Source organism: Amphibalanus amphitrite, unplaced genomic scaffold (genome assembly GCF_019059575.1).
Source record: "Amphibalanus amphitrite isolate SeventyFive unplaced genomic scaffold, NRLGWU_Aamphi_draft 000758F_arrow, whole genome shotgun sequence".
NCBI classification, from domain to species: Eukaryota; Metazoa; Arthropoda; class Thecostraca; order Balanomorpha; family Balanidae; genus Amphibalanus; species Amphibalanus amphitrite.
Window position 1 is genome coordinate 1 of NW_024882252.1, and position 104,485 is coordinate 104,485.

Here is a 104,485-nt window from a genome sequence, read left to right on the forward strand (position 1 = left end):
CATCACATCTGTTGCCGCGGAAGTCCGCAGTAGAGCTGCCAGTCGACGGCCCTTCATCACTGGCACTTTCCTCAAATCTCTCGGGGTTTCGAGAATACTTTTCTTACAAGAGATCGAGCGAAACAGACACGCAACTCGTGCTCAGGGACTGGTCCAGTTCCCTTTCCCATCAGCCCCATCCGAACTGCAAAGTGTATCATTGGGTTCATCAGCAAAAGACGTTGCAAGTTTGTCCGCATGTCGTTCAGTGTTGTCAGCATCGTCTTCCTCTCGGCCCTGCTCATATTCCACAGCAGATTTATCTCAGCACAGAGGAAAGCTGGGAGCTTGCCGGCTTTAATGCTCTTGAAGAGAAAGTTGATGATTCTCTCCGCGCCTTCGACAATATCCGTCCACATTTCTGGAGGAAGGTCCTGACAAAGCCAGAATAGAGCTGTCTTGGCAAAGTATGATTTCACTGACTTGCCTTTTTGACCAATTGCCGACTTGCACGTTTTGAAGGCAACAAGCGACTGCGCTTGAATGTTTGTAAGCAGCATTGCGATCAGAAGTTCGGCTCTGGAGAACGACAAACGCCACTCCGAGCTCTCCGTTGGCTTCCTTGTGCTCCCACTGGCACCAGGTGTACCCCGAATCGTCTAATGTTGTCCCTCATCGACTTCGGTGGCCAGTCGTGCTTGCGGTGGCGTTCAAAAACTCTTCCGAAGGCCACCAGCCCGAGCGTACAGGCAGGCAACGTGATCATGTTCCGTTACCTGACCGGCCACCGACACCAACTGTGAATGAGTCACGACATTGGCGACAGACGGTCCCGTGGTATTTTGCTGCCTGAATGGAGAGATGACTCGGTAGAAGGCATCCATGAGGTGCTTAACTCGACTGCTTTCAAAAGGCAGTCCTTTGGTGTGCGGGCAGTCCTCCAATCTCTCTTGCAGCACACGCACGAATCCTGGGTTTTCTGTCTCGACAATCATCAGACGCGACGCTGGCAAGTCAGGTACATCACTCTGTGGACCCGAACCCAGACGTCCGTCCCACGGGGTCGTCGACGGCGTCAGGGGCGTGCCGTCTGCCGTTACCCACTGCACCGGGCCCAGTTCCAGCATCAGATCACTGTCAGAGGTGGCTTTCAACTGAGGCCCATCATAGAAGCCAGTGAGCCTTTCGCCAGACTGCCGGACCCAAACTGATTGAGAATATTAAGTCTACCGAAAGGGGAGCAGCGGCACTCAGCCAGGCCCACTTGAAGCCAGATGAATGGGAGCTGAAAAAACAGATTAGCCACAGCTAAGCGCTGATGATTCAAGCTAAATTCAACAAGATGACCCGTCAAACTTTGCCTCTCGTTAACACCTGTCACTGCCACATTAATTGCTAGTTGACTGTTCTCGCCACAAATGTTAAACAGCTCGTCCGATTTCTGCTTTATGCACCTTCTCCAGTCGTCGGTCGCGTCTGGTGAAGTCGGCGCCGCCATCAGGCTGGCTCACACTTCTCGTGCCACTCTCGTGTTACGCAGTCAGCAGTGGTAGCTCAGTAGAGCGACACTGGTACTGCCCATGTTCGACTGCATCTCGCTCTGAAAGCGATAAATCCAATATCACACGGTCGGGTAAGATAGTCGACAGGCGGCGATAGCATCTCGGCCACTGAACGGAGCCGCATGTAGAGCGCATGTCGATAAGAAACTGAAAGAGCCCTTTACAGCTCTGTAGTCTGTATGTTTTTCATGACTTGTGTTTATCGAGAGGGAGCGGCTGAGTCAGCTCGGCGGGAGCGGGGGCGGGGGTGGTACGTACCGGCTCCTGATAACGCCTCGACGGGCAGCCGCTGACCGCTCCCGCTGGGCGTCCTTGGCACCAACTGACACTCGAGCGTCCCATGCAGCTGAGCTGGGAGAGTCACGAAGAGAGAGAGAGAGAGAGAGAGAGAGAGAGAGGAGAGAGAGAGAGAGAGAGAGAGAGAGAGAGAGAGAGAGAGAGAGAGAGAGAGAGAGGAGAGAGAGAGAGAGAGAGAGAGAGAGAGAGAGAAGGGGAGAGGGAGAGAGGGGAGAGACGAGGGGAGGGAGAGAAAGGAGATTGAGAGAAGGGGAGAAGAGAGAGGTGAGAGAAAAAAGGGTAAGTTGACCTGTTCTCGACTCCTTCTCAGCTTGCCCAGCCCGGTGCGCCCTGTCACGGTAGCTGTCTTCCTGGCAACTGCAGAGCAAACAGCAGGCCGGCCAGAGCCGCCGACTGGCGTGCAGGCCGTGCAGTTTACCCGACTCCGTGACGGGGGGAGGGGTGCAGCGGGCGGCGTCAGCAGCTCGGGCGGTGCTGGTGGTCGCGGCTCGAGCGGACACCCTCCCGAGTCCCGCTGTGTCGCGCCAGGCGGGTGCGGCGGCCGCGCTGATGCCGGTGATCCCACGCACGGTGATGCGAGTGACGTCGGTGACGTTTGTTTTGGTGGCGGCCGCAGTGGTCGGACATGCCGCGCTTCATGGCCAAATCAACGGAAAGGGTGAGGTACAAAGAGCTATCGCGCTAGTTCTGTAATACCGCTCTGCATGCATTATGTTGTTACGGACATCATTATGACGGATGTTCATCCGCTGTGTATTTGAAAGACGAAACGAGTAGGTAACACATGCCAGGTCCTGTGTGTAAACGAAAATTTTGGTGGCCTTGTGTGATCTTTTTGACCTGTGCAGCTGCAGCCTTTTAAAGGCTTGTTTACATGACGGTGTGCCGTTTGCTGTCGTGCAGGCGCTGCCCCGGACCGGTACTGCCTGTGTCACGCTGCCACCGGCTGTGACCTGGCCTCCACCTGCACGGGCCCGGGGTCACAGGGGTCGGCTGATCTCTGCGGACCGTTTCACATGTCACGACCGTTTTGGCAAGATTCCAACGTCACAGCTATAGAGAGATTCCGACAATTCGGTGAGTTCCTGCCACAAACCAATACCTACTACCTACTACGAACAACGACTCGAGACGCAATTTTTACACATCAAATTAAAAATTCAAATGCATATTCTCAACAAGAATTGAACTTATCTAAGGAAATGCTGATTGGGTAGTGGCGGAACCATAGGTGGATCAAATAGAAATAAACAACGATTGGGAAAATGATAGACGGATCATATGCTAAAAGGTTGATTTTCTTTTTAAATTCCACTTTTGAGTGCCATGAAATATGTTCTAACAGTGTTACCGATTTGCTAACTCGAATGACCTCACTGGCGGATCCAGAAAGGCGGTCTTTGATGCTGCGAGGGGCATAACCCAAAGAAGTTTCTTCAACTACCAAGAAGTCTCCGGATTTCGATTCAATATGCACTGTTGAGCACTCTAAAACAGACTTTTTCTCATAAAGCTGTTCTGTTTTCATTTTATTCTCGAAAACGCAAAATTGTGTCGAGTTCAGGCAACGCATTTCTCCCAAATACCCCTGGATCCGCCAGTAAATGACCTCGTGACCAATGGTTCAGTAAGCCTCATTCCACTGACCGTCTTAGTTGACGAGCTGCCATCGCTATAACTGCACAGCTGGGTCGCTCTGTTGCAGACTTTCAGCACTGTGCCGCCGATATCGAGTGTGCCGCTGCAGCAGTGACGTCATACATGACCCAACTCAGTCGGGTTAGTGGCATCGGCTCGACAGGAGGGGTTCTGTCTGTTGGGCGATTCGATCTTATAGCACTTATTCTGAAGGACTCTCTATCTGTGCAGCGTTTGATAGCACTGCTCGGCGCAGGTGACCCTTCTTGACTCTGTCTGAGTCTATCTATCGAGGTGCCTTATCAGAGCTGTTCTGGCCGATAGGATTGTGACGGGGACGGCCGCGTGACCTGTCGAGACTACGGTCTGATGCACTTCCTGGGCTACGCCGCCTGTCTGAGTCCGGCCGAGCGGCAGCGGGCGGCCAGCAGCACCTTCCACGGCGCCTTCGTCCAGTGCCTCTCCGACATGGATGCCCTTCTGACGGCGGGAGCGATGCAAAACCTCCTCCCCGGATGTCGGTCAGACTCGGTGTAAATACATATACGGTTTATAGAAGACTGGTTCAAGCTATGGGCGTGAAATGTCAGGCATCGAATAGAATATAGAAATGCTGCCGAACGAGGCATGCCGAGCAGCGTCTAGCCTTTCGTTGAGTGAATGAGGAATGTTAACCCGCGCATGACTGGGGGGGGGGGCTATACAGAGCCCCCCTCCCGTTTTTCGGCAATATCTTATAAATCGTTTGACGGATCAACACAAAACTTGAGGTACCCTCAGCAGCATCCATTGAACACCTTGCATAAAAATTTCAACACTCTAGCTACCATAGGTTGGCCGGGAATGACGTCAGAGTGACGTCATGTCGGCCGATTTTGATGCAAAATATTGAATTACGGCAAATGCTCTCAAGAGCTTAGTTTTAATTAGTTTAAATTTTACAAATGCCTATATATTTTTCAGAACCATTTTCAGTACGTTTATGACATCGTACAGCAATATAAGTGGCACCATCGTGCTCCTGAGCTCAAATTGCATCTGATAGGCACCTTTTTTGTTGAAAATTTTATTTTCAAAATTTAACCTTTTTCTGACCTGAAAGTGACCGGACCTCCGGTAAATTCAGCTGAAAATGACCTCAAATGACACAGACGACATTGTTAATGTTTTCGAAATCTACGAATAAACCATAAAACTTGCGTCACGTGACCGATACATGATATACAATTTTCGTGACCTAGGATGACTTCACCTGAAAAATTCGAAGTAAAAGTTCGGTACCCTCAGGGTATCTAAGGCATATATCAAGGAGTGCGTAAACCAAAAAATGAGCCTGCTATTACTTGTCAGCCGGCGGTCAGAGCCTAAATTGTGAACAAGCAAAAATGCCGATAATGTTTACTTTGACCTGACTTGTGACGTCATTGGTGACCTTGAGGTAAATGAAATAGATTTCGCTCGACAGTTTTTCCAGGGTTATCACACACCGTTTGAATTTTGACGATCGGCCCAGTAGTTTCGGATATAGGAGGGGGGGGGGGGCTCTGGAGAGCCCCCCTCAGTCATTCGCGTTATGGAAAATACCCCAATGCGCGGGTTAAACAATCTTATCATAGGAGTAATTCTGTAGTTAGGCACATATTTTTTTGCGTGCTGAATTTTTAGATGCCCAATGGACAAGTATATGAATGCTCCCGACTATGACACGATGACTGTTTACTGTGTTTAGGTACATCACTGGGCGCCTCGAGCACGGACATTTGTGACACACGGGCTAGGATAAATAAACAGAAGTCAAGAGCTCGCTTATCCAGGGTCACCGCCCAGTGATTTTCCACCAGATACCAAAACACATCGGCTCCGCCTGGACCGGTGAGCTGCAGCGCATGCAGGCAGGCCTCAGCCATGTGCCGCTCCTTGCGGCCTTGTTTCCAGGGTTGTATACCAATCAAGTCGATTGAATTGATTGATTTGTTTCAACGCGTATTTTGAGTTGATTGGATTGAGTCGATTGACTTTTCGAGATGACTGGTTGACTGACTCGTTTGGCTTTAGCGACTGGTTGACTGATTTGATTCCCGAAAATTAGAGTGACTCGTATGATTGAGTCGATTGAATGGAAAGTTCAAATAAGTTTTAGTTGACGAAAAATAATGACACCAATTGATGACATCAAAGATCACAAAACTACACTGAAAACTGCTTGTCATCACAACTGCAATATGGGGTAGAAGGCCAAATAAAGAACAGGGCCTAAACATGAACAGCCAACTTTGACTTTCAACTGCAATAACTGCTCCAATCCTTAGTTTATTTAGCATATCATCCACGGGTAAGATGACCCATTTAGAGACAAAGTCATCAGAACAAAAACACGTCCTGGTGATATCCTGGTGATAGAACCTGGCGATGCACCTACCTACCTTTCTGCACTCAGCAGGAAACGTTTTTTTTTAATCCAGATGATAAAGTGCAAGGCCCTATATACTAATAAGTGTGATTAATTAACCCGCGCCCCACTGGGGTCTGCGTATAACACGCCCTACTGGGGGGGGGAGGCTATTCATAGCCCCCCCTCCTAACTCCGAAACTACTGGGCCGATCGTCAAAATTCAAACGGTGTCTGATAGCCCCGGAAAAACTGTCGAACAAAACCTAATTTCATTGACCTCGAGGTCACCGATGACGTCACAGGTCAGGTCAAAGTAAAAATTATTAGCATTTTGGCTTCTTCACGTTTTGGGCTCTGGCCGCCGTCTTACATGTCAGATCAGGCTCATTTTTGGTTCACACACTCGTGAACAGATGCTCTAGATACTCTGAGGGTACCAAACTTGTACTTTGATTTTCAGGTCAAGGTCAGGTCATCACAGGTCACGAAAATATTATCATCCGTCGGTCACGTGACACATGTTTTATGGTCCATTTAGGTCAGAGATTTCGAATTTGATGTCGTCTGTGACATTCGAGGTCATTTTGAGTCAAATTTAGCTCAGGTCAGGTCACTTTCAGGTCAAAAAAGTCAAATTTTGAAGTTAAAATTTTTCAACACAAAAGGTGTCTATTGGATGCAGTTTGGGCTCAGGAGCACGATGGTGCTATTTATATTGGCGTACGATGTCAAATTCATGCTGAAAAATTGATTTGAAAAATTAATAATTGTTAATTTTTTGCAATAATGCGTATAACTTGGCCATTTTTGAAGATATTTAGCTAAAACTTGCTAGAGTTAGTCATAATAATGCGTTCTATCACATATATTCCGGTTTTTTTCGAAAAGTAAAAAAAAAATGAAAAAAATGTAAAAATATAAATTTTGAGTTTTATTATATAAAATTTCCAAATTTTTTAAAGATTCGAAAATCCGAGATAGCAGTTTGATAGCGCAGTCTATTCTGAGTCCTCTCATGCAAAGAAATTGGATCTAGCTTAAAAACTGAGCTCTTGGAAGCGATTGCCGTGGTTCAATGTTTTGCGTCGAAATCGGCCGAACATGACGTCACTCTGACGTCATTTCCGGCTGACCTATGGTAGGTACGAAGTTCAAATTTTGACACAAGGTGTCAAATTGATGCAGCCAAAGGTACTGAAAGTTTGGCGTCGATACGTCAAGCGGTTTGGAAGTTATTGCAGAAAAACGGGAGGGGGGGCTATAAATAGCCCCCCCAGTGGGGCGCGGGCTAACAATTCACACCTCCACATCTCCTCAGAAACAACCCACTGAACTCTATAAATATCTGAAACCCCTACAAAATAGCTGAAACAAAAGCGCCGTTTTCGTCTCGCTAATTACGTTTACGGGCCTAATTAATAGCTAATTTGCTGCATTGTTTAATTTGCAGCAGAACGTTTGTTGATCCTTTTCTCCTGAGAGCCTAAGCAGAAAGCATGACATATTAAATATATTTCATTTTCCTTAAAATATGTTACCGAATATTATTAATAGTGGTTTTATTTCAAATGATATAATAATCAAAACGAAATTGGTGTTGTACAACCGATTTATTTTATGATGAGCTACCATACTACATGATAATCAATGACGTCATCTTACCAAAAAATCAAAAGACGTAGAATAAGGATTTATAAAAGCTTAGCATACTTATTGGCAAAAAACGCAGTCTCACCGTGCCGTTTTCGCGTTTTAATTTTCCTTCACTATGATCTTGCAATTTATCAACTTTGTTTCATAAATGTACCAGATTTATCACAGGCTATATTCATAAGGAAAGGAAGGAATGATTGACCTACCTCACAGGTACTTACCTATCTACCTTCGTTGGTACTGTTGGTAGCCAGTGGACACATCTAGGCAGGTAAGTAGGTACCTACCTGCTTTCCTGCTGTCTTCATAAAGCATACCTAATGAAGTTGTCAAATTTGTAGCACATTTTCAACACTTTCATATGGTGTCAGTGTGGCATGAAACCTAGCTAGGTTCATTATGTTCAGGATTCATTTCAGAAGAGCTCCGCATAACTCACATAAGAGACAGACAGGGGCTTTACATGAGGTAGATGGCCTGATGACTTAGCTGGAATATGGCCAAAATTAAATTGACAACTTTTAGGTGAAAGGTGGTGATTTGGGTTAAGGGGCGAGTCAACTACTGGGTTATTTTGCACCCATTAAATGAAACTTCTGCTCCAATTCTATACCCATTGAACCTCAATATCATGATCCACCTGTCCATCACTAGGCATCCTTCCTTATGACATAGAAACTTTGAATGGCATGGTAATTTATAATTTTAAATGACAATATTTTTGTTTCTTCTGTAGGTAGGTAGGTAGGTAGGTAGGTACACTAGACTGCTATGGACACTTTTCCAAGTTGGTGGGGCAAAAAACCTAATGCATATCTTGGTTTGAGTCGTTTGATTGAGTTGATTGATTCCTTTCATTGTCGCGTTTGAGTCGATTGAATCAATTCCCGAAAACTGCTCTGACTTGATTGATTTGATTGGTTTCCCAAATTTGTCGTGATTGAATTGATTGCTATTGATTGAGTCGTATACAACCCTGCTTGTTTCGCTGTTATTGCCCAAACGCTCTGCGCTAGCTGCCTCGGTGCAGAACATGTCACCCATCCATGCACCGCACCAGTCGCGACGGTCTGCCTGCAGTATCCGCGGATCCCGAGCTGAGTGGCTCGCGCGCTGCTGAGATCCCCCGAGATGGATGGTCCTGTTGCTGAATTGATCATTCCCTTCGCGGATTGATAATATTCCGTCTAAGAAGCTTCTCCCCACTGCTTCCTCACACTTGGACACTGACAACACGCTTTGGCAACATTACAACAGTTGCAATAGAATCTATAAAACAACAATGTCGCGTATTGATGGATAAGGGTACCGATCAACGGATAGGTATGCCGTATTGTGTCGGCTTGTTATATAATTTGACAGCGCCTGGTGATAAAGTCAGAGGACGTCAGGACGTCCACTGGATGGCATACATTTCCCGTCTGGATTGTTTATACCAGCCAGGCGTTTTATAAAGGCTATGTGACCAGGACAGCGCGCTGTGAACTCGGCCCGAACTGCCCTGTTTAGTTGTGTAACAGCGGGAGGTGACAGTCGGATCAACGCTCCTGGAGTAGAGTGCTTCTGACCACCGCTCCTCCCGGTGGGGATACGACCTTCACGACGGAGAGGACATCGGACGACTGTGGTGTGGCTGGCTACATAGACAGACTCGAGAAACTGAGGTGAACTGAAGTGAGCTCTACCGAAACGGCCTGAGCTGATCTGAGCTGAGGTGAAGGTGTGTCCGTCGGTGCTCGAGTGTTCTCTTGGTTTTGCTCTGTCCATCCAGCGGACTTCCTTAATTAATGAACGGTTTGTGACCCTGCTACCCTGAACAGAAAGGACCGTTAACGAAGACCCACCAATTGCCTGAATCTGTTGGTGACCAAGGCTAGCTACCCAGACTGGTGACCCAGACTGGTGACCCAGACTGGCGACCCAGACAGGTGACCCTCCACCGCTCTGCCTGCGATCTCCCTCTGACTCCAGTCACTGCAATGACCTCTGTGTGGCACGAGCTGGCGGCCGGCAGTGTGGGCGGCATGGCCGGTATCCTGGTGGGCCACCCCGCCGACACCATCAAGGTCCGCCAGCAGACGCTCGGCGGCTCTCCTCTGGCCACCCTGCGCACCACACTGAAACACGAGGGCACGCGCGGCCTCTACAAAGGCATGGCGTTTCCCCTGGTCACTAACGGCCTGCTGAACGCCATCTACTTCGGCGCGTACTCGGGCGCACTGCGAGGCCTGGACTGGGCGCTGGGCGGCCCGGCGGGCGGCGGCTCCGCCGACAGGCCGCCCGACACGGGTCGGCTGTTCGTGGCCGGCTGCGTGGGCGGCGTGGCGCAGCTGGTGGTCGCCACGCCCGTGGACCTGGTGAAGATTCAGCTGCAGACGCGCACTGAGGGCGCCGGCTGGCGCGCGCACTACACGACCGCGGCGCGCGGTCCGCTCGGCTGTCTGGCCGAGCTGTACCGGCGGCGCGGTGTGCGCGGCTGGTACCACGGTCTGGGCGCCATGGCCGGCCGAGACGTGGCCTCGTTCGGCCTCTACATCACGCTGTACGAGCGGGCCAGCTGGGAGCTGCGCCGGCGCGCGGCGGTGTCGCGGCGCGGCGCCGCCCTGCTGGCCGGAGCTGGCCGGCACCGCCGCCTGGCTCTCTATCTTGCCGTTGGACGTGATCAAGAGCAAGCTGCAGGCGGACGACCCCGCGGCCGCTGTACCGCGGCGTGGTGCACTGCGCGCGGCTCACAGTCCTCCGGGACGGGCCGCGAGCCCTGTTCGCCGGCGGCACGCTGCTGGCGGCGCGAGCGTTTGTGGTGAACGCCGTCATCTTCCTGGGTTATGAGTGTGGTCTGGAGGCGATCCACTGGCTGGAGTACCGACCGAACTCCACTGCCGTGCTAGCGTCGTCGGGAGAGGACTAGGAGTACCGAAATATGCCTATAGGTTCACGTTCAACGACATTTAATGGTACAGAGAACAATTGAAAATAGGAATGAAAATATACCTACTTGTGATCAATGCATCACCGTTCGATCCGAACGTTACAAACCTGATCCCATTGTTGGTAGGAAGATGTGGTCACATTGTTTCCATCCCGTGGTAAGTGCATTTGTCTTATAATAAATGTTTCTTTATCAGTGTTTCCATTTTCAGTGCATATTACTCGTCCCCATTTGGCAAAAGGAAAGCATACCTAACTTGTATTCCATCGCTTACCTCTCCTGCTTTTGAGAAGAGCTCATAATTCTCAGCACAAACTGATTCTTAATCACCAGGTCTGCTTGCTAATTCTGAATACTGACGAGACGAGTGGCGAGCTGTGTATCCGGCGGCCGGCGCTAACGCGTTTCATTGTGACAAACGTGTCTAGAAAGCATATAGGCAACCCGCAGTACACAAATGCACGGCGGGCCAGTATCATGGGCACTCGGTATACCGAGTTATTGAACGTAACGCAGCGTATTTATGATAATATTTGAATCGCATATTTAAGGTGCCCACTGCCATTAGAATCACATCGTATGTAATTCATGCATATACCTACGAGATGCGTATATACCTGTTTATGAAAAAGTAATTTCCTGCGCCATGAAATAAATACTTACGCGCACTGGCGGATCCAGACTTGCGTTTTTGGGGGGGGGGGGCCAACTCATGCAGGAGCCAAACCTAGGGTACCCCCAAATCCTGTTTTCTCATCGGATTTAGGCCACTTATTTTTCGTCACAGCCCTGACATTATGAATATTTTTTTTTAACCAAAAATAAAAATATATAAATGGTAGCCCACCCGACCCATGCCTTTATATTACTTTGTAAACACTTACTATTGCTTTTGTCGACCAGTTAACCCGCTTCGAGTCAGTGCTTGGGTCCCTTTGCGGGCCGGGAGATGGTAAACGGGAGGTGGTCTAACTCGGCTCCTGGGCCAGGCACTGATTGAACTGTGCTTCATTATCGCTTGGGGAGGGGGCAAACGGGTCACTTTAGGCCTCTGGGAAGGGGGCATGGCCCTAAATGCCCCCTCCATGGATCCGCCAGTGTAAGAGACCATTGGAGCTGCAGTTGAGTACCTCAGACGTCAGGGTACGTCCTCAGATGTATAGGACTCGCATGGAGACCTCTTATGCTATAGTGGACTGAAAGGACCCAAAGGAGCCTGTCTAGGGCTCCCGGAGATAGACGTGGGCCCTCAGGAGCCCGCCAGAGCCCCCAATGAGGGATAAGTGAGGGATACCAAGTGCCTGCAATTGCATATTGCATAAGCCATAACGCCATTACAAATCAATATAATATGTACCAGTGGCAGATCCAAGGGGGGCCACATGGGTCATGACCCCCCTTGGTGCCCGGGGGTACAGGGACCCGCAGTTGCTACTGTACACATATATTACCAATTTAGAATTGCGCTATTATTTGCTAAGTGCTGGCCATTGGAGAAAGGAAATGTAGCGCAAAGTATGGAGGAATAACACATGTTTGCTCCTAGCACGTATGTTTTGTATAATTCCTCTTACCGCAACAGATATTCTTCCAAAACTACAATCGTGCTATTTTTCCGCGCCGGCTGCCTCCCCAGAGCCCGTCCTTGGTATCGCCTATAGCTTCCGTTCCCGCTACATGAATGAAAGTCACGTGACTACTACAGGTTTGCGCTCAGTACTAACACACCTAGCCCGAGGGCCGGTCCGTAGCGGGGAGGGGTAGAACGCCTGAGCTCCAGCGCAGTGGAGGTGGTGGTGGCCCGTATCATAAAGAGGCAACCGTAAGCAGAACTACAATTCCCGCAGTATAAGACTATGATCAAGTTTTCTTTAAATGTATTGATTGACAAGAAAGTGCAATGTTTATCCGATATAAAAACGGTGTGCAAGGCCTTGGAAGAACTATAAAACATATTCAGCAACGTATAAATTTCTGATACAGGCCATGACCTTTCACCTTGCCTCCGGGGAGGACCGCTCAGGAAGCCACATACCGAACGAATCGAGGCCTCGCAGCGCGGCGGCAGAGGAGGTGGATAAACCATCGCCAGATCTTTCGATTACTTATGTTTCCAGAAGAAGGAGGGGGGGTGGAGGGGGGCTATTTTCAACCCACTCACCAATCCTTTCCTTATTAACTTATAGCTTACCGAAAAATGAAACACAATGGTGGCCGTCACGAGGTGTAGCGAAGAGTGCCTCAGCCACACCGGTTTTGAGTAAACTTTAAGCACTCGAATTCAGGCCAGTGATCCTGAAGCATTATTTTCAACCCACTCACCAATCCTTTCCTTATTAACTTATAGCTTACCGAAAAATGAAACACAATGGTGGCCGTCACGAGGTGTAGCGAAGAGTGCCTCAGCCACACCGGTTTTGAGTAAACTTTAAGCACTCGAATTCAGGCCAGTGATCCTGAAGCATTATTTTATTTTTGTCGTGCATAAGCTGGGATAACGTGGTCCAAGTTAATTGCGAAGAAACGGTTTTAGTTTCAGAACGTTTATGAGGCTAGTCGCGCCAAATAGTATACGTTTGTTGTAAAATGTCAAATAGCATGTTGACGTGCTATCCAGATGATGGAATTTATTTGACACAAGAAGTCAAAAAGTGGCATCGTTAGTCATCCTGCATACCTATAAATCGATTCGTCACCTTGGTTCGAGCTCAATAGTTCTTTTCGCGGATGATCGGTTTCGTTTTCTTTTATTTGGGGGGGGGGGCAGTTTATGAGCCAGTAACCACCCTCCTCAGCCCCCCCAAACAACCATTGTTGACAAATACTGTGATGGCCTAAAAAAAAATGCCCTCAATTGTGTAACGTAGGGAAGAATGAGGTAAGTTGAGCCGCTTTTGTTTTTCGTAAGCTACAGGCTAACTTACTGATCATTTTTCTGCGTTTACGAGTTGGACGGACAGACTGGTCATCGCGCATGTAATGGTGGCCAGAAATGTTTCATACCGCTTATTTTTGTACTGAAAGGCTACGTCAAAAATCATCTTGCACGTTGCTCATCTTACCCCATGGGCGGGGTAAGTTGAGACACGTCGTGGGGAAAGTTGAGCATGGAAGGAAAAAGCGAACCTCTTCTTTTCCCGGGCGCGGCGAAGAGTGGGCTCTTTTATTTACTCCATGACATACATACTTATGGCAAAGTTTTTTCCTCCATCAAAAAGTGACTGTTTTAAGCCTTCCAATAACTCGTCAAGTTTTCTATCACGAAAGAAATCATTTTATCCTTCAGATAATCTGCAAATCACTTACAACTTGTGTTATCAACAAAGAAAAACAATTTCCTACCATTTTTTCAGCAGATACAAGCGCAGCTCAGTTTGGTTTTCGACAGCGGAGACAACAATGGCTTATCCGTCTCATCTTCCCCCAGGTGAAAATGGCTCATCTTGCCCCACCCGTGGCCATTTTCGATTAATGACACCCGCTAAGGAAAATAACCATGCACCGCAGATAACAACCATCTCATTTTAAAGGCAAAACATGTCTTAGTTATCAGGGGCGATACCACATGTTACCGGGTGCTGAGCGTGAGAACGTTGCCGTCTCACGTGAAAGACTACAGCATCGTAAGCGAACGGCACATGGAAGCTCAAGTCAATCAGCGCCAGAGGAGCTGAGAAACATGGGGTGGCTAAACTTGCCCCTTGGCTCATCTATACCTCACTCTCCCCTATTTGGGGCTCGCAACCTTGATTCGTTAGAGTTATTTGTCTGTTCATTATAAAAGCTGTCAAATTTGCCGTATCATTAAACTTTTATTGAGCTTTTATTTCACACTTATCTAAAATAAACAATTTTGTCACTGGCTTCTTTTATGAATGGAATTGGATGGTCGCATGTATGAACGAATGAATAGCTCCATTTGAGCATCAGCTGAAATCAATCCTAAAATTTAATCTACCAGTCTGCAACGAAAAGGTTTAAAAACCAGTGCAAGTTAGGTGCAGTTTCTAATCTATGCCGTTTTTTATTTAGTGTCTCATAGTTCAATTAATCCTGAGCCGCTTCTCTCACGATTCATTTTATGTGTTGCTTACATTGTTCAAGAAGTTATATTATTCGAGCTCGTTGGTCTTAAAAACTGCTATCGAAGTAAATCAAAGTGTTTCGGGCTTCGGCACTTAAAAAGCAATCGATATTTAACCCTCACCTATTTAGGCATTTCTTTTCAGCGTCTTACATGTAGCGGAGGGGCGTAGAAACCCTCAGCCATTCGGCCCTTGATAAAAAGAGCCAGAGCTTCGCTGAAAATAAAAAAAGAGCGTGCTGCTCGTGACGAGAGAAATCTGATGATTTGAGGGTTCTGGTCATCGCTGACGAGAAAAAGCCAATTATTTGTATGTCCTGGTCAATGCTGAGATCCTAGGTCACTGGTTGACCTCCCAGATCAGGTTAATAACCCAAAAGCACGGAAATTTGGGTCCTGCTAGAATTTCTACAAGTGAAGTTTGCTAGGACTTGGCTTGCTTCTGACTCCGAATTTGCACTTGCTTTGATCAAAGATGATGTATCAAAGCATTTGGGGTAGGACGGGTCACGCCAGATCACCCATTAGGCGTTCTGACGGCTATATATAATGTTAACCAGCACTTACAGCCTGGCAACATAGGCATAGGCACTATAACTGATACTTAAGTATGCCTAGTTTTCAAATGCTAAAATGGGTGCTAAATTTCAAACCAACACTTCCTAAAAACCACAGTAAAAAGGTGTAAATTTAAGGAAGTTAATCGAGATCATTTCAAGTAAATGACCTTAACCTGAGTTTCACGTGACTTTGGCACCCACAACAATTAATGAGACAAACATTAGATAGTATATTTCACATGTTGTCACGTTGCTAATCACGAAACGACTATGGAAACACACAGAAGATGTGCGCTGACTTTCAATTGCTATTCTGGCCTGACATGATCTTGAGAAAAATAATCACAGGTTAAAGGTAATTTGGTTCAGGGATTTAAAATTCTCAGACAAGATGCAAAAATGATAAGGGCTATTTAATTTTCCGGGAAGTTGTAAAATTGATTAACTCCAGGGCACCAAAGAATCGTCGCAATCCTTCGCTTTGCCGCGATTTATTGGTGTAAAACAGCGGGCGCGGTCTACTTACCTCTACTTATATGTGTGGTGAGGGCTAATATTCATTTTATCTGTGTTGATGAATGTGCAACAATTTCTATATGAACTGAGACCAGTCCATATGAGTATGTTTTTCTCACGGACAATGACAATATAAAAACAATGCGAATAAAACCAAACGTTTCGGACAACAACGTGCCTTCGTCAGTGGAGAAAAATAAGTGTATAGGTTTAACATCGATGAGAACTAAATGCGGCACCGTCTCGGTCTGGCCAGCCGGGTTGCCGATAAAATACACAAATGTTTATAAGCTTCCATGATGTGCTTAAAAAACTGCTGAAAATATATCTTTAAAAAATAAAGATAACTACTTCATCGATGTTATCGAAAGAAAACATGTATGCCTAATTACTCATTTCTTGCCACTGACGGAGGCACTTTTTTGTGCGAAACGTCTGGTTTTATTCGTATTGTTATATTGTTATTGTATTGTCATTCCCTGTGAGAAAAAAAGGATAACTCTTCAGTTAGTAACCATAACAGGGAAACGGCTTATTGTAACACAATTCACTGTGTATACGAAACCTATAAGTCCCTAAAATAATTCTATATACAACTTTTAAAAAGATACAGCTTATACAGCTTGGGCATACAATTTTTTCTGCATTAACATAATATTAATTTATCTCCACAGAATATGGTAAATTAGTGCTGCTGAAGTTCGCTTTCGAAGCGTCTCCTCCAGACATTCTACAGCTCTCGTGCCATTTTGGATCACGGAACATGGCTGGGCGCAGGACACGTCAGGTCGTCTGCGAGCTTGGACGGACCACGTGACCACCTCCTCCACTCCCCCTCACTCCCGTCCCCTTCCCCAGCAGGGCGTCCGATCTAACCGCGCCCCAGGCAGTCGGCTCGGTCTGACCCTCCCCATGGTCGAGCCACGGCCCGGTGCCGCCTGAGTTTGTGCCGGGTGCAAAACTGGAGCAGTAACTAGCGCCGGAACTAGTAGTCAGCACGACCATCGTCAGATGGCAGGAGTAAATGGAATAAGCGGTTCCAGGTTTCAGAAGGAATGGGGCAGGAAAAAGCGCTGAAAACAATGTTTTGCTGATATAGCCATAAAAAGTTCACTGAATTAGGAGAGCAGCACATCAGTTTAAAGCCCTTCAGATGGTGGTTTTAATAAGCACACAATCATTTCCCAATTCGCCTCCGACGGTGTCACAGGCCAAGAATACGCTGAAATACTAGTGTGTACAGAAGCAACTGCGGGTCCCTGTACCACAGGCCTGTCAGGGGCACCACCGGCCTAGCAGGGGCACTACCAGCCCGCCAGGGGCACCACAGGCCTAACAAGGGCACCACGGGCCTGTGAGGGGCCCACAGGCTAGGCTTGTCAGGGGCACCCCAGGTCTGTCAGGGACACCAGAGACCTGCCAGGGGCGCCGCCGGCCTTGCAGGGGCACCATGGGCCTGTCAGGGGCACCAGAGGCCTAGCAGGTGTACCACAGGCCTTACAGGGGCACCTTGGGCCTGTCAGGGGCACCACAGTCCTGTCAGGGCCCAGGGGCACCAGCGGCCTAGCAGGGGCACCACAGGCCTGCCAGGGGCACCACCGGTCTAGCAGGGGCATCACCGGCCTCGCAGGGGCACCATGGGCCTGTCAGGGGCCCCACCGACCTCGCAGGGGCACCACCGGCCTCGCAGGCATCACGGCATCACGCAGGGGCACCTTGGGCCTGTCGGGGGCATCACGGGCCTGTTGGGGGCACTTTAGGCTTGTCAGGGGCACCACAGTCCTGTCAGGTCCCAGGGGCATCAGCAGCCTAGCAGGGGCACCCTAGGCCCGCCAGAGGCACCACAGGCCTGCCAGGGTCCAGGGGCACCACAGACCTACCAAGGGCACCACGGGTCTGTCAGGGGCACCTCAGGCTCCCTGCCCCCCCCCCCCCCCCGGATCCGCCAGTGATGCCACACCACGCGAAACACCGCCAACTCCCAGCTACCGCGCCATAAACACGTGCCAACAAGTCTTTTTTGAAGGTCGACTCCACTCGCGCAACTTTTGACTGACCCTCACTGCTACCATATTGCTTCCATATTATGCTGTGGAAGCTTTACTTCACCAAGTGGCTAAAAACCTCCATCAAGTATATTTTCTTAGCCAATTTTTTTACGTTTTGGGGGGGGGGGCAAACAGGCCACTTTAGGCCTTTGGGGGGGCCATGGCCCCCGTGGCCCCCCCCCCCTGGATCCGCCAGTGCTTACGCGATGTGATAGGTAATGCGTCAATAGGGTACATATTTACAAACTCAAGGTAGTAGGTACTATGCGGCTTTTGGACTTTGGAGCATAAAATTGGATTTGAAACTCTCACTTTTTGTTCTGGGGGCTTTAGGCATCTATGCCTGACTCCTGAGGATAGAGTGCAACTTTCTTAGATGCTGCGTGCCGTTGATCCTTCAGTCATGTAAGACACATTAATAAAGCATGCCTCTTACCTATATACCTACCTCAGCACCGGACAAACTCACAAAGAGAGCACAAATTGTATAAACCTCAAATGTAGAAATAGCCAAAAAGTCATCAAAAACATAATCGAAATGGCAAAAAAAGTCACAATGGAGAAAAGGTAAACAAAAGTTTAAACTTCAATTTAAATTCATCGAACCAGGCATGCCTGTACCTGATTTAGGTATAAAATAGGTAGGTAGCCGTTTTTACGACGGGCTATCTGGCGGCACGTAATTTGACCAAATCTGCGCCAAAACTCTTCTACAATAAATATATTCAAATCACGAATGTATTTCAGTGTTGTAATCGGAAATAATGTCTGATAATTTGAAGATAAAAAATGTATAGGCATCTGTGCAGCCCAAACTGATAACTTATGAGAAACACAGTAACACACTGAACCTAATTTGACCAAATCTGCACCTGATGCTCACCAAATGTGTACCAAATAGCCGTCGTCAAAACGGTTATTTTTATAGCCGTTTTCACGACGGCCATTTGGTCCATATTTGGCGCAGATTAGGTGCATATTTGGTAAAGAGTTGGTCAAATAAGGCTCATCGCGTTTCTTCGAAGTTGTCAGTTTGGGTCGCACAGATGCTTATAGACCAAATTTTTTTCAAATTATCAGATATTAGTTTCTATAAGAACACTGAAGTAAGTTCATGTTATCAAGAAATTTGTTGTACCTAAAAGGGATTTAGTGCAGATTTGGTCAATTTAGGTGCATTCGCCTGATAGCCCGCCATGAAAAGAGCTATTAGCCGTTTTGAAAAAAACGGCTTTTGGCGGTTTTGACGTTTTGCCAGATAGCCCGTCGTGAAAACGGCAAATAGCCGTTTTCACGACGGGCAATCTGGAAAAGGTACCTGATTTGACCAAATCTATACCAAATCTCTTTTACAATAAATATCTTGATATGATGAATTTATTTCAGTGTTTTAATCGACAATAATGTCTGATAATTTGAAAAATGAGGCATATAATCATTGGTGTAACCCAAACTGATAGCTTTTAAGCAGCACATTGAACCTAATTAGACCAAACCTGTACCAAATTTACACCTAATCTTCACCCAATGTGTACCAGATGGCTGTCGTGAAAACGGCTATTACCTGCGAATTTTTTATTAGACCGATGTTAAGTGTACCGATTCAATTCGTTTTGCAAGATGAATACAGAATACACGAATGATCATAATGATTTTCGTTTTAATGTCACCACTCGTCACACACCCACGGCTCGTAACGAATCCACGATCGATTCGCGAACATGCTTAGCGAAGCTGACTATTCTATTTTTATTTATCATGGAAATATGCGGTGTTTAGTATCACTGCTTATAAAACGTGCATCATTTGTCAGCCTATCTCGATTGCAAGCCATGACATCGGAGGCAAGTAGAATAACCCTGGCACTGAACTGTGAGCACTGTCGGGAAATCCGGTACAGAGCCGACTCCATCACGTGACCATCCCAAAACACTGCGCCAAGATCGCCAACAATCGCCTGTTTGATCGTACGATGATCGAAACTGAAGCACGTCAAGATATTCTGTCAGCGTCGCTCTCCCATCTCTGAAGCCCAGCAACCTTCACGTCAACAGGGAGCCGTCAGCCGCATTCTTAGAGCGCACAAACGACCGACCCATAAGCTCGCAATGCGTCACTTTCTGTATCGAAATCACACCACTGGCCACTGCAAGTGCTCAGGCTAGCTCGTCAGAAGACCGCGCTCCGGACGCCGCCGGCCGCGCCGCACGGCTCCGGAGGGGACGTGCGGACTGGCCGGGGGCGGAGGGCGGCCTCCGGCGGCCGCAGACCGGCGACTGGCAGTGAGTTAGCATTGAGTGGCGACTAGAGAAGTCACGGCGGGCGGGCCGACCGGCCCAGTCGGGCGTCTCGCCGCGCCCCGGCGGCGGGCCCCGGCGGCGGCTGAGTTCGGCGGCGGCGGCGGCAGCGCGCTATCACAGGGCGCTGCGCGCGCTCACGGTCCGCGGATACACACTTGACAGCGGGACACGCGCGAGCGCAAGTTGCCCGCCTTGAGCGTGGTGCTGCGCGGCTTCTCGAACTGGTTGTCGTCGTCGATGGTGGCCAGCCAGAAGGAGAACTTGTTGGCAAAGTAGTGGCACGTGCCGCGCGCGCCGCTGCACTCGATGAACGGAGTGGCGCGGAAGTCCTCGAGACACGAGCCGGGTGAAGAGAGGGACTGGCCGCCGCCCTCTGCTCCGGCGGCCGTGTGCTAGGGAGGGAGGGACACCACAGGTCAGGGCGGAGCAGATCACGAGGATCGGGTAATCAAACATTTTGGAGCAGTGCGAATGTGACGAACACAAATATACCCTGGCTCCGAAAAGTATTCCTCGGATGTGTGTTGCCGGTTAATTTCTGAATCCCATTTGCCGTTTGATGCATCATAACAAGATCCTGGTTCACATGCCCTTTTCGAGTACTCACCATGGCAAACGAGTATCCAATCCAGAGGCCCTCCCAGCCTAGTGGACACTCCGGAATGTTGAGCGACTGGCTGTGAATGGCTATCACGTTCGACGGAGCTTCACAGACCACACACCTGAAATAGTGGCCGGCCACAAGTCAGCGAGGTGACTGGATCAGAGTGTCATCAGCATACAAGACGATCCCTGGTCTGTACCTAGCTGAAGGACTTCTAGCCTGGCGATGACGTTCGTTTGTTCTGGTAGACCTTCTTACAGCAGGACAAAGCATCCCGACCCGGGATCTCATGGAATACCAGGTAATTTAAACGGTCAGCTTACCTCCAACAACCCCCTATCCATCTCAGCAGGCAGAATATGCCCAGTTTAAACCTGAGCTAGTTTCCTTTAATAGCTTATCCAGAAGACCAACGTCACAAATCAGATTGACTCCCTCTCAGACTGTATACCTGGAGATGTACTGGCGAATGGCCGTGTCGGCCACGGGCATCATAGGGATGGGCGCGTTGGTCGACAGCCAGTAGGACTTGTCGTTGCGACTGGCGTAGTTGCACACGTTGTTGAGGTCGCAGAACATAAACGGCATGGTGCTGAACCGCTTCACGCAGGAGCCGGCGAATCCTGAGAGGAAGACAGGGGGACGTGATCATATGGACACGGCAGTTGGAGTTAGATCGAATATTCACGCTGATCAGGTCAAGCTAGTCTGTTGGGGCGATTCCCAAATAGCCTGGTAAAAGCATCGTGCATGGATGGTAGGGTAAGTAACGGGTCAGGACGAGTGAAATGATGTCCAGGTATTCGGGTTATCTTGAGAAATTTGTCAATAAGCAAATTATGAAGTGGGAAAAGAGCACCACTATAAGATGATGGAACAACTTGTAGAACAGGTAGGTACATCCCGCAATATTTATGCGACAACTTTGCCAAGTAAAGACCGCATCTCTGAATATCCCAAACCATAAAAGCTCACGCAGGCTAGTCCCCCGGTGTTTGCGGAGCCCGCGCTGCCCGGTGTGGGTGACATACCGCAGCCCTGGTGGTTTGGTGACCACTGGTCACCGGTCACACACCGCTCACGTACCGAGGTCCTGGTGGTTTGGTGACCACTGGTCACCGGTCACACACCGCTCACGTACCGAGGTCCTGGTGGTTTGGTGACCACTGGTCACCGGTCACACACCGCTCACGTACCGAGGTCCTGGTGGTGGGCCTTCTGGTTGCCCTCGATGTAGAGCAGCGAGTAGCCCTCCCACAATCGGATATGGCCGGGCTCGCAGCGCGGCACCTGCTGGGTCTGACTGTGGCGCACCAGCAGGATACCCGTCAGGTAGTCCGGGGTGTCCGTACACTCCAGGCCCGGCTCACCCTTCTCGCCATCAAAACCTGGGGGACCCTGGCGGCGGAAGAGAGGGAGGGTCAGAGGAGGCGGATGATGCCGCTAGGGGAGCGGGGGCTGCTTACAAACGTGGTCAGGTGATGTGTTGTGGTGCAGGTGGCCTACATGCCACAGAAGGTGAGGTTCTTGGGACCTGTATAGTTCGAACGGCTTCGAGTTTGGAAAGTGGCGAGAGGCGTCAAAGCTACGAATACGTGACTTTCATTGACTTCATTCAACATCTAGTCTGTTCCATGTCAAGCTTGCGGCCGAAGTGCTCTGCTGATAGCAGTGAGTGCTTTCTGTACATACAGCTCACAGATTCAAAGACGCAAATCTTTAAACGGAAGAGCGAACTCCCGAAGAAACTCCGACCGCAAGCTTGATATGGAACAGACTATAGCTCAGGCTGATTATCTACCTAATCAGCTCAGCATTTGGCTCACCGGCGGTCCGCGGAGTCCGTCTACGCCCGGCTCGCCCTTCTGGCCGTCCTGTCCGGGCAGACCGGGCAGGCCGTCCTGGCCCGGTAGTCCCATGTCGCCCTTGGGTCCCGGCCGGCCGGCCGGCCCGTCCAGGCCCGGCGGGCCGGGCACACCAGCCCTGCCCGGCAGGCCGGGCGGGCCCTGGTCACCCTTCTCTCCGGGAAGACCGCTGCGAGCCGCCTCACCCTTCTGCCCGGGCAGGCCGGCCGGTCCGACGGGGCCGCGCGGTCCCGGCGGGCCGTCCGTGCCCGGCAGCCCACGCAAGCCCTCCGGGCCGGGCTGTCCCGGCCGGCCGGCGTCACCCTTGGCTCCCGGCAGACCGGGCAGACCGTCCTGACCAGCGATACCTGTGGGTGGGAAACGTAGGCGTCAGCAAGGGACAGAAATGCGGGTCAGGTAACGCATTGCGAAGGTAAATAATCGAAAAACGTTAGATCACCTTAGCCACAATGCGGTGAGTGTGAACCAATGTCATACTATGGAACACAAATTGCTAAATCGCTTTCTTTTTAGTACAATGATCAGTGACGAATTCGGAACTAAAGCATGATAAGATTAGATTGTGATATGGTTGATCATTCGAGGCTATCTTACTCAGCATAAGCATAAAGTCAGCTCACAGTTATCCTCTTAGCATGACGAGCTCACCTGGCCGTCCCTCCTCTCCCTTCATTCCGGGCGATCCGGGCACTCCGGGCAGGCCACGGTCGCCCTTCAGTCCCGACAGGCCCGGCTGTCCGGGCAGGCCGGGATCCCCCGGCCGGCCGTCCTCTCCGTCCTGGCCCGGGAACCCTGGCAGACCACTGTCTCCCTTCGGCCCGGTCCGTCCGGGCGGTCCGAGCGGGCCCGGCAGGCCGTCAGGGCCCGGCAGACCGACGCTGCCGCGGTCTCCCTTCTCGCCGGTGGCGCCAGGAGCGCCGGGCCGACCGTTCTTGCCCGGCATGCCCGGCAGACCCTTTTCTCCCTTGATGCCGAAGCCGGGCGAGCCCTCGGGACCGGCCGGGCCTCGGTCGCCCTTGGCGCCGGGGGCACCATCCAGTCCGGCCAGGCCCGGGAAGCCCGGCGAGCCGCGGTCTCCCTTGGCGCCCTCCGGTCCGGGCAGTCCGGGCGGTCCGGGGAAGCCGGGCCGGCCCTCGTCTCCCTGCGGCCCGATGTCGCCCCGGTCACCCTCGGGGCCGGGAAGGCCGGGGGAGCCCGGCAGGCCGGCGTCGCCTTTCGGTCCGGTCTGGCCGGGGAAGCCGGGTGGGCCAGCCGCACCCTCCCGGCCGGGCTCTCCCTTTGCGCCGTCCAGGCCGGGGAATCCGGCGTCGCCCTTCTGACCCTCGGGTCCGGCGCGGCCAGGCAGACCCTGCGGGCCGACCTCTCCCTTGGCGCCCGGGTTACCGTCCAGACCAGGCAGACCCGGAGTGCCCGGCTGACCCGGCACACCCTGCCGACCAGAAGCAAACGGTTAAGTCCAGCAGAGACATCGATAGAGTGGGCATCGTTTTAATGAATTGAATCGACACGGAGACGGTTATAGCATCTAGCGTAGAAGCTTATTAGTCGTGGCAACGGGAGAGGCTTTGTTAAAGAACATCACAGGGCGTTTATTGCTGATTTCTATTGTGCAGCGCTGTACAGCAAGGTTCCGAAACATGTAAAAAAGGTGTTAACTGTTAAGCTTTACGAGTATGGCTATTGCATCTACCGATCATCTTACCCGATCTCCCTTCATCCCGGGGAAGCCCGGCAGACCCGTCTCTCCCTTTTGTCCGGGCAGTCCGTCGCGAGCGGGCGTTCCGTCCGGCCCGCGGTCTCCCTTCAGTCCGGGGAAGCCGGGCTGGCCAAAGCCGGTGTCACCCTTTTGTCCCTTGACGCCGGGGCTGCCGGGCAGGCCGTCCAGGCCGGGAGGGCCGCGCGCTCCGGGCAGGCCCGGATCGCCCTGCTCGCCCTTCTCCGAGGCGCTGCCGGCCTCGCCCTTCTGTCCGGGGAAGCCGGGCAGGCCGATGGAGCCTTTCTCGCCGGGGAAGCCTCGCAGTCCGGGTGGGCCGAGCAGGCCGGGCTGGCCCTCGTCGCCCTTCTGACCGGGCAGGCCGTCCATGCCGGGCAGGCCGGGCTGGCCGCGCGGTCCGACCGGCCCCGGCAGGCCCGGCTCGCCCTTGAATCCGTCCAGGCCCGGCAGGCCGTCCTGTCCAGGAGGACCCTGCGGCCCGTCCAGGCCGTCGCGGCCGGCATCGCCCTTCATGCCGGGCATGCCGGGCAGCCCAGCGTTACCCTTTGGTCCTTGGAAACCGGGTAGGCCCGGATTACCGTCACGGCCCCGCTCGCCAGGCTCTCCTGCACGACAGAGAACCAGACTGTCAACACTCGAGGCGATTCCCTGTGCGATAGCCCAACACTCACACATGTCAGCAGATGTACAACGTACAGGTGTTCGTAGCTTAACACTTAGGAGTAGCAAATACGATGTTAACATATGCAAATACGGTCAGAATTGTTACTCCCATGGTCTCTGGCCACAGACACGTTTCTGGGCCATTATCACCAAACATCAACGAACATGACCCCGTCGACGCTTTATCTCACGGTGAGCTACTCACCCTTGATGCCGTCTCGTCCTGGCTCGCCACGAAGTCCCGGCGCTCCGTCCCGACCGGCCGGTCCTAGGTTTCCCTTCTCTCCGGGCAGGCCAGGCAGCCCGTCCAGGCCTGGAGCTCCCGACTCGCCCTTCATTCCGGGGAAGCCGGGTAGGCCGGCCTCTCCGGGGAAGCCGTCCTGGCCGACGGGGCCGGGCTGGCCCTCCTCTCCCTTCATGCCGGGTAGGCCGGGCAGGCCATCCGGACCGGGCGTCGGCAGACCGGCATCTCCCTTCTCGCCGGGCTGACCGTCGGCGCCCTGCCGGCCCGGCAGGCCGTCCAGACCGCGGCCGCCATCGCGACCCTGCAGGCCCAGGTCGCCCTTTTCGCCGCGCCTGCCGGGAAGGCCGCGCGGCCCGCGCGGTCCGGGTGGACCCGGCGGGCCAGGCACACCGTCCCGGCCGGAAAGGCCCTGGTCGCCCTTGTCGCCACGGACGCCCCTCGGTCCGTCCGGACCAGTCAGGCCGGGGTCTCCCTTCTCACCAGCACGACCCTTGATCAGCGGCGCGGAAGAGTCCAGCCGACCTGAAATCAGACACAAAAAGTTTCAGGGACCATATAAATCACAATCAAAACAGTTCAAGCTAGACAACTGCTTGCAGGTGACCAGTAATACATATTTACGGAAAGTATTACTTTGACATAGCTTAAAACGTTGATATCCATAAGCGGTAGTTTCTCATTACCTGGTTCTCCCTTCTCTCCCTTGAAGCCGCGATCTCCCTTGGCGCCAGTAATGCCGTCGTCTCCCTGTCTTCCCGGTTCTCCCTTGATGGCCAGGCCGTCCAGACCGTCCAGGCCGGGCGCGCCGTCCAGGCCCGGCGAGCCCGGGAAGCCGCGCGCGCCCTTGTCACCCTTGGTGCCGGGAGTTCCGGGCAGGCCCGGCTGGCCGGGCTGCCCGCTCTCTCCGGGTCGGCCGGTGGCGCCCGGCAGTCCGGGCAGGCCGTAATCGCCCTTGTCACCCTTGGGGCCGACAAGCAACGCGGCCGGAACGAACGCGTCGCGACCCTTTTCTCCCGGCAGGCCGGGCAGACCGGGCTCGCCTGATTTGCCCTGTAGAGAGACACAGCTGGGCTAAGTGCTGGGAGACGGGTTTCTGACAGGTAATCGCTTAGTAATGAGTATAGCAGCTGTCAATAAAGAAACGTTACGATGAAATGACTTGTTTTTCGAGATCCGAATCACAATCCAATCAGTGACGTTATTTTACATCAATATATCGTTTGTAAGTCGCGCTGCTCACCTCCGGTCCCGGGGCGCCGCTGGCGCCGGGCAGGCCGTCCTCGCCGGGCGGTCCGGGCCGGCCGGGAGGGCCCACCGGACCCCGCAGACCCGCCAGGCCCGGCAGACCGTCGCGGCCCTGCTCTCCCTTCTCACCGACCGGACACTCGAGACACTGGTCGCACTGGCCGCCCGAGTCGCCCTTCAGGCCGGGCAGGCCGGGAAGTCCGGGCTGGCCGGGCTGGCCGTCCCTGCCGGGCTCCCCGGGGCCTCCGGGCACTCCGGGCCGGCCCGGAATTCCGTCTGTGGTGTTACCGGGAGCTCCGGGAGGCCCGGTGTAGCCGCGCTCACCCTTCAGTCCCGGGATACCGTCCAGGCCGGGCCGGCCGTCCTCACCGGGAATTCCCTGTGGGAACGGCACGGGAACGGGGTGTAAACGTTGGCAAGTTGTCAGACGTCCATGCGTTATGCTCGTAGCATTGGTATATCCGATTTTGAACAGGCGATTTTTTTTTTTCAACCAAGCACATGAATCTTAAGAGCAGAATGAAACCTACCCGTTCTTAATGACACACATCGGAAAAGTGATAACGCACCGCAATGGAGGCTCCTTTGGGTCCGGGCACTCCGGGTCGCCCGGGCGGCCCCCTCTGTCCAACATGTCCAGGAGGGCCGACGGGGCCCTCAGCGCCGTCCAGGCCCGCATCGCCCTTGTCGCCCTTGATTCCGGGAGGTCCCTCGGGCCCGGGCAGGCCGGGCAGGCCGATACTGCCCGGGGGACCGATCGGACCGCGGGGTCCGGGCGTGCCCGGAAAGCCGTCAGTGCCTGCAGAGGCAGAGGGACGATCAGCTGGGCGGCACACAGTCCGGCGCTGTGCAACGGGAGCCAAACCATAGAACAGGACAGGTCAAGGCTCATAACGAGAAACTGGTCTGTTACACGTCTATTTACATTTTACAATACCTATTTTGGGTTAGAACTTAGAAATAAAGGTAATCGGATATTGCTGCAGTAATATGCACTTGCATACATTATGCAGGGTCGGCAAGGTGTAAAACGTAACAGATTAGCTGAACACACAAACCCGGCATATGGAAAACCCGAATCCGCAGCAAGTCCGACTGTTTGAGCTAAGGAGGCCAGTCTGTGTGCCGTTGAGCCGCGCGCCCTCAGTGCGCACCTTTGGGTCCGGGCCGGCCGGGGAAGCCTCGCTCTCCCTTCTCGCCCTGCTCTCCTCCGGGCCCTCCTCCGGGCTGTCCTTTCGGACCATCCAGACCGCGCAGACCGTCCCGGCCGTCCGGTCCCGGCTCGCCCTTGGCTCCGGGCCGGCCGTCCAGACCGTCCAGACCCGGCTCTCCTTGGTCACCCTTGAAGCCGATCGGTCCAGGGGGCCCAGACAGACCCTCCTTGCCCTGTGAAAATGGTGAAACATAGTTGTTAGTGGGTCGGGAATACGTGAGGGAACGACACAAACACACAGATTATGAGAGAGATGTTGCACTTTGCAGGCTAGCAAAGCCCTGTGTCGCAGGTGACGAGACAGAATAAACTTATCACAGAAACTTTGATTAGCTTACACTAAATATAGACTTTATACATGGGACAATACACCTGATGCAATAGCTTCTCGGTCGATCGCGTATCCATTATAGAGGTCGCGTCTGTGTCCTCCGACTTACGCGCGGTCCTGGCGGGCCGGGAAGGCCCTTCTCTCCCTCCATTCCCAGCAGGCCCTGGGGGCCGGGAGCGCCGTCCCGACCCTGAGGTCCGGGAGGGCCCGGCATGCCGCGCTCACCCTGGCACCGAGAGACGAGGTCAGGACATCACACATCGGTCACAGGTCACACCGGAAGACAAACTGACGGTATATTCTTCTGACGAGGAAGGAAATCAGCTTAATTGACCTTTAACAACGTCTATAGCAGCGGTACGACGTCATATTAATTATTAACAGTATTAACGGCAGTTTTACCTTTTGCAAAAGTAGGTATGGATCAATAGTGAAAGATGGTAGTTAGCAGTTACTGTATTTTTTTTTATCAAGGTGCAGAAATATACAAGTGCCATAAATTACCTTTGTGCACTACTTATTTGTTCAGAACCAAGTAAACTCTTTTAAAAAAAGTGAATAGGAGGACAATGACTTACCTGAATCCTGAGAGACCTGCTAAATGTAAAAAGCGATGTTAGTTAACATGCCACAAGCAGGATGCCGTCTCACCTTAGCAAAAGCGTTTGCAGGCTAGCCGCGCAATTTTTGAAACAACATTCACGTTCTACGAGAATTCTTGTTATAATTACGACGCCATTCAAAACATGAAGACAACCGATTGTCAGCACCCTAAAGAAATCCCTATTGCTTCCCTCATCCTTCATTTTACCAGGACAATTCTGTAAAACGGATAAGCTGAGGGGCTGTATGCCGGCCAAAAAATAAATGCAGCTGAATGCCTTTTCAATCAAGTGGGCTTCTATTGCCAAGAAGGCATTAAAAAGCTCTAGCTATCACATTCTGAAGTCAAAAAGGTATAGAAATATAACGTTGCACGTTGCAGGTAGGTATGTATTGCAATTTGCATGCATGAAGCTTATAATGATGCGGGCAAGGTAGTCATATTCAAAGAGAAAACTAGCAACAAATTCAAAGCGTTCACGATAAAAAACATACATAGCAGAAAAGAAGAGTGAGGAGAATGGACAAGACAGAAAGTAAGGGAGAGAGAGAGAGAGGTAGAAGGAGAAGGAGAGGGAGAGGGAGAGGAAGAGGAAGAGGAAGAGGGAGAGAGAGTGAGTGAGTGTGAGAGAGAGAGAGAGAGGGAGAGAGGGAGAGAGAGAGAGAGATAGAGAGAGAGAGAGAGGGAGGGAGAGAGCTGATAGAGTAGAAAGAAAAGACAGCGAGAGAATAAAACATGGAGATAGGCCGGGACACACTTTTAGCTGTGTGAACAAGACTTGACTTTCATATGAACAGACTACAGAGATATGAACATATTCTACGAGTAAATAACACACAGAGCTAGTCACAATTTCCACCGCTAGATGGCAGTATCTCGGCCGATGGCCATGCCGGTGCTCATGCGTGCAGAGTGTGTCACTCGCTCCGAGCTGTCTGTCTCACCTCGGGCCCGGGGAGGCCCGGCGGGCCCCGCACCACCTCTGTGGAGCAGTTGCGGCCCAGCGGCTGCACGGAGGGCCCCCGGCTGGGGGGACCGGGCGGGCCCGGATCGCCCTTCTGACCTCGCGCGCCAATGATGCCGACTCCCATCTCTCCCTTTTGTCCGAGCGCTCCGTCACGTCCTGGCAGACCCTGGTGCGGAGCGGGCCCGGTTAGCGCGGCTCCCGGCGGCGCATGCAGCCCGTTAGACACCCGTTGGCAGGCAGCGCCTCGCTCCGACTGCTGCGATTAGTACGGCCAGTCGCACCCAGTCCACCACATCACTCAGCCGGTTAGTGCCCGGTCAGCGCGGCCCGCCGGCTCCACTGCTACTCCTGCTGAGGGTTAGGTTAGTCTCTGTGACCCGACGAGTCTCCGGTGGACCACCGAGCTCCCAGCAGCGCCGTCCGTAGCACCGGCGTACCCCAGAGCAGCCGCTCCTAAGCCAGCGCGACCTAGGCGCCGCGTGCCGCTCGCCGCCGGTACCTCTGGTTAATAAACCTCCCGCAGCGCGGCGCTACCGTCGCCGCTCACCTTCTGGCCGGGGATGGTATAGGTGGTGTTGGTCCCGACCTGTTCGCAGTCCTCCCCGGTACACTTGCCTGGGCCGCAGGGGCCGCAGCCCGGCTGACCCGGCGAGCCCTTCTGGCCGGGCGGGCCCATGATACAGACACCCTCCTCTCCCCTCGGGCCCTGATAGCCTGGGGGGCCGGGCCGACCCTACGCAGCAGGTCACAGTGAGGTCACATCGGCTCCGGGCCAGGTCAGGTCAGGTCATGGTGGAACGGTAGGAAGACAAGCACATGGAAACATACAGACAGGCAAGCAGGACAACTATTGCTATATAGATCAAATGTTAGATTAGGTAAGTACAATTATTCAGGGTACAATCCGGTGGCGCATCTTCTCTTAGTCAAGTTCGAGCGCCAATGGCTCGTACTGAGCTCCTCATGACATTACTGCTGTTATCGTGGACCCATATTATGTCGATGAGTTGATAATCATATAATCTTTTCTGAGCTTATTCAAGAGAACAAGAAGAGCCACTGTAATGAGCAATTGAGAGAGTAGACACAGACGCGTGCACAGCGGAAACTGCAGGTGGAACTTTGCAGCTTTGGGACGAGTCACATTTCAACAGCAAAGACAGGATGTCCGAACAAAGACATGCAGGCGAGGCCGATAACGTGATAGTTTCGTGCATCGTGTATGTCATTCACAAGTGTGTAGTCAATAATAAGAGCGCTACCAATCGAGTAGGTATAACGGACAATCTCGTAACGGGTGAGGATTGACTGGATTGTTTGCAGCTATGCTCATGCAACGGTTCAAAGCGAAAAGAAAAGAGTTGCACTGGGACCAGGGCTGCGGAGTCGATGGATTTTCGGCGACTCCGACTCCGACTCCGACTCCAGCTTTCAAAAACCAGCTCCGACTCCGACTCCGACTCCGGGCAGAAATGTCGACTCCGACCGACTCCAACTCCCGACTCCGACTCCGCAGACCTAGCAGGGCTGCGGAGTCGACAGATTTTCGGTGACTCCGACTCCGACTCCGGCTCGGGTTTCTAAAATCGACTCCGACTCCGACTCCGACTCCGGTCACAACTGTCGACTCCGACCGACTCCGACTCCGACTCCGACTCCGACTCCGCAGCCCTGACTGGGACGACCCTTGCCTCTACTGAAAAATGATGGTCCTATCTCGAATACAGGGGAAATAGGTAGCTGGACTTGACAAGCCGTGAGAGGAATCGTGCTGTGTGTTGAAACAAGACATAACGAAAAAGTTTGAGACATCCGAAAGGAAGGACTGAGATATCGAATATGTTTGATACTGGAGCTGAACAACCGTCTTGTTATCAGTCCAGCAAATGTTTGAATTAATACTTAATTGCTCGGCATCCAACAGTCTGCTCAAACGATTGCATGGATTACGCCGGAGTCAGATCTTGTTCACGCATTTGTCACGCATAGCAGTGACATCTACGAGTGTCATGCTAGTCGCTGGCTTCTGCTCCAGCCGAGAGCTGTCGGCACGGATGGCAAAGTCACAATCCATCATGGCTGCCTCTTTCGTGCACTGGTGCACTGTGCAGCGTGCACATGACTCCCACGCTGTGCATCGTGCATCGCACGCCTCACGAACCCGCCTCAGCCGAAGGTCATTCATCGGCCGCCTTCGAAGGCTGCAGTGAGTACCTACATACACGGACAGCTCGGGTTTCCATCGGCCCTGGAGTCGACCGGCGGTCCCAGCCGCGGCCGACGGCAGGCACGCAACCCTCAGACGGGGGCGGGGGCGGGGGCGGGGGCGGGCCGAGTCCGACCGCGGCCCACATCGGGGCGTGCAGCTCCAGTTGCGCCGGCAGGTCCCACAAACAGGAGGAGGTCTGGGACGCGGCGCGGCCGGCGGCTCCGATCCGCGTGTGCACCTCAGGCAGGTCCGGGCAACGACTCCCGGTTATCGCCGTTTCCAGGCTGTCCAGCTGGCTCCCGAGTCCCGACTAACGCCGTTCCCAGACTAGCCTCGACTTCCAGTTTCCCGGCTCCCGAGAAAGTTTCAGTGTCCCGAGGAGTGGACCACTAAACATCTATCGAGGCGGAATGGCTTTAGAAAAGGAGGGAAGCGTCTCACCGGAGGGATTAGCTATAAATGCTTCTCATAAGATATGGACGGTCTATGAACGCTTCCCATAAGATATGGTTGGTAGAACTCTTGTACCTAATCCAAAGCTCGAGTCGGGGCCGCCGCGGTTCTGTTTGTTCTTCTCCACCCTTCTCGTTATCGCCCCCCCTCCCCCTCCCCCTTCCCTGGACCCCACTGGCTCGGTGTCGCGTCGTGTCACGTCGGCCCGCTAATCACGATTCAACGTCCCGTTAATGCTTGATTAGCGTGTCCTCCGATCAACTCCTCTCCCTGTTTGGCTGTGAAAGGCCGTCAACACCCGGGTTTATCTTCGCCTCCAGCTCTGTGCGAGCCACCGCCAAACACCCCAAAGGAACCAAGGGTATGTGTATTCATACTAGATTATGCGCGCGTGTCCCGTTCACAGGGTTCACAGGCGGTACCTGTCAGCACGTGGGTTCCACGGCTCGGGTCCTGTAGGTACTCCGCCACACACGATGGGGGCCGGACCGGACACTGGGCCGCCTGTGGCCGCAGCCGCCGGAAACCGCGCCAAGTCGTGCCGACTGAGCGCGTCGGCCGCGCCGTTCTCTTTCGTTGCCACGTACTCGACGGATACAGCGAACTCATGGAACGCCGTCCAGAACAGGGGCTGACGCAGCAGCGCTATAATCAGTGGCGACCCCGACCATCCCCTCCCCCAGACCCCCACCACCCCCATGTTATCGGACCGGATCAGCACGTGGTGCCCGCCCCATCTCTCTCCCCACACCAAACATGCCACCATGACGGGGATGAGCTCCAGCCACGTCATGGATGGCGCGGCGTCACACTGCCGCTCGCGGGGCCACTCCATCATCCACCATTCGTCTCCGTGCCACGCCCCCATCCCCCGACGTGAGCTGTCCGTGTTCATCACAATACAGTGGTCGTACTCGCCCGGTGGCGGGGGGGGGGGGGGAATGCCGTACCACATCGGCAAAAAGTGGCCCACCACCGTAAAACCGCCCGTACATCGGCCGTGATCCGCACCCGGCGGTTCGGTCCGCTAACAGAGTGCGCCGCATCTAGCAGGCGTCTAGTGAACGCCCTCCCCGGCGGGACGTACTTGCTGGCGTGCACGAGACGTCCCACCACCGACAGCAGTTCCCGCTGTGTGCATTTCTGTCGCCCGAGCAGTGTCTTTAGTAACTCCTGGGTGCCCACTAGCTTGGCGTCTGGCAACGCTAGGGTGTCTAGGGTGTTTCTGTGTCTATCACAACCCGAGAAGCTCCATCCGTGTTGATGGCGGGGCGCGTTTCCGCTCGGCCAGCGGCACGCCCACTTCCGCACAAATGTCTCGCAGTCTCACATACGCTACGTCGGCACTGTCCGATACTCCGCGCCCTACCCCGAAGAAGTCATCTAAATAATTGCGTATATACACGTCCGATGTCTGATCCTGGAACACATAGGCGCAAGCATGTGGCAAAATCATTGAAAACCCATGGACTGCTTCTAGCCTCAATGGCAGACAAACCTGGTAGTATAGTAAACCGTCCCAACAGAACCCCAGTAGCGCCCACTGGCCGGGCCGGACAGGTATAAGTTTGAATGCATTTTTAACATCGGTCTTGAACAGCAAGGTCCCGGCGCCTCCAGCTAGGAGAATCGACCGCACGGCCTCGTCGAATGATGTGTACGTCACACGAAACTCGTCTGGGTCTAACCCGGCGTTGACCCCGACATCTCTCGACTGTGATAGATCTAAAATGAGCCGCACTTCGCCATTAGGTTTATCGCGCGCACTCAACGGGTTCACTATCATGTTCGGCAGCGGTGGAGCATGGAACGGTCCCCGTGTCGTACCGTCCGCGACCTCTCGCCGAATGGCTGCCGTCACCCCGGCACGGCGTCGTTCGGCGGACTGATTGTTTTTCGCGAAACGGCCCCGCGCCGCACCGCGGTATCCAATGTCAGCCCCGTGCCGGAACCGCCCAACGACAGTTTCTCTGGCATCGACCATTGTCCACAGCCTGTCGCTTGGCTTCCACCCTTCTGCACTGTCGACGGCGTAGGATCATGCACGAGTCTAATTATGAATACGCCCCCGAAGTCACGCCTAGGATCGCAGTACCACAGCCTGCCGTGCCGGGCTATCTGCTGTTTGCACTTGCCTGACCGGCCCGCCGCGCCGGCGCCGCGGTGTGCGTTATGAGTCACTCGAGGTCGTCTTTCCGCGCGTCCGCCCGCTCGGCCGCACGTTCCCTTATCCATGTCGCCGCACCCCCCCCCCTTTCTCTCTCTCTCTCTCTCTCTCTCTCTCTCTCTCTCTCTCTCTCTCTCTCTCTCTCTCTCTCTCTCTCTCTCTCTCTTCCTCTCCCTCCTCTCTCTCTCTCTTCCGCCCTCCATCCTCTCTCTCTCTCTCTCTCTCTCTCTCTCTCTCTCTCTCTCTCTCTCTCTCTCTCTCTCTCTCTCTCTCTCTCTCTCTCTCTCTCTCTCTCTCTCCTCTCCTCTCCTCTCCTCTCCTCTCCTCTCCTCTCCTCTCCTCTTTCCTCCCCTCCCCTCCTCTCCGTCCGTCCCAGGCCATTGTCCCTCCCTTGTTCGTCGGTTTGTCGGCGGTGTAGCTTTTATCACCGCTACGGCCGCCCAGGCCGTAAGCAAATAGCACCACTGGGTCCACAGATTCTCCTCATGTCCGGCTTTCGCGTTTGACGCGAGCACTAGTCAGCGAGTTTGCCGCGCTGCGTTTCTGCTGGGCTATACGCGTTGAACTTGGCATGTCTGGCAGGCGCCGCTATTGCGCCAGGTATATATCGATACCATACCGAGGCCGCGATGACATGCACACGCACCGACCAGTTGGCGACATGTTGACCCTGTTAATGTCATCTAGACCGCCTTGCCGACGCCGGGTCTAAGCCAACAGAAATGTGACGCCCACACCACGTGGTCAGAGTATAACCGGATCCAGTCATTCCAGCCGGTGGTCCAACCTACATACACTAACCGAACCGTCGCGTTCACTGCCTTGCTGGGGGAGAGCCGGCGCCGGCCGAGACGAGACGAGACGAGTCGGCCGTTTGGGGTGACGTCCTTGAGGCTCGCTTTGGCGGAGCTTAATGACGTCCCATTGGCGACCGAACTGGTCTGATGACCTGGGCATTCCAGCCCAATCAGGAGCCGGACGGCAGGGGGAGGGGGGGGGGGTCCAACTGACCCCTTCCCCACACGCTAGACGCAACAGAACGCCGCACACGGACGAGGGATATGATAGGTGTACGGATCAGGCTCATTCGAAAGCCCGACCCATCAGTATCACAAGCGGCGGCCGCCGCCGCGACGGGACAGTGACGACCTGCAGTTGTGCAGTTACATTCCGACTTAGCGTTGGAAACGGTCTAACATGAGCCTTCTTGCTGATACGTGCCCTGTGGAAAGACCGCAGTCGACACAGCCAGCCGGGAACCACCGCGGCACGTCAGCGTGACACTCACCATATCAATCCGCCTAGCGCTCAAAGCCAGCCGAAATCGGGGCGCCCGGGGCACCCGGCTAGCCGACATACAATGCATCTCTGCACGGCTGCGTGACACTGACTGGGACGGTCTATTCTGCGCACACACCCAGTCTGGAATCCATCACTGCACCGCAGAGTGACACTGACTATTTCGATCTACCCGAGCACATGTCCAGCCAAGTGTATCTCCCTCCCCCCCCCCCACCCCCACCCTCCGTTATGACCGGCCCCTCCCCAGAACCCAGCCGCCGCTGGAGACCGCTCCCAACGCCCCATCTCCCCTCCCTGGGCCTCGGCACGGCCGACCTGTTTGTCTTAGCGCGCAGCTGCGTGCCCTCAAACTCTCCCTCTCTGCTCTCCCACCCTCCGCTATCGTCCCGACCGGTCGTAAGCTCCAATATTTGCTCAGCCGCGACGACACCTCGCTGACGGCGCCTCGTCTTTATCACCTCGGCGTATGCCGTCTAGTGGTGTTAGTTGCAGAAAATGTATGTCCAATGTCCGTCCAATTCCAATGCTTACGCCGATTTCCGTCCAAAATGTTTAAGCTAGCCATTTGTCCAAAGATGTCCGAAACCTACGCAATAGTTTACACTTAACACTGTTATCTTTTTTTTTTATGTATTTTTAGCAGCTTTAATGTGTTAATCATCTCAAAGGCTGATCTTTCTATTCGCCAATCAGTGTTAACCACGATTGCTTTATAGAAATGCTGAGGTGTAGCAATGATTGTCCAAAGTTGTCCAAACCTGCGTCATTGTCCAACCGAATTCCGGATTGGACATTGGACAAAATCGGAAATCCACAGATTCAAGCTACGATTGACACCACTAAATTGCCGTCTCACCCAATGCCGCCGCGCCCCGATGGAGGCCATTAGATACCCGCCCCTCTCCTATACGTGCCCGCCTGTTCTGGATCAGTTCGCACCATTACCTGCCGGGTAGAACTCGCGAGTTACGTCACGTGTCAGGTCATACCCGTCGTCGGGCCAGATATGGCTCGACGGGGACCACAGTTGCCAGGTCCTCCTGTGCACACGGCATGTACTGATCAGGTCTCACCCGTCGGCCGTGGCCATGACACGACGGGGACCACAGTTGCCAGGTCATCCTGTTCACACGGCATGTACGGATCAGGTCTCACCCGTCGGCCGTGGCCATGGCCCGACGGGGACCACAGTTGCCAGGTCCTCCTGTGCACACGGCATATACGGATCAGGTCACACCCGTCGGCCGTGGCCATGACACGACGGGGACCACAGAGTGCCAGGTCCTCCTGTGCACACGGCATATACGGATCAGGTCACACCCGTCGGCCGTGGCCATGACACGACGGGGACCACAGTTGCCAGGTCATCCTGTTCACACGGCATGTACGGATCAGGTCACACCCGTCGGCCGTGGCCATGACCCGACGGGGACCACAGTTGCCAGGTCATCCTGTTCACACGGCATGTACGGATCAGGTCACACCCGTCGGCCGTGGCCATGACACGACGGGGACCACAGTTGCCAGGTCCTCCTGTGCACACGGCATATACGGATCAGGTCACACCCGTCGGCCGTGGCCATGGCACGACGGGGACCACAGTGGCCAGGTCATCCTGTTCACACGGCATGTACGGATCAGGTCACACCCGTCGGCCGTGGCCATGACACGACGGGGACCACAGTTGCCAGGTCATCCTGTTCACACGGCATGTACGGATCAGGTCACACCCGTCGGCCGTGGCCATGACACGACGGGGACCACAGTTGCCAGGTCATCCTGTTCACACGGCATGTACGGATCAGGTCACACCCGTCGGCCGTGGCCATGACACGACGGGGACCACATTGCCAGGTCATCCTGTTCACACGGCATGTACGGATCAGGTCACACCCGTCGGCCGTGGCCATGACACGACGGGGACCACAGAGTGCCAGGTCCTCCTGTGCACACGGCATGTACGGATCAGGTCACACCCGTCGGCCGTGGCCATGACACGACGGGGACCACAGTTGCCCGGTCCTCCTGTGCACACGGCATATACGGATCAGGTCACACCCGTCGGCCGTGGCCATGACACGACGGGGACCACAGTTGCCAGGTCATCCTGTTCACACGGCATGTACGGATCAGGTCACACCCGTCGGCCGTGGCCATGACACGACGGGGACCACAGTTGCCAGGTCATCCTGTTCACACGGCATGTACGGATCAGGTCACACCCGTCGGCCGTGGCCATGACACGACGGGGACCACAGTTGCCCGGTCCTCCTGTGCACACGGCATATACGGATCAGGTCACACCCGTCGGCCGTGGCCATGACACGACGGGGACCACAGTTGCCAGGTCCTCCTGTGCACACGGCATATACGGATCAGGTCACACCCGTCGGCCGTGGCCATGACACGACGGGGACCACAGTTGCCAGGTCATCCTGTTCGCACGGCATGTACGGATCAGGTCACACCCGTCGGCCGTGGCCATGACACGACGGGGACCACAGTTGCAAGGTCATCCTGTTCACACGGCATATACGGATCAGGTCACACCCGTCGGCCGTGGCCATGACACGACGGGGACCACAGTTGCCAGGTCCTCCTGTGCACACGGCATATACGGATCAGGTCACACCCGTCGGCCGTGGCCATGACACGACGGGGACCACAGTTACCAGGTCATCCTGTTCACACGGCATGTACGGATCAGGTCGCACCCGTCGGCCGTGGCCATGACACGACGGGGACCACAGTTGCCAGGTCATCCTGTTCACACGGCATGTACGGATCAGGTCACACCCGTCGGCCGTGGCCATGACACGACGGGGACCACAGTTGCCAGGTCATCCTGTTCACACGGCATGTACGGATCAGGTCACACCCGTCGGCCGTGGCCATGACACGACGGGGACCACAGTTACCAGGTCCTCCTGTGCACACGGCATATACGGATCAGGTCACACCCGTCGGCCGTGGCCATGACACGACGGGGACCACAGATGCTGGCCTCTCTAGGCGCACGGTGTCGTGGTCAGCTAGGTACCCGCCCCTCTCCGTCACGCCCACTTCTATAGCGCCCGTCGAACGGTCCCCCCCCCCCTATCCCGTCTCCTCGTGGCCGTTCTACCTAGATCCTTCCCCCCCCCCCGCAGCCTATCGCTGCGCCCACCTGCCATCATGCGTCCGTCTCCTGTCGCTCCGTTGATGTTGTCCTGTTATTCCGTACACCAAACCGAGCACTTATATCGCATTCGTCGCGCGCGCCGCGCGAGAAACACTCCGCGCACCCCTTGTACACCGCGGCTCGGCTCACACTGCGCGTGTTATCGGCCGACCACGGCGGGGCCGCCGCGGTTCTGTTTGTTCTTCTCCACCCTTCTCGTTATCGCCCCCCCTCCCCCTCCCCCTTCCCTGGACCCCACTGGCTCGGTGTCGCGTCGTGTCACGTCGGCCCGCTAATCACGATTCAACGTCCCGTTAATGCTTGAGTGTGAACACTTCCCGAGTTTCTTCGTGGCTCCTATAGTGGCGTGTGGGGCCGAGGAGGCTGAGATAATTCCTCGATCCAGACGACAGCCCGTGCGGGGGTGTGCAGAGTGTGATCGGTCGTCTGTGTATTTTACTAGGTCGCTTGCACAAGTGGTCGTATGGCGCTGAGTCAACAGGACCGGGGCGGAGCGGTGTCGCCTGCTGCTGGATGAGAGAGTGACGGACCGTTTATACCGGGCAGCCTGTACGGCACGCTGGACGGACATTAGCACAGACGGTACTCGCTGGGAGACTGAGGCGCCGTTGCAGTGGCCGGACTTCTTCCACTTGTTCCGTACAGCCAAACGTTACTTCTGCTCATCAAAGCAGTTAGGCGTTTGGCAGTACAAACAATGAGAGATGGGGCACATTCGTCAGCAGTTAAGGGTCCTTTCCATAGCGATATCTTAGTGTGTTATTTATTGTGACGTATGCTTTGCTCATTGATACAAGAAGCCGATTTCCCAATGAACTGGTCAGAAGAGCAATCACTCGCGATTATAAATAGGGTGGATGGTTGCAAAACGTGCTCGCCTCTTTTCTTCTTGTCTGTGCCCTGAAATAAAACGCCTCAAAAATGGCTGGAAAGTGGAAGGTATAGCGAAGACCATCACACCTGTAGCTGAAAAGTAAATAAGTCTGTACCTTAACCTATCTAATGGAAACGTTTCATCAGCAGAGCCGGTTCAACTGCGGATGCGGGATGTAAACGTACAGGACGCAACACATTATCGATAAAATTAGCAAACATACAATCTTTTACCAATAACCAAACACTCGTCAAATTATTAGGATCGCAAGAAGTTGAACTGCACCTTAGCTGAATAAACAGTCGACATGCTACATCATACTCCGTCACACAAACGTTCCGAGAAGAACAAGAAATCTAATCTTCGTTAATGGACTGCATCATAACAGGCACGCTAACAAACACGACCATACAGCGAGCACAATGGGGTGGCATATGCCGTTCTGGTTCAGCACATTCCACGGCGAGTGAGCATTGCATCCCATTCAGAGCTACAGCGGGGTCCAGCAGGCAATATTCAATGCACAAAGCTCGGGACGCTGCTCTCAAATACGAGGGCGTTCAGGGAAGTCGTATTCAGTGCTAACCGCGGGTCACATCTATAAAGGTTTGCTACAAAGGGCGTCCAGATAGGGTAACGTTACATCATGGTGAACAGGAATGTTCATTTGAGCGCCGAAGGCGGCACTTTTAGGGCACGTCCGGAGGGCGTTCCGAGTATTGTTGTGGTCAGGATCCAGATCCGTAATAGGTCCAAAGTACCTGGCCGCTGCGAACTTTGCACTGGAAGTGTATGTATACTACCTCTGAACAAAGCCATGTAGGCCTGAGCGTGAACATCAGATGCCTTCCTAGACTAGACAACAAATCTCGCGGATTTGTAAAAAATACATTATCTTGGTAGGCATTTGATTGTTTCTATTACAAAGTGTGCAAATTAAAAGGTCAATTAAATTTGTTTGTGGCATCACCAATGAAATAGACCTCAAATCACAAGTGAAGCTGAAGCATGAAATGATTGACATACTATTTTTTTTTTTGGGGGGGGGGGTCATGTATGCTTTACTCCCGGGAATATATGGAACTGAGAAATACATTTATTCGATTATCTATGGTACACATTTCTGCTATCTTTTCAAATACTCTGCTCAGAGCGTAGGGACCGTTCTCGCTGGGTCTCCGTATTGCAGTGAGGGCGCCGCTATCCCCGGAACTCACCTCCGGGCCGGGCGGTCCCCGGATCCCCTTGTCTCCGGGTTCTCCGGGCGCTCCGGGCGGTCCGGGCACGCCGCGGCCTCCGTCACGGCCCGGCTCGCCCTTCTGGCCCTGCGAGACGATCGCCTGGCGCGCCCGCTCGCCCTTCTGACCTGAGAACGGGCACACGGGGCCAGGTCAGCGATGGGACGGTGGACAGACGGGCAGACATCACGTATAGACAGCGATGTCTGAAAGTGCAACACCAGCCCCTGCTCTCTTACAAGTTACAACCTAACTATGTATATTAACCCTCGCCCGCACATGCCATTTTCCCATCCTAGAACGCACATGGGGGGGGGGGGTGGTTGCCACCCCCCCGCGCCATTTCGTTCCTGTTGGAGATAGAGCTTAGCAGCAAAGACCAAAAAGATTCTTTGGGAAGAGACGAATCCAATGATACCCAGTTTTACCTTCTCAGGTCAGTCATTGACCTTCCAGGTCAGGTCAAACTAAAAAATGTTGCTGTTTTGGGTCACCGTTGGATATCAAGTGCGCTGCTTATCAAATACCGATGACGATGCTGTTTTCTGGTGCCAAGCCAGCTAGAACCTCTTTGTCACACTATCCGACCAGAATTTTGCTGCTGAGTTCATTTCAGGTCAAGTTAGGTCAAGGTCAATTATATGTGTTTGTATGGCTGTGTGTGTCTGTGTGTATACTGATGTGTGCACCGACTGCTTTTGGGTCCATATCACATGAAATTATGATCTGAGAAGCTTTTACCAAAAATGCAGTCAAAAAACTTCACAAAAAGTAAATTCAGCTTGCCTAAAACGCAATGATCTTAGATGACCTAGGTTGACCTTGACCCTGACCTTGACCCCTGTACATCGTCGAACAACATGTTCCATGATAGGTGGGAGGTAAGACTGGCAAAAAAGGCCGAAATCAGGGTGTCAAAAGCTCACAAGGCCCATGGCAAACGCAAGATGTTGAGAATTGGCCATTTGGGTCATGACATGACCTGAAAAACAAGGTCATATCTCCGAAACCAAAAATCACAGGAACTTGAAATTTTCAGTGGACATCAAGAAAGGATAGACAAGCAGCTATACGAAAAATCAGCCTTCTAGCTCTAAAAATGTTGAGTGCAGAGCAGAAAGACTGCCTGGGGGGGTGGCAACCCCCCCCCCCCATGTGCGGGCGAGGGTTAAAAGCAAATGTTCTGCGTGTGATTAATTAATGATAAACAATATTTTCCCTCATGTTTACAAATTCAATGTTTTCACAAAACCGATTTTACGACTTCGCCGAGGGTTCGCTTCGAACCCACAGGGCAGTCCACTTTAGACCCGTGGGACTCGGTCAGTGCTCCGGTCACTCGATATGGTGCTCAGTTTCAGCTGCTGTGGTGCACACTGGTGACATGTCACTCTGTGCGGTGCACTCGCTGCAGCTCAGGGCTCGCCTGCTTCCATCCCTCACAAACTTCAGCAGCTCGGCAAATAACGCTCCACGCAGTGCTGCTAGCCAAAGGATGTAAAAGCCACGTAGTTGACTTTGGCCCTGACATCTACCGTTATTTGAGGCGGATGATATCATGACTGAGATGCAAGCTTTGAGAAGAATTCGAGAAGGCACGCATACGTTTTTTGTTCACAAATGATAAGCTAAATGAGATTGCTGCGTTAGAAAGCCACGGAATTATTGACCCGCTTTTCTTTCATCCTTTCTGGCCTTCATGTCTTGGCCAAGGATACAGTTCATCCGAGACTCCCATCGACAATATTTGCGCCGCGCCGCTCGCAGTTCATCATCTCTACCCCGGCTGCCGTGCACCTGTCTGGGCCCGCTCGTCTCGTGTCCGCGATCCGTGACGGAGCACAGGGTCACGGAGAGGCAGCCAGCGCCGCGCCAGCTGCACGCCCCACCCCTCTCCGCCCCTCACCACCCGCCGCCAGACATTCCGCCGCCCCAGCGTCGGCGCCGATCTTAGATCGTCTGAGTCGATGAGCGGCTGACGAAGCGCTCTCAGCAGTCGGCGTTCAACTCCGCGACGGTGGCGGGGAGAGGAGCGCTCCTGAATGTTTGTCCCCAGCGTAAACACATTGGCTGGAGCCCGACTGCCGCCGACGCGACCGGTAAATATTTACCGCCAGCCGCCGATGGCACCAGTTATGCTGAGGAGCCGGCGGCCCGACAAGACAGGTTTTTATTAGCGTGTTCTAGGCCGCAGCCATGAGTTGAATCAATGGGAGAACGTTATGGAGATAGACGCCAATGACGATTGCATGACAACGCGATTATAATCAAAATGTGTAATTTATAGCAAGGCAAAAGATTTCGAGAGGAGAATGCACAACCGATCGACCTGAGTATGGTTTTATTCTAGAAGTGATAAGCATGCAAAAAGCTAGGCAGCAAATAAGGTAAGAACCAAGGGCCTACAAATACAAACTCAAGCCATTCACTGAGTTACACAAACAACTATTCAGTTTGATTGCTTGCCTTTAAATAATCGAACTCAAATAGAAAGAGCCATTGTTCACGACCGTCTGGTTTATTGTTTTGGACGATTCATTGCCTCTAAGGGACAATTAGCCACCCAGGTTGATGCTCTGTTTTGGTGGGCACTATTTTGTTGCGTTCCTCCGCCGCCGAGCGGTGCCAGCGCCCCGGTCACGGGTCGGGGCCGGTGTGAATCACACCGCAGTTGGCCCGCTCTGCCGCTGTTTACTGGTAGCTGGAGTCGGCCAGCGTCAGGCGTGTGACCTCAGCTGACAGAACTGGCTCGGCGGCCAGCCCCGCGGGCCACCAGGGGTCAGCCCCAAGGCCACAGCCTCAGCTAAAGCCAGCCACAGCCTCAGCTACACCAGCCACAGCCAGCCGCAGCCACAGCCTCAGCCATACTAGCCTCAGCCATACTTACCACAGCCAGACACACACAGACACAGCCAGACACAGACACAGCCAGCCACAGCCACTAACAGCCACTGGCTGTGTGCGGAACTCCGGCTATCGAGGGTCATTTGGCTGGCTGCTCTTTCGTGAAAACTACAATAGAAGTCGCGGCAGTCACTTCCGCCACCAGCTCTGTGCGTGTGGTTTCTGTGTCTCGCCCCCGCACCGACGGGCCCAGAATAACAGTCGCGGTGATCCCCACTGATCCCTGCGCCGCGGGCACCACCGGATGGCGGGGCTCGAACAGAGGAGGTCTGTGCCCAGCGCGTGTCAGAGGGACGGCATACGCTATACCAGTTGGAAAGGAAGAGACGGAGTCAGCATATGACAAGATATGTGACGTGACACTAAAGTAAACGTTCAATAATTGCAGGGTAGTGCCGAGTGCGGTCTTATTCGGGTCTTAGACTAAAGAGATGCTACCAGTTTTTGCCGCCTTTGCAATGATCGTTACGTGATCTTTTAGGTGCGGATTCATGCAAAACGATAGAGACGAAGCTGCTGATCATAAAACCAAATGTGATTTGCACGGATAGTGTGCGAGTTTCCGGATTTTTTTTTAGCTTGAAATGCACTAGAATATCGAATACGTCAATTTACAGATACCTATACAGATATAACATAACGGTTTACCACCAAGCACGTGTACTTTGCTCTCCGCCAGTGTCCATGAGTTGTCGGAAAGCGGTGTCGGTCTGTGAGCGATAGCATGAGCGCTGTTCGTCCACAAATAAAACGGTCTGGGCCCGGCGGCGGCGGTTTCCTGCCGTCACTCTGCACTTTGTCAGCCGGCCGACCGCACTACCGCGGTGGTCCCACCAGACTAACCACACCGACCAAACGCATCGAACATCGAAACGAAAACGCATCGAAACGCATTACCTAATTGAGCGACCGAAGCAGCCTAGCCCACTAAACTTCAATAAATGATCAGATTTTGCATCGATGGCCAGAGGCGGATCCAGCTCAGAGTTTTTTTTTTTTTTGGGGGGGGGGGGGTGCAAACCATAACAATTTATCGATTCTTTCCATGCATCGTCCATAGGCGTAATGTTAAAATCATGCCGTTTGGGAGGGGGGGGGGGCAAATGCCCATTTTGCCCCCCCCCCCTGGATCCGCCACTGTCGATGGCAGACCATATGTTGGATATAGCATAGCAAGTGCTGCGCAATGCAACTTGACACGGACCATGGCTCCGTTATCCTCATGCACGACAGTCTTTGGTGTCTCTGAGTAAGTTCTGCCTCTATCGAACGCCTATGGACCGATCAGCCTCGTGACGGTGACGGGAGAACGCCACGGGACCAAACAAGCGACACACCCTGGACTCACCTTTGCTGCCCGGAATTCCGGGGAAGCCGGGCGGTCCAATGGGTCCGGGCGTTCCGGGCACTCCTGGAGGTCCCTGAGGAGGAGAACGCGGTGTCACAGAGTGCACGTTTGCGATAATTGCTTTCATAAAGCACTTCAATGTACAAATTAATCGCAGAATGATCGATATCGTGGCTTCTGCAGACATAGCCCGTTCTCTGTTTTATTGGTACGGACAAATGCTTCGGTTACGGGGCACATTCTCACTGCCCAGTGCTCTCAGATCAGCAATAAGTGCCTACAATTAGCAGAGTAACCTTATGTGTTCATTGATGAACAAGGCGTCCATCGGGGTGTCCTCAATGTCCACTGTACTCACGTCCGTTCCATTGCAGCCGTCCACGCCTGGGAACCCTCGCGGCCCGGCCGGCCCCGGCAGGCCCGGGATGCCGTTTATGCCGGGGAAGCCCGGCAGACCCATTTTACCCTGCGTGGAGAGAAATCGGATGTTATCAGCCGGAGGTTACAGTGTACTCAATACAGTAAGCAAGTCACAATGGGAGTAGCTTGCAGGTTGAAGCGACAGTTCAAACATTGACAAGGAAAACATCATTTACGCTGAAATAAAACGAACATTTCATCACCAGGAGAGAGCTACATACACATGAAAACGTCCGTAAAAAGCGGATTATCGCAGAAGTTAGCCAACAGAGCCAATTCTGATAGACAAAAGGTGGTTTGATAACCATACTCACCCGGGCACCGATCAGACCTCGCGGGCCCTGGACGCCGATGTCACCCTTGGAGCCCTTTGGTCCCGGCAGGCCCTCCATGCCAGGGAAACCCTGCATACCCTTGGCCCCGCTGGGCCCCTGCGCACCCGGCGCTCCCTGTGAACAAAGGACAGGTAATGTCAGATATAGGCAGCAGCGCGATATTTTTTCATGTGCTGAACAAGAGTATACATTTAGAAAATCAGAATTATGTGCTGTTCAGTGTGAGTTCTTTGCTATCCACTGCAGCATAATTGCAATGCCTAATGAAATTATAGTTAAAATACATTTAAAATGCTCAAATATTTAAATAATGTAGTTCTTCGAAAGGGTCGTTTTCATTTATTGCGTCATTGTCTGTCTCAAACTTTTCTTCGTATCACTTCTGCCTGCCATTTTTGCTCCCAACCTCTTCCCTGCCGTCTCCGCCACTCACCCGGCTGCCCTTTTCTCCGACACATTTGCAGCCGCCGGCGCCGCAGCCGCCGGAGCCGCACTTTTGCGTGGCGTCTCGCGGCCGAGGCTCGCCGTCACCGCCGTCCTCCCGAGAGGCGTAGAAGCCGTAGTCGTAGCTGCCGCTCCTGCCGTCCGTCACCGATAGAGGCGAGTAGTCCTGCCGCTGCTGCAAACGCACAGAAAGAAACTCTGTGACTACCGAGCGCCAAAACATAGCAGAACGAGCCATAGAGATTGCAAACCAGCATTTGCGAGGTTATCGCGGGAGGAATATGAAACATCGGCAGCCATGATGAATGTACGGTAGCGGCGGTTAGGCGTGCGGTTTTAACAAACCACAAAAGATAAACGCTCGAGACGAAACATGATTTGCTTTATCAACAACCAATGCAAGTAGTTTACCGTAGATGTGAAAGCTTAGAACTTGAGAAAGCATAACAAAAAGTAAAAACTAAACGTTCTCTCAACAGCACTCAACCCAACATGGTCACTCAACATCGTTCGCTCATCGCCCCTCCCCTCCATCAGCCGCCGGAGCGCTCTCTCATCACGGTTCCCCGCCACCCGTCCGTCACAGCTCCAATATTCGTGCCGTCACCACCCCATCAACCCGAATTGCGGCACAGGTGAGAAGTGAGCAGATGAGAGCTGAGAGATGAGAACTGAGTGAGAGGCGGGAGGGACGTCTAACCGTTAAATTTGAGGGATATCTATTATCTACATATAGGGATACAAAGCGCCTATTTTGAACTTTGCTTTTTGAATTTCAAATGAGCACTCGTCCGAAGTCTTTAACCGTCTCAAAAGACGGTGTTTAACAGTAACAATCATATTCTCGAATATTTCCGCTCCTAACTGACACTCATGTCCTCGAGGTGACATGGAAGGCAGCACGGCGTAATGTCTCAGTGCGAAATGGTGTCCCGGTCCTGCTGCAGGAACGGACATTACAAATGAGGTCATGTTTATATTTCATGGCAGATAGTGTCTGAAGACTCGTGGCACCAGACATGCGCAGAAATCCAAAAGGTCGCCGTCCTATTCATGCGTAGTTTTATGTGGTTGCAAGCCGAGGGGATATCAGCAGTTAATATTTGTCAATTTAAGATTACATAATAAAGTCATATAGGATACAAATACTGGTGACAACCGTAAACACGTTCATTTGGTTTCATGACCACAACGACTGTTACCTTAGACGAGCATAAAAATTAAAATACTTATGCTCCTCATTAATACTTGACTGCCTAAAGTTGACAGTTCTCATTATCCAGTAAACGTTATTCAGTCAAACAAAACAATTATACAAACAAAGCGTCACTGATTCGTCCTTAACTTCTTCAGCCAGCCCTGATAAACATGTGCGCGATTACCTCAGACAGACAGCTAGACATCCCACGCGTAGCTGACAGCGATGAACTAGGCCATTGAAATTTGGCTCAAATTACGTCATCTGGCCCTGTGTGCGTGTCATCATGTGTCAGAGTTTACATAGGCCGGGTTTGTCCGCGTGTCTGCACGCGCTCGTCGTTTCCAGCGGAGCGGGGCACGCGGCGCATAGTGGAGCCGTTTCCAGGAAGCCAGAGCAGAGCGCTTGTTATCGCCACTGCCACCAATGTGATAGCGGCCAAAGTGCCAGGCCGACACACAAACACACATCGTATCTGTAACAGCGGTGACAGTGCAGGCAGGCAGACACCACTGTCTCTGCCGTGACAGTGGCGGCTATGACAGGCCGCCGCCGCCGCTGCGCGCCTCGTGCGTGTCGCGTACAAACAGCGAGAGGTCGACGTTTTAGAGCGGCGCCCTGCTCTCCGTCAGCGCCGGCTGCCTTGAATTTGACAGCGACTCACATAAACAAGCCCCGCTCGGCCCGCTCAAAACGAGGCCTCTTGGTCAGCTCTAAGTAGAGCGGTTGGGCTCCCGGACACGTTTTGACGTACCAATAAATGGCTCATTATGTGGGTTCGGTCGTTCCGGAATCCTGACGCTTGACTGTATGTCTGTAACATGTGAATATTTTCAAGTCGTTAAAAATGAATGACAATGGTACCGGTCATCGTATTTAGCGGCCTGTTACTCTTCCCTGTCATTGGCCAGGTCAGGTCAGGCCAGGGTCCCATCAGGCCTCACCTTGTTCAAGACCACTTAGCACAGGTTCCAACACAGTACCTTGTCACAGACCACACGTACAGTACGGGTCCCAGCACGGTACCTTGTTATAGACCACACGTACAGAACGGGTCCTAGCACGCTGCCTTGTGACAGACCACACGTACAGTACGGGTCCTAGCACGCTGCCTTGTTACAGACCATACGTACAATACGGATCCCAGCACGCTAACCTCACGTACAGTACGGGTCCTAGCACGCTAACCACACGTACAGTACGGGTCCTAGCACGCTGCCTTGTGACAGACCACACGTACAATACGGGTCCCAGCACGCTAACCTCACGTTCAGTACGGGTCCTAGCACGCTGCCTTGTTACAGACCACACGTACAGTACGGGTCCTAACACAGTATCTCGTCACAGACCACACGTACAATACGGGTCCCAGCACGCTAACCTCACGTACAGCACGGGTCCTAGCACGCTGCCTTGTTACAGACCACACGCACAGTACGGGTCCTAACACAGTATCTCGTCACAGACCACACGTACAATACGGGTCCCAACACGCTAACCTCACGTACAGCACGGGTCCTAGCACGCTGCCTTGTTACAGACCACACGTACAGTACGGGTCCTAACACAGTATCTCGTCACAGACCACACGTACAATACGGGTCCCAGCACGCTAACCTCACGTACAGCACGGGTCCTAGCACGCTGCCTTGTCACAGACCACACGTACAGTACGGGTCCTAGCACGCTGCCTTGTTACAGGCCACACGTACAGTACGGGTCCTAGCACGCTGCCTTGTTACAGGCCACACGTACAGTACGGGTCCTAGCACGCTAACCTCACGTACAGTACGGGTCCTAGCACGCTGCCTTGTTACAGACCACACGGCGAGCCCGCCGCAGCCAACAGAAACACGGCGTGGGAGGTGATAGTCGTCGGCACAATGCCTGGAACCGACTCCGTCAACAGATGAATCGTTAGCACGCCCTCCCCTGCAGGCCCCGTCCCACCAACACAACAATGCTGCATGTCTTCTCTTCGTGTGCTCGGGAGCAGATACGTAGCAGTGGATCTGTCCTCTCAAAACTGTGGTCTGGGTCTGATGTGATGTTTCCAAGAATGAAATAAGGTTAAGATTCCTGTGGAGTGCTGGAATCGAGTGACTACTGCGCCGCGGGCTCAGCCAGACCGCCCTGCTGTGATTATGACTTGTGCAGGGAATGGCATGTTACACGATTCCGACCGACCGTCGATCGTCCACCGCCGCACCGGTCGCAGTCTTCAGTAAGTAAACAGTGCGATATCCGGTGACAAGGGCGGTGGCACTGTGACGAAACTGTCACCCACGCACGGTGGTGGGAAGGGTGCAGCTGACCGCACTGTCGAGCCCACACAACAAACCACTGTCGCCACCGACAGCCGCAACATGCATCAGCTGCAACAACATTGGCCAGTGGCCACCACCGTCAGCAGCCCACAGGGTAAGCAGTAAGACGTGCGGGAAATCAGTGTCTCATCGGCGAAGTCGAGTGACGAACCGGATGGGGGCTCGCCACACCCGTGCCTGCTGAGGTCGGGTGAAGTCACGGTTCTCGGCTAGTGCGCCAGTTCAACCAGCCTCCGCAGCTGACCTGAGCAGTGAGTCCCGGCGCTGGACTTTGGGCCGAGTGTGGATGTTACCGCTGGCGGGGGCGGGGGCGGGTGCAGCGGGAGCGCCGCGGGTGCGGGCGGGGGCGGGGGCGGGGGCGGCTGCAGCTGTCGCCGTCTGTCCGGCGCCATCTGAGGTCAGCGGGCAGTGCCAGCCGCGCCGGAAACACGGCCGCGTCACGGCTCGACGGCCCACTTCAAACGCGGGCCGCTGCTCGCGCGCTGTCGGCGCGGCGACGCACGCAGACTGGCACCGCGCCCACCGCGCGTCGATGACATGCCGTCAGGATCAGAGAGCTCAGGACATCCCCTGGTTAGACCGAACTCGACCACTTCCCACCTCTGTCGCCAGGGCTACACCCACCGACAGATCGTAAGCCAACGAGATCAGTGGTGTTTATCAAATCAGCGGCGGCACAACAAAAACCACGGCTTCAGATCCACCTGACTGCGAGCCTATCCGCAGAAATTGGCAGAAAGTTGGGCCGTGTCAACGACCGAGTGACCGCGATGGGCTCGGCTCTGTGGCGGAGAGGGGCGGTGCCTCGGTACCGCGGGGCTCTCCGGGCGCGGGCTCTACCCTCTTGTGAACGTGCTCTGCGGGGTGAGGTCACGCGCAGCCGCCACACAATAGCCGGTAACTGGCCGACGAAACGTGCCACGAGCGGGAGCGAGCGGGACGCGGTCAGAGCCTGCGTTCCACCGGAGCGGGGCGGCCAGGGTGGAGGCGGCGACGCTGAGGGTGTAAGAAGGTATGAATCTTAATCATCAAATAACCCGACTTGAGGGCGGTGAACTTTAATGAGCATGGCTTATCCTTTGGGAGTCGTTACATCCTCGGTAAAGCGTTTAAAACGGCCTGAGCCCCGAACTACATCTCTCAAATCTCAGTTCGTGGAACGCCTATGCCATTTCGGTGGTGTAGGTCGCTGCAACGAAATACGAGGGCACAAAACCGGACGGCTAGCACTAGTTACACTTTCTTTATGGGTTGTTCAACTTTGTAGGACATGGGCTATAAATTCGCTTGTGCATGTAGAAAGGCACATATGAATTATGATAAGTTATTTTGTAAACGAACAACGAAGGCCGGAGCAGTTGAATATATACATAGTTATTTGCTGAGCAGCTAGCGCAGTACCTATTAATGTTTCAGCTATAAAGAAAATGAATGAAATGGGTCATATTAGCACAATTAGGTAGTGATTCAATTCAACGTTCGTACCGAAGTCGAAGTGGCAACGGGCAGAGCGCAGGCATTTCAAATTAACTTCAAATGTTTGCGTATGTTTCATAGACTGCGCAGCCATTTGAGCATCTCAAACAACTATAATACGCACACGTTGCACAATGCACAATTCATTCGGTTGCACGGCGCGGTATGCTCCCCTCCCTCGGCTCGCAAGTGGTGTTACCACCACCCGAACTGGTCCAGTGGTAACGCACGCCGAGCGTGGCAACACACAGGCAAGCACACTGGCCACTGGCGGGGATCGAGTGACCAGCCATCGGCCGGTGGTCACCCGACACTCAGCCGATACCCTTTCACCGCGCACGGCGCACGCTCGCCAAGCGACGGACGTCGTGCAGCAGCAACGTCGGACCGAGGGAGCGGGGCGGGAGGGGTGGGAGGGTGGGGAAGGAGCGGAGAGGAGCGGCGCGTGGCTAGTCGGCAGCACGTGTTGTGCGTCGCGGTGCTCCGTGAAGCCGTCACAGCGAGCCGTGCTCCAATTCTGGCCGCAGACGCGGCTCTCAGAAGCCGGAAGTGGCGGCGCGGAGGAGTCTGATCCAGACGAAACGGAAAGACGGTGAATCCGAGCGGTTTGACAAAGACGGACAGCGCAGATGCACGTTGCAGCTATAGGAAATCTATAACATACCTATTGAGGATTTAGAAGACACCTTTCCAAGCTTAATTAGTTGCATAAAATATAACCTTTGCCATTTAGCTGTCAAACGCAAAAAAAAACTGTCATAAAAAAGTCTTAACACAGGCAGAAGGCCTGGCAAATGTGCTGAAATTGCAAGACCGTCCTGCACTGCCAGTCCAGCGTTTGCCGCTGCGTGGACTTCCACAGTTCCATTCACAGACTGCCCGTCTCTCCACGATTGAACAATGGACTACGGCCCTGCCCTGCTGACACTTACGGCAGCACTATATCGTGTCAAGCTCTGACACTCCACGGTTGCATTGGAGTAGCGACGGGACAGGAACTACGCGACGGATGACAGCAGTGGATGTCATTCAGCCGTGCAGAGGGGAGACAGCGCGGCGACCCGACCGCATATCGGTATCAGAGAGCTTCATTGTCCTCTCGGAGATGCATATATAGTGTAGAAATACGGTTAGCCAATATAAAATTGATGACGTAATCAATAGACACTTTCCGTAGGTCGCATATGATTTGATGAGAAAACAGAATAGATCAAATTAGAATAAAACAGGTCTCGTACTCGTAACGCACCGCCAAGACGTATATTTTGTTCGCGTCTAATGCAAAGGCAAGAGAAATCACGAGGTGGACGGGGCAAAGAGAGCGGATCTGTCTCAAGGGGTTACCGATAGCAACGGATGATATCATCGATACAGAAGCGCTCCGTCCGACAAGGCAACTCTAGCGCCAGCTGTTCCCAAATAAACAGAACAGCAGCAGGCAGTTTGTTTTCATAGATTGTGATCAGCTTCCTGGGGTATTTGAAAGACAAATATTGCGATTGCTCTGCAGGCTTTTCACCAGTTGATGTCCACTTCTAAAGAGTTTTTGCGATCACGGTTAAGTTATAGCAAGTAGGTATAGGTATGGCGTAATGATGAAAATGCTGAAAGAAATAAAATGTGACTATACGGAGATAAATGGTGATAGTTGATGCTGTTCGCCCGTTATTGTGGAAACAACAGTTCTTAATCGTGCGTCGTGCGATCTAAGGCAACAAAGATAGGTATAGGTAATATGTATACCAGATACCTATCATAGTGCATTTTCGCACCGTTAAATGTTCACTTATTCAATTGTGACAGGTCACATTTCATCAGTCACATTCCATTGTGACGAAAGATGTAAAATGAGAATATTGCTTTTCGCACAAATCGAACTGGGGCGCCATTGAAACGATTCACGCTGCTTTTCTGAGATCATCTGGACAGTGACATCACTGAGGTCGGCATCCCTGTTGGCCGTGTGCCGCCCCCTCCCTCCCCAGGTCAGCCGGTTCAGGGCGGACAGCCTCCCCCTCCCCATCCTCTCTGTGACCCCCGGCTGCTATTTCCGCTGGCGGCTGCAGCCCTCTGAGGAGGCTGCCGGTGTCTGGTCCCCGTCTGGGCGACCGCAGCCACCAGACCAGACTTCTTCGGCGACCCGCCGCGACCACCGCGGCCTCAGCGACCCTTCCAGCCGACAGGAACGCAGCCAGGGACACCGTCACACACTGACTGAATCTGACAGGCTCCGTCACCGTCACAGTCGCCGCTGCCTCTCTGTCATGTCCGGCGTCATCTGAGACTGACGGAGACGGGAGTGCGCGGTCCCTCAGAGACCCAACGCCGGCGATAAAGTGCCGCGGGCGTCCCCAGTGACTCGGTCACGGAGAGCACACGGGTCGGCGTCGGTCGTCTCGTCTTGTCGTGAGCAGTGAGCGCTGAGCACCGTACAGCATGATCCATGTGGTGTGGGATGTGGGTGGCGTGGTTCCTCTCGGTGTGGGTGGTAGCCCGGCCTTTGTCGTGTGGGTGTTGCCGTCCGCGCCATATGGACTGCAAGGTCCGTGACGTATGGCCGCCACGGCGCCGTCCCGTGGGCGTGCGCCCGCGGGCGGATGTGCCCGGAGCGTGGGCGCCGGGCACTGAGACGCCGCCGGGCGGGGGCGGGGGTGGGGGCGGCGGGGTCGTGTTTTTAGTTCGCCGCCGGCTCGGTGACACCTCGGCGTGTCGTGTCACCGTGGCCGAGCCGGTCAGACACACAGACAAACAGGCTGAGTCAGAGCGCTGTCACGCGGTGCGCCAGGACGGACAGATCGGTGACGGACGCGGCAAGCGTCAGAGCTGACAGGACGACATCAATGCACTGTCTTTCCTTTTACTGTCCCAGTCCCCATAAGAGCGCATCAGCATATTAAAAGCTCAATCGAATCATTATGGCGCATGAACTCTCGACAGGTTGGTTTGCATCCTTGCTTTTGGTGGTCCAGATATTAATGAAATGCACAACCAGCACGATATGACATACAGCCCAACTCTTCTTACGACTCAGAAGCCGATAAACACACATTCGGAAGTCGGAACCTTTGTTTAGCCATCTTTCCCATTTGCAATATTCTCACATCTCTCCTTCCACCTCACGGAGCCTTTTTCACGCTCCCTGGTCATTACCGCGCTCCAAGCATTGTTATCACTCGTCCGCCGTGCTCAACACGACCTGGCGTGCATGTCAGCTGTCCGGGGCGCCGTCTCCAGCAGGACGAGCATGTCGACTTCACACAGCCGACAGCTCTGTACCGGAGATCAGCTGACAGGTCGACCACACCGCCCTCCCGCCCGGCAGGACGTGCGTGCCTTCTGCCTCCAACGAGCCCAAGTGCGCCAGCATTCTGGCCTGGCCGTCCGCCAGACTTTTGGCAGCGCCTACGAGCCGAATCGGAAGCTCTGTTTGCGGTTGAGCTGCACGCGAAACTGGGTCGCATCTCGCGAGAGGCAGAGGACCGACGCCGGAAGGCGGGATGCCACAGCCACGAGCTGGCGGCTGAGCCAAAGCCGAGTGGGAGGCGAGAGTGTATCGACAGAAATACCTGAGCGGCAGGTGCGCTTAGGGCGGTGACTGGAGCTAAGTAAGTCATCGTGCTGCTCGTTGTGGCTAGAGAATGCCTAGGGCGTCATGAAGCTGCTCTCGAAATCGGTACGGGCTGATCTTGCCGTAACCCAAGCACGAAGAGACATACATGCATGCACTAACCCAAGCCATTGCGCTATACAGTTGCACTAAGCAGTAATGGCCCGTGACATGTTGCACGTGGTATGTCCGGCGGGGTCCTCGCGGGCATGTGGCACGTCCACCAGCCGCCCAGTGCGGCCCTTTCCGGCCAGCATGGCGAGGCGAGGTGATAAAGCAGTGAGCAGGTCCGGCCGGCTGACTCGGCTATATGCCCCCAGGCACGTCCGAGAGGCACCGCAGCCGGCACAGCTCGAGGGGGCAGAGGTCAAAGTGGGCGGCGGCTAGGGAAAAGGTCGATTAAGATCATGAAGGCAAGAAAGAGGCTAGCCATGGGATCAAAAAGTGATGCCTCCGAGCTGCAGATCAATGCTGTTCTGCGAAGTTATTTAGGACCCGGAAAAACAATAGGATCTAAATTTCTGAGCACGAATCCTCGGCAACGCTAGATCAGCGATCATGCTCTTGTTTTTCAATCTAGTTACCACTAGGCACTAACCACATCAGCTCTGCAGCTGCATCCTTCCAAGAAGCCATCGGCTATGAACAGCACAGCATATAAGCGTCAGTAATAACAGAGCGGTGTACGCGAGTGTGGGTGTCGCGCGCCCTGTGACGGGCGCAGACCACGAGTGTCATCTGTCGGGTGAGGTCACTTTCCCGGCCGCGGCGCCGCCTGCAGAAGCGCCGCCATTGACGTCAGATCGAAGGCATGCAACATCGCCTGGCGTCGGTTTCCAGGATGTGGCGGCATCTGCGACAGAAGCCGTGCAGCGTTCGGGGAGATGAAAGCCGATCACATGGATCCATTTCAAAGGTGAACTTTGATATGTTAAGTGTGAAAGGAAATTTTGTTGCAAATAACGGGTGGATACCTGTCGGCACTGTAATTAAAAAAAGTAAAGATACACCCGCTGGAACAAAACATGAATTGATAACTCATGTCTCCAGCCCAGCCTGAAAACTTCACACATAATTATTCCGTCTCCCGACTCCTGGACGTAATCCACGATTCTGTCGCCTTCCTCGACCTCACGTACGTACGCAGACCCACCCAGAGAGAGAGGGTCGAGATGCCGGTCACATCACCGTCACCAATTGGATAACTGACCCTCTAAGTGGAGCACAATGAGACTGTCCACAACTCGTGTCTGCACGCTGCCTTGGGTTGGACCTCGGCTGCACGGACTTTGACTTTGATAGAGCGGCCAATGATTTGATGATCAGACTTCATTCGGACGGCCTCATTGAAAGCCTGAGGTTGCAAATTTTAGTGGCGAGAGATAAATGATGCTGCTAGTCATTGTTGACACTGACAGCCTAAATTGTGAGCTACATAAAATCATGACAATCATTTTAGGCCATCGGAACTTAGCACTTTTGTGAATGGTTGACAGTAACGATTATCGCTAATTAAGTACTTACGTAAAAACTTAACGTTACAAATGTTCAAGAAAAATATGATATTGTTCTCGTGACAAATTGTGATATTCCAGATGTTCCATTTAATAAATTTATCTGTTATTACTCTTTCACCCAGACTTGCATGACAGCCGGCGCAGCGGTCCACTACCGAGTGTTGACAATGAACCTCCTATCCCAGACGACCAGCCATCTCCCAGACGAGTGCAGACTGCAGGGACCATAACACCGACAGTGTCCCGAACGGTCTCTGCAGAGCCGGCGGACATCATGGGATGATAGGCCCTGTCGTGCACCAGTGCAGAGAATGGCACGACCGTTAAGCCACCCCCGCCTCACACCCAGTGGCTGACTGTCAGGCTGACTGCCTCCTCACTCTCTCCTCCCTCTCTACGTCTATCCTATCTATTGGTTTATCCACTTCGTCTCTCCCACGGGTCTCCTCTCTCTCTTCCACTTCCCGGCGTCTCTCCCAGTGACCGCCGCCGCTGCAGCCTGCTCTAACACCGAACCTCCCCGCCTCTGCAGCCTCGGGGCTGTTGCTGCTCGGCAGCGGTCGCCGTACTCTAGTAAAAACTCGCTGCTCGTCTCCGGCGACTCAGATAGGACGGTGTTCCCGGTGCGGACGTCCGGCACGGACCGGCCCAGGTGGCGCCCCGGTCGGTGCGCCGGTCCCAGCTGCCAGCTCGGGTCGGCAGAGGACCGACCGGCCAGTGTCGGCCCGGACGGATGTCCTTCCCCTCCCTCCCTCCCTCGGTACTCGACTCACACCAGCCGGGCTTTGTCAGTGATTGTGTCATTGTTATAGGGGACACCGTTACAAGGGTGTCTAGAAAGCTTAAGTAGACGTGAAAAGATAACTAGGTGCAAAATTTAACTTTTGAACTTTCACCAAGAGCTTGTTTTAGAGTGCATCATAAGAAATTCTCTTCCAAATTTAAACATGCTGTGTCATCAGTTCCACCAACTATCAGTTCCGCAATTTATGGTTTAGCATTTCAGCAAAATCGAGAAAAAAATTGCTAGTCGACCTTGCCAGGTGAAGTCATTCGAAAGCTTTTGGAATATCTCTGAGGTTCATTTGTGCCCACCCATCTGCATCTAAATAAGAACGTTTTTGTTCCATTATCTCTCGAAGTTTCACTTGTTGGCAACAGTTGAGGGCAAAAGAAAATGTGAAGACAAACGCGGATAAGGACGGAAAGGGAGGGCAAAACCGCCTGTTTGCTGCTGGCTGGTGAATAATGAGCCAATAATTTGGAAAATGCGGACGGTACGTTCTGTGGTGAAATAATGGCACCATGCGCTAGTTAGACTACACAACTAAGTAACTTTTTCCTACAAAGAGGAGCATCGATATGATAGCACTCTACCACAAAGCAGCCCACGTAAGCAGAGATAGAGCGGAAAAATGCCATTTGACTTATTGATTCACAACACATGATGCTCGCGTGTCAACTATCGGGTCAGTGACTTAAAACACCCACGTTTTCATTACGACACTTGCTTCGTAGCTGCCAGAAACGGTTTATTATAGCTCCACGCGCCATTTTCGCATCACCCAGATTCATTCAGTCAATCTGTCTATCACCGCCAAGACACGTGACGGCGCACCTGAACAGGTGATCCGCACCGCGGGACAGGTTCTGGGCCACGCCGGGCGGTGAACTTCACTCGGGGGTCGCGGACCTGCTCCCCGCCCGCGGGGGCCGATGTCCCCATAGCGGCCGTCCGCCGGCGCCGTTGGCGCCACAAATAGCGCGCCAATTCATCACGGCCGGGGCACGTGTTGGAGGGGAGTAGATCCCACAGGAGGAGCCCACAGGAGCCGGCGGAGCCCGGCGGCGGTCACGGGCAGCCCGGACGGAGTCGGGCGCGTGGCTGGACGGCCCTCATCAGGGCGCAGTGGCGCAACACTGGGCCACACGTGCCGCCGCGAGCTGAGAGGCCATTGCGCTGGCATGTTGATAGATTTCAGCAATGGCGGTGACAAATGAAGCTGTGCACCTCTATAAACAAGCAAGGTTCGGTGTCTCGCTTGCGTTAGCTTTCAGAAAAACGAAGTAGCGACTGGCGACCGCTGTTCAGAAGTTAAAAGCGATAATCAAGGCCCTGAGCTAATAATTTTGTTTGGAAAATACTTCGCGATGTCTTACTTTGTCCCACTGTTTCTGCTGTGCGAATGCCGTAACAAGATGTGAATGTCTGCTTAAAGGGACCCTCCCACCTTCAAAAAAGTTAATGAAATGGCATGAAAGTGATGTCGCTCAGTTCCGAAAGAGCAAAAACGAATATCTACCAAATTTCATCGAAAAATATTCACCGGTTTTCAAGATATTAGACTTTTACTTTTGTTTACTTTTTTGGATCTCCGCTGTTCCCAGCGACTTTATTTGAAAGTGCGGCATTTGTTGCGCGCAAAGCAGCATATACCACCGCGTGCTACAAATCGTTTTAGTCAAACATTTAAAAATCGTTAGATATCTGCGCTGACGTCACACATTCAGAGGGGTATTCCTATGCATTAGCCCCTCTGAATCAAAATGCTGCAATTTTGAAATTCAATATTTCCGATTTAAGGCATTTCTCGATGTTGTGAGTGCCGAAACCGGTAATTGTGAGCCAGGGACCCCATTTTGGCTATCTCAACTCAAATCTAATGTTAAGGTGGGAGGGTCCCTTTAATCGACCGCTGACGTCTAAGAATTTCCCGTCTTTTACCACCTCGCATCTACCCAGGTGTTTGTATGTGCGTGTGTGTGTTTTCGAGAGCACATTTGCCACCCAGAGGTGCTGAGGGCTGCCAGGATCTCAGCTGACTGGAGGGGAAGGCGGACTGACGGCTGCTGACAGACAGTGAACAGAGACGGCAGGATCCAGGACAGCGGCCCTACCCAGTGGCGATGGGCGCGTGTGGGGTAGAAACGACAGAAATAGCGCGTCTCGCACCGGCAAGGGGTTTAGTTATGGTCGTTTTACCATCAGTAATTTTCTTTTAAGTTTAAGTGGGAGTGAATTGAGAAACCAATTTGTGGTTTGAGTAGATCAGATGCTCAAACCATTTGCATTTATTTGCAGTAAAGCCCAGATTAAAATAATTTTACTTACATGCATGTGCGAGAGAAAAAAAATACACATTCATCGAAGCACTTTTGATGGCAAGGAGACGTGTCGGAGCACACATTTCCATCCCGATCAGTCACCGCCAAGCGACACCACATACTCGGTCTCAGAGCTGACTGGTCTCATTCGATCGAGTCCCCCGGCTGGATGGAGTTGGTTCGGCTCAATTTACAGCTGACGGATGAGACGGATGTCCCCTCCCCCGCTCTGCTCAGGTAGCCTCATCCACCGTTCAGCCAGCCGACAGGGCGCGGAAAAGGTGCAGGCCGTGACAGACGCGCGGTGTCCGCGTGTGTGCGAGCGTGACAGCTGGTGACGGCCAGGTGACAGCCCAGATAGGGCCGTGTCACAGCAGCGCAGAGTGGGACAGGTCAGGATAGCTGTCAGCGGAGCCAGGCGCTGCTGCCAGATGAAGCGGCGGGTTTATACGAGGTCGGAAAGCGAAGTAAAACATGACGTTCCGATAAAGATGCAGCCTGTGTTCATGTCAGTTATTTGTTGGGACACATTAGATGGTATATGTATCAACATAATTTAACCAGATTTATCGTGAAAATATTATTTTTCTCTTCTTTCTCTCTCCCTTTCTCTCTCTCTCTCTCTCTCTCTCTCTCTCTCTCTCTCTCTCTCTCTCTCTCTCTCTCTCTCTCTCTCTCTCTCTCTCTCTCTCTCTCTCTCTCTCTCTCTCTCTCTCTCTCTCTCTCTCTCTCTCTCTCTCTCTCTCTCTCTCTCTCTCTCTCTCACTCTCTCTCTCTCTCTCTCTATCTCTCTCTCTCTCTCTCTCTCTCTCTCTCTCTCTCTCTCTCTCTCTCTCTCTCTCTCTCTTTCTCGCTCCCTCCCTCTTCACTGCACTGATCCCCACTCCCCACTAACGCAAAAACCGCAACTGGCCGATGACATACTTTCGGCGGGCACTCGGTGCCGCTGCCTGTTTTCTTTAAATCATCCCCTCGGCAGTGACAATTGATGGGCACACAAATTGTCCATGACATGTCGACAGGCACGGCCGGTTTCCCGGTCTGGGGGACATCCGATCCTCTCCCACCGGCCACCCCTCCCCGAATACGTGTCCCCTGCCGCAAATCCTGCCTCCCTAACCGCGCGGACACATGTGGAAACGATCAAACCCCTGCCCCGTTCGTGTCCGGCTGCTTCGAGACACCCTACCGCCGCATTTCTGTCGAGTCGTCCCTCGTCCCCTGACCACGAGGATACCACTTGAAACATGTTTCACCGGGGAGCGCTCACGGTGGCCAAACCGCTCCCCAGAACCATTTCGGAAAACCAGGGCGCGTTTAGTCGTGCTATCATACCGCCGTTATCGAAACCGACGGGACGGTCCGACCGCGGGCCGCTAGATGTCGCGATTTGTGAACGATGGTCGAGGCTCGACGTGTCGGTCCGAGCGTAGCATGCTATGCCCGGCGACTCAGCCGGACGCGGGCAGCGCGAGTCGCTCGACAAAAACCAGGCAGTGACGCCTGCGAGACGCTGCGGCGGCGCGACGGGACGAAGGACAGGCCAGCTGAGGTCACGCAAATGATGATCTCATCAGTCGCCGCCAGCCGGTGGCTGTGTCCGCGGAGGGCGGAGTCGGTGGACCGGGACATCGCGGTCGGAATTCGCTGCAGATCTGCCGTAAACAGCCGCTGCAGGCTCCCGCACGGACACGTCTGAGACGGCCGCTTATTAGTAGACAGTAGACAGACGTGAAGAGAAGCCATCCGTGGAAGGGCACAATCTAAGACAAACAGGATTCACTGTAAGGATTTAAGAAGGGGATTCACTCAGAAAGTCGTGTTGATGGATACGGGACAGGACTACGAGACTGACTACTGGACTACAAGAACGCCGGTCACTCAGCTTGATGAAATGGGTTATGTTTAGGCCCAAATGGTCATCCGAGCGGTTAGGAAAGAGGTCATTAAGCTGGTTCACCGTTTTGACATTTTGGGGACGTCGAACTGGCCCGGATTCTACACAACGCACGGGTTAAGTTGGCCGCGGACTATCGTATGTATGTCAGAGTAGCGGTAAAGGGGTGACGAGTACTTACCGGCTCGGCAACACCGGTCGAGCAGAGCAGAGCGAGCAGCGCGGACACTCTGCGAAAAAGGAGAACAATCAGAAACGAAACGCCAGAGCGAGACGCGCTGCATTCCGAAAGCAAATTTGCTTTACGATAAAACCAAACTGAAGGTTAAAAGAAAGTTATCTGGCCAGATCAATTGAAAGATAAAGCAATGTAACAATTTCCGGCTCAGCACAAACATCTGCAGTTCATGACGCTTATTACGACACATTTTAGTTACCGTTTTACAGCATACGTGCACACTGCAAAGTATATGGCGTATATGTCTTTTCATGATAGAGGGCTCTTGCATTTTTTATGTGTCGGCTCGGCCCCGATTAAACAAGCCGGCCGGGTCTGGAAATTCCAGCACATTATAAACAGTTCGGCGTGCGGAGGACAGTTTGGCTGTTGGCGCCGGGACTTCGGAGGACCAGACTACTGGCACTGACCATTCATGGACTACTCCAGTCTAGTCACAGTCTACTGATACCGGGTGACAATTTATATTGGTAGATAATGATTCACAGCTCATTTTACTGCTCTGCTCAAAAAGGCCGATCAATTGTTCTTTTATCTTTTGTGTTGGGTTGGCATATTATCCAAGAGATATCGAACGCATATAAACAGTTTCAGACCTAAAGACGGTTTAAACACCGGGATGCTCCAGGCATGTTTTTTGTGGAGGAAGCAAATTATCGCGATAGTTCCAGAACAAGACTGTTGTGCAGAGTGGGGTGACACACTGACATATAATACCTTTGTGGCTTTTAGGTCAAGGTCTATACTTATAGGGTCACATCTTTTTTGTGCTTTATTTCGAGCCCCAGTACCAAGATCCGCTGACACTTGGAGACGAAGCATTTATGGTTGTCTCAAGAGTGAACTATCTCAGTCAAATACCGTTGCACATGCCATGTCGTCATTTCTGAGAAGACATCAATTGGAGCGACCCACGCCGGAAACGGAGCTCACTTCGTTAATATACATAGGTGGGCAACCATAGAGAAATATAAATGGAAAAGAAATGCAAACTTTCTAGAAATAATCTACTCCTGCAAAGGACATTTTATATAAAGAAGGTCGTGATAAACGTTTCGATGAATGGTAGAAGGTTGAAAATTGTAAGCTTGCAGATATATTATATTCAAACCATCGAGTCATTCAATGACTACGACATCAAGTTCCCAAATGTTGCGTGGAATTGACGCTTATGATGAATTTTGGTTATATATGACATGGTTCAGCCGACTCCCCGACCGCTTTCTGCAGGTTTTATCCACCTAGCAGACAAAACCATTTACAGGTCTCTAGCTTCGAGCAATAGATACTTCAGGCTAAACTAAAATGAAGCTGCGTCTTTTTGTTGACTTATGACAGCTAAAAGGAAGTGACAAAAAAGTTTGTTTTAAAAAATGCTGAGTAGGTCAGTGATTAGATGTATAGTTGTTTCGGTTACTATAAAACTAAATTACAAACATCAGAAAACTAGCTGTTTTTTAGCAACTGAAAAACACAATAAATAAAATTATATATCGTACTTTGCCTTCAAAGGCGTTACATTCGATAGGATTCTTATCAAGACCTTATATCACAACAAACAGCATTGCAATCTCATTGCCGCACCATGACCTCTGATAACAAGGCCTGACCTTGATCTGAAATTATTACGGCGTCTCTACAAAAATGTAAGGATATTCATCCACTCAAATCTATTCACGGTCTGAGACTTATAATTGCTGGCATGCACGATCGATGGCAACACAAGTCAAATTCCTAAAACCAATACCAATTTGGTTCCTAAAACCAATTTGGTTTTAGGAATTAGACTTGTGTTGCCATCGATCGTGAATAAAACTAAATCATGTCTGATTATTTACATACTGGCATGCACCATTCTCGCTCAGTTATTTGGTTTCAATCTTTGGCTTTGACCAACATGGGAGCCGTATTAGATGCATTTCAAGCGAGGCATAAGTGAGCTATAACTAGACGAAACTACCACTTCCCTCAAAACTACGGTTTCGTCTTGGAAAATCGGCGCTTGAAGTCTTATGAAAACACACAACTACCCGGAAAATGGCCAGATGGTAAGCGAGGGGACTGAACTCTAACAAAAGCAAACACATCCGACGAGAATATGGGAGACGGATAGAAGGAACGCGGGAAAAGGGAGGAATGTGGTGATGGAAAACGGAGCAACGCGGCGCCGGACATGAACTTTGGCACTCTGCATTAGGTACTGTTCAGGTTAACAGAGCGCTGAATCTGGAGCATGGCCAGTAATTGCACGGTTAGTCATGAGCTGGAACTGAAACTGTGCTGCTTGAGATCACCGTTGTTCTTCATAAATGTATTTTAGATAGAGGATTTTGTCGTAGTACCTATTGGTATCACGTATTATTTGATAGCTACTTATAATTACTATTTATGTTTATAGTCTGCGACAGATCTAAATTCATGACGCTCTCGTTGCGTGCATGTTGCATTTTTAGGTAACACCACTCTTCATGATGATAATGATTGATCAATTGATCATCGTCGAACATAACAGCAGTTAACGTTGCGACGTGATGGCAGGCTGAAGCAAGCACATCTATTAAAAATAATGTCGCTCAGAAACCATCACGTTTGAACAGAAAAACGACAAAAAATGGGCATAATAACATCAACCATCATGGTGTGCCTCAAATACCATGAGCCCGTCTCATGCATCATGACCCGCTGTGGCCAGCACCCCTCCCCACCTGACCCTTTAGGTATCGCCCATCCCCCCGGACTGGCGCCGAGACTCACCCCAGCACTGCGGAGCGCAGTCGGACGACCGCCATGGCGTGCGGTCTGCTCTGGGCTGTCCGCTCCTCACTAGCACATGCCGCGGAAGCCGAGTCGGGCCGGGCCGAACTGTAGTGCGAGCGACACCGCCCTACACCCGCCGCCGGCGCGCACGCCCCAGTTCTGGTCGCCGCACGGCGCCGCGCCGCCACCGACGCGCCGGCACGCCCACATGAAAATAGTGCACCACAAAAACGGGAATACGTGCTAAATTTAGTCGCACATTCTGCCAAAGACATGAGGTTTTGCTGTAGAGGCTAATTCTCACCACATTGGTGCAGTTTGCTGAGGTGATGGTGAAAATTATGCGCGCAAGCCCCGCCCCCTGACGCCCGCTGGTGGCGGTGCGCGGGTGCGGGGCAGCGCGTCGGCCGTGCTCCAGTCGGGGGTCGGAGCGTCGGGAGGAGCGCGCGCCCACAGCCGCTCGGCCGGCCCGGAATGCTCCGTCTCTGAGCAGTCCGCCGCAGCGATCACCATGGCTGAACCGAGGAGGGCGGCCAGCCGCTGCCTGCTGCCCGCCGCGCTGGTTCTGTTCGCGCTCCTGACATCCTCCGACGCGGCGGTAAGTGATAACAGCACGCGGGTTCCTTTTACGCAAAGAACTTGTGTCCCTTGCCTGTTTATGTCAATGGTACTAATTGCGTAGACGGTGTGGAAGCCTTCGACCATTAACTCCTTCAAATGGCGCGCTCACTTGATGCTGCGCTCTCTCTCTTGAAATATCTTTGTGTTTGATTCATAAACGATCCGTTGCAATTACCATCTTTACCTAAGATGATTAATTGCCGTTCAATTTATTCCTCAATATAATTTATTAATCTTAATTTTGCCTTTCCCTTCATTTGTTTCATTTTTTCTTCGCGAATGTCGACCATGTTTCGCGAGCGCTGGGACCTCTCGCTCGGGCGGCGCTCGCGGTTTCTCGCACCCTGCTCGGAGCCGAAGTACCGCCGCTCGCAGGGCGCTGAGGCGGTGACGGGGGCGCCACCGTCGCTCCGAAGCCGACCCCGAACAGCTGGGCACCCCACACCACTGCCATCTGTCGGTGCGACTGTGAAACTGACCCCCGGGTGGAGCGATATGCCGGCGACCGAACTCCGCGGCGGACTCTGCTGTGACGGAGGTCCTGGAATGAGATCACAGGCTCTTGGGGCATGTTTTCATTAATCACCAGTGTTGTGGGTCGGATGAAGATGATCCCGCCCACGCTGTACCACACGAGGCCGCTGACGCGATCGCAATGAGCTCACCGCACTCTTATTCAGTTGTTCGACAAATTGGTTTAACTTGGAAAAATGTCCTCCAAAGTGCATGAGTCGCCTGACGCCGTGTACTGGTACGCGATATCATTATCAGGCGACAAAACATTTGTCAGCCAAGCGACGGACGTGTTTTCCGCCGTCCGATATCGGCCGTCCCGGCAGCCGCCGTCGTATTGCCTGGGAGGGTAGACTGTGCCGCGCGACACGAGAGCGCTGCGGCACAGCATCGCCGCAAACAATGGGCTCGAACGAGCGCTGCGTATCAAATTGCCCATGCGACAAAAACACCGTACTGGCAATAGGAGAACTATCACATGCAGTAGCTTTTGGACTTTCGCAACAGCTTTCCAGTTTTTTTTTTAGGTTGTGGAGGATAAAATGAGCGGTTAGCTGGATCAAAATTATCTCTCTCCTGAGTCTCCATATACATCCAAGATTCGCCACGGGAACATAAGTGCGCTGTAAATATGGACGGGAGAAGAAATGCCCGCAAAAAAATGTCCTACCCAAGACATAGTCCAGATGCCGGCGAGTGGTGCAGCGGACCTACCTATTTATCCAGACTAAATAGCTAAAAATGAGGTCACCCTCGGCTTTGCGGCACGGAGCGCTCCTGTGTCGGTCGGTCTCATTCATCGCAATGTCACCAAGGCAGTTTGTCATCGTCTCAAGGACATCTGCTTGCACGCAAACAATTTGTTCGCTCCACTTGCAGCTAAGTGGCGCTGCAATAGCAGCCATCTTCAGGCAGGCATCTCAGCAAGAGACTTTTGCAACGTCAGCATGCTAGGCCTATCAGAGTTGAGAGCGAGGAGCGAGAAAATGATCACTGCGATCATGTATGTAGGTACTTCAGTGCACGTTTTCTGAAATATGGAGCGCACCGAGCTACGAGATGAAAGCTTTCTCATACCAAACAAAATGAATACGGAAATCAACACCCAGTTTTCTACCTATTTTTTTCCCACGAGTTGCGACAAACTAATGCATCAAAAACTCGGTGATAACCGTCATCTCATGGCATCACCGCCGACATTTGGCGGCCTCGCCGAGAGGCGTTCCGTCCTGACTCCGGGAATGTTCCGCGGCCGTTTGCCGCGCTGTGTCGGAGCGGCGGCGCGGCGCAGCGCAGTGCGGGCAGCTCTGTGTTTACACAGACGACGCCCAGGGCTGGCGGCGACCAGGACCGGCGGCTCAGCTCAGAGGACACGCCGGACGCGGCTATCTGGGCCTGCACGTGCGTCATGGCCGCCTCGTCAGGGCGTCACGGCGGGCGCCACAGCGGGGCGTCACATCGGGGCGTCACGACGTGGCGTCACATAACGGCCAGACGGCACGGGAGGGTGGCGCACCAGCAGCGTGACAGAAGACGCAATATTGATTTATTTGCTTTGCCAATCTTCTAAATGTATTGTTAGATATCTCGATGTAAAGGGAATAAACGGATTACGGATGAATTGTTCTTTTATGTTCTGGTCAATCAATTTCATTTAAAGTTATGCGCTAGGGTAAAGCACCCTTGAATTATCCGTGAACTTGCAGTATCTGACCAAAATTATATGACAAACTTACCCAAATTACTGATCTAATCTAACAACATCTCCTCCTCCTTCCGTTTCAGGCGTGCAAGGGCTGCGTGGTGCAAAACTGTATCTGCGAGGGGGAGAAGGGCTATGTGGGCAATCCTGGCATCCCTGGCCTGCAGGGCTCGCAGGGCTTTCCGGGCGACATAGGCGTGGAGGGCCCTCCCGGCCCGGCCGGGATGAAGGGCTCGCGGGGCGACGAGGGAGCCCAGGGCACCAAGGGCGACAGAGGCAAGCCGGGAGTGGTCGGCTTCCCCGGAGCGCCTGGCATCCTGGTGAGTAGACGAGCCGGTCGGGATCAATGATTTTATGTTTAATTAGCTTATAAAAAGGCGTAATATGGGGTGCATGTGCGACGTAGTAATGAAATTTTAGTTATTCATGTAATCAATATTCATTGCAGTCCGTCGTCATACAGTTGGACAATGGACAGCCTAGCAATTTATATCGATTATTATCATATCTCAATTGCATTTCGCATAATTACTTTCCTACAGTCAACAATTCCCGAGGTCCGTGTCGTCACCGTGCAGTTCTGCGCGCTGCGTTTCCCAGGGTCTTCCCGGAGACGTCGGCAGCCGCGGAGCCCTCGGGTTCCCGGGCTGTAACGGCACGGACGGCCAGCCGGGCCTGCCGGGTCTGCCCGGGCTGAGCGGACCCCGCGGTCAGCCAGGTCAGTCACGTGACCAACGGTCAGACCAGTTAGAGCACTGGGCTGGCGGTGATGCAGATCGGCCAGGACGACAGAATTGAGAAAGAAACCCTGAGGAATGCATATGTCTTTGCTGGATATTTATCTCCACTCACAATGCCTGGATTCCTTTTATACTTCTGCTCACAAGTTTTTTTTTAGACAATTATAAGTGTCATTTCCTGTGTTAAAAAGGCGTTGCAATATTAAAATCGCAATTATAGTATTGCAGTACGTGAGAACCATCGACACTGCTCTTCCCTCTGCTGCACTCCCTGCGGTCTCATGTTGATCTGTCGCGCTGACGCCGCTCCTCCCGACAGGTCCGGACGGTCTGCCGGGTCCCAGAGGTGACCCGGGAGACGGTGGGGTGAACTCGGTGGGGGTGAAGGGAGACGCCGGGTCCACCGGTCGGCCCGGAATCGACGTGAGTACACCGCCGGCTGTCGGGGTGGGCCGGGCAGTATACTTAGTGGTACACTTCGGCAGCCCACCACTCCGCAGAGCAGACCGGACAGTAGACCTGCGGCGAATGTTGCACTCTCAAAACATGTCACGTCTTCAAAGAAACTACTTACTTGCCCATATGATACTTTAAAAGGACTAGACTATTATCATTCGATTATGTGTGATCAAACGTTCACCCGGAATTGAATGTAGCTGGTTGTCATGGCGACTAGAACTCGGAGCGAACGTGAGTTTCTGAGAACATGAGCTCCTCCTGTCTGCCTACAGGGTCTGCCTGGTCTGCCGGGACCGAAGGGATACTTCGGATACCCCGGCGATCAGGGGGAGAGGGTAAGTGCACAGCTACATACCTACCTTGGTGTGATCTTGCAACAATCGGCAAGATCAATATAATCATCCCTTTTTGTTGCTCGTTATTATTTGGTTAATCAGCATGCTGCGGCGTAAACTCTTCTGATTTCATATATGTAGGCGCATAAACCTCTGTACAGAAGTCTATGGTAGGCGTGGTAACGAACAGAGAAGTTACATGATGTCCATTATCTTCTAATCCTGCTTCTCTTAAGTTATCCCTACATTTTTTGCTTATCACGCTCATAGTTTTTTCTTTAGATATTTGATGTATTTACAGACATCTAAATACTTGGTTGTATGTTTTGATTTTGACAAAAAAGATTATCTTCTGCCTATGTCTCCCGAAACCACTTATCATTTTATCTTTCTGACACGACGGTTGTCTGTAATTCCTCCTATTTCTGACACGAGTGCTGCCTGTTCCCCAGGGCTTCCCGGGCCCGCTGGGCCTCCCCGGCCCTAAGGGTGAGAGAGGTAATGAGAAGCGGGGTCCTCCAGGCCCCAAGGGTCAGCAAGGAGAGCCCGGACCCCCGGGACCCGGTTACAATGACAACACATTGGTCTCGCCGGAAGAGGCGTTCGCTGGGTGAGACAAAAAGCAGCATGTCGCAACCAGGACCATGTGCTTGACTTCCTTTTTGTCTTGTGATGTGCTTATCTCATTTGGGGGTCACCTCAAGAATGTAAAACTACTTGCCGCGCTCAGCTGATTTCAAAAAGCACTAAGCGCTAGCATGAATGAATGCTAGGCAGCCCACACATGTCAAGAAGTTATTTGTTTGGTTTGCTTGCTTCTTGTCTCAACAGTTGTTTTGGTTTCAACAGGGGTCCACCCGGCTATATCGGAGCCAGGGGACCGCCGGGTGAAAAGGGCCCGGACGGCCCGCCGGGCCTGGACGGAGCTCGGGGCCTGCAGGGTCCTCCCGGCAACAAGGGAGTGCGAGGAATTCCCGGCGATATCGGACGGCCCGGCAAGCAAGGCCGCACCGGTCAGGCCGGCCCGTACGGAGAAAAGGGCTTCAAGGGTGCTCCCGGCTACCAGGGTCGGGACGGCGCGCCGGGGTTGGACGGGCCGCTCGGCGAGCCCGGCCAGCCCGGCCAGCCGGGACCCCAGGGACGGATCGGACCCAAGGGCGAGTACGACCCGGTCATCGCCCAGTCGATGAAGGGCTCCCGCGGCGGTCAGGGCGACCCCGGTCTGGTGGGTCCTAAGGGTGACCCGGGTCTGCCGGGCCGGCCCGGTCTGCTCGGTCAGCCGGGCTACTCGGGCGCGCCGGGCCCGGACGGACCGCCCGGCCGTCCCGGCCGGCCCGGCCTGGTCATCCCCGGCGAGCCGGGCGAGGACGGCCTGTCGGGTCCGCCGGGCCCGGCCGGACCCACCGGGCCGCTCGGAGAGGCCGGCTTCCCGGGCCAGCCCGGCTCGCCCGGTGAGACGGTGGTCGGCCCGATGGGACGGGACGGCATCCCCGGCCGGCCGGCGCTGGACGGACTGCCTGGAGACAGAGGAGATCCCGGATTCCCAGGTCAGTGTGGCTGGTGACAGCTCAATAATTGTAAACTCTGAAATCTGAATTATGCAGAGCAAGTGATAAAATGTGATATGAATGAGAATATGTATACTGTATAGCGTTGATCAGCGAATTTGCCTTAGATGACTGCGTACTTTCGAGTGGGACTGGATATACTTCCTGACGTCTGCTTGACAGACTGAGCGAAAAAGAGCAACGGTCAAGGATGATAATGCATCAATGCACATGACAAACTAGGGTGAACATAGCTATCAAGTATTCAACTCCCTTTTGTGTACGATCCTCAGGTCGGAAGGGCCAGCCGGGTATCGGAGTGGCCAAGACTGGGCCGAAAGGCGAGCCTGGTCGGCCCGGAGTGCCCGGAATTCCGGGACAGCCCGGACTAGACGGCAACCCCGGACTGCCCGGCCTGAAAGGATTGCCCGGAGACGACTGTCTGCCGCAGACCTGTGAGTAGAACAGCATACATTTAAAACAGTTCCAGGTGTTCAACGAGTGCGTCAGCACTGCGTCTGACTGCCTGGAACCGGCTGCTTGAACGGCCGCGATAAGCGGGAGCCTTGCGGCACAGCATACCTTCAGGCGTGTACACTGTACGGTAGTGACATCTAGCGGCAGGAACGCTATTAGGCTCTTCGCTCGCCTGACGCACAGCGAAGCTCCTTTGTCGGGCTGTTTGTGACACTTCCTTATCGGTTTGTCAGAGCCTGTCTTGACAAAGCAGCCTGTGGAGAACAATAACAGTAGATAAAACAATCGAATTGACTAATTTTGGGATGTTAAGTCGGACTCGATTGAACCAAAATTATACTGTGGTTGCAGCTTGCCGTTGCGGTAATGGCAAGTGATGGACCATGTTAACTGTTAGCCAATCCCTACCTAATGAAATTTGGTGACGTTTACCCTCCCCCTCCCGCAGTCTCGCCGTGTCGGAAGGGTGACATGGGCGACCGCGGTCGGCCGGGTCTGGTCGGCGTCCAGGGCCCGCTGGGACCCGTGGGCCCGCCTGGTCTGCCCGGCAGACCCGGTCTGGCCGGCCTGCAGGGATTCCCGGGTTTGGATGGTCTGCCCGGTGCAGCAGGTGAGAGAATGGTAGTGCAACACTAGTATAAACGCAGCGCGCAGATGGCTTTCATTGATGGAATACATGTGAATCGTATCACGAAACAACATATAAATAACTGCACTTTCCATCCCATTTCAATATCAAGGTTTCCATTCAAATATCACCTTCAATAGCGGAGCCATTGAGAAAAACATGAAAGGCAGCAAATTCAATTGCAGCGAGCTGCAATGCAACGTTTTCACGTTGTTATTCCAGACGAAAGATGCGGCAGTCGGTAGCCAAAGCAGAGCAACTCCCCGCCCCTCCCGTTCACCCGCCGCCATTGTCGCAGGCCTGGCCGGTCGGCCCGGAGCGCCGGGAGCGTCGGGTCGGGTCATCTACCCGCCGAGCGGGGCTCTGAAGGGTCAGAAGGGCGAGGCTGGCCGGCCCGGCGATGATGGTCTGCCCGGGACGGAAGGTCGCCCGGGACCGGAGGGGGCCCCGGGACTGCCCGGCTTCGACGGACTCAAAGGATTCCCGGTGAGCGCAGCAAGGAGATACAGAGAAGGGTGCGGTAATTATCTGTGTAACAACTTTCTGATTTTGCACCAATTTGATTGGTTTTAGTACACCTACATCTTGATGTTATGTCTAAGAATATGAATAAACATTATAAACACAATTTTGCTGATAATTAAAAATTGTCTTTTTTAATGCAATAACAATGAAATATTAATTGCTTAGCATCGTATTTGAGACTGATGATGATGTTCTGAATTCTTCCTTTTCACGCTTCAAAGCCGAGGATCTGTAGGTAAGGTGATGACTATTTATTTGCAAGGTCAGGGATTAATTACTGGAGATAAAAGTATGACATAATTCAGGTAATTGTGCATCAGCTCGAACGTGTATGAGAGTAAATGTCAGTCAATCGCTGGTGACTTAGACTAACCCACTGCCCCCCTCAAGGTAAATACGGTGGTGGCCCAGAGTCTCAGACTAGCCCATTTGCTGGCCCGTGTTAACCCCCCGGCTTCCCTCAGGGTGAATACGGTGACCAGGGCCCCGCCGGTCGAGACGGGCTGGACGGCGCGCCCGGACGGCCAGGACTGGACGCCGACGAGAGTCTGCTGCCCTCGCTCAAGGGCGACAAGGGCTTCGAGGGATTCAGGTGAGGTCTGGTCATATTGAATTGCAGAAGGATCGACAATGGGTCGTAACGTACACTTTTGCATTCGTGTGTGCCAAACCGTCACCTTTACAGCGTATTTCTATGAATTTATCTGACTGCCAATGTTGTAATCACCCGCGTTATTTACAGAGGAGCGATCGGAGAGAGCGGCGAGCCGGGACCACCAGGAGAGCCGGGAGATGTGAACCAGAACCTGGTGCTGGGCGACTCGGGACCGCCCGGAGACACCGGACTGCAGGGTACGGAGTACAGGCGTCCGGTGTGTGTGTGTGTTGTGTGGTCTCGTGACTCCAGGGTACGGATTACACTGTCTGATATGTGGTGTGGGGCGGGCTGGAATCCGACCACTGAGCACCTCTGATCTTGAGCATATGATTTTATACTACTGAAGCTAGATTTTTCGTGCCTCAGCATTAGAAAATGTTATGCAAACGTCATCAGTGTAAAACTGATAATCATATGCGCGCTCTTACCCTCTACTATGGTCTACAGGTCTACCCGGTCTGCCGGGTCTCAAGGGATTCGAGGGCGAGCCCGGCGTGCCTGGTCAGCGAGGGATGCCCGGCTTCCCGGGCAGCTCACAGCGCGGTGAACAGGGCATCAAGGGCTATCCGGGCATGCCCGGAGACCGGGGCCCGGCCGGAGCTCCTGGCCTGCCCGGAGCGCCCGGACTCGATGGGTTGCGGGTGAGTCCGAGAGCGGTGAAAGGTGCCGGTGTGTCGGAGGGAGAGCAGTGAACTAAGGATGTTGTGGACGAACTAAGAAATGACTATATCGAGAGACGGGGAAATATGAGTGGAACGTTGAGTTGAGAGTTGAGAGGCGAGCGCGACATGTTTCTGTGAGTTTGTGGATTTAAGGCCAGGTGATGGAAATGTTAGTGTTTACCGCATCGAAAGTCAGTAAAGAAGGAAATACCAGTAAAGGAGTAAAGGAGGTTCTAATTGATTCATCTGCTTCGATGGAGAGACGAAGGAAACTTGCATAACTTGCTATGGGCTGTGCCTTGGCGTTGATTGCGATTATCCTCCTCTGCTCGCAGGGCCTGGACGGCAGGAAGGGAGCGCAGGGTGACGACGGCCGGCCGATCCTTCCCGGCCGTCCTGGCGAGCCCGGCCTGCCCGGTCTGCCCGGAGAGCCCGGTCTGCGGGGTCTGGACGGTCTGCCGGGCCCGCCGGGACCGCGCGGGCCCACCGGTCAGGACGGAGAGAAGGGAGCGCCCGGCTTCAGCGGGCGGCCCGGCCGACCGGTGAGAACCTACACATGTCGACTTGTGGTATCAGAATCACTGGATTAGCCTCGCTGACTATGCTGTACAACACTTTGCTGTGAATATTTCTAGAAGTAAACGCCCAGCAAAACATTACAAGGTGCTGCTAAAATTTAGGCTTCATAAAAATTGTATATATTGTGTTGTATCACAGCGGAGCTCGCATAAACCATAAAATACGACTTTATCACTAGTCCATTTCACTGGCATCGCAGTGAGGAGCTGATGATACGTTCCATGCGTCGTATATTCATAAATACGTCAAGCCTGACAGCCTCTCCCGCTCCCTGCAGGGACCGCGTGGCCCGCCCGGAGACAGCGTGCCCGGCCGGCCCGGCTTCCCCGGCCTCAAGGGCGAACGGGGCCTGCCGGGCATGTTCGGCTCCCCCGGCCTCCCCGGCAATGACGGCGTGCCCGGCGGCCCCGGCATGAAGGGTCTGCCAGGAGACTTTGGCCTGGATGGGCTGCGCGGAATGGACGGGGAGCCGGGCAGATTTGGACAACCCGGCCGGCCCGGAACGCCCGGGCGGCCCGGCCTCGACGGATTCAAGGGAGAGAGAGGAGACGATATTTTGCAGCCAGGTGAGAGAGGGGGAGAAGAGAGAGAGAGAGGGGGGAGAAAGAGAAATAGGAAAAGAAAAAGCACAAATGAACTTATCATGCTCATCCTTCTTGCTTGTCACTCTTGTGTTGATCTGATTGATCAAATTGTATGTTTCCTATAGTTCTCACTCCTGCTACTTCTGTCACTATCTGGCCGGCCGTTTCTCAGGTCCTGCCGGAGAGAAGGGTGCCGACGGCCGACCCGGCTACCCGGGACCTCCTGGCGACCGCGGAGAGGAGGGCAAGGCCGGCGCGCCCGGCCCGGACGGCCTGCCCGGCGAGCAGGGACGGCGCGGCGAATACGGTCCGCCGGGCGTGGCCGGGCCGCCGGGAGACGACTCTCCGCGCGGTCTGAAGGGTGACGCCGGTCCGCCGGGCCTGGACGGTCTGCCCGGCCGGCCGGGGCTCACAGGGCCGGTCGGCGACCCCGGCCAGCGCGGCGAGCCCGGAGAGGGCGTGCCAGGTCTGCCCGGAGAGGCCGGCCAGCCCGGCGACCAGGGCCGGCCCGGAGGATTTGGAGCGCCTGGACTGCCGGTCAGTGGAGGCGGGGAGAGGGAGTGCCAATGCAGGGGCAGCGACACGAACATAATAAAAAAAAAATGGGAAGACAGTGGGTCGAATAAGTTTGCAGGCACGCTGTAGCATGCAGAAGTGGTTGTCAAAATGGCCTGAATATTTTTGAAAAGAGTTGCAGCTGACCATTTAAATTAGAAACTAGATTTGCCTTTGATCTCGCATTTTGCTCTTTCAGACCCTCCGCTTCAGCGTAATACTGACATTGTAAGCTATGTAGGGGTTACTAACACACCCGCCCACTTGGATAACTTCCGCATCAGTTTCCCATTATGCCCTGCCTCTCCATATTATAACCCCTCACCACTCTCCCCAGGGCGAGCCGGGAGACTACGGACTGCCCGGCCCGAAGGGGTCGCTGGGGGAGGTCGGATTCCCCGGCCAGCCTGGCAGGGCCGGTCGGCCTGGCCTCGACGGCTTCAAGGGAGAGCGGGGAGACGCTGGCGACTTCGGCCCCGACGGTCCCGCCGGCCTGCCCGGCATGAGCGGAGAACCCGGGAGAATGGGTCGCATGGGTAAGTGTTACCGAACTTGTTTACCTACTTGAGAAAGAATTTGAGAAACAAATATAACAACTGACTAAACTTAGTTGTGTCTGTATTTTCGTTCGTAGTGAAATGAATGAAAGGTTAAGTTAACCCAACAAAATAAATGCAGCTTTTTCAATTAGTGACACGGCAAAATTCCTCACTACAAATTCCAGCAGAATAGCTGTATGTTGAATGTTCCTGGACCGTTTCATTATTGCATCCATCACTGACGGCATCCGTCTGTCTCAGGAATGCCTGGTGAGACCGGTCCGGTTGGTGCCATCGGTCCGACCGGTTCTCCGGGCCGGCCGGGACCGGTCGGTGACCTGGGCGCTCCCGGCTTCCCGGGCCTGGCCGGCTTCCAGGGCGACCAGGGTCCGCCGGGCCCCGCCGGCGGTGTCGGCCAGAGCGGGCCGCCGGGCCCCGCCGGGCCGGCCGGACTGCCCGGCGCCATCGGCGAGCCCGGCGCGTCCGGACCGGAGGGCAGCCCCGGCCTGCCGGGCGCGCCCGGAATGCCCGGAGACCCGGGCCCGTCCGGACCGCGCGGAGCGATCGTGGCAGGAGAGCGCGGGGAGCAGGGTCGAGCCGGCATTGACGGCGGTCCCGGCGTGCCCGGCGGCCCCGGCCAGAAGGGGGCGCCGGGCGAGTACGGTCCGTCCGGGCTGCCGGGCAGGGACGGACCGCCCGGCGGCACGGTGCCCGGTCAGAAGGGCGCGCCGGGCAGTCCCGGACAGCCCGGCCTGCAGGGCCGCCGCGGACTGGACGGCCTGCCCGGAGAGCCCGGCAAGGCTGGAGCCGACGGGCTCCCGGGCCTGCCCGGAGACGACGGATACGACGGCTTCCCCGGAGCAGTGTGAGTATGGTGCATCCCACTTCCGAACTTTGAACAGGTAATGGCTCTGAGAGCTTTTTAAGTCAAGTTATGCTCAATTTAATAGCAATATTTGGTCTTAAGGCCTGGCTACACTATGCGTTTTCTGCGTGCGTTTTTGCAGGTTTGCGTGTTTTGCATAATATCGTTCTAGGAAAAAAGTTATAAACAATATAATTTTTACTTTGGTTATATACAAAAGCTAATATAACTCTTATGTAACTAAAATTTAAGGTGAAATACATCACAAAAACGTAATATCGTTCTTTTTTCTAGAACGATATCACGCAAAACACGCAAACACGCAAAAAAAAAAACGCACGAAGAAAACGCATAGTGTAGCCAGGCCTTAACGCTGAAAAGACTTCCGTTATATTGCTTTCCTCATTGACAGCTTAGGTGAAAAATAATTGATGATTAATGTACCTATTAATCCCAGAGTGCGTACCGTGCAATGACTGACAATGTATGGGCCTCGTCACTCGTGTTGCAGGGGTCTGCGCGGTGACCGTGGCCGGCCCGGTCCGTCGGGTCGCGATGGTCTGCCCGGAGATAAGGGAGAGCGCGGGGTGGCCGGCCGGCCTGGTCTGGACGGTTTGCCAGGGCTGGACGGCCTGTCCGGCTTCCCTGGCCAGGCCGGTCCGCCGGGCTTCGCCGGACAGCCGGGACCGAAAGGTCTGCCCGGTGACCTGGCCTCGTTCGGCCTGAAGGGTCTGCCGGGCGATCCCGGCCCCCCTGGCCTCGCCGGCTTCCGCGGCAGCCCGGGACGTATGGGCAAACCGGGTCCGGACGGCTTCCCTGGCTTGGACGGAGACGCGGGCCGCGACGGCGCCAGGGGCCGGCCGGGCCTGCCCGGCGCCAAGGGCATGATGGGGGTGCAGGGCCTGGACGGCTTCCCGGGTCCATCGGGACGCGTGGGCAGGCCGGGCCTGCCGGGCGAGCCGGCGCGCGCTGGGCCCCCGCCGCGGCCGCGTGGCTTCCACTTCACCCGCCACAGCCAGACGACGTCGCTGCCGCGCTGTCCGCCCGGTTCTGTCCGACTCTGGGACGGCTTCTCGCTGCTGCATGTCACCGGAAACTCCAAAGCCCACGGCGCCGACCTCGGTGAGTAGCCAGTAGCGGCCAGCGACACAGCGCAGACAATACAACAGGAGTTTCATGAACGAACGTATAGTCACCGGTAGCGCTTCATAAGTATTCGTAATCGATTGATTTTTTGTATTGATTCTATATGCATAAGCTTTTGTTGTAAGAGATCATACTTTTATCGTGCCTATAGGCTGAGGTCAACCAACTTACATATTGTCCAGCAATTATCTATTTCATCTTCAAACACCTTTTATGATAAGATATTGCTGAAAACACGGCGAGAATCTTTATTCTCTATCGAGCGTAGGAAGGTGACGTGCTTTCCCTTCCACCAGGCACACCTGGCTCGTGCATGCGCAAGTTCTCCACGATGCCGTACCTGTTCTGCAACATCAACAACCAGTGCGAGTACGCCCAGCGCAACGACTACAGCTACTGGCTGAGCACGCCGGAGCCCATGCCCATGATGATGACGCCCATCCGAGGCCGAGACATCCAGTCTTACATCTCCAGGTGGGAAACCGAAGCGATCGTTGTGCTTTCTATTCCATGACTCTTCAGCTGCGCCGCGCTATATACCTGTCCTGGTGGGCTGCGCCGCACTACATGCCTGTCTGGTAGGCTGCGCCGCAGTGCACACCTGTCCTGGTAGGCTGCGCCGCAGTGCACGTCTGCCCTTTTAGGCTGTGCCGCACTTCCTGCCTGTCCTGGTAGGCTGCACCGCAGTGCACGCAAGTCTGTCATGTTAGGCTGCACCGCAGTGCACGTCTGTCCTGTTAGGCTGTGCCGCACTATAAGTCTGTCCTGGTAGGCTGCGCCGCAGTGCACGTCTGCCCTGTTAGACTGTGCCGCACTACATGCCTGTCCTGGTAGGCTGCATCGCAGTGCACGCAAGTCTGTCCTGTTAGGTCCTGTTAGGCTGTGCCGCACTACAAGTCTGTCCTGGTAGGCTGCGCCGCAGTGCACCTCTGTCCTGGTAGGCTGCGCCGCAGTGCACGTCTGCCCTGTTAGGCTGTGCCGCACTACATGCCTGTCTGGTAGGCTGCGCCGCAGTGCACGCAAGTCTGTCCTGTTAGGCTGCACCGCAGTGCACGTCTGTCCTGTTAGGCTGTGCCGCACTACAAGTCTGTCCTGGTAGACTGCGCCGCAGTGCACGTCTGTCCTGTTAGGCTGCGCCGCAGTGCACGTCTGTCCTGGTAGGCTGTACCGCAGTGCACGTCCCTGGTCGTTAAAACTATGCATGTTTCAGATGTATAGTGAGCCAACCTGCGTCCGCGTTTCAGATGCACAGTGTGCTGACTGTGTCCGTGTTTCTCTGTCTGTGTTTCAGGTGCTCGGGGTGCTGACCTGTGTTCGTGTTTCAGGTGCACAGTGTGCTGACCTCTGTCCGTGTTTCTCTGTCGGTGTTTCAGATACATAGTGTGCTGACTGTGGTGTCTGTGCTTTTCTGTCTGTGTTTCAGGCACTCGGTGTGCCGACCTGTGTTCGTGTTTCAGATACACAGTGTGCTGACCTCTGTCTGTGTTTCTCTGTCTGTGTTTCAGGTGCTCGGTGTGCTGACCTCCGTGTTTCCGATGCACAGTGTGATGACTGTGTCTGTGTTTCTCTGACTGTGTTTCAGGTGTTCGGTGTGCGAGTCACAGACCATGGTGATCGCCATCCATAGTCAGAGCATGGATGTCCCCGAGTGTCCAGAGGAGTGGGAGAGCATGTGGATCGGATACTCATTCCTTATGGTAAGAAGATATTAATGACTCCACAATTTTCCTTCAGTAAAGAACTACCTTAATTCACGAGAAAATGACAGATCATACATTTTTGGAAACAATGCAGGGCAAACAAAAAGTGTCAATCGTCAATTCGTCAATTAGCTACATTATGCTCAGCTGGGCCTCACCAATATGATTTCCCGTCTCTAGCACATACACACTTTCAAGATGGCGACCCGAGTGACTCCGTTGATCCATATGTGACCTCCCCGCTCCCTCCCCAGCACACGGACGCCGGGGCCGAGGGCGGCGGCCAGTCGCTGGTCTCCCCGGGCTCCTGTCTGGAGGACTTCCGACCGACTCCGTTCATCGAGTGTCACGGCCACGGCCGGTGCAACTACTTCACCACCGCCTTCTCCTACTGGCTGGCCACAGTCGACGACTTCCAGCAGTTCCGCAAGCCCGAACAGCAGACGCTCAAGGCCGGTAACCTGCGCTCCCGGGTGTCGCGGTGTGCCGTGTGCCGTCGCCGGCAGCCTCCAGACAGCCGCCAGCCGCCGCCGGACAGCCGTCAGCCACCTTTCGTGTTCCCCGGACCCGTGTAAGCGGTGGCGCGCTGGTCCCGCCGCCGACCAACGCTTCAGCTTGTTGTGATATAATCCGAGCGAACGCGCCCGGCGGCGCAGGGTCTCTAACGTCAGCGGTGATCGAGAAACGATGTCAAAGTTGGGCCAGGAACAGGTATAACGGTGTCGAGCTCTGGCCGGCGCCGCGACCGGAGCGACTCTTCGGCGCCGTGTGGGATGGGTGATGTTCGCTGATGTTCGCTGATGTTTGCTGATGTCAGAGAGGCACGTCCGTCGCCTGCTGTCACTGCCGCCGCCGGCCCGGACGCGAGACTGTTCCGACCTCAGAGTAGAGCCATGTCGCTGCCGTTTGCCTGACTAGCTACCACTGCCACAGAGAGACCGTACATTGTTGGTCCGTTCGCGTACCGCGGACCGTCGGAAACCGTCGTCGGAAGCTGAGAGAATGTCGTGCGATGTCAGGTCGGCTTGACGGGCGAGTCACTCGCCCGCGGCCTCGCTGAATCCAATTGGTGCTCGTCTAGTCTTGGTGGATACTGTGCTACTCATAAGGTGAACTCCATGTGAGCCAAGACGCGACGTAGGAAGTGTAGAGCTTATGCTATGCTGTAAGGAGACTAGCATGTTCAGATCGGTCGGATATCCTAATACAACGAACGGCTTACACATCTAGCTTGATTTGATTCGTGTTCCGAAAGGATATCGTGGTAGATGACGAAAAGATTTTAAGAGGAGCCCGATAGATGCGAGCGATAATTTTCACGATGGCGTTAACGTACGAGTTCTCTTACGCTTTAGTAGGCGCTTAACAACATATAAACTGCCACATTTGACAACACAAGACTGAGTAAAGGCATATAACTAGGATGTATTTCGGTTGGTGACTGGCGTGGTGAGCCCGGTAGCCGTGTCGGGCTTTCAACTGTCATTGGAGGTCAAGGTCGTGACGTCAGTTGCCGCTCCCCCTCCCCCCCCCAGGCCGTCTCCGGGTTCACAGGGAGCTGATGACAAGGATGACATGCATATTTATTCATTCATTTTTGTTCATTCATTCGTCCAAGAGGAACTATCTATATGCGAACATTTTTGTTGATATGCTTTCAGAGTATCGCAGAAACTATTTGTGAACATATTACGCAACACACCAACGGCTAACATTTCATCATAAATACTGATACACCCCTTCAAAAGCCCTCAAAACCATACACAATATTCATGGTGAGGCTATAAACGCAGAAAGGAAATTCGTTCTGCAGAACCTGTTGTAAATAATGGCGAAGAACGGTCTGTCTAGTTCGAAATATAGCGGCCCTGGCAGTGAACGGCGCGGCGGCTGAGCCGGTGCAGAAGTATCTTTCGCTGGGTCTTCACCCGTCTCGGAAACATTTATATACACCGTGTGAAAAATGTCATTTAAATACAGACCTTGCTGATCGGTGATGCCCTTGAAGTTGGCACCAGGAGCGAATATTTTACTGATTCTAAGTGCATGCATAGCAGGTTTTAAGCTATACTTTGCTTCTATGGTAAAAGTAGGCATTTTGACGACAATGTTTTTAGATGCCTTTGACTCCAGTTGGACCATAACGTCTGTAACATTCAGGGTGTCCAGGCGAACTCTCAGAGCCGTCACCGCGTCCATAGCACGCTGGATCGGCCGCAGCAGCAGCATACTGAAATTCCCCTCCGAGTACGGTAACGAGATGGCATCGAACGTCGCCACCTTGATGTAAGGCAGGATGATATTATTCAGAATCATCGTCTTCACTTGTTTCTCCCCAACGGCCGTCAAAAAAGACATCTTCTGAGATGGCGTGAATGCCGTCTTCCATGGCGCTCTGAAGTAGAATGCACCGACAGTGAAGAAGCTGGCGCCCTGTATCTCCTCTTCAGAGACCACGCTGCTGATGCGGCCGCCGGTCACGTTATTCACATCTCGGTTGATCTCGCTGACCGCCTGTGCCGGTGAGGAGAAAGGTCGCTCCTTGGTCAGGTAGTACCTGGAGAGCACGCTGGAGAAGGGGGGTAGGACGGAGATGCGCTCGCTGATGTAGAGGTGGCTGTAGGCGGCGGCGGTGACGCTGCCAGAGGAGAGGGAGGAGAGGTAGCTGATGGCGGCGTGGTAGCGCAGCAGGAAGTCCTTGGGGTTCGGCGTGGTGAGACCCAGTGTCGGAGTGATCTGTGAAGGAAACAACGTCATATTGCTAGACAATAGGTACGCAGCACAACAAAGGCACACTCAAAGCATACAAAGCCGCGCATACTGAGTAGGCACCTAATAGCATTGCTATCAATTTAAGAAACACTTCTACCCTCACCTCGTTCCTTGTGATGCCGTCGGCGGCCAGCCACACCTGCGACATGGTCACGCTGATGACGAACGGCGAGATGGCCTGGTTCCGACGGAGATCGGCCGTCAGCTCCTTCAGCACCTTCAAGTCCATGCCGCTGGGGACCGGCCCGGGCCGCGACCCGGCCGACGAGTTCGTCCCGTTGGAGTTGCGGAAGGTGGCGGTGGTCACCTCCCAGTCGTTCCAGGGCAGGTCGTAGCTGAACGTGTCGGAAGCGCGGTTGGTGCTCCAGAGGTCATATTTGGACTTTTCGGGAAGTGCGGCTCCAGAAGTGACAACGAAGAAAATCAATGCCCATGCTGGTCCTGAAATAAGGCAAAGAGAACTTCCGAACATGCCAGTTACTCAAAATTCTTAAAGTTTCAACAAACGTGAACGTTAAAAGCAATAATCGCTTTGCACGGTATATGACAAACGGAAAGCAAAGATAAAAATGCAAACACATAATGACTAAATAGTCACTACAAGGCTCGCTTACCTTTCACGTGAGACCTCATGATCATAATCAGCCTTCAGTGGCTGACGGTGGCCGACGTAATTTGGCACCCGCTATCGGCCACCAATGGAGCTATAAGGGCGCACTGTTGACAGTAACTGAGTACAGTACCCATACCGCGTCCAGTGAATGGTAGCCGTCACAGTACACGTCACTCGAGGGACAAACCGGACTCTTCAGCCTGAATGTCGCCCATGTCACCGCTGACATTCGACAACACGGCCCCGTTTACCTATCGGTCGCTGGGAGTGGGGCGGATGCATATTCCGCGAAACCAGGATTTATTGTCGGTTGAAAACAAAATATGGCAGCAGATATGATAAGTTTGGAGCTCGGATTAGCCAGATTAGCCGGATCAGAATTAGCCGGCCATTCTTGTCGCATAGGTAGGGGAGAACGGGGCGATTTGGCCGCTCTTTTGTAAAAATAATATTTTGAGAAAACCAGTGCGCGTCTGGTCGATTTCTCCATGGAGGGGTGTGGGGCGTTCAATTGTTGTTCCGGCCTGTTACTTGCATCATGCCGGGACACCTCGTTTCGGTAGTAATTAAACGTTTTTTTTTTTAAGACTGCACGGCGGCCAAAGGACCTCGGTACCGGGGTCATTTGGCCGGGGGAGTGAGGGCATTTGGCCGGGCATGTGATTCAGAGATACCTATACCCATTACAGAGCTGAGACAACCTGAAATATTGACGCCCAAGATTGTGCTTGACTCATTAATTCTGGATTGACTCGACGCATGACTGATGTGACGATTCAGATGCCCCAATGCTGACACAAATGATGAGCATTGTGACTCATCTTTGATTCGCCTAAAATCTTTAATTTTTCAAAGGACTAGGCTTACACTCGATTCATTTGAATCAGTGCAAGTGAGGAGCCACATTTGATTTACCTATGAGCTTACGACTCATGAGTTGAGCAGTAAGTGCCCAGTGATAACAACAGCCAACCGTAATGGCTGCCAAATCGTAGATTGCTTTAGACGACAATCGCCCTGCAAAAAGTCCTTTGTGCACGAGTTGTTTGTTTATTTCAAATTCTGTCGTAAACATAAAACCAAACGATTCCAGCAGGCCCCGTCTTCGACCAGCACTTAACCCTATTCCTGGCGGGCTCCGCCGGGACAAGAAACTGTCGGGGGGGGGGGGGGGGGCCGATTCGGCCCCCCCTTCAGATCTCAAAAACTACACATCGCAGCGACAAACGGTAAACGGCATCGGATACGCACGGTCAAGATCTACAATTTTTACTAAGGTCATTTTCAGGTCAGGTCAAAGATGACGTCACAGGAGTCGAAAAAGTCAAAATGGCGGCGCTAGATATGGAGAGAGTTTTTCTCGAATAACTTTCGAATTAGTCAGGATAGGAACAAACTAAGGGCATCATCGTGATCCTCTCGTCAATACGCATCGAATGACATATATGTTGACCTCGAAAGGTCAAGGTCAAAGGTTGACCTTAGGTCACGTGACCTCGAGGTCATCATGTATATCATTCGATGCGTCTTGACGAGCTGAACACAATGAGACCATCCACGCGTCTGTATCTTGTTCCTGTACGGAGTTATTGGCCAAAAACCTTTGGTGACCTTTGATGACGTCACATGACCTCACAGCTGCCCAACAGCAAAACAGACCTCAAGGTAGTGAAGGTTGATCGTATATGAAGTCATGTATGTATGGTATATGGGGCCATTCCGACCCGTTTTAGTGGTAAAAACAGGGAGTTGATTTTTCCCCCATTGACTTATAATGGGGAGGTCGCGAAACTGACCTGACCTTAGGTCACCGATATCAAAATTCCGAGATATACAAATTGCACATACTGGTACCCTAACTAAAGCCTGAAGAGAAGAAATTGATCGGTCAAAAACTCTAGCTCTGGCGTGATTGCAAACTTTTCTGAGGTAGGGTCACCAAACCGCCTCTGGTGACCTGACCTGAGGTCAGATCAACTCAAATTTTTCAGACATGTTGCGTAGAAGCCTTTTAGGAAAAGTCAGAAAATTTCAGCTTCCTAGCTCAACGCGTTTGGGAGAAATAACCAAAAAACCTCAGGGGGGCTCCTGAGGCCCCCCCCCCCGCCAGGAATAGGGTTAAACACATCCACTGTAAAAGACGGTCCCGACGGCATGGACACATGTCCAGTCATCACTGCGCTTCACTGTTTTTTTTCACTTTTGCTGTTTCTTCGACGGTCCAGCTGCCGACGCTCGATGGTTCGACCAGGGTGGTTCAACGGTCCAGCTTGTGGACCCCGCTTTTTGCTCCTCGCCATGTGCCTGTTGCTCGTACTCCAAAGCCGTCCGCTCCGGGCTGCTAGTCAAGATTTTAGAACGCCCTTTCTTCCGACCGGCTTTTCGAACGTTGATGCGCAGCTGCGGTCCGGAAGTGGTCGGATGGACTCTGGGCTTCCGACAAGCGGCAGGCAGCTGGAGCACGGCCGCGGCAGGCAGCTGGAGCACGGCCGAGGCCGCGGCGTGCTGATCTGCCGTCTCTGGGGCGACGACCGGTACGAAGACCGCCGTCGGCGCAAACTCTTCATTGTCGAAGGTGTTGTATATGTATTTAGATATCTTTGTAATTGGTGGCCACGAGCTAGTAGTGTATCTAACTGAAATTGCATATCACGCTATCATCTCTATTTGAACGGAACTTCCTTCAATGCGAAACCTGTGACTGGATCGGACGTACTTTTTATATCTGTTGGTTCTCCTGTAAATATAGCCTACCTAGTCATTCAATTGGTATCTGTGGGCTGGCAAGAACTGGAGGATTGAACAACTGGCGACGAAGATTGAGATTAAGTGAGAAAATTTGTTTTTTATCAGTTTTCGAAACAGGTGAGAGCGCAACATGGCCCAGTCCAATATTCCCTTCGTAGCTCCCTACAAAAGAGGGGAGGACTTTGATAGATGGACAAGAAGCCTGGACTATTATTTTGTGGCAAATAAAATCACCAATGCAGATCAGAAGAAGGCCACTCTCCTCCACATATTGGGGATGGAGATCCAGGATGTGTTTGAAACCTTGAAGCCGGTGGAAAGTGAGACTGCTCTCGACTCCTACAAAGAGGCATGCCAACGGCTGAGAAGGTATTATCAACCAAAGACAAACAAGGTTTTTGAACGTTTTCAATTTCATGAAATGACTCAAGCCACAGATGAATCCATGGAGCAGTTCGTGTCAAGGCTCCAGGTGCAGGCTGCCAAATGTGGATTCGCCAGCTCGGAAGTGGAGAGCCACATCTGTGACCGAGCAGTTTCTGGGTGCAAGGATATGGAACTGAAACAAAAGCTGTTGTCAAAAGCTGAGCTGGACCTAACAATGGACATAGTGATTCACACTGCTAACAGTTTTGAGCTGTGCCGAGCCCAAGCACGTGCCATGTCTGGGGCTCAGACTCGGTCAGACAGTAACGTAAATTTTGTGAGAGGTCAGCCAGCTGGAGCCCAACCAAGAGGGCAAAAGACACAACAGCGTCAGCACAACAAGAGGCAGCAGGGTGGAGCAAGACCAAAGTCTGGATCAGGATGCTACCGTTGTGGCAAGCCAGGGCACTACGCCCGGGAGTGCTACCTGAAGGACAACACGCACCTTAAGTGCAGCAAGTGTGGGAAAGCTGGTCACTTGACAAAAATGTGCCACACCAAAATGGTAAATCAGGTCGAGGGAGTGAGTGACCAACCACAGGCCATGAACAGGGTGAGTGAATCCTCCTATGGGATGTACCATGTGAGTGACAACAGTGTGTCATCAAAACCTGTCGTGGTAAATGTTCAGCTAAATGATGTGTGTGTGCCAATGCAGGTGGACACTGGTGCAACATGTTCTGTGATGAGCCGAGCTACCTATGAGTCTGTGCTAGGAACAGTGAATGTAGAGGTAGGTAGGAGTAGGCCCAACTTGTGCGTGTATGGTGGGGCTCCCCTATCGGTCGTGGGTCAGGTGGACGTGAAGGTCGGGTACGGGACCCAGAAGCAGGTGCTGCCACTGGTCATAGTGGATGGTGACCAGGGATGTCCCACTTTAATGGGTAGGGACTGGCTCACCAAAATCCGACTGAACTGGCAGGAGTTGTTCAGTGTTTCTGAACATTCTCTGGACTCGGTGCTCAAGCAGCACAAGAGGGTCTTCAACCCGCAGCCGCAGGGGTGTAAAAAGGAGGTGTCCCTGGTGGTAGACCCATCAGTCCCACCAAAGTTCTACCCCGCTCGTCCAGTGCCACTGGCACTGCGTGCAATGGTGGACGAGGAACTGGACAGGCAGGTGGAGGCTGGGGTGCTGGTGCCAGTGCCAACTGCCCAGTGGGCGGCCCCCACAGTGACGGTCCTGAAGTCTGACCAAAAGTCGGTCAGAATCTGTGGTAGTTATGATCTCACAGTAAACAAGGCAATCTGCCTGGAGCAGTACCCATTGCCGAGAATTGATGAGTTACTAACAAAGCTGTCTGGGGGAAAATCGTTCTCAGTGGTGGACTTGAAAGCAGCATACCTGCAGGTACCCATCGATGAGGAGAGCCAAAAGTTCACTGCTATCAACACCCACAGGGGTCTGTATGCAGCAAAACGGCTGGTGTACGGCATCTCCTCGGCTCCAGCGCTGTTCCAGCGTCTGATGGAGTCAACCCTGGCAGGCATCCCCCATGTGGCCGTCTTCCTAGATGATATCTGTATCACGGGAAGCACAGATGAGGAGCATCTAAAAAACTTGGATGAGGTGCTCACTCGCCTGGAGGAAGTAGGTCTCCAGGTCAACCAGGAAAAGTGCACCTGGATGGCTCCCAGTGTGACCTATCTAGGTTACAGGGTAGGATCAGGAGGCATAGAGCCCACGGTGGAGAAAACGAGGGCAGTCAGGGAGGCACCTGAGCCCAGGGATGTGACGCAGCTGAAAAGCTACCTGGGACTGTTGTTGTATTACAACAGGTTCCTGGACGGAGTTGCAACAGTGGCAGCGCCGCTGTATGCTCTGCTCAAAAAGGGTGTGCCTTGGGTGTGGGGAGAGACACAGGCAGCAGCTTTCAGGAAGACAAAAGAGCTGTTGTGCAGTGCACCCTGCCTGGCGCACTATGACGTCACTAAACCATGTGTGGTGAGTGCTGACGCGAGCCCATATGGAATCGGAGCGGTGCTTTCTCAGGTGGATGAGCAGGGAATTGAAAGGCCTGTGTACTTCGCCTCACGTGCACTGTCGTCCGCAGAGCGGAACTACAGTCAGATCGACAGAGAGGGACTAGCGGTCGTGTTCGCCGTCACAAAATTCCACAACTTCATCTACGGCAGGCCAGTGGTCATAAAAACGGACCACAAACCTCTGTTGGGGCTGCTCAGCCCGACAAAGCCGCTGCCGACCGTGGTCTCTCCCAGAGTCGTGCGCTGGAGAGTCACCCTCCTGGCATACCAGTACCGCCTGGAGTACTCCCCTGCCGCCAAACAGGGCAACAGTGACGCTTTGAGTCGTCTGCCTCTGGGCGGACAGGAGGAAGCGGTGGTTCAGCCTGGTGATGTGCTTCACATGATCGAGACGGTGGACCACATGGGAGCTAAAGCTGCTCAGATTCGCGAGTGGTCAGCCAAGGATCCGGTAGTGGCCACAGTGATCAGGTATGTGCAGTTCGGATGGCCGGAAAAAGTGCCGGAGACATTGTCTGCCTACTATGCGAGACGGGAGGAGCTCAGTCTCCAGGAAGGCTGCCTACTGTGGGGCAGCCGGGTGGTCGTGCCTCCTAAAGGACGGTCATTGCTGCTCAAAGCGCTGCACACCGGTCATCCGGGGGTGTGCAGTATGAAGCGACTGGCCCGAGGATACCTCTGGTGGCCAGGACTGGACTCTGAAATCGAGAAGCTGGTGGCAAGCTGCGAGAGCTGCCAGCAGCACAGGCCGCGGGAGAGGGATGTGCCAATGTCCCCATGGAGTTTTCCTAGTAGGCCGTGGGAACGTGTTCATATCGATTATGCCGGACCGTTCGAAGGCCGCATGCTGCTCGTCATTGTGGACGCTTTTTCTAAGTGGATAGACGTTCACGTGACGACATCCACCTCGGCAGCAGTCACAATTGACAGGCTGCGGCAGACATTCGCCACCCATGGGCTGCCGGCTGTCATTGTGTCGGACAATGCGACCTCATTCACGGGAGAGGAGTTCACGACGTTCGTGAAAAGGAACGGGATCAGACACATGCTGTCTCCTCCCAGGCACCCAGCCTCAAATGGCCAAGCAGAGGCAGCAGTCAAAGTCGTAAAAGCGGCCCTCTCAAAGGATGAGGAAGGCCCGCTGAGCACACGACTGGCTCGCTTCTTGCTTGCGTACCGGGTCAGGCCGCACTCGACTACGGGTCGAGCGCCCTGTGAGTTGTTGATGGGCCGAGTGCTGTCCACACAGCTAGATCTTCTCCGACCGGACCTGCGACAACAGGTGCAGGCAAAACAGGAGGGGTGGAAGGAAACCCGAGACCCAAAGACCCGACCGCCACCTGACCTGACTGTGGGAGAGAGGGCCTATGTTAGGGAGGTGGGACAGGATGGGACTGGGACGGGACGCTGGTGTAAGGCGACTGTGGTTGATGTGGGTGAGAGTAGTTGCAAGGTGCGCCTGTCTGATGGCAGAGTGTTTCATCGCCATTGGGACCACGTGCGCCGCGATGAGGGCGCCGCCGAGGCGACTGCGCCGCGTGACGTCGTGCCGGAGTCTCACAACCTCGAGGAGCCGCGCGAGGCCCCTCCAGCAGAGCCTGCAGCTGCCGCGCCGGAGTCCGCTGCCGAAGACAGCGCGCCAACCGGTGAACCTGCAGGGCCCGAGTTGTCGAGTCCGACGCGTCGCTCGACTCGTCCGCGCGCGCCGGTAGTGCGGCTGGATTTGTAGAGCGGAAGTGTGACGCGCCGGTGGAGCGCTAGTATGTAGTGAAAGCGTTAGAGGGAACAGAGGTGTAGTGTGAATGTTTAACTGCGTTAAACATGGGGAAAGAATTGTTGTATATGTATTTAGATATCTTTGTAATTGGTGGCCACGAGCTAGTAGTGTATCTAACTGAAATTGCATATCACGCTATCATCTCTATTTGAACGGAACTTCCTTCAATGCGAAACCTGTGACTGGATCGGACGTACTTTTTATATCTGTTGGTTCTCCTGTAAATATAGCCTACCTAGTCATTCAATTGGTATCTGTGGGCTGGCAAGAACTGGAGGATTGAACAGAAGGTATCCCGGTTGAGCGGCGATATCCCGGCCGCCTCGAATCCTTAATTAAGGATGTTCTTCCGCGTGAAGCTGTGGCGTCTTAGGCACGACGAAAAATCGGCGCCACCTGTGACCTGGTGGAGGTCGATGTGACGTCCCGGGTTCACCATCTGCCGCCGGGTGCCGAAAGCCAATCAGCGGACACCTTGGTTAGGTCGTCCCTTGCTGCTTGCATTTAGACTGCGCCGCATTACCATCCTCAGCGGCAGAACTTAGCGCAGCGCGTTGCTTGCAGACTAGGCAAAAAATCAACGGAGTCGCTGGGCGGCCAATTCACCCCCTATGGGGCGGCCAATTTACCCCAATATGACATTTTTAGGAAAAGGGGTCCGCAGACAAGCAAAAATTGTTACTTAAACTTGCAAAAGGGTCAGAAAGCTCCCTGAATTACCAGATTGTTCTACCAATAGAGTTAAAATGTTGATGTAACCCAAATAAGGGACACCATGCAACTTTTCGTAAAGAAGAAAATGTTACGTTTTTTAGCCAAAATTCAAATATCGTTGGCTTTACAAAAAACTGGGCGCGGACGAGTTTCCTAAGTTTCTTTCCAAAGTAGTTCTTATGACGGCGGATGGTGCCATATTCAAAAATAATCGCTCGGGACCGTCAAAACGCGTAGGCATAGGGCGGCCAAAGTGACCCGGGCGGCCAAATGACCCCGCTCTCCTATGCTACACAACGAGTCAATGTGAATCCTGCAAGCAGTGGTTGTTTCGAAACGGATCGAGTCACCCTTGCAGGCAGTGGAGAGAGCAGAATTGGTTGGTTTATCTGCAGCAAACGTTGCGAACAGGTCAGCTTTTCTTTCAGTGGCCCTTATATCGCTGGTCGAATACCCCTGCCTCAACGTTTCGAGCAAGTCAGCCACCCCTGCAGCTGAGACTTAATCACTAGTCGGTTACCCCTGCAGCAGACGTCCCAGCCGGGTCGGCAACCCCTGCAGTCTGTTATGTGCCCACTGCCCACGAACCGCTGCGCAGCTCCGCCGGCGCCAGGCCGACCGGCGCCAACTCCCGGGCACCGCGCCGGTGGCATTCTCCGCCCCGGGCACTTTCACCTCTCATCGGTCCTGGCCGGGCCGGGCTGACCTTCGCGCTCTCAGCGGAAGATACGTGAGGCAGTTCGTCGCCCTTCTCCGGCGCGGCACGACGCGGCGCGAGCGGAGCGGCCGGGATATACACCGGCGCAGCGCGCGCGTACGGCCCTGGCGCGCTGGCCGGGAGCCCAGAGGCAGGGCGGGGGTGTGTGGGAAGTGTTCAGTTCCGTGTGCGGTATCCGGGAGAGTTTCAGCGGCCCGGTCCCACACAGGCGGCAGGCTGGACGGCCAGTCTGGAGCCGCGATCCGACAGCACGGCACCGTTCTCAATGAGGTAAGACTTGAGCTTGGGCGTCTGTTGTGTGTGGAGGGCGCATGTATTTCGGTGGCGAGTAACACCCTATTAGTCCAATGTAATTGGCCGTAGGTTGCGTGCAATGCATGGGAGCTTTGTCGGAACATTGCCTTAAATTAGTATTGCATAGAGAACGAAAGAAGTAGCAAATGTCAACGCTAAAACATCTTATCATTTCAAAAACTGCGCTACACAGTTGTTGGGCATTAAACATGTATTTCATTTGCGAGATGTTAATCACGGAACAGTACTAGTGAGTGATGGATCAATGTGGTTTTGGCTGTTGACATGGGCAACAAACGATTACGACCTGCGATGGTCCACGGCGCCCGCGTATCGATTGGCATTAGTTGCATGCGCTATCAATCATCGCAGGCATGGTATAAATGCGTCACGAGGCCTGGCAGGAATCGGTATTGCAAAAACGTAACGTTTAATTTTACAGGGTTGTGATAATGACGAATTAATGCAATTTTGTCATAATGTCAAGTATTGTTTCTTTGTCACGAAATGTTCCTCACTTCATGTTATTTCATTTCTTTAGTTTTGACAAAACGTGTGTCCGTGCAGAAAACGCCATCGTTTATTTATGTTGCAATTATGGGTATACAAAGGCCTCGTATTGCTTTTGGCGAAGTTTCGCAAGGCTATCACGTTCACAGAGCTGAAAAATGAAAAACATAAAAATGGCAACTTTTAAAGGTGACTTGCTTTAGTTGTTTCGACAATTTAAACGTGCCCAAAACTTCAGTATTTCGTGAAGCACGCGAAGTTGCCAAATTGGCGAAATTACGCTGCAAAAAGACATAAGTATTCCAAGCTCATCATAACCACTCTAGTATTTAGTCATGCGTAGTCATAAATGTAGTGTTGGTGTTGTCGTAACCAAGTAAACGTAAACTCATTACATACGTCGCTGCGTTCCCCACCCAGTCGCCCATTATCCTGAAGTGGCCCAGTGCATCACTTATGTCTAATTGGGTAAACAGCATTTGTGTTCCCCAGTGCTTCTGTCGCTAGGGCAACGACAGGTCATCGACGCTGCATTGTCCTTCCCGACGTGGCACATAACGCGATGTGCATACCCTGGTTACCGGGCTGTCTGTTTATTGTGCGACTGACTGACGGTGCGGCAGCTGGGATGCTAACTATATATATATATGCAGGACCTTGGACGCTCCCACATTGGCGCCATAGCCACAAAGGTCCATACTTAGCACCAGGGGCGGATCCAGGAATTTTCGGGAGGGGGGGCGGCAAGTTGAAATAGGGGCGACCTGGCAATCCGGGGGCGCCAAACCGTCGTCAAAATCGAGAGTTTAAAACCGACGCCGTGAGGGGGGGGGCGCTGTCACGTCCCCCCTAGGTTTTTCGCAAATATCTTTAAAACGGCTGCGCGCAGCGCCGCCGTTTTCAGTATACATTATCAGTTATCATATATCTTTTCTGCGCATGTTGTAAAAATGTGAGACCCGGGTGATGCAAGGTCAGGTCACCAGGTTATTCCACGTGACCTAACCTTAGAAAAAGCTCAAATGCTCACCATTGCTATACCGACTGAACGATCGCTTTGAAACTTTCAGCAGTTGATGAAAGCAACAATATTCATGAAATGTATGTCTCGGAATTTTGATATGTGACCTAAGGTCAGGTCAGCTTTGCGACCTCTCTATTATGTATAGGTAAGTCTATGGGAGAAAATTGAAAGGCATCTCTTTTGGACGAGCGCCATTCTAGACAATCTCAAGCATTGGGATACCGATAAAATTAACACACTTAATAAGAACATTGTACCTGTGACCACTCATTAGTTATGTTCCAGAGGTTATCCCAGGTCATGAAAGGTTCACAGCTGTTTTTTTTTTGTTAATAACTTTTGATAGATACATGCTAGAGCGATAAAAAACTTAGTTATGTTCAGCTCGACGATACGGATCGACTGATATGCAATATGATCTTTCCCGGTCAGGTCATGACTTAAACATGAGGTCAAATTCTCAAAATTGCCTTTAAAAGTCATCATATTGTTCATTCGACGCGTCTCGAACAGAAACGTGATGCTGGCAAAGGTAACGTCGAGACTCTCTTGAGTCAAAAATTATTACAGGAAGACATTGTTAATTCGTAAAACGGCTATTTTTAGAGTTTTTGCCCTCCGAAGACTAAACCGTTAACCTTGCGTCATATCTGAGGACAGGTTACGGAAACACCTTTGAAAGGGCTATCGAATGCGCTTTTCCGCTGCACTATAGCTGTATTGGTTTCCGAGTTAGGTATGTGCCGGTGTTTCGAAAAAAAATGTTGAAATAGGCAACATTTTACTTTTGATGACCTATGGTGACCTGACCTTTCACCTGATCTAAAAAATGACAGAGTTGTTTTCGTCCTGTTTTTGAACGATCTTTCGAATGCCGCTTACCGCGTGTCGCTACGCGGCCCAAGAGCCGAGTTAGACGAGGGGGCGTGACCCCCCCCCCCCCTCCCCAGCACGGCACGGAAAACTTAGACCACTAGCACGGCGCGGGTTAAATGTCGTAGATTGGCGCCGCTTCGCTAGCAAAAGAGATAAGCAAAAAGGTGGCCTCCATTTGCTGGTGCGTCCTTCTTCTCCCGGTGATGTCCCTCTTTTCTGGAAGCGTCTCACCTATGCTGGTATACCTCACTTCTCCCGGGGGCGCCCAACCTCTGCTTGGATCGCCCAATCCGTCATGGGGAGGCTCACTTTGCTGAAGTCGCCTCATTTCTTCTAAGAACGACCAATTTGCTGTAGGCGGCCCACTTATCTGGGACGCCCATTTTTTTGCTAGAAGTGCCCTCTTCTTCTTGATGCGTCCCGCTTCTACTGGGAGTGCTCCTTTTCTGTTAGGACACGCCTTTGCTGCTGGGGAGTCCCTTTTTCTACTGTGAATGGGGCGGCCCTTTCCTGTTCGGCGACCCCAAATTCTGCTGGGGGCGCCCCATTTCTGCCCAACTTTTGCTGGGGTGCCCCTCTCCTGCAGGGGCACTTCTTTTGCTAGAGACGCCTCTTCTGGGGGCGCCCTTCCACTGCGGGGGACGTCTCTCTCCTGCCAGAGGCACCCCTTTTCTTCTTATGGGGCTCCTCTTTTTGCTTGGGCGCCCCTCTTCTGCTCGGAGCGGGGAACCACTCTCCTTTTACTGGGGCACAGCCCCTCTGCTGGGGTTGGCCTTCCGCTGCCTCAGGGGCGCCCCTCTTGTGCAGAATATACTCCTTTTCTTCTTGTAATGAGGCGCCCCTCTTCTACCGGGGGCGCCCAACAGCTGCTGTCTGCTGGGGCGCCCATCTGCTGCTGGGGCGTCTCTCGTCTGCCGGATATTGTCAATGGGGCGCCCCTATCCTGCTTGGCGAGCCCAACCTCTGCTGAAGGCTTCCCATCTCTGATCAACTTTTGCTGTGGCGCCTCTCTTCTGCTGGGGCGCCCCTCTTCTGCTGGGGGCGCCCCTCTCCTGCAGGGGGTCTCTTCTGCTGGAGCGCCCCTCTTCTGCTGGGGCGCCCCCTTCGCTGGGGCGCCTGTCTCCTGCTGGAGGCTCCTTTCTCCTGCTGGGCCCCCTCCGCTGCCGGGGGCGCCCCTTTTCTGCCAGTGGCACCCATTTTTATTATGGGGTTCTCTTTTTTTGGGGGGCGCCTATCTGCTGTTAGGGCGCCCCTCTTCTTCTTGGAATGGGGGCGCCTCTCTACTTTTGCTGGGGCGTCGCTCCTCTTCAGGGGGACACCTCTCCTGCCAGGAGTGCCCTCTTGAACAGAAGGCATGTTTTTATTCTAAGACGCCCCTCTTCTGCTGGGGGCGCCCATCTGCTTCTGGGGCGACTCTGATCTGCTGGGAATGGGCAATTGGGCGTCGCTCTCCTGCTTGGTGAGCCCAACTTCTGCTGGAGGCGCCCTATTTCTGCTCAACCTTTGCTGTGTCGCCTCTGTTTTGCTCGGGGCGCCCTCTCTGCCGCGGGCTATGGGCGCCTTTTTCGGATGTCGGGGGGGGGGGCGGCCGCCCCCGTCGCCCCCCCCTGGATCCGCGCCTGCTTAGCACATACCTATATGCGATGAATACTGAATAGTTAGGTAGGTGCTGACCTGATCAAGGTCTTGATGCGCTTCCCGTAATGTGATGCATCCCATCCAGTATCCTTCAGAAAAGAGTCGGGCTGTAGGTATACCGCGTTCCGGAAAGAGCTTCTTATCGCGTGATTACGAAGCAATAAGACATATCAAGTTGATCGTAACTAATCAACACAGCAATCTATATTATAAATCCTAAATAATCCGCCGCCGCCGCCGCCGTGTGCGACGTAGTCACTTTGTAGCGCTTATTGCGGCGGCGTCTGTTGACCTACGGCCGTGAAATTTTACAGCGATGTGGGCCACCTTTACACGTAGGTCGTATTAAATTTTGGACATGATGCGGCCGGGGGGTGCGCCCGTGGCGCGTGCTCGAGTGCGCCATAGGGTTAGCATTAGAATAGGCAAAACCACGCTATTGCTCGGGAACGGTGAGGGCTACGGGGGTGAAATTTTCGCTGCAAGTCGGACGCGTGCACTCATTCGTCGTATTAAATTTTCGAGGTGGTGGGTTCAGCGGTGTGCACGTGGTGGGGCCGCGACCGGCGCCGAGCAGAGGGCACGTGCTTTAGGCTCAGTTGTTCGCTTAGAAAACTGAGTGAAAAGCATCAGAGCCAACGAAGGCCGACACAAGGCACCGCTCGCCAAGGGGATTCGCCAGTAAATACAATTAATTTGTTTTTGCAATATCTCAGCCGTTTCTGGGCCGATTTAGCTGAAACTTGGACTGTCGGTGGAAGTGTAGTGTAGGGTAGGGTAGGGTAGGGTAGGGGATTGTAGGGTAGGGTTGGGTAGGGGATTGTAGGGTAGGGTAGGGGATTGTAGGGTGGGGTAGGGTAGGGTAGGGTAGGGGATTGTAGGGTAGGGTTGGGTAGGGGATTGTAGGGTAGGGTAGGGTAGGGTAGGGTAGGGTAGGGTAGAGTTAAGTAGGGTACAGTTAGGTAGGGTAGGGTAGGGTAGGGTAGGGTAGGGTAGGGTAGGGTAAGGGTAGGGTAGGGTAGGGTAGTGTAAGGGTAGGGTATGGTAGTGTAGGGTAGGGTAGGGTAGGGTAGGGTAGGGTAGGGTAGGGTAGGGTAGTGTAAGGGTAGGGTAGGGTAGGGTAGGAGTAGGGTAGGGTAGGGTAGGAGTAGGGTAGGGGTAGGGTAGGGTAGGGTAGGGTAGGGTAGTGTAAGGGTAGGGTAGGGTAGGGTTGGGTAGGGTAGGGTAGTGTAAGGGTAGGGTAGGGTAGGGTAGGGTAGGGTAGGGTAGGGTAGTGTAGGAGTAGGGTAGGGTAAGGGTAGGGTAGGGTAGGGTAGGGTGGGGTAGGGTAGGAGTAGGGTAGGGTAGGGTAGGGTAGGGTAGGGTAGGGTAGGGTAGGTAGGGTAGGGTAGGGTAGGGTAGGGTAGGTAGGGTAGTGGTAAGGTAGGGTAGGGTAGTGTAGGGGTAGGGTAGGGTAGTGTAGGGGTAGGGTAGGGTAGGGTAGGGTAGGGTAGGGGTAGGGATAGAAGTTACATTGCTGAGGGTATAGCAACACATGGACCTCAGCATTTCACAGATTTAGTTGATAAGAATTGTCAAGAATCTACTGTGGTCTATGTAAGGAAGAATGCTCATTCATGTTGCAAAAGCACGATCAATTAGTATAGTCAAGGTTGGTAATAGGTATGTTCATGACAACATTCCCTAGGAGAAAAGGCGGAATCAAAACACCACAAAACACATCAAAACTGCTTGGAAACTTGCCTTGAGTCTTGAGATGTGGTCTGAGATACTCTACAAATAATTTGACACTGAAAATCCAGCTGAAAAGGCAGCTATCAGGTAGCTCTGAGCTTGAATTTTGTCCCAAAAATGAAATGAAAATTCATTACACAGGCACTTTGTCTTATCTCTTGTCAATCTATAAAATATCGACTTACCCATTGACCATTTTATGTGCTCTGTCTCCAGTTTCCGGCGGTCGAGGTCAGCTCCCGGACTGACCACATGACTCGTGAACCAGTTCCCGAACTGGCCACGTGACCCGATGCACAGTGACGAGACCTGAGCTGAGCGGGCGACCTCCGTCAGCCGGACCATGGCTCTGCGCACCGGCCGGGTGCTGAGGGTCTCCACCCTGCTGACCCTGCTGACGGCAGCGCTGATGCTGCTCATGCTCATCTGGAGCAAGTCGCTGAACACGCTGCCGAAACGCTCCACTCAGGAAGGTTCGGACCGACAACGGCGAGCTATCGGCTGTAGGAGATCAACTATTCAACCATGCCAACGATTAACTGTTCAGCTTCTCCCCATAAAAACTATTGGGCTCTCCCACCGTTGTACAGGGATAAACATCTAAAAGATATGTATTTCCAGAACCAGAGACCCCAGAACATAATATCTTGCAAACCAGTCTCGCAGTTGCGAATTTCATCAGTTCAACTCTCGTGTGGCGACATCTATTCAGCGTTGGTTGCAGGAAAGTCTTATCAGAGGACGCGGCTTCCTCACCACTGGAAATCCATCGAATCGTGCGCCACTTCTTTGGCTCATCAAAACCCACCATTGTGTTTTTCGTCAATGCGAGTGCTTATTACACCTGCCCGACACTGCTCTCCCCTCTGTCGCCAGCCCTGGTCAGCGGCGGTGTGCGGTGGTCGGTGCACGCCCCAGACACACGGCGGGCGGCCACTTCAGCCCGTCCCTCCCTCTCCACGAACGGCTCCGTCCCGACCGAGTACCGGCGCCGACAGCTGGCGGTGGCCGTGCAGCAGCTGCAGCGGCAGGTCGGCCAGCTGCGCCGCGAGGGACGGTCGGCAGCCTTCACCGGCCGCCCAGTGGCAGCGGCCGACGCCCGCCAGCTGCTGCTGCTCTCCAGCTGGCGCAGCGGCAGCTCGTTCGTCGGGAAGCTGCTGGCCTCGCAGCCGCTCGCCTTCTACCTGTTCGAGCCGCTCAAGTGGCTGGCCAGCGGCGGCAGTCAGGTGCCGCCCGAGCGGCGGGCTCAGGCGCTGCGTGACGCGCTGCGCTGTAACTTCAGCGCGCTCTCGCAGCCCGGCGCTCTGGTGTTCACTGTCCGGAGTCCTGTGGCGGACGCCGTCTGTGCGCGCCTGCCCGACGGCTGTCGCAGCCGCGAGCTGCTGGAGCAGATCTGCGCCCTCCACCCGGTCCGGGTCCTCAAGACAGTCCGCGCGCGCGTCCACTACTTGGAGGAGCTGGTGCGGTCCTCCCCGCGTCTGACGCTGGTTCTGTTGGTGCGGGACCCGCGCGCGGTGGTGCACTCTCGGCGGCACAGCGCCTGGTGTCGGCGCAAGTGCGGCTCTGTGCCGCTGCTCTGTCAGTGGATGTCGGAGTCGCTCCGGGGGGCGGCGCAGCTGGAGCGGCAGCTGCCCGGTCGGGTGGTGACGACACGGTACGAGGACCTCACTCTGGACGTGTCCGGGGGCGCGCGCAGGCTGTTCAACTCCCTCCAGATACCTCTGACGACTCGCACCGTCCAGTTCCTCATGGAGCACACCGGTCAGCCGCAGCAGGTGGCCGCCGAGCTGCTGGGGACACAGCCTCGGCACCTTCCACTGCAGGCCATCAGCCAGAGCCGGCTGCAGAAGGAGCGTCGCAACCAGTACAGCACGTTCAGGAACAGCAGCGCGGCCGCGCAGGACTGGCGGAGGACGATGGCCTACCAGCGGGTGACGGCCGTGCAGACGGAGTGTACCGAGGCGCTGAGGCTGATCGGGTACAGGGTATTCAGCAGCCAGTCGGAGCTCAGGAACCTCAGCGTGACGCTGGAGACGGCGGCGTGACCGCGGCTATGCGGCCAGATTAGTGTCGCAGATATGGGAGCTTACAGACGGTGGAGTGTGGATGCTTTTAATGGTCGTCATACCTCGTGAACGACCAATCCCTCTCTGTGAGAGGCAAATTGCATGCATGCATTTGATCATGCACGTTTACCCATATTTTGTCTAAGACGTTTGAATAGTGATCTGTGCGCTACTCTAATAACGAGAGATACCCGAGGCAGGTTTCGTTTACTTTTTTTTGCCCTGAATTTTTCTATGAACGTTCGGCCCGTTTACTGTCAACGGCACACACATGCGTACTATTTGTCAGCTCCATTGTCATCCATTCACTTTTAGTTATTTTTAACCATTTACCATATTATGGTATGGTATGGTAGATCGAAATACTCAGTAGTTACTCAGTAGATCCACTGAATACAGATTTTTTCTAACTGTAGTGCCTTCATGCACGGCACGTGACTCAAGAGCCGACAACCCTACCCTGCGTCAAGAATGATATATTACTTTCTCATCCATGCCTGCATTATATTCTCAGTGAGAATAAGACGGTATATTTAGTGTAGGTACTATAAAAAGGATAGTGTGTTGGTCCGGAGATTGTCAAATTTAACTTCAAGTAACTTCAAAGTTACTCTTTGTGTTTTTTTTTTTTTACTTTTACACCATGAGGTGCACATTGAATGCGTCAACCTTTGATTTTAAATAAACGTTTGTTATGTATATTGTATGGCTTGCGTTTATTGAAGTGAGGGAGCTTGATGAATGGAGATGCCCATCCAATGAATGTATCGATCAGGTGAATTTTTACAAAAGAATGCCCAGTTACGTCATTCAAACAAAACAAACTCATTTAATCTAAGATTCATACCTACAAACTGCACAATCACATGTGCGACTGCATGGCTATTTGTTACAAAGCACTTAGCACCGAGCGCGACAGGCCCTTACCTCCATCACGATCCATGAAGGTCAAGTCGATCATGCAGCTACCGATTCAGCAGTCCACAGTAGGTACAGTAAATATCAGTCCTCGTAAGTTGTAGACTGTCCAATGACCACTCACTAAATTCAGCTCGTCTGCGCAAAGCCCTCAGGCGACCACTCCGTCCACTATTCGCCTCACCACACCGCATCGCCAAACAGACCCCAGCACTCACTGACAGCCCCTCCACTCACGTCTCAGCTTTCTCGGCCCCGCAGTATATCCCAGCCAATGAGAAGCACTATGTCAGGTGACGTCACCAAAGGGATATTGTTACGGCGCTCGGAAGATGCATCCGTTAGGATATAGTGACACGAGCACCGAGTGCTCGTGTCACTATATCCAACTTCTACACAACTTCTACAACTCTCAATTACCTAATAATATATTCTGAATCTAATAATGTAGCCTCTACGAGAGCTTGGGAAACGCGTTCTACTAATCCAAAGCTACCAAGTAAACATGCCTAATTCAGCGTGCTTCTCCGCTGAAACAAACTACGCTATCGCTCGAATCTAAATTCAGCGAGGGCTGCATTAGCGCAGCCCTCGCTGAATGTAACCACGAGCTCCTGCTGCATTGTTCTGTATTCGCGTGGACACTAAAGGTTGAGACGGGGCTGCAGGACCGACCGCCACCGATGGTAGACGGCTTATCGGGGAAAGCCCCGGAGCAATGGGGATGCTCCGGCGGCAGGGGCGTTGCCGGGAGATCAGTGTGGGGGAGGAGGGGGGGGGGCGGCTCGGCAACGTCAGGCCAAGTAAACGGATGACTCCAGACGAAATGAGGGCAGCTTTCGCCTTTCACGTATAAGTAAGAAATAACTTTAGGGCGTTAAATGAGTGTGTTTCAGTATGCAGCGAGTTATACCTATCTCGCTAAGCAGGAATAAAAATTTAACCGATCGTCATAACGTCATACGTGAAAAAGAGCATCTACCGAGATCCCAGGCAACAGTTCCTTCCGAATTCAGACATCGGCAATGGATTGAGAAGTTGTATTATTATGATTGATATGCAATATCAGATCAAAAAGTGTAACACAGATAAACGGCATGTCACGCACTGCATAGCCACTCATGGGAAACAGCAACAATATACCCGTTCATCACAGGTGAGTGGATCAGCTGACTGCGCCTCAACTGCGCCACTTGTGTCTCTGACCAGTGACGTCAGCCAGCCGCCAACGACATCCAGAAGAAAAACAAATCGAGGAACAACAGACCAATGAATGGCGTGTAAGCGTAGATATATATATCGTTGCAAGAGAGCTGAAACATATGATATAACAGATAAATACGCTAATTAATGTGAACAGTGGGAGCGCTTATTTAAAACCTGATGGTGTTTATATAGAAATAGTATTGTTCTTTATTTTGTTTGGTTTTCTGGTTTGTTATTGGCACAACCCATTGCAGCGATTCATTTCTAATATATGGGCGCTCGTAACGCACCTACATATTGGTTAGCTTGATATCTAGCTATACCTAAGCAGTATAAATTCCTCTCACTGCTGGAGCTTGAAGTGGCAAGATAGCTCTGATCACAACTTCTACAACTCTCAATTACCTAATAATATATTCTGAATCTAATAATGTAGCCTCTACGAGAGCTTGGGAAACGCGTTCTACTAATCCAAAGCTACCAAGTAAACATGCCTAATTCAGCGTGCTTCTCCGCTGAAACAAACTACGCTATCGCTCGAATCTAAAAATGCATAGGATGAGTCGCTGTGTCCTTTGATTGCAGACTTTCTCAGCTCTATTCAGCCGCAATCTGTGGGCGGACTGACCTTGGGTCACTAGTGATGGGGCTATTCTCACCACAGGCGGCACAAGCGCGTTGTGCGGGAGTGCGAGAAAGCAGTGGGATGGAGAGAATTGTGCTGAAATTCGCACCTCTCCACAATCGACTGATTTTGCATGGGGTAGGCCCGCTGCAGGCTTCATATAATACCTACACAACCGGGGCGAACATTGGCGCTCCCGTGGCAACAAGGGGCGCACAAGCTACACACACTCGGCCCGCGGGCAAATTTGAGCAGCGCCCGCCCTTCTAACTAGAGGTCATCAGTGAAATTCTAGACGACCCTGGACGCGGGAAAAACGAGCATTTCTATAACCCGATCCACAACAATCCCACCGTCCTTGCGAGGACAGAGCCAACGAACCAGCAGCACGCAGCTGGTTTTGGTCGCGTAGCCATTGACGACCAATAATGCATAGGTAAAAGGTTCGAGGCTACAGCAGAATGCAAGTGGGCTGTGAACGGAGGTCACACTATGAAGGCCCGAAATGGCACCCGCTGGCACACCACTCGTGACTGTGAACAACCACCGCAAGAACCCAATGTGGGAGAATACATACACTATAGAAAGCAGCAGTGTTCGTCAGCGAGATGATGCATTATAAATTTTTACATTAGTCGGTTAACTTCGTCGCTCATTGTGATTAGTCATGGAGAAAAGTGCCGTATGCTATCCTATTTGAAGTAAGCGACTAGAGCAGATATTATATAAAACTGATGACTCGTTGATGTTGGTGTCTAAGCATTACGGGATAGAATTCTGCTTAAAGGCACACTACAAGGCTCAATACTTTGGCGGGGTTTTCATTGCACCATCCTTGGAGAACCAAGCTCTGTTTGGTTCTTTATTGCGTTTTAGAACGTCATTCTATCACGAAAAGCATACCTTTAATGGCTAATGCTAATTTGTCTGCTCATCGGCAAACTACTGGGATCTTGCAATCGTACAAACTGCAAAATAAAATGGCGTGCGCTTAACTATATCCCTCTGATTGCATAGCGGTGTCATTGATCAAAACATGGGGCATGAAATATCTCTCAAGCGTAAATCTAGGGACGCATTTAAAGAAAATTATTCGATCGTCACCAGGTGATTGTCGTAAGACGTTGAGTTTGCAAGTAGCGTTAATCGTATCACACGATGACAATCAATAATGGTAAAACGCGAGTCAATTCGCTTCGTAAAGGGGGAATAATCTGAGAGGGGCGATTGACAGTCTTGCCCGTGCCGCTGCCACTGTCACTGCCCCCGCCGCTGTCACTGTCACTGCCCCCGCCACTGCCACTGTCGCTGCCCCCGCCGCTGTCATTGTCACTGCCACCGCCGCTGTCACCCTTTACCGGTCACACCGCATCCGTCACCACCCGTCCAATCCGTCACCACCAGCCGTCACAGCCGTCACAGCCGTCACGGCCGTCAGCCGCAGCCGTCACCACCAGCCGTCACAGCCGTCACAGCCGTCACGGCCGTCAGCCGCAGCCGTCACAGCTGAGAGCAGACCCTGTTTTCGATATCGCGGCATCGCCAGTCGCATTCTCCGAAACCACACCTGTGGAGGAAAAATGAAATTACTGTCTATATTGAAATAAATAAAAAACGAATCTCAATCAGTAAAACGTGTCTCGTTATACATATGCCTAAAGAGGAACAAATTCATGTATGAATTAGAACTGTCATTAGATAGGTATCTCGCTGTGAGACAATCGCATAACACAGAACACTTTAATGACAACGTTTAACATTTTATCTATTCAATAGCATACTTTATTAGTTACAACACCCTATATCCTCAAATCATGATAAACATCACGTCGTTAAACGCTGCAGGACCGTAGCCAACACCAGAGCGGCCCCTTTGCGCTCGACGCTTGGCACACGCCGACCGTGTTGCCACAGCCTTGCATGACGTCAGTGAATGTAACGATTGACCCCGACAGTACTTACATACACACCAGCTCCCGACATTACTAACTGCTGATGACGTCAGTGGCCCGGGAAGCATTGACCGGCCGCCAAGGCACCGCCAACCTTAACACCTGAGCAGAGCTAATCAGCCGGAGAGGCCCAAATGGCGCACGTTACGGCCCGCTCAGTGTCGTCGAGGCTGCATTAGGTGATGGGGAAAACGTGTCGAGTGAGTGCAGTGTTGGTGTCAGACTGGTGCAGTTCAGTGAAATGGTGCTGTAATGCAGCTGTGATAGGCGTGTCGACGAGGTTGGAGCAATGCTTCAGGGGCGGTTGAATGAGAGCGATAGTCCATCGATAGTAATGAAACAGAGTCGAGCATGATGAGAAACTGATGCACCGGTGAGGAAACACTGGAGGCTGGTGGGATCGTCCGAGCTAGCTAACCTTCTCGGTCCGATTTGTCTTCCGGACTGTCGTTTTTAGCCTTCGTGGCCTATTCGGTGCAGGATTGCTTATTGAACCGACATTTTCAGAATGTTCTCCTCCTTCTCCATTTATTTTGATTGACTTCCTACGAACCTGTCTTATCTCAACTGAATAGTAATTTATCAGGCTCACCTGTGCTGACTAGTGACTACCCCCACTATCTGTCTTGCTAATACCCTTGGGCCGACCGG

The 104,485-nt window shown here is 53.2% G+C and overlaps 6 protein-coding genes across 8 annotated transcripts; 4 read left to right on the forward strand and 2 right to left on the reverse strand.

The window, feature by feature from the left end:
• Positions 1-2,239: 2,239 nt before the first annotated feature.
• On the forward strand, positions 2,240-4,031 carry LOC122365709. Of its 2 annotated transcripts, none has more exons than XM_043337148.1 (4): positions 2,240-2,496; positions 2,742-2,915; positions 3,544-3,617; positions 3,801-4,031. In XM_043337148.1, exons 1-4 carry the CDS (start codon positions 2,388-2,390, stop codon positions 4,011-4,013), a joined length of 570 nt encoding a protein of 189 aa, XP_043193083.1. In that variant the 5' UTR covers positions 2,240-2,387; the 3' UTR covers positions 4,014-4,031. The 2 variants fall into 2 exon arrangements, 1 of the variants encoding a protein (XP_043193083.1); XR_006253786.1 differs by having other exon boundaries at positions 2,265-2,501.
• A 5,469-nt stretch (positions 4,032-9,500) lies between these two features.
• On the forward strand, positions 9,501-10,429 carry LOC122365717 (solute carrier family 25 member 45-like). The gene is made up of 2 exons (XM_043337160.1): positions 9,501-10,095; positions 10,257-10,429. The coding sequence occupies exons 1-2, from the start codon at positions 9,501-9,503 to the stop codon at positions 10,427-10,429; spliced, it is 768 nt and encodes a 255-aa protein (XP_043193095.1).
• Positions 10,430-19,216: 8,787 nt separating this feature from the next.
• Positions 19,217-64,557, reverse strand: LOC122365702 (collagen alpha-2(IV) chain-like). Of its 2 annotated transcripts, none has more exons than XM_043337133.1 (21): positions 64,403-64,557; positions 61,592-61,640; positions 46,273-46,458; positions 45,819-45,953; positions 45,443-45,550; positions 45,085-45,157; positions 40,812-40,960; positions 29,386-29,574; positions 27,947-28,063; positions 27,448-27,679; positions 26,863-27,092; positions 26,289-26,672; positions 25,732-26,098; positions 25,010-25,570; positions 24,130-24,746; positions 23,076-23,856; positions 22,389-22,774; positions 21,759-21,960; positions 21,014-21,185; positions 20,566-20,680; positions 19,217-20,350 (listed from the first exon to the last, which is right to left on the reverse strand). In XM_043337133.1, exons 1-21 carry the CDS (start codon positions 64,435-64,437, stop codon positions 20,093-20,095), a joined length of 5,346 nt encoding a protein of 1,781 aa, XP_043193068.1. In that variant the 5' UTR covers positions 64,438-64,557; the 3' UTR covers positions 19,217-20,092. The 2 variants fall into 2 exon arrangements, with proteins under 2 accessions (XP_043193068.1, XP_043193069.1); XM_043337134.1 differs by lacking the exon at positions 29,386-29,574 and adding an exon at positions 29,956-30,141.
• Positions 64,558-64,831: 274 nt separating this feature from the next.
• Positions 64,832-80,463, forward strand: LOC122365703 (collagen alpha-5(IV) chain-like). Its single transcript, XM_043337135.1, has 22 exons — positions 64,832-65,003; positions 67,325-67,561; positions 67,842-67,959; positions 68,301-68,404; positions 68,713-68,775; positions 69,228-69,385; positions 69,625-70,322; positions 70,616-70,777; positions 71,248-71,409; positions 71,726-71,913; positions 72,417-72,544; positions 72,695-72,804; positions 73,058-73,251; positions 73,608-73,814; positions 74,129-74,417; positions 74,608-74,972; positions 75,328-75,526; positions 75,791-76,394; positions 76,906-77,516; positions 77,837-78,014; positions 79,123-79,237; positions 79,495-80,463. Exons 1-22 carry the CDS (start codon positions 64,917-64,919, stop codon positions 79,813-79,815), a joined length of 5,298 nt encoding a protein of 1,765 aa, XP_043193070.1. The 5' UTR covers positions 64,832-64,916; the 3' UTR covers positions 79,816-80,463.
• Positions 80,464-80,806: 343 nt separating this feature from the next.
• Positions 80,807-100,277, reverse strand: LOC122365704 (plasminogen activator inhibitor 2, macrophage-like). Its single transcript, XM_043337136.1, has 3 exons — positions 100,061-100,277; positions 82,116-82,453; positions 80,807-81,976 (listed from the first exon to the last, which is right to left on the reverse strand). The coding sequence occupies exons 1-3, from the start codon at positions 100,092-100,094 to the stop codon at positions 81,011-81,013; spliced, it is 1,338 nt and encodes a 445-aa protein (XP_043193071.1). The 5' UTR covers positions 100,095-100,277; the 3' UTR covers positions 80,807-81,010.
• LOC122365705 (carbohydrate sulfotransferase 3-like) lies at positions 90,850-99,839 on the forward strand. The gene is made up of 3 exons (XM_043337137.1): positions 90,850-91,261; positions 97,284-97,540; positions 97,944-99,839. Exons 2-3 carry the CDS (start codon positions 97,411-97,413, stop codon positions 99,110-99,112), a joined length of 1,299 nt encoding a protein of 432 aa, XP_043193072.1. The 5' UTR covers positions 90,850-91,261; positions 97,284-97,410; the 3' UTR covers positions 99,113-99,839.
• Positions 100,278-104,485: the final 4,208 nt, after the last annotated feature.

Bases quoted from the DNA above. Each gene is read 5' to 3' on its own strand.
- LOC122365703 (XM_043337135.1), top strand. From the start codon at position 64,917: ATGGCTGAACCGAGGAGGGCGGCCAGCCGCTGCCTGCTGCCCGCCGCG. The intron at 72,805-73,057 runs GTACGGAGTACA...TATGGTCTACAG, and splicing joins CGGAGACACCGGACTGCAGG to GTCTACCCGGTCTGCCGGGT. The intron at 79,238-79,494 runs GTAAGAAGATAT...CTCCCTCCCCAG, and splicing joins TCGGATACTCATTCCTTATG to CACACGGACGCCGGGGCCGA.
- LOC122365704 (XM_043337136.1), bottom strand. From the start codon at position 100,094: ATGATCGACTTGACCTTCATGGATCGTGATGGAG. The intron at 82,454-100,060 runs GTAAGGGCCTGT...GCCTTATTTCAG, and splicing joins CTTCATGGATCGTGATGGAG to GACCAGCATGGGCATTGATT. The intron at 81,977-82,115 runs GTGAGGGTAGAA...TTTCCTTCACAG, and splicing joins ACGGCATCACAAGGAACGAG to ATCACTCCGACACTGGGTCT.
- LOC122365705 (XM_043337137.1), top strand. From the start codon at position 97,411: ATGGCTCTGCGCACCGGCCGGGTGCTGAGGGTCTCCACCCTGCTGACC. The intron at 97,541-97,943 runs GTTCGGACCGAC...CTCTGTCGCCAG, and splicing joins GAAACGCTCCACTCAGGAAG to CCCTGGTCAGCGGCGGTGTG.
- LOC122365702 (XM_043337133.1), bottom strand. From the start codon at position 64,437: ATGGCGGTCGTCCGACTGCGCTCCGCAGTGCTGGG. The intron at 45,954-46,272 runs GTGAGTGGCGGA...CTTTGTTCACAG, and splicing joins TCGGAGAAAAGGGCAGCCGG to GGAGCGCCGGGTGCGCAGGG. The intron at 29,575-40,811 runs GTGAGTTCCGGG...GCTCCGCACCAG, and splicing joins GGGGACCGCCCGGCCCGGAG to GGTCTGCCAGGACGTGACGG.
- LOC122365717 (XM_043337160.1), top strand. From the start codon at position 9,501: ATGACCTCTGTGTGGCACGAGCTGGCGGCCGGCAGTGTGGGCGGCATG. The intron at 10,096-10,256 runs GCGCGGCGGTGT...CGCGGCTCACAG, and splicing joins CAGCTGGGAGCTGCGCCGGC to TCCTCCGGGACGGGCCGCGA.
- LOC122365709 (XM_043337148.1), top strand. From the start codon at position 2,388: ATGCCGGTGATCCCACGCACGGTGATGCGAGTGACGTCGGTGACGTTT. The intron at 2,497-2,741 runs GTGAGGTACAAA...GCTGTCGTGCAG, and splicing joins TGGCCAAATCAACGGAAAGG to GCGCTGCCCCGGACCGGTAC. The intron at 2,916-3,543 runs GTGAGTTCCTGC...GCTCTGTTGCAG, and splicing joins AGAGAGATTCCGACAATTCG to ACTTTCAGCACTGTGCCGCC.